The sequence below is a fragment of the Peromyscus eremicus genome, chromosome 8b (genome assembly GCF_949786415.1).
Source record: "Peromyscus eremicus chromosome 8b, PerEre_H2_v1, whole genome shotgun sequence".
Lineage (NCBI taxonomy): Eukaryota > Metazoa > Chordata > Mammalia > Rodentia > Cricetidae > Peromyscus > Peromyscus eremicus.
This window is the reverse complement of record NC_081424.1, coordinates 48,346,555-48,484,147: the sequence shown is the minus strand read 5'-3', so window position 1 is coordinate 48,484,147 and position 137,593 is coordinate 48,346,555. Positions and strand designations below refer to the sequence as shown.

General features: G+C 46.9%; 2 protein-coding genes and 1 non-coding gene across 5 annotated transcripts; 2 read left to right on the top strand and 1 right to left on the bottom strand.

The window, feature by feature from the left end:
• Positions 1–20,285: 20,285 nt before the first annotated feature.
• Positions 20,286–29,136, top strand: Zbtb2 (zinc finger and BTB domain containing 2). Its single transcript, XM_059272389.1, has 2 exons — positions 20,286–20,737; positions 26,268–29,136. Exons 1-2 carry the CDS (start codon positions 20,565–20,567, stop codon positions 27,637–27,639), a joined length of 1,545 nt encoding a protein of 514 aa, XP_059128372.1. The 5' UTR covers positions 20,286–20,564; the 3' UTR covers positions 27,640–29,136.
• A 6,658-nt stretch (positions 29,137–35,794) lies between these two features.
• Akap12 (A-kinase anchoring protein 12) lies at positions 35,795–130,266 on the bottom strand. 3 transcript variants are annotated; one of them, XM_059272783.1, is made up of 4 exons: positions 130,001–130,266; positions 80,449–80,563; positions 38,142–43,098; positions 35,795–36,790 (listed from the first exon to the last, which is right to left on the bottom strand). In XM_059272783.1, the coding sequence occupies exons 1-3, from the start codon at positions 130,154–130,156 to the stop codon at positions 38,150–38,152; spliced, it is 5,220 nt and encodes a 1,739-aa protein (XP_059128766.1). In that variant the 5' UTR covers positions 130,157–130,266; the 3' UTR covers positions 35,795–36,790; positions 38,142–38,149. The 3 variants fall into 3 exon arrangements, with proteins under 3 accessions (XP_059128766.1, XP_059128768.1, XP_059128767.1); XM_059272785.1 differs by lacking the exons at positions 80,449–80,563; positions 130,001–130,266 and adding an exon at positions 61,550–61,675; XM_059272784.1 differs by lacking the exons at positions 80,449–80,563; positions 130,001–130,266 and adding an exon at positions 50,567–50,724.
• Positions 102,481–102,587, top strand: LOC131918923 (U6 spliceosomal RNA). The gene has a single exon (XR_009381142.1). It is a non-coding gene; the product is annotated as a U6 spliceosomal RNA (small nuclear RNA).
• Positions 130,267–137,593: the final 7,327 nt, after the last annotated feature.

Below are 137,593 nucleotides of genomic sequence, written 5' to 3'. Positions count from 1 at the left end.
CAAACACAGGTAAGCCAAACACGACGTCACAGCAGCACCATCCGAGAGGAATTCTGCTGCGGTAGAAATGCTCTCTGCTATCTATGCTAGCACCTGTACCAGGTGTGACTTAGCTACTAGACTAGACCACGCAGATCTAGAGAAATAGACATTCTAGAAGAACGAGTAATTTATGATGGCAACTTACCACCAATCAAAGAAAACAATTCAAGGTAGATGTCACCCAACTAAAACTACTTTTTGAACATTTCCTCTCCAAAACTCCAGAGTCAGTTTCTATACCACCTTCATCTGTAGAGTGGAAGCAAATGTATATTACATTATCTCATTGTGTCCCTCCCCACTGTACCTTTAAGAGCAGGGCTAACCAATTCATTCATTCATTCATTCATTCATTCACACACACAACACACACACACACACACCCCTACCCCTGTACCTAGATGCTTTCTACAACAATCACTTTTCCATCCAGTGCTAGTGAGAAAAATCATCAAGCCCCTTAGCCTTAACCCTTCAACTACAAATCCACTGCACAAAGTGAGCAGATAAGCACCAGCAGCTCACAGTTACTCAAGCTTACAGTGGGGTAAAGGTTAAAAATATACAGGTAGGGGTGGAGACTTGTCTCCATTGGTAGGTGGTGTGTTTGTCTAGCACAGAGGAAGCCCTGGGTTAGCTCTCCAGCACACTATAAACTGGAGTGGTGGTGGAGGTGCACAACCTGTAACCCAGGCACCTGGGAGATGGAAGCAGGGTCAGCAGGGTCAGCAGTTTCAAAGTTCAAGGTTATCTCTGGCAACCAATGCCTGCTCAGGCCACCTGAACCGTATCACAATGGTCTAGTACGTGGGAACAGGAACCACAAAGGTTGCAAGGTAAGACAGTTCATAACAACAATCCCAATATTCCAGAACAAGAATAAGACCATACAGGAAGTCCCAGGCCAGCCTAGGCTACCAAGTGAAACCATCTCATTATAATGGGGGGAAAAAGGTTAAGCAAAATGTTTTAAGAAAAAAGCTTGTCATTCTCCACCTGTGATAGTACAAGTATAAAATAACCTATGTTGTCCTATCTGTTATTTACACTAGTCTAAGATTTCCAATGGGCATGGTGGTCCACTCCTTTAATCTCAGCACATGGGAGGCAGAGACAGCCAGAGTTACATGATGAGACATTGTCTCAAAAAAAGTTTCCATGAAAAAAAAAAAAAATTAAAAAAGCTGGGCCGTGGTGGCTCTTGCCTTTAATCCCAGCACTCGGGAGGCAGAGGCAGGCGGATCTCTGTGAGTTCGAGGCCAGCCTGGTCTACAGAGTGAGTTCCATCAAAGCCACAAAACTACACAGAGAAACCCTGTCTCAAAAAATAAATAAATAAAATAAATAAATAGTTTCCATGAAAATTTCACAGCACATAAAGCTGGGATGGTAACCTAAATCATGTAATGTAATCCCAGCTACCTCAGACTGGGGCGGTACATGCCAAGCTGAAGGCCAACCTGAGCAATTTAGCAAGACCCCATCTCAAAATGAAAAGTAAAAGGACAAGAGACTTAGTTCAGCAGCACGGCGCGCACACAGCACTACAGTCAATCCCCAGTACCAATAAATAATTTCACAGCATAAATAAAATACTGTAGCTTTCTTCACACTTCATCGCTCTCTTCTGGACTGAGGGCACCTGCACATGAGGGCACACCCAAACACATATACTGTGGTGGTGTTCCCCACAGCCTCATGTAATTCAATAGGTGGTCACACTGGTGGTGCTGTTGGGGAAAGTCTGGAATCCTTCAAGATAGATCATGCTAGACGGATTATGGGGGCAGACTTTGAGTTTGCAGCCTACCTCCCCTTCAGCTTGTTTCCCTGCTTCTATGTGAGGCTGAGATGTGACCTCAGCCTCCTGTGGCCACACCTCTCCTGACATCATGGACTCTACCTCTGGAACCATACACCAAAATAAACTTCCGAAGTGGGTTCTGGTCATGGTATCATAGCACAGCAACAGGAAAGTAACTAACACATACATAATTAAAAATAAAGCCTTCTTTAATATCTACAGGGACAGGAGGGATGGCTCAGTGGTACAAGTTCCCAGCACCCAATCCAATGCCTTCTTCTGGCCTACAGAAGCACGGGACATCCATGTAGTGCACACAAACTCAGGCAAACACACACATACACATAAATAACTAAAAAGGACTATGCAGAAGTCCTTTAAAAATACACACACACACACACACACACACACACAGAGCTAAACATATCATCAGAGGCCTGCAAACTGGAAGACCAGACAACAGATCTACACAGTAACTTCTTTAAAAAAAGAGTCAAAAGCAATTACCAATTTTCTCATCAGCAAACAAATTATTCATGATAAAGGTCAGGGAAAATATTAGTTTTCAAAGACTGAATCAGGCCTTAGGCCGGATAATTCCTTAACTTCTCTGAGCCTCCTTTCACAGTTAAGGCTGAGCAGAGAAAGTAGATGCCCTTAGAGGAAAAAAAAAAAACTGACTTAGTCAATTACTCACAGATGGACTTTAGGGAGGTTTCTGATTCCACCCTAACTCATATAGGAACTGGAAAACCGCTCAACTAAGCCAGCTGTCGACTGGCCACTGAGGAGCAGGAGGAGCTTACTTCCCTCCTGTCATCAGACTAGATGACCTGTGCTGGCACTGCCACCAGAAGGCAGTACCAGTGCCGGTGCATGGTTGCTCCTTCACTGTGGTGGATCACTTGCTCTGGGGAAGCCATCCATGTCAGCCAATAAAGAACTGGGGTCTGCGACCAACACTACTGGCCGGCAGTGAACCACCCTGGAAGCTACAGTAACTTGACTGAAATCCCTGAAAGACCCTGACACAGAGCCTCTCAGCTCCACCACTCCCTGACACCTGTGACCCACAAAAACTATGTGACATACATATATAAGCCTTACGGTCTTAATGGTGGGCTGGTTATAGCAGAACGACAAAACCAGTGTTTCCTCATATTGTGAGCCCAACTTTGGGATTATGAAATAAATGTAAAACAGTCCAATCAATTTTACAGGTACATACACCACTGGGAAAATAAAGGCAAGAGAATTCAAAATTCCAGGGAACATGGCATGGGCACATGAGAGCCTTCTTAAAAAGTAAGAGTACAGGCTGCTCTTGCCAAGGACAACTCAGTTCCCAGCACCCACAGCAAGTGGCTAAGTACTACCTAACTTCAGCTCCAGGGATTTGACCCCTCAGACTTCAGTGAGCACATACAAGCAACACACACTCAATTTAAAATGTGGCTCAGCAGGTCAGGGTCTGCTGTGCAAGCCTAAAGACCTGAGTTTGATCCCTAGAACCCACGTAAATGTGGAGGGACCCAAAGTATTCCTCTGACCTCCACTCACGGGCTACAACACACACCCACATGCCTATGCACCCGGTATTTTAAAAGGCATTCATTAGCATCAGTTAGTGAATTCTCACAAATTTGCATGTCCTTGACCACAGCAGCTCACTGAAGCACAGGGAATTCATCTCTAGGGACTGTGGCCTAAGTAACAACCAGTCATGAAAACTCTTATGATACAGCCAATGAAATAAATACAACAGTCTTCAAAATAAATTGGGTTTTCATCTGCTTTGTTTATGGGGTTTGTTGGGTTTTTGTTTTAAGATTGGGTCTCACTCTGTAACCCTGACTGGCCTCAAACTCACAGCAATCCTGCTGCCTCAACCTCCAGATAGCTGAGGATTACAGGGATGTGCCAGTTAGCTAAAATACATCTTTTCTTATTTATCCGTTAAGCTTATTATTTAAGAGGGTATGAGGCAGGCATGCTGGCAAATGCCTTACAATCTTAGCACTCAGGAGGCGGAGGCAGAGGCAGATGGATCTGTGAGTTCAAGCCCAGTCTGGTCTACATAATGAGTTCTCCGCCATTCAGGACTACGGTAAGACCCTGTCTCAGAATACCAGAGGACATGGTATCCCACATACACACTCTTAAGTCCAACATGTAAAAGCATGCCATTGTCCTAATTTAAGAAGTTACTCAACAGGACATCCTTCATAATACATAGTGAAAGACAGCATTGGATTCTGATCACATTTATTACCAAGCTCTTCCTGTTAACTTTCTCACCAATGTTTAAAGGAAATTCCCCCTTCAACCTGAGCACATACAGCTCACAACTTTCACTGAAACTATGGGAGTTAAAGGATAAGTTCAGAACTATTACTTTGTCCACTGTCAATGTCACATTGGAACTATCCTCTTCAAAACATACAAATAAATGCCTACTTTTATGGCTGTACCTCAGAACACAAACCAAATCTCTCATCAATACAAAACTTCACAGGATATTTACTCAGTTTTTTTTTTTTTTTTTGGATGAATCCACTCAGAATGTCAGCACTGTTTTCTTTGAATTCCCAATTTGCTAGATTTATTTTCAAAGTCCCAAAACAAATCAGTAATAAAATTGACTACTTATTCAACGTGGAGCAGCTGTGGCTCTTCTGTGAATCAGAGGTGTGACAGGTGCCCTTAGCACTGTCCTGAGCTACACTAGCCCTTCTCTGCAAGGGCTGCCGTTTCTCCCAGCCTCTCCATACAAAGGCGGCATCCACTAGACAAGGTGGGAGAGAACAGAGCCCACACAGCCTCTAAAGCTACCTACCAACCCGATGGGGACTGAAAACCAAAATAAGCCGCCCTCTCAGAACAAGTCAAGCAGACCTGCCTGTGCCTTGAGAACTAGCAGCGAAACAGTCAGGCTCCAGTTTGAGCAGCAACTTCTAAGGAGACAAGGATGCTCTAGAAAGCACACTGGCGGCAGCAGCTCCTGAAGGTTTGAGGACACATGCCCTCACCACATGCCTTAGGAATGATAGAGCGCTTACCACTGGTTTGTTCCTGCACAACTATACCAAGTCCTGGCAAACTATTCTTAAGACTCAAAGACAGGTGATATGTGGTGCACCCTTCTAATCCTAGCACCGCAGGGGAAGAGGGACGATTGTGGCAAGGTCCAGGCCAGCCAAAAGCTGCATAACTTTTGAGACTCTGTCTCAGAAAACACGAGGATGTTCTTTGATCAGTCCACCTTAACAGATGACTCCACAAGCACAATTTAAAAGAACGAAGAATCTAAGGATCTTAATCATGACTCTCTACACAACAAATCAGATGCATTTCAGTCACTTACTAAAAGGAAACAGACCCGTCAGCCCAATGAACCAGGCAAGCCAAGCCGTGGCCCCAATAGTGCCCTAGGTCAGGGTCAGAATTTGTTTGTGGAGGCAAACATGTAAGGACTCCACAAGTCGTTCATCTAGCTGATCAAAGTCTACGAAAGTTCAAGGCAGGTATCCACTGGATCTATTATTCACTCTGGGGCCACACCAGCTACACAGATGCTTAGTTTGTCTTCAAAGAAATTAGTCATCAGTAGCTGTACATAAAACTGGACTGCTAAATCAAAGTCAAGACTTCCAAGATAAACACTGCCAACGTGCCAGGCATTGTGCTAGGGGTCTGCCTCTGTAAAAACAAGTGGGTTTGGCATTGAGGTCCTTACAGGTACTACTGTGCTATAAACAAGTGTGATCTGGAAACTGCTGCCTCCATTTACTTAGGAGCCAAGCTTAAAATCTAAGATATGTAAAATAAACCATTAACTCTTCAAAAGGGATAAAATTGTACTTCCTTGACAGAACTAGCAAAATGGCAACATAAAAAGTACAACTTAAAAACCTTAAGAATGCTCATCAGGGAATTCCAACTCCACTATCATGTTACCATGTTTCAGGATCTCCCCGTTACAACTAACAGGATGGCAACTCTGAATCCACTCCACCAGATCCTCGATGCCAAAAGTCAACCAGAGTGGTGTACCGCACAAATACACACAACACCCTGCAGAGCGTCATAAACTAAATCTCAACCTAAGGAAATAAGCATCCCATCCCATTCAATCCTAAAAACATCCTAGGCCACAGATGCCTATGTGAGGCAGCACCTCCACCTCGCCACACAGGCCACACAGCGACATCTACTTCTGCACGACTTTCAGCCACCACCGGTGGCAACACCATCAGTGACTGACAGCAGCCCGCTCAAGTTCACATCTGAGGACGAAAAGCTAACACGGAGCAGTCCCGGTACCAAGGCAGAGCCAAGAGATGTCAGGCATCCCTTGACAGGAGGACGGGCATGCATCTCCCTCTGCACCCCGAAATGACCACCTGCATCTGCAGGACTGGTCCTACCTAAACACTCTGTAAACAAGGGGGTCGGGCCGCCAGCCTCCCGGGCCCGACCGCTGCGGAGAAGTTTCCTCGCCCCGGCTGCACATGGCTTGCAGAACTTTGGCTGGAGCCGCGAGCCCAGGCTGGGTGGGAGCCGCAGCGCCGAGCTGCAGGCGGCGGCGGCGGCGGCGGCGGCGGCGGCGGCGGCGGCGGCGGCGGCAGAGCAGCAGGAGGCGGAGGCGGGCAGGGGGGAGGGGAGCGGCTGGGGGGGGGGGGCGGAGGGGCTCTTGCCGCCACTGCTCTCTCGCCGCCTCTCCCCCCCGGCGGGAGCCGCTCTCAGCCTCTTTGCACTAGTCGCTCCGCTCTCTCGGTCATGTGACCTTAACGTAACCGGACAGGAAAAGCCCCGCCGCCGCCGCCCGCCGCCGCGCCGGAGACACCGACCGCGGCGGCAGCAGCAGCAGCAGCAGCAACAACGCGGGGCAGAGGCGGAGGCGGCGGCGGCGGCGGCGGCGGCGGCGGGGACAGTTAGGCTCGGCCGCCCGGCTCTGCCTTCCCCCTCACGCCCCGCCGCGGCCGCACCGGCGACAGGTAAGCGCGCACCGCCACCGCGTCCCGGGGCCCACGTGCCGCCCCCGGCCCGGGCTCCGGGAAGGCGCAGGGAGGGGCGGGAGCCGCCGGAGCTCGCAAACGGTTCCGGCAGCGGCCGTGGCAACAAAGGCGACGAATGACTCCCGGTCCCGAGGCTCCGGGGCGAAGGCAGGCGGCGTGCCCGAGCGCGCGGGGCGCCGGGGCGGGGAGGCCGGGGCGAGTGGGGGGGGGAGGGGAGGGGAGGGGAGGGGAGGGCGGGGGGCCGCCGGGCGGGGGAGGGGGAGAGTGGAGAGGGGGGGCGGCGACTGCGCCTGGCGCCGGGGCTCTGGCCGCCTGACAAAACCATCCCGGCAGCCAGGCGGCGGCGAGTCCCGGCCGCTCCATCCGGGGCTTCGCGAGAGGGGGAGGGGACGGAAGCCGAGAGGGCGGGCGCAAGGGGAGGGGGCGCTCCGCGTTCCGGTCCCAGTCGCCGGTCCCTGCTGCCCGCCGCGGCCAAGGGCGTCCGGAGCGGGGCGGCGGCCGGCCGGTGAGCGGTCCCGCGCCGGAGCCCCTCCAGGTGGGCCCGTCAGGTGCGTACTCCGCCGTCGCCTCCTGCTCGTGGTCGTCGTCGCCGCCGCCTCGGCGGCCAGGCCGCGAGCTGCGGAAGTGGGTTGGGGGGGGAGGGGAGGGAGCAGGGAGGGGGAGGGGAGGGATCCGGTCGGACCGGAGCAGGCCCGGCCTCTCTGGCGCGTCTCCCAGCTGCAGCGGCTCCTACAGCTGCTGCCGCTACTGCTACGGCTCCGCCTCCCGCTCCGCGGGCGGGGGCGCGCACGCGCGCTTCCGGCCTCGGGTCTCGCGCTGTCTGCGGCTCTCGCGCGCGCTGCGCCCCTCCCCCTCCCCTCTCCCTGTCCCCCGCCCCCCTCCACCTCCCTCCTCCCTCCCTCCTCCCTCCCCGCCCGCCCGCCCGGCCGCCCGGCCCTGGCGCCGGGGGCCGTGGCGCCGGCCGGGGCGGCCCGCGCGCGCGTGCGCGCGCGCCTGCGCGAGCGCGGCGTAGGCGTCGGCATTGTGTTGGGCGCCGCGGGACTCGGGGCGCGCGCGCGCGCGCGCGCGCGGGGCTCACGGGGCGGGGTGAGCGAGCGGCGCGACCTGAGTGCGTTGCTCCCCCCCCCTTTCGCCCCCCACCTCCCTTCGGACCCTGGGGGCGGGACCGGAGCGCCGGCCCCGCCCCCTCCCACACGGGGGGCGGGGCCAACGCCTCCTGGGCGGGGCCAGGCCGTCTTGGGCAGCTGCCCGGGCGGCCGCGCCCTCCTCTTTTTTTCTTGCACGGCCGCGCTGCGCTGCGAGCATCTCTTCTATCTATCTGAGCAGGGCCGCTGGGGGGTTAGGCATGGTATCCCACTGGAGCAAGCCCCCCAGACCATTGGTTCGCAGGACAGGATGCATGCACAAGTAGAAGCTGCGTAGGAGGCAAGCTTTTTGTTGCTTTTAGCTGGTAGTGGATTATAAAGGCTCTCCTGCAAGTAAGCTCGAGAAGCCCAGCAGGAAGAGTGTGGAAACCCCTGTGTCTGACAGGCCATTTACTGCGAGAACTTCCACCCCAACTCCTCCAACTAATTATACCTCCGGGAGGCGACTCAAGCTTTTGGCCTCCTCTCCCCACCAGTCCGCATTGTTCCTTCCCACCGCCATCCTACAATGCATTTGATCCACTTAGTGTGAGAGTGTAGATTCGACTCATTTTCACGGTGTCTTGTTTTAGTAAAATACGGCATAAAGGAAATGGACTTGGCCCCATAACTCCGGGCTGATCTGAACATGTCTAAACGGGCTGTTGTGGCCTTCCTGGTTGATGATACCTATACAGCGTCTATACTATAAACCCTGACCACCCAGACCAAGGCGTGCACAACCAACATTTTACTCTGAGAGGCGTGAAAGTATACCAAGTTAGAACGAAGACATTTTAATCCTCATGACTATGGTTTCTCACAAACTAAAAAATTAAATTTCGGAGGGGGAACATTCAGAGTAACATCTTTACTTTGCCAAGGATATTTGTTTGGGTTTTGTGTGTGTGTGTGTGTGTGTGTGTGTGTGTGTGTGTGTGTGTGTTTTGTTTTGTTTTGAAATAGGGTTTCTTTATGTAGCCCTGGCTGTCTTGGAACTCAGTTTGTAGACCAGACTGACCTGGACTCACAGAGATCCGCCTGCCTCTGCCTCCCAAGTGCTGGGATTAAAGGCATGCGCCACCACTGCCTGGTTGCCCAGGACATTTGTAATTTGATCATGTCTTTTTTTCTTTTCTTTTCTTTCTATTTATTTGTTTATTTATTTATAGGCAGAGTTTCTCTGTGTAGCCCTGGCTGTCTTGGAACTCTGCTCTATAGACCAGGCTGACCTCAAACTCAGATCCACCTGCCTCTGAGTGCTGGGATAAAAGGCATGTGCCACCCCCCCACCCCCAATAACTTGATAATTTTTAAGAAGAATGTAATTTTATCTCTAATTCTTTTAAAGGTGGTATTTAGTTTCTCATTTAGTAAGCTTGGGATTCCATGTGTGGTTTTTTGTTTTGTTTTTCATAGCTAAGGAATTGACTTATTCTTGTTTAAATATTGTTTAATATTTAAAATTAAAAATAAAGTGGATGGATCCCACTGAAAGATTGCACTAGTGGGTGATAGAAAACTTTATCATGTTTTTCCTACTTCCTTACACAGTTTTTTCATTTGTTTGTTTGATTTTTGTTTGTTTTGTTTTTTTTGAGGCAGGGTTTTCTGTGTAGTTTTGGTGCCTGTCCTGGATCTCATTCTGTAGACCAGACTAGCCTGGAACTCACAGAGATCCGCCTGTCTCTGTCTCCCGGGTGCTGGGATTAAAGGCCTGCGCCACCACTGGTTTTAAGCTTCAAAGAATGTATATGTAAATGGGTGCCAAACTCCCACCAAAATACTCCAGCAAAGTTGATGCTAGACGTGTCTTAATCTCAGAACAAAACCTGGTAAAGTTTTTTTTTTTATGTTAAAGATGACTATAAACTTTACAAGGACTTCTAAATTTTTCATTTTACAAGATCTTTGTGGTGGTTTGAATAGGAATGGTCCTGATAGGTTCGTGTGTTTGAATGTTTAGTCACCAGGGAGTGGCACTATTTGAAAGGATTAGAATGGTTAAGAGGTGTGGCCTTGTTGGAGTAGGTGTGTCAGTGGGGGGCAGGGAAGGGCTTTGAGATTTTAAAAGCCCTGGCCAGACCCAGGTTCTCTCTGCCTGTGGATCAGGATGTAGCTCTCTACTCTGGCACCACCTGCCCTCAGGCCACCAAGCTCCCCGCAATGCTGACAATGCTCTAACCCTCTGAAACTGTAAACAAGCCTATGACTGAATGCTTCACTTATAAGGGTTGCTGTGGTCATGGTGTCTCCTCCCTAAGACAGCTTTATAAAACACTTTACCCCAGCATCCCCTCAGGAGCTATTCCTTGTCACCTTGTGATTTCAGCTACCTACTGGCTTGCCCCGCCCCCCCCCGGGGGGGGGGGGGGGCGGCGTCCTGGCTGAGAATTCCTGTACCCGGTAGGCAGTGAAGGAAACAGCTTGGAATCAACTTTAGAGTGGGGGACTCTTGCCTTCTCTCAGTGTCCCTGGGTTCTTCATCCCTAGACCCGATCCCCTTTCCCTGTAGGAAAGAAAGACGTTAGACCAGAAATATGGCGCAGAATGTAGTGGAAACTACAGCTGAGGAACAGCTGGTCTATGGCCAAAGGGCACCCATCACTTCCTGCTTCCTTATCTGTCTTCCTTGGTTCTCTGAACAGGATGCTGAGAACCTAACAGGGAATTGAATATTTGAATTGCCAATTTCTAAGCATTAGATTGAGGACATCCTCTTAGCAAATTACAAACTAGCATTACAGATTGATACTAAATGAGATTCCATATTTTTACAATGCTAAGACTGACATTAAGATGTAGAATCGAATCGTGCCAAGCATGGTGGCACATACCTGTATTCCAGCACTCCCAAATTGGAGGCTTGAGGGTCAGGAATTCAAGGTCACCATTCCCAACAACAGAATTTGAGGTCAGCTTAGACTACATGAGACCTTGGAGAAAGGGGGAGGAGAGAGACAGGGGGCATGAGGAACAGCAGAGCAAGCATCAGTAGTCACAGAACTCTCCCCTTACCTAAAAGAAATGGCAGCTGGGCGGCGGTGGTGGACACCTTTAGTCCCAGCACTCGGGAGGCAAAGCCAGGCGGATCTCTGTGAGTTTGAGGCCAGCCTGGTCTACAGAGTAAGATCCAGGACAGGCACCAAAAGTACACGGAGAAACCCTGTCTCGAAAAACCAAAAAAAGAAGAAAAAGAAAGAAATGGTAGCTCGAGCCTTATAGGATTTTTCTTTCCTGGTTCAGAGACCAAGTTAGATGCTGGCATTTACATTCAAAAACAAATCCTGGACCATGTGTATGGTGTATGAGAGATATATCTGTGACTCTTCAAGAAAACTCAAGCCAGACATGGTGTCACACATCTGTAACCCTAGCGCTGGTGAGGCTGAGGCAGGAGGATTATTGTGCTGCCAGTTCAAGACCGGCCTGGGCTAACTAGCAAGACCCTCTCCCAAAAATAACAGGAAGAAAGGAAAAGTTCACGGTATAAAGTTAGGAATTCATGAAGGACTTTAATATATCTGGCTAAGTACTTAAACTTTTTAATTTTTCAAAAAAAAAAATTGCCAAGCTTAGCATTGCATACCTTTAATCACAGCTCTTGGGAGCCAGAGACAGATGGATGTCTTGTGAGTTCAAGGCCGGCCTAGTCTACCTAATAGTAATAAGTTCCAGGAAAGTCAGGGCTATGTAGAGTGACCCTGTCACAAAAAAGCAAAAACAAAACACGGTGTCACACATCTGTAACAAAAATTTCTATGTACTGTTCCTTTAAATTATGTGCACAGTGCTGAGACTGCACCAGGAAACATATAGAACCATCTCAAACTACTGTGTGAGAGTGCTGGGCCAGACTGGCTGGTGACCGTGATGCTCTCCATCCCTAGAATGGCTATACACAGCGGGCATCTGATGATCTACAGTCCTTGTGAAGCCCACAGGTCTGTCAGGCTTCCGTATAGTTGAAACAATTTTCAGAATAATACTGATCTTATTGTCTTTCCAGTATGCTAACATTGGGAAAATATCATAATCCATTGAGTCACTATTTCCCAAATGACCACTGGATAATGATTTTTTTTTTAAAGTATGCAGGAGTAAAACTGCACAGTAAAGGAACTGATAACCTAAGTCCCAGTCCTGGAACCCACATTTTGGGAGCAGAGAACCAAGTTCCTTTGAAAGTATCTCCAAACATTCACAAAGATGGACAGACAGACAGACACACACACATACACACACGCACACACACAGAATGTGTGACTTGAAAGCAGAAGGGGGACTGTTTGAGGGGAGAAAGACCCATCAAGGAAGGGAAGGGGAGAGAGGTGGGTGAAGGAGGTAAGGGAACAAATATAGCAGCTTCTGGTGGTGGCCTATGTGTGTGAAGATGTCCTGGAGCCCATTGTCTTTTAGACAGTCGGTACAGTTAAAGTAGAGAAGTCTGAGTCTGCCACGGCGCCCCTGAGTCAACCTGAACCAGACCTGCGGTGGTGTGAAGAGTCAGGCAGGCCGGCTCAGCTTTGGTGGGGAGATGAAGTCTCTACATTTGCTGCCGTGGCCCTTTGTGTCTTTAAAGTGGATTGTAGCCTAACTTTTAGAATTGTCTCTATCTTCTTGACTTCTCCGAATTACCACCTTCAGATTCCATACATTTAGACATTTAAAACTAACTTAAATGTAAATTATATGTAAGAAAAATATAATGGGGAAGACAAATCTTTTACAAATGACGCATTTTCCAGTAGGAAAGTGCTATTAGATGGTTTATGCCTTCCCTTCTGTAATTACTATGGAAAAGGATTCAGTAAACGGGGGAAAAAAAGATGCATTTCCTACCTCTGCACTGAAGTTCTAAAATACATTGAAATTCAAATGACCAGCATTATTGAGGTTTAGTTCATGCCCACCCACCCACATTAATTTTTAATAGTACTAATTGAGAAGGCAGTTTTTCTCCTGGTAAGTGGCCTGAACGACTCAGCAGAGCCCATCTGATTCTGAATGATACCCCTTCAGTTACTGATGTCCCCTTGCATCACAGCGTTCATTTTTCTTGGTGTAAATAAACGGAAGGCTTCAGAGGACCCTTTTAGGGCCCTTGAAACTCCAAGTCTAAGTGGTGTTTAGTGAGTTCTAAGAGCTATTATCTTTAGAAAGGGAATCATCTATTCCCAAAAGCTGTTGTTCCTCAGTTTTTATACTCAAATGAAGGAGGAACTTAGATTGACAAAGTCTATCGTGATTATGCAGTCTGGTCATGCATCCCTCCAAAGACCGCGCTGCCTGGGGAATCTGAGTGCACTTGACAACTAGATCTTCAGTGTGTCAAAGTGGGAGACGGGGTGAAGACAAAAACCAGATCATTGAATAGAGGAAAGTGATCGTTATAATTGGTTCTGGGAAATGTTTGTTTTCGTTTTTACTTTTGACATGAATCTATCTTACAATCTCTGGACTCACTTAGAGAATATTGTGTACATAGAAAGTACATAGATATTCTATAAAATCCTTTTACAGAAACGCTCTCTCCACCAGGTGTGATGTGCGTGCACATTTTAATCCCAGCACACAGGAGGTACAGGTGGGTGGATCTCTGGAAGTGTGAGACTAGTTTGGTCCACATAGTGAATTCCAGACCAGCAAGAGCCCCATAGTGAGACCCTGTCAAGGGAGGTGGGGGGATACTCTTTGTCTTCAGTTCCTCACCATTCATTATTCTAATTTAGGAAAAATGATGACTTTTTTTTTTAATGTGTATGTGCACCTCATAAGTTCATGTGCACTACATGTACGCTGGTGCCTGCAGAGCCCAGAAGACCCCAATAAGTGACTTTGCTTAAGTAGTTTTTCTTCTTAAAGTTCTATTTCACTGTGTCAGGTGATTGGGAGTTTGGTTTTTTTTTGCTTTTGAGAAAGTCTCCAGGATCCCAAACTTACCATGAACTGTAAATTGGAGACTGACCTTGAACTTCAGAGCATCCTTTACCTCCCTAGTGCTGGAATTAAAAGCATGTATTACCTACATTCGGTTTATGCTAGGGATCAAACCCAAAGCTTTGTGTATTCTAGGCAAGAACTCTGCCAACCAAGTGATATCCCGAGGCCGGCTAAGGATTCTCTAAAAGGTCTTTAGTGTGCGGTCTCATTGCTGACTTTGTGACTAGCATCAGTAAGAACTCCTAGGAATGTTCTATAGAGCAAGGCAGGCTCACACACAGAACATAAACCATATACCCAGAAGGCAACAGGCTTCAGTTGCCCGACTCTTGGCCCTTTGAACCCCTCCCATACAGCGCCATGACTACACACTGACATGATTTAAGGGCTCTGGCTCTTAAGTCAGGTAGTCCGGCTTCTTGGAAGACCTCAGACATCAATCACCAGTTCTAGGCCCAGACCACTATGTCCAGAGCTCTATAGCCCATCCATCTCATCCTAGAGGCCCCAGTGCAGTGGCCTCTCAGATGCATCATGTTCTCCCCATCAAACCATGCTGCAGTCTTGACTCCTAGATGTCGTTCTAATCTGTCCTCTCTCTATCAGTCCCCACCCTCAGCCCTTCTCTACTCTAGAGACTGGAAGGCCTCCCTTTACCTTATAGTCATCCCATTGTGTCCCCTGGGAGCCTCCCTATGGTTCCTAAGATAAGAACTGAAGTCCTTCATGGCACCTCCGGCGGCATCCTGAGCACTTGTATCGTTCCTCTGGGCTCCTAGTAAACTCCAAAGCATTAGCCACCACTTAGCCTATGGGGAAACCTCACCTGACATTTTTACGTTGAGAAAAATCTTCCAAACTGTAGCACACATTAAGTTGATGGGAATTTTTTAGATAAAAAGAAGCTACATTTTTCTCCCAAATCTTGAGGGTAGTCAAGACCAAAGCATGGCTGGAGCTGAGCACTCTTCCCTTTTCTGAACACCTAGTGAGTAGTTTAGCAAATGGAAGACACTCTGCAAGACAACCTCCTAGGCAGCTAGCTGAAGCTTTCAGGAAGCATCAGGTGGACTGCAGAACTGGAGCACACGTGTGTGAATACACACACGTATGACTGAGTACACGTGTCAGTGGACAGCTTCTCCGAAAGAAGCATTTGCAAAGGTCCAGAGCAAAGGTTCAAAGCTTGCGGTCCACCAGCCTCCTGACCTCGCTGACCAGAGATGAGGCTGCCCGGTGTGGAGCTTGTAGAATAGGGCCAGGGCAGGGAGCCCTGCATTCTCTCAGAAGCCCTAGCACCAAGGACCTGGGAAAGGCTACCTTTCCTCAGCAGCTCATCCACAAGTTTCCAAGTGAAACTTCTTGTCTCACTGACCCAACACCCTTGGTGAAACAGGATGGTTCTCTAACTGGTTTTAGAAATAGGATCTTGCAAGAAGCAGCAGAAGCAGCAGCGGTTTTCTTTTCTTTTCTTTTCTTTCTTTTTTTTTTTTTATTTGGTTTTTGGAGACAGGGTTTCTCTGTGTGGCTTTGGTGCCTGTCCTGGATCTTACTCTGTAGACCAGGTTGGCCTCGAACTCACAGAGATCTGCCTGCCTCTGCCTCCAGAGTGCTGGGATTAAAGACGTGCGCCACCACCTCCCAGGCAGCAGTCTTTTCTTTTTTGGGGGGAGAGCTGAGGACCGAACCCAGGGCCTTGCGCTTGCTAGGCAAGCGCTCTACCGCTGAGCTAAATCCCCAACCCTAGCAGTCTTCTTTATTCTGATCATATGTAGATTTTGGAATAAACATCTCTTTATTGGTTAAAAAGAAAAAAGAAAAGAAAAAGAAATAGGATCTTGCTATGCAATCCAAGCCAGCCTTGATTACAGAATGTTCCTGACTCAGCATCCCAAATGTGAGGATAATGGGTGTATGAAACAGGATTTTTGATAATGCTTGGATTTTAGAATAGGCTAGACACTTTGTAAAGATCACCAAACTGACAGTTTTATATCATGTGTGATTGTCACATGCCAGTAATGCCACACTTAGGTAAAAATCATAGCTTCAAGGGCTGTGTGGACTACATAAGAACCTGTCTGAGAAATAAATAAAATTTAAAAATTAAGTAGACATTTAATGTCATAAAATTATATTATTTGTTATGCCTTGTTTACATTAGAAAAATTATTTTTCATAGCTAGGCATGGTGGTGCACACCTATAGTCCAATCTCTTAAGAAGTAGAGACTATCGGGAAGTGCTGCACACCTTAACCCCAGCATTTGGGAGGTAGAGGCAGGTGGATCTCTGTGAGTTTGAAGCCAGCCTGGTCTACAGAGCAAGTTCCAGGATAACCAGGACTAGCTACATAGAGAAACCCTGTGTTTATTTAAAAAAAAAAAGTGGAGATCAGAGAATCCAGAGTTCAAGGCCAGTCTAGGCTACATGAGACCCTATCTCAAAAAAGAAAAAAAAACGAAAAGAAGGAAAGATCACTTTCCATCTAGTGCAGTGGTTCCCAACTTTCCTAACGCGGCATCCCTTTAATGCAGTTCCTCATGTTGCGGTGACCCCAACCATAAGATTATTTTCCTTGCTGCTTTATAACTGTAATTTTGCTAGTTATGAATGATAATGTAAATATCTGTTTCCCGGAGGGCTTAAGCGAACCCAAAGGGGTCTGGACTCACAGGTTGAGACCCACTGATGGAGTGACTGTGTGTCCCTCCTGTCCGTCCTCTGGCAGGGATCCTGGGGTTGTGTCCTTTCTACATATTTACATGTGGAAACCCCCATCTTTGTGGGGGCTGGGATTAGCTTATGCCTCTGGACCATCACGTGTCCAGGTTTATTTTTTAGTAAGTGCGCAGTCAGAAAGTCTGGATCAGCGTCAATGTACACGCGCAGCGTGAGTGGCCCAGGGACCGAGAACCGTCACACGCTTGCCCTCTGGAGTGATGATCACTCTGTCCTATGGTGAGTGGGAAGGGACATCAGAAATGACTGGGAAGAGAGAGCTAGAGTGAGGTGGGAAGGCCGAGGCTGAGGAGAGCGCGCGCTGGCCGAAGGGTGGACGGGGAGTGGTGCCGTGCTCCAAGTTCGTGCTCCAAGTCCGGGTTGTGGGTGGTGGGACATAGGTTGAGTTTAAGGGCAGAAGTGACTGGCTCCCCACAGGGACACCCACCACAGACAGGACGCTGACTTCAGAGCAGCGCCAGAGGGGGAAGACACAGGAGCGAGTGGGCAAAGCCAGCCATTTCCAGAGGAAGAAGGGTGGGCACTGAGAGGGCACCAGGCACCACACGGGCTCCGGAGTCCTCCCTGCCAAGGGTGGGTGCTCAGGACCTTGCTAAGCCGTTTTGACTAGCAGATGGCAGGGGCTGGCTGTGGTGGGAAGGAGGACAGACCTGTGTCAGTTCAGCTTCATGGAATAATGTGGGTGCCCTGGGGAGGAGGGGGGGTGCAGCAGAGAGAAGGCCCTTCTGTCCCTTGAGCAGGGCACCCAGAACTGCTCTTTTGAGACCCCAGAGCCCTCTGCCCCCCCTCGCAATCGTCTCCGGTGAACCCCATGGAATGCTCTAGGTATTTTGTCTTTTTTTTTCTGTCTGAGAAAAATGTTTTCGTCTCCAAAAATAAAAAGTTTTAATTGATCAGTACATCTACTCCAGTGTGACATTTTTGTTTTTTTCTCCTGGGACAGGGTTTCTCTGCAGCCCTGGCTCTTTTGGAACTTGCATTGTAGACCAGGCTGGCCTCAAACTCAAGAAGTCTGCCTGCCTCTGCCTCCTGAGTGCTGAGATTGAAGGTGTTCGCCACCTCCGCTTGGCAGGAAAACACTCTAAATCATGTTTTCCTTGATTAAACCACTGTGTTTCTGTGAAAGCAGAAATCATCGTGTGCATCTCTAAAAAAGCAGTTTATAACATGGAGTGGTTATGAAGCTACCCTTTAGTTGTTGAATGAACCACGCAGTCACTGGAAGAGATGAGCCACTGCTGGCCTTGGTGGCAAACACACTAATCCCAACCCTCCAAAGGCTCACACGGCTGTGCAGAGGCACTTCAGCATTGCATTCACGGCGCTTGTGCTATGAATCCAGACCAGGGCTGCGGTGAAGCCAGGCCACACAGCACCTCAGATCTCCCACATGTCTAACGTAACCAGCTTTGGCTGCTCTGTTGAGAAATGCTTTGTTTTGCCGTTCTTCATGCCCTTTACAATCAGTTAGGTGCCGCTGTATGGGCTGGGCTGTGTCCCCACTAAAACACTGACATTGACGAGTCCTCTGGGGGACATTTCCGTCACCACAGGTATCCGTCAGGTTCCCTTTGTGTAGCAATATCTGCTTACCACGGCAAGTCTGTTCTCCATTTCTCTAAATTTCCTGGATATATTAAGGACTCAAACAGCAAAACACTTTGGTGGGTTGCTGCTTTCACTGAGCATAATTCACTCTTGTCTCTTCCGTCTACAATAGTTCCTTTGTTCTGTTTTGTTTTCATCCTGGAAAAGTCTCACTGTAGCCCAGGCTGGCCTCACACTCTCAGTCCTCCCATCCCGCCTTTGAAGGGTTGGGATTAGTGCGTTTGCCACCAAGGTTGGCAGTGGCTCACTCATCTCTTCCAGTGACTACGTGGTACCTACCACAGCCTAACTTCAACAACCAAACCATAGCTGGGTCGTTTCTGGTCAAACCACTACAGACATTAATGTACAGTTTTGGGTAAAAGTGCATTTTTATTTATTGGAATAAATGTATCTAAGCAGCCATTGGGTTGTATGTAGTCTCCAGGCTATCTGTACCATCTCACGAGCTCACCAGCAGCATAAGCCAGTTCCTTTTCGTCCTCGGGCCCCACCCCCCATGAGTGTGGGCTGACACTGTTTCTGTTCCCCTGGGGGCTGGCAATACTGACCACTGTCTGTCCACTTACCATCTGTCTTTCCCCTTTGGTGACCTCTTCAAGTATGTCTCACTTTGCATCACTTTGCAGTTTATTTTGTACTGTTGACTTTCAGAGTCCTGTACGTTGCAAGTACAGACCCTCTGAGGAGTTGTGAAGTTTCCGATGTTTTCTCCTAGTCCTTAGCTGCCTGTCCATCCTCTTAGTGGACTGTTCCCGGAGCCAACACTTGGAATTTCACAAGTCGGACATACCTCTTTCTCCTTTTGCAGACCCCCGGGATTTTTGTTTGTTTTTTTCTAAAATTCTTATAGTTGTGTGCTTTATACTTAAGCCTGTGGTGCATTTTTAGTTTGTGCATGAAAGTGCTGGCCTCTGGAGGCCCGGCTGTCTGCTGCTGCGGCTCTGCTGCCCTTGGATCATCACCCTGCTTCTCTCAGTGTTTGAGCTCCAGTCCCAGGCTCTCTTCCGATAGCAGTCTTGAATTCTGTGCCGCTCACATCTGGGCTTGAGTGGAGGGACCCATTTCCCCACCTTTGCGTCCTTTTCCAAAACCTTAGTCTACTTTTTCTGTCTTCCACACATTTCTACTTCTGCCTTCCACACATTTCCAAACAATCTTGTCTGTCTACAGAAAGAATTCTTGCTGAGGCTTTGGGATTCAGCAATATGTATTTTTCCATATGTAAACCCTACACGTTTTGTGAGATTTACCTGTGTATTTCATTATTTGGATTGTAATGGTTCTGTGTTTCATTTCCATGTTCATTCCTCGTATATGGAATGATACAATAGTTAGAGTTTGGGATTTTGGTTTTTGATACATTTTACACCTTACTAAATTCCTTTATTAGTTATAGAAGCTGTTGAATAAATTCCTGGATACTCTCCGTTACAGGTTCGCTTCCTCTCGTCCTGGGTGTAGACTTTCATTTCCGTCTTGTTTTGGTTTGCTGCCTGGCACTCTGGGTGCTGCTGGAGGGAAAGGCGCACTTCTTGGCCTTGCTCCTAGTCTCAGAGAAAGCAATGCTGACCCCTGGGGTGGGCTTTCCTGGTGTGCTTATGGAAAGAGCCATCTAGGGCTTTCATGAACCTGGGAGGTTCCAGCAGCTTCTCCCAGTAAACAGATGGGGTCCCAAGGACGCCGGTTGGGCTGACTGAATAATAGAAAGCACAGGATTTGAAGTAGGTGCATTCACATTTAAATTTCGACTCCTCTGCCTTCTTACTTACAAATCTCAAAATCCATTTCCTCCTCCACAAAAGGGAGGCCCGGCTCCGTTGCTGATGGATATGCAAGCCTTTGTGGCTCTGGCTGTAGTGAGGAGGAGTCTTGCTGTGACTCCTCCCAGCACTAAAACGGTTCTGTCTCGGTGGAAGATTGGTCAATTCTCATGAATCATAGTGTTTGCATTGGGGATCTTTAAAGGACTTGGTGGTCCACATGTATCTTCCTAGGACTGATACTTGGAGGTACACTACTCGGATTCATTCCCCAGCCTCAGCAAGTCACTCTGAGTTACCCTAGATGACATCATCTGAAAACCTGAGTGCTGGCCGGTCCTATTCCCAGGATTGTTGTGGATGATAAATGAGTTGATGTATGTATCATGTCTAACAGTGTCTGACACGCTAGCCTTGATGAAGTGTGAGCTGTGAACATGACTATGACGTTAGGACACATTCTTATTTGTGGAACACCTTTCTTAAAAACAAAATTGTTTACTTTGCAGATTTTGTAAAAAATGGATTTGACCAACCATGGACTTATTCTACTGCAGCAGTTAAACGCTCAGCGAGAGTTTGGGTTCCTGTGTGACTGCACGGTTGCCATCGGCGATGTGTACTTCAAGGCACACAAATCAGTTCTTGCTTCATTCTCCAATTACTTTAAGATGTTGTTTGTCCATCAGACCAGGTAACTAAAGCGGTTGATAATAATCTAATGGCTGTAGACCTCCTGACTCTGGGTCCCTCTTCCCACTGAGCACACTCTTGGCCTTCATCCAGACCATGGGTCTCTACCTCTCCCTAGGGTCTAGGTACCCACCCTACCTCCTCGTTAGCCCCCTGTTCCCTGTCTTTCTTGGTTTTTAATTCTTCCCTTTGTACTTGAGAGTCACAGAGTCCCCCCCCTACCTACCTGGCTCCAGGCAGCCCCTCCCTTCCAAGCTGCCTTCTGTGTATCACCTTTGAATGGCAGTTACGGCCAGGAGACCTCCCTGGCCCCAGTCAGTAAGTAAGCCCTCCGGCTCCTCCAGGCCCAGGCCCCTGAATACCTGACTTTGAATACTTAGTTTCAAATGAGAAGCTGGAGGGCACAAATTCCATTTCCCTCTTTTCTAATGTAAAAATCTCTGTCTTGGCTCTCCTGGTTTTTTGTTTTGTTTTCCTCTGATTTCTCCTAAATGAGATTCTTAGAGAGAAAAATCTCTGGGTATGTAAAGAAAATAATCTCCCCCACCCTCCCTCCCTCCTCTCTTCCTCGCTCCCTCCCATCTCTCCATTTTATTCTGTACATTGCTCTTCTCTCCCCTACCCCTCCCCGCCTCGTCTGGGCAGGAGACCTTCCTTGACCTTGGCAGCCCCTGGAATACAGCCCTCTTCTCTGTTCCTTGAACCTTCTTAAAAGGGCCGCCTGTGCCTGCGGGTCTGCTCATCCCACACTCTTCCTGTCCATTTGCACTGTGGTTTTCTGTCTCCGCTGCAGTCACGTCCCAAAGGGCCCCTCTCCACCCGAACACTGCCACCCTCCTATTCTCCTGCGGTCCTCACCTGTGACTAAACGCCCTTGATTCTTCTCCTCTGCGCTGCTCCTGGGGCCTCCTGAGCCGCTGCTGGCCTTGCACACTGACTGTGGTGGGTGGCTCATCTTCTCAGACTTTGCCTTCTCCGGTGGAAACTTTCAGGTTTCAGCTCCAGCCTCCATCTCTGTGTCTGCAGATCCCTGTTCCTAAGTGCCCTGCCCCGGCTGCCCCCCCCCCCTCATTTTCTCATTGGACATGGATAGAGCTGAACTAAGGCTCTCCCCCAGAAGAGCCCTGGCTTGCCTGCTGTGTTCTATCTTCACGTAGCCCAAGCTTCAGGTCTACTTCAGGTCTAGTTCAGATCATGTCGTTTCGCTCTCCAGGTCATCTCTTCAATACATGACCCATGCGCTCTGTCTTTCCTATCTTGTAACTATTCATTTCCCACATCACTGTCAGATTAATTTTCCTACAGACTGCTTGGGTGAGGCATGCCTTTGACCAGAACTCAGGCAAGGGCAAACTGGGCAGATCCCTGTGCACAGCAAGATGGGTGTCTAAGCTCCTTAGTCTGGCTCCTGGAAGTGAGACTCTCACTTAAAGAGTGACTGACCCTTGTCACCTGAGCATCTCTGGGACACCATCTTCTCTTTGCCTAACCTGAACCAAACTGAGTGTCCTGTCCACTCCCTGATGTCCCTAATCCTTGCCTCCTTCTTAGTTAAGTAGACAGAAGCTTCAAGGATGGCTGTGTTGTGCTGCTTACAGCAGCGTTTCCTCTACACCACTGCTCACCCCTCCCCCACTTGTAAATTGCTGTCACTCACCCCCCACCCCACCCCCACACACTTGTAGTGAGTGGCTGAGCCGTGAATTTTGCAGATGTCCTGGGACAGGACAGGGTATGCCTGAGGTGTGTGCTTCTAATAGCCACTTGATAAACATCGGGAGGAGCAGAGGGGCCAGGAGGAGGTGACTTAGCTGTGAGGAAGAGCTACTTACTGTCTTCTAGCAGTGAGAACATTTCGTTTAAGCAAGACGAGCGATGCATTCCTGTAATCTTAGCACTTGGAGGCTGAGGCGAGGAAGTTGTCAGATCTAGACCAGCCAAGACCCTATCTGAAAACAAATTGGCTTATATACTGGGCATCCTTTATCCTTTATCATCATTATGTTAAAGATGTTATTTGCAGCCATTAATCTCAACACAGTAGCTGGGCGGTGGCACACGACTTTAATCCTAGCATGCAAGAGGCAGAAGCAGAGGCAGGTGGATCCGAGTTGGAGGCCAGCCTGGGCTACAGAGTGAGTTCCAGGAAAGGCACCAAAGCTACACAGAGAAACCCTGTCTCAAGGGGAAAAAAAAAATCTCAACACAGTGAATTGAATGACCTTGAAAAAGAAATGTCTAGCTAGGCAGTGGAGGTACACACCTTTAATCCCAGCACTCAGAGGCAGAGGCAGATGGATCTCTGTGAGTTTGAGACCAGCCTGGTCTACAGAGTGAGTTCCAGGGCTAAACAGAGAAACCCTGTCTCAAAAAATAAAAACAAAAAAAAAAAAGAAAAGAAAAGAAATGTCTTTAATTTTGAAGTGTAAAAGACAATGTAGTGGGTTTTAATTAGATGCAAGAAACATCCCTTATTTTATATGTAGGGCAGTGAACAAATGTCTAAGGAAGGGAAGTGATCTTTGTGTTGGCTTCTGCCGAGGCAGCAGCCTGCCTGTGCCACCGAGGCAGTTACGTCATCACCCGTCGCCAGGCCTTTCCGCAGTCAGCTGTGCACATGTGCACCCCTTAAAAGTGCCCGCCAGGCCCAGCTCACTCCTCTGCCTCCTGCTCCTCTCTCGCTCTCCTCGCCTCTCTTCTTCCTCTTGTCTCTGCCCTGTCCTGTCTCTCTGTGACCTCCTGCCTCTCTCACGTCCCCACTCCAACATGGCTTTCGCTCTTTCTCTGCCACCCTCCCCCTCCCCCGTAAACCTCCTGCACCTCCTCTGTTGCACATGGCATGTTTGCTTAGTGGCATACCTTGGCAGGACCCACCAAAAGGTGCCCACTTTGCCTTTCCTTTTTTTTTTTTTTTTAAACATTATACTTTGTATCTGAAAACACCCACCTGATGGCTGTCCTTGTACACCCCTAGATGCAGAATTCAAATTCGCTGTCACAAACAGAGCAGAGACCAGCCCACTTTTAACCAGCGCTTCCTGCCTCCTGGAGAGGCACTTTGTTCCAATAGCCAAAGACTGAGCCCATGACTGGATCTTTTCAGCTTTAGAACATTTCATGTCCTGTAGTTACCACTAGGTGTCTCTATCTTTTCTCTGTAGACCGAGCGCTCAAAAAACAAAACTTCATGCTAAGAATAACCTGCTGAGTATGGAGGCATGTGCCTTTAATCCAGCACTTCAGAGGCAGTGGCAGGTGGATCTCTGTGAGTTCAAGACCATCCTGGTCTATATAATGAGACCCTGTCTCAAAAACAGAAAAGTTAAGCATTATTTAAAACAGTTTTTCTAAAATCCTAGCGGGGAGACTGAACATGGAATTACTGGGAGCAGCTGTGCAGTGGTGTCTGTGGCTGTACTAACACTCCCTTGCCCTTCTCCTGCATAGAAGTGAGCTACCTGGCAGATGTCTGTCCATCAAAGCTTAGGTGGAGTTCCTTGGGTGTATTGTAGAAGATGGGGAAGCAACAGTCATGTCAAGTGGATGGTCCAACAAGTCCTGAATAAAAGGAGTACAGGATTTCAGTAGCGGAAATGTCACGGAAGGGACTCCCAGCTTCCTCTGGGAGGGGAGGGTTTCCCAGCACTCCCTCCAGGCCTGGCTGAAGTGAAGAGTGTTGACTCCCCAGTTCCGTCCTGTTCTTGCCATCAGGAACTTGTTTAGAACTGGAAAGGCTTCTTACTCTCAGTAACCACTTACAAGCAATCAACAGCGTGACCTGTCCAACCACAGTGAGAAACTACAAAGCCCTTGTGGAAAGGGGCTCAGCTGGGCAGACCTTTGTGAGTGCTGAAAGGAAGCCCCGCCTGTACTTCCCTCCTCTCTTGAGGACCCCGTTCATCTCCCTGAGAAATACGCATCTCAGAAGGCCTGCGTTTCCGAGTTCCCTGGGTCTCTCCTGATCATGCCAGTGGTGGGTGGCACACACTTTTAGTTCCAGCACCGGGAGGTAGGAGGTGGATCTCTGTGAGTTCCAGGCTAGCCTGATCTACATAGGATGCACAGGAAGATCTTGTCTCAGAGGGACAGACTAAAGATATGAACAATCTAGCAGTCTGTGTCTCTCTCTCTCTCTTTTTTTTTTTAAGAACACACTATCGGGCTGGAATTCCCGCTCCTTCTGTGCTGTAGGTGGATGCTAGGTTGTGTGTCTGCCTTGTGCTGTTTGACTTTGGTGTTTTGTAGTTAAATGTGACCAGTGCATGGAGTCTTAAGTCTTCATGAAATACACCTGGATACCTGTCCAGTAATTATTCATATATGTCCTGTCAGAAGTCCATCTTAAAATCACATTAGCTTTTCCTCTTTTCTTTCACTACTTCTTCTTTTTCCTTAGACAGTGTCTCACACTGTAGCTAGGCTAGCCTTGAAGTTCAGATAATCCTCCTGCCTCGTCCTCTTGTGTGCTGGGATTATACATCATGCCTAGCCCATCTGTTTTTATTTTAACAAAATAAAATGGTAAATTTGGAAGATTGAGTATACTGTAAAAATTTTAGAATGGTGAGATAATTGATTTAAACAATGAACATAATTGTAATTGCTAAATCTGCCAAAAAGATCTTTAATGTCAAGAGTTTATATAATCAAAATTACTGTAAATTTCAAAGCATTCAAGGAAACTGTTTCTGAAAATGCATAGAATATATTCACTCCATGGATGATACTGTATGCCTCCTGCACTACAGAGACATGTATCTCATTGGGCTCAGCATACATTAGAACTTCTTTCAGGAGCGATGGTCTGAGGAGAGTCCCCACTTCTTCACTATTGCTGTTTGTGGGGGAGGGTGCTGTTTGTGATGTCAGTCTGAAAGGTAGACAGCCGTCTGTGTGGATGGCTTGCCACCATTCAGATGGGACTAGTGAAACCTAGCATCTGCCCCACAGAGCTGTTTTATTGCTCGCAAGGATCTCCGTGGGGCTTTGGAATTAAGTAGGCCTAGGTTCAAGTCCCAGCCCTGCCACTCACCAACCCTGAGGTGAGCAGAGTGCTACCCATGGGCCTCCTTGGCACCTGTGAAGGACTGACTGTGGGCAGTTGGTAGAAGGGCTGTAAAGCACACCACAGGACCCCTGGGATGCCGACATCATTGGTGAAGACTGTTGTCCACACTGCGTTCCAGTGCCACCTAGTGACAGACACTGAGGAGGTGACCGCTCAGCCCCCTTGCTGGAGAGGTCGCATCCTCAGAGAGCTGTGGACCTCCAACAGTTTGAGTGCCCTGCTCTTATGTGTTGTTATGCTAGTAACCACGCATGTGTCAATTTACAGCTTTCAAGGCTTTCTAATCAGATTAAATTCTTTTGCTTACCTCCCACGGGCTGCTGAGCTCTGAACTGGGTCCATACTGAAGCTGGGTCAGCCTGATCCACGGAAGTGTTCTTCCAAGGGCCTTAGTTGTTCTCCAGGCTTTGTTTCCATTTAATCCGAGGCTGGTGTTTCTTCATGGCTTTCTACTGTTTTTCAGTGAATGTGTTCGTCTGAAACCCACTGACATACAGCCTGACATATTCAGCTACCTGCTCCACCTGATGTACACCGGGAAGATGGCCCCACAGCTGATCGACCCCGTGCGGTTGGAGCAAGGGATCAAATTCCTGCACGCATACCCCCTCATCCAGGAAGCCAGCCTCGCCAGCCAAGGCACCTTTTCCCATCCCGAGCAAGTCTTCCCGCTGGCCTCCTCTTTGTACGGCATTCAGATCGCAGACCACCAGCTGAGACAAGCCACCAAGATGAACATGGGGCCTGAGAAACTTGGGCGGGAGCCTCGGCCTCAGGCGTCCAGGATGAACCAGGAGCCGGTGCCCGAGACCTCACAGCTGTCGCAGCTGACTGCCAACCTGGCACAGGTGAACCGGACAAACATGACTCCCGCCGACCCCCTGCAGACCTCACTGTCACCCGAACTTGTCTCCACGCCTGTTCCTCCCCCTCCTCCTGGGGAGGAGACCAACCTGGAGGCCTCTTCCTCGGACGAGCAGCCGTCGTCCCTCACCATTGCCCACGTGAAGCCGAGCATCATGAAGAGGAACGGGAGCTTCCCCAAGTACTATGCCTGCCATCTGTGCGGCCGGCGCTTCACGCTGCGCAGCAGCCTGCGCGAGCACCTGCAGATCCACACGGGGGTGCCCTTCACGGCCGGCCCTCCCGGGGAGGGCCGCGGGCCCCTGTCGCTTTGCAGCAACGCGGCCGACCTGGGCAAGGAGGCTCTGGAAGTGCCCGAGGCGGGCATGATCAGCGACAGCGAGCTGCAGCACATCTCTGACTCCCCCATCATCGACGGGCAGCAACAGTCGGAGACACCGCCGCCCTCGGACATCGCGGACATTGACAACCTGGAGCAGGCGGACCAGGAGAGGGAGGTGAAGAGGCGCAAGTACGAGTGCACCATCTGCGGCCGCAAGTTCATCCAGAAGAGCCACTGGCGCGAGCACATGTACATCCACACGGGCAAGCCCTTCAAGTGCAGCACCTGCGACAAGAGCTTCTGCAGGGCCAACCAGGCGGCGCGCCACGTGTGCCTCAACCAGAGCATCGACACCTACACCATGGTGGACAAGCAGACGCTGGAGCTCTGCACCTTCGAGGAAGGCAGCCAGATGGACAACATGCTGGTGCAGGCCAATAAGCCCTACAAGTGCAACCTGTGCGACAAGACGTTCTCCACCCCCAACGAGGTGGTCAAACACTCCTGCCAGAACCAGAACTCAGACGTGTTTGCCCTGGACGAGGGCCGGTCAGTCCTCCTGGGCGGTGGGGACTCGGAAGTAACTGACTCTGACCATCCCGTGTTAGCCTCCATCAAAAAGGAACAGGAAACTGTGTTACTAGACTGAATGTTACTTGTCTTTTTAAAAACTGTCATTTTTACAAAGAATCTCCCCCCAACCCCCACCCCAATTCGGGACAGTTTCACCATGGCATGATACAAACGGGCCCCACTCCCTCCCTGGCCCCTTTTTCTCCCAGCCCCATCTCCGCAAGGCTTTGTGCATTAGAAACCTGGACTACATTTACTTTAATTCAGGGGATATTGGAAGGATAATGGTCAGTAGTACTTATAAAGAAATAGGTTTTGAGAAGTTTTAGATTATTTTAAAAACCTACTTGGAAATAATTAAGAGTATATAATAAAACAACTAGAATATAATTTGGTAAGCTAAAATTATGACTGTCCCTGGGTAATAAGTCTTCCTTCTCAAAGAAACAAAGTCAGAAAATACAGCACACGTCTTAGAGATACAGCTGGGCTCTGCTATGCAAATCTAGAAGGTGTGGGGGAACTTGAAACCCAAGCAAATGTTTTTAATATTAGCCCTCCAGGTGTCTGATTTCAGAATGTATCCTTTGAGATTATGTCCAGTTAAGGAAAATCACTAGTTAAGAAGTCGACTTTAACAAAATGCAAAAAGAGTAATAATGTGATGGCAATCTTCATTTTTGGATCAAACCTGACGGGCTGTGAGTTTGTATGTGAGCGAACACACGGATACTTGCTACACACAGGAGAATTGATGCACACGCTTTACCCGATGCTGGCCTCTTCCCAGGATGAACAAGAAGATGTCGGGTTTTGGTTTCCGACAAGCTTGTTTTAAAATCGGCTTTGAGAACATGGTTCTCTAGAGTCTTTCTGAACAGCAGTGACGTGCCGTTTCCTAGCAGTTGCCAGTGGTGAGCGTGTGTCAGTCAGCCGGCTGCCTGTAAAGTCAGTGTGCACGCTGCCAGGACGGGACTATAGAAGTACGCATCTTATAGGAAAGCTGTGAGCAGAAAGTGTGGCTTTAATGAGTGTAAAAGTTGATGCTGCCCGGTTTGGTGGTGCCCACCTATAACCCCAGTGCTAGGGGAGGAGGGCGGGGAGTAAAGGCAGGAGAATTGGGAGTATGAGGCCAGCCTGGGCTACGTAGAGAGACCTTGTTAAAATGCAATGCCCATAGTTCACCGGTGACATCTACTAAAGCATCAAAAATAACAAAGAGAAATCAGGATGACAAAAATATTAATAATAATCTAATTTCTTCTTGGAGGAGAAACAATTGATTTTGATGTGTATCCTCCAATTTTTTTTTAACACCTGAAATTTCCCCCACTGGCCTAACAACATTGAAAGTTGTTCATTAATCTTTCCTTGGGCCGATAAGAAAATGGTCTCACAGGATGCAACGGGAGCCAGAAGTGAGGACTACGGGGCAAGGGGCGGGGCTAGTGCATAGCGATACCGTACGTGTATGTTAGAAACTGAATATCCCATCATCCTCTTCTATGTATAGTTGAGTTCTCAGATTTGTAAGTTTTTATACATCCTTTCATTGAATAAACATTTAATTAAATGGGCATGTGATTTTTCTCTTGTGTATTTGCCTACCCAAAGAACACAGAAAGGGGGCATGTGGAAATCTTGCATCAAGAGTCATTTTAAGGCCAGGTGGTGGTGCACGCCTTTAATCCCAGCGCTCAGAAGGCAGAGGCAGGCAGATCTCTGAGTTCAATTCCAGCCTGGTCTACAGAGCAAGTTCCAGGGCAGCCAGGACTGTTAAATAGAGAAAGCTTGTCTCAGAAAAACAAAAACAAAGAGTCATTCTAGCTGGATGTATGCCTGTCAGATAGACCTCGGGAAGCTCCCCCAAACATGGTGCCATTGTTCACACCAATGAAGTAGAGAAGTTTATGATTACACTGGGTCATGAATGTGTGAGACTCCTATGAGCTCCAGAAGATGCCAGGAACAGGCTAAGGCTGACAGTGCAGGTAGATGTCGTCCAACCCACCGCCTTTACAAAGATGAAGAGATCAGGAGGTCCTGCCTAACAATAACAAAGCACAAGATGAACCTAGATTCCTCAGCACCGAGGAGGCTATCCATCCCATCCTTTTGTTATATTTGAATCTCTATGGAAATGAAACAGCCTTGGGAAGGGTTGTGCGTTAAAAAGCTGTGCTGTGCTGTGCTGTGCTGTGCTGTGCTGTGGGTTTTTCACACCTTTTTATTTATGGTCTTGTGTAGTACCTGGCTCCTCCATCCTCCTTGTCACAGATGTTCATAACAGTAGCAAAATTACAGTTATGAAATAGCAACTAAATAAATTTATGGTTGGGGGTGATTACGAGGCACTCTATTAAAGGGTCGTAGCATTAGGTTGAGAACCACTGCTCTAGAGAAATGCCTCTGAACAAAGGGAAGTATCTGTCAGATTTTCTATCCTTTCAGGGGTGGACAGTGGGAAGTTGGACAGCAACTTCTCCCTGGGTTTTATAGAGGATCCTTTCTAAGGGCCCATTCGTGATGTCTCTGATATGATGGGACTGTCACAGAGTTTTTCCTGTGTAGCTCTGGCTATCCAGGAATTCATTCTGTAGCCCAGGCTGGCCTTGAACTCAGAGATCGGCCTGCCTCTGCCTCCCAAGTGCTGGGATTAAAGGCGTGCAGCATGTTCAACCATGCCCTGCCTTTCAGAGTATTTTAAAGTTTTAAATTACCACAGAGGCCCCCAACTTTGTGTGTCAGAAATCTCCAGAAGGCTTGAGCAGAAAGATTGTTGGCCCTACTCTTAAAAGGATGTGGATGAAGCCAGGTAGAGGCAGGTGGATCTTTGTGAGTTCAAGGCCAGCCTGGTCTACAGAGCGAGCTCCAGGAAAGGCGCAAAGCTACACAGAGAAACCCTGTCTTGAAAAAAAACAAAAACAAACAAAAACAAAAAACAAAAAACAAAAAAAAAGGATGGACTCAGGAGTTTCTTTTGTTGTTTTGAAGGTGTCCTGTAAAGCCAGGCTGGCCTCACACTCCCTATGTAGCTGAGGTGACCTCAAACTCCCGATTCCTCCAGTCTACCCCTTCCGAGTGCTGGGATTGCAGGCAAATGCCACTACACCTGGTTTGTGCGGCGCTAACGATAGAATGCAGCACCGGGCGAGCATCCTACTAGCTGAATGACACCTCAGCCTGGGATAGTTTCTGAGAAGTCCCGGATGGTGCTGGTGCTGATCCCACTCAGAGCAGCACAGGTGTCCCGGTCATCTCTGCTGTCTGCTCTACTGTCCTTTCTCCCCTTCTGTTAGCTTCTCAGAACGGGAAGATTTGGAAGCCCCCAGGGTTGTTGTTCTGAACTTCCAGTCCTCACTTCAGATGTGCTTGGACCCCAAGAATGTCGTCAGAGAGCTGAGAGGAGTGGCGCATGCCTGGGATGCCGGTGCTTGGGGAGCAGAGACAGGAGGATTACCATGAGTTACAGCCCAGCCAGAAAGAGGAGTGGCGCATGCCTGGGATGCCGGTGCTTGGGGAGCAGAGACAGGAGGATTACCATGAGTTACAGCCCAGCCAGAACTATAGAGTCAAACTGTCAGGAAACAAAAACAAAGGCCAGGCACTTCAGGGGCTGAGGTAGGAGGATCATTATGTGTTCCAGCTGTGCCTGAGCTGCAGAGTAAGTTCCAGGTTAGTCTGGAGTAAACTGGGACCTTGCTTAAAGAGAAGGGAGAGAGGAGGAGGAGGAGGAGGAGGAGGAGGAGGAGGAGGAGGAGGAAGGTGAAGAGGAAAAAGAGAGAAGGCAAAGTCATAAATGCACTAAATTTTCCAAGAAGCAAGTTGCCCTACCCTTCACACGGGTCAGGGGAGAAAATAAAACAGCATCAGGGCCAGGTGTGATGGCACATGCCTGCACTCTGGAGACAGAAACAGGTGATTCTCTGTGAGTTTGAGGGCAGCCTGATCTACATAGCAAGTTCCAGGCCAGTCTCAAAATAAAGAAAGGCATAGATAGCATCAGAGACTACCCAGATTCAGATCACTGTAAGATCGCTGCTGGAAAAAGCTTCATAATCTTCCATCCTTTACAATTTTTCTATAAGTATTTAAAAGAGCTGGGTGGTGGTGGCGCACGCCTTTAGTCCTAGCACCTGGGAGGCAGAGGCAGGCGGATCTCCAAGTTTGAAGCCAGCCTGGTCTACATATCGAGTTCCAGGACAACCAGGACTACATAGAGAAACCCTGTCTCAAGAAACAAATTACACAAATATTTAATGGAATAATGAGTTAAAAACTTCCTCTAAGCCGGGCGGTGGTGGTGCACGCCTTTAATCCCAGCACTTGGGAGGCAGAGGCAGGTGGATGTCTGTGAGTTCGAGGCCAGCCTGGGCTACAGAGTGAGTTCCAGGAAAGGCGCAAAGCTACACAGGGAAAACCTATCTTGAAAAAAAAATTAAAAAAAAAAAAACTTCCTCTGGAAGTTCCAGATGGTTGTCACCCAATGTGGGTGATGAGAACTGAACTCTGGTCCTCTGCAAGAGCAGCAAAAAGTCTTAACTGCTGAGCCATCTCTCTTGCCCGATTCTGCAAGTGATTTTTTTAAAAAAGATTTTTATGTGTATGGATGTTTTCCTGTATGTATATCTGTGCACCATTTGCATGTGGTCTTAGTTGGGTTTTCTATTGCTGTGAAGAGACATCATGGGGCAACTCCTATAAAGGAAAACAATTAATTGGTGTGGCTCACTTACAGTTCAGAGGTGCAGTTATCATCACGGTGGGGAGCAGTGTCATGTGCAGGCAGATATGGTACTGGTGAAGTAGCTGAGAGTCCTGCATCTTGCAGGCAACAGGTAATGGTCTGAAAGTCACATTGAGGGGAGCTTGAGTAAAAGAGACCTCAAAGCCCGCCCCCATAGTAACACACATCCTCCAACAAGGCCACACCTCCTAATAGTGCCATTCTCTATGAACTTATGGGGGTGTCTTAGTTAGGGTTTCTATTGCTGTGACAAAACACCGTGACCAAAAGGCAAGTTGGGGAGGAAAGGGTTTATATGACTTACACTCCAGCATTAGTGTTCATCACTGAAGGAAGTCAGGACAGGAACTCACACAGGGCAGGAACCTGGAGGCAGGAGCTGATGCAGAGGCTATGGAGGGGTACTGCTTACTGGTTTGCTCCCCCTGGCTTGCTCAGTACACCTTCTTATAGAACCCAGGACCAACAATGGCACCACCCACCGTGGGCGGGGTCCTCCCCCCTTGATCACTAATTGAGAAAATGCCTTACAGCTGGACCTCATGGAGGCGTTTCCTCAACTGAAGCTCCCTCCTCTGAATTCTCTAGCTTGTGTCAAGTTGAGACACACAACCAGCCAGGACAGGGGCTATTTACATTCAAACTACCACACATGCCATGCCCATAGAGTCTAGAAAAGAGCACTGGATCCTTTGGAACTGGAGTTTCAGGCGTTTGTGAGTTGCCCTATGTGGGTGCTGGGAACCACACCTAAGTCTGCTGAGAGAACAGTAAGTGCTCTTAACTGCTGAGCCATGTCTCCAGCCTCGGAAGAGAGCTTTAAAGGGTCCTTTTTCTTTGCAAGTGTGGCCACTGGTATGTTGCTCAAGCTCTTATGGATAGCCCCACACCCATGCGCACACTGGCAGTACTGACTGGACTTAGTTCTAAGGAGAGCAGAGCAGAACAGAGGAGAGGGGAGGGGAGGAGAGGGGAGAGGAGAAGGTGGGATATGACATGAAGTTGGGAGAAGCATGTGTTGGTATACAGGGGAATGGTGGGTAGATGTAACTGAAATACATGCATGAAATTTTCAAAGAAAAAAAATATATACTTAAATCCCCCAAAGTCACCATTTAGCTGGGCGGTGGGGGCGCACGCCTTTAATCCCAGCACTCGGGAGGTAGAGGCAGGCGGATCTCTGTGAGTTGGAGGCCAGCCTGGGCTACAGAGTGAGTTCCAGGACAGCCAGGACTGTTACACAGAGAAACCCTGCCTCGAAAAACAAAACAAAACAAAACAAAAAAAAGGACCGTTAATCATCTTCCATCCCCTGTTCCCAAGTCTTTCATCCTGTGGTCACCTTAGCCTAAACCTGTGCTGTCCCTTCTCTCAAATTTCTCAGGCACAAAAGGTATAGATTATACTAACTCTGGTGACATAGGCAGGAGGTGACCGATTCCCATGAGTGTGCAGTGCTGAGGGACACTCATTTCCAGGATCCCAGGAGGTGAGGTTGGGCAGGAGAAACGCTCTCACTAGATGGATCTGGAACTTGCTGTGTAGTCCAGCCTGGCCCACATTTTTCTGCCCCTGCTCCTGAAATGCTAGGGTCAGAGGCATGTCCCATCAGAATTGGAGAAAGGGGATCTAATTTTTTTTTTTTTCAGATTTATTATGTATACAGTATTCTGCCTGCGTGTACACCTTCATGCCAAAAGGGGGCACCAGATCTCTTTATAGATGGTTCTGAGCCATCATCATGTGGTTGCTGGGAATTGAGCGCTGCACCTCTGGAAGATCAGCCAGTGTGCTCTTAACCTCTCAGCCATCTCTCCAACCCCTCTAATTCTTATCTGGGTATTAGTTGGTGTTTTAGTTACTTTCCTATTGCTGTGAAGAGACACCGTGACCAAGGCAACTTAATAGAAGAGTTCATTGGTGCTTACAGTTTCCAAGGGTGACTCCACGACCATGGAGCATGGCGGCAGGCATGGGGCAGTAGCTGAGAGCTTACATCTTGAGACACAACCAAAGGTCAGAGAGCTGACTGGGAATGACATGGGCTTTTGAAACCTCAAAGTCTACCCTCTCACTAACACAACTCCACCAAAGCCACATCTCCTTATCCTTCCCAAGTCCCACCAACTAGGGACCAAGCATAATTACGTCACCAGCCTGCGATGGCGTCCCAGCCTAAAAAGCGGGTGTGCCTCTGTGAGTTCTCTTCCTTTCCGCACTCTCTCCTTATGTTCTCTTCCCCCCACCCCCTCCCAATAAAGCTCTAGAAAGGTAATCATGGCTTGTGATTCTTCCGATCAGCACTCTCCCAGCCAGCCACCAGCGCTGCAGTGTAACCAACACCAAGCATTCAAATATGAGCCTACAGTGGGCCATTCTTATTCAAAATACCACAGTTGGTGTGTCAAGGGAAGTCCACACGGACTATCCAGAAACTACATTAAAACTGTGTTTACATGTGTTACTATCTGCGGATAGTAGAACTCAGTTCATCAGAATTACAAGGCAAGTACCTTTCCTATTTGTGATGCTTTGAATAGGTATGGCCTCCATAGACTGGTGTGTTTGAATGCTTGGCCCATAGGGAATGGCACTGTTAGGAGGTGTGGCCTTGTTGGAGGAAGTGTGTGACTGTGGAGGCGGGCTTTGAGGTCTCATATACCCTCAAGCTACGCCCGGTGTGGCACACAGTCTCCTGTTACCTGTGGATCAAGATGTGGAACTCTCAGCTCCTTCTCCAGCACCATGTCTGCCTGCAGGCCGCCATAACAATAATGGACGGAGCCTCTGAAACTGTAAACCAGCCTCCATTAAATGTTTTCCTTCGTAAGAGCTGCCATGGTCGTGCTGTCTCCTCACAGCAATAGAAACTGTAACTAAGACACTATCTGAGCCCTCACAGCAATAGAAACTGTAACTAAGACACTATCTGAGCCCTCACAGCAATAGAAACTGTAACTAAGACACTATCTGAGCCATCTTGTCAACCCTTAATTTTTTGAAAAAAAAAACAACAACAACAACAACAACAAAAAACAGCTATTTTTTTTTTTTTTAAAATAAAGTCTCAGTCATTCTTAGCTAATCTGAAACCAGCAATTCTCTTGCCTCTGCCTTCTGAGTGCTGGGTGACAGGCAGACGCCACAACACCTGGTTCTACCGGTTTCCTTCAACAAAACCCATCCCCATCATGCTTTCTCTAATTGTGTGTCAAACCGGTACAAAGTGACGTCTTCACACGGTGACTGGTAACAAAGTTCCCGCTTCTCTGCCACTGTCTTCTCCTTGGCAGTATTTTATTCTTACCCAGTGCAGAGAGCTAACTGGGAACATCACGGGTTTTTGAAGCCTCAAAGTCCACCCCTCAGTGACACACCTCCACCGAGGCATATCTCCTTATCCTTCCCAAATCCCACCAACTAGGGACCAAGCATTCAAGTAAGGGACCCAGGCCCCTTAGCACTTAATGAAAACCAGTGAATCTAAGTGAAGCAAATATTTTATTTAAATCAGTTGTCAAATCACAATTTATCCAAATGAACATAATGCAACATTGTTCTTAAAAGGGGCACAGATATAACACAGACACACTCCAGTATCTATCAAAATACCATTTATAAAGAACGGGACTCACTTCGTTCTGCGTATGAATTCGATCCAGCATATAAGAGTACAATCAAAAAAGTACAACAGATTTCCTTCTGCATAAGATGGAAAACACCTCACGGCCTTAGGCACACTCATCTGTCCATGTCATTAAGAGAAGGGGCTTAATCTGCCACTAAGGAGACTTCTTTCCAACCTGGACAGGATTAGAAAGAAACACGTCACAGTAATATTGGGACATTCTGGATGTTTCAAGATGACGTTTTATTTCTGAGCTTGCTGTGCCTAGGAAAATGGCCACTTTCAGAGGACAACTAACCCACGAACCTAAGCCTCAGTGAACTTTGAAAAGACTTGTACCTTCCTCCCAGGAACGTTATCTCTGTTTGCCACAGGCTATGGTTGAGGCTTGGAGCTTCTCAAAGCTTCAATATGGCTGCACACCCGTTATATACTGCATAATACAAAAGGCATGTGCTTAAACGGTAGGAAAAAATATACAATAGGTACCGGAGGAGGACTACATAAAACATACATATAAATACACAAAGGAGGTCGCTCCAGTTTGAGAAGTAGAACTAGGTATTGCCGACACTGGTTCCAGGCTGGGAATGGTAGGACCTTAAATCAGAAGCAGATGCTATCGAGGGAGAACTCAAAGGCAGTCTTGAAACAAGGGGATGTTAGCTGGCTCTAGCTCCCGGGGAAGCCTCAGGATTGTCGGGGGTGCGCGCCAAGGTTGAATGAAGTCAGTTGGACGGCCCACGCTCCGATCTCGAGGGCTCAGGCAATCTCGGTCTCCAGGTCCCGACAGCAGCATTTTGTTCCGTGGCTTGTCTTCACATTCCGGTCTTGCAACTAGACAACGCGTAACTGCAGGAGGGAGAAAGGAGAGAAATGAAAAATCCCTTTTCCTCCCGCAATTCACCGACGACGACAGAAGGGCTGCGGAAGAGCTCTGTGGGAACGGGGTGCATGGGACACCCGAACCGAACTCATTCTTGGCGTTAGTTCTCTCGCCCCAAACCCCATCCTCTCGGAAAAGCCACAGGGGGTCCAGTTCGGCACACTCTGTGGTGCACCCTCCCCTGAAGCTGCCAGCTCCCCAGCCCCCACCCAAAGCGTTACAATTGGGCACAAACCCAGTTTGTGGAAGAAGCGTCATCACCCTGTGCCTACAGGGTATTTAAGCCCCCTCATTTAGACGCACCATGTGATTTCTCTCCTGTCCTCTTCCCCTGCCTCATCTCTGGGGGCTAGAGAGTCACCCAGGAGTGCTTGGCTCAAATATACCTTTCACTTTTCATTTGGCTTGATCTGGTTTACTGCAGCAGAGAAGAAACCTATTATTGGGGTACAGAAAGCCCATTACCTGCCACGGGTGTTGGGAATCAAACTTTTTCCCTCTCAAGGGCAGTACACATTCTTACCCACCAAGGCACCTCTCCAAGGCCCTAAAACCAAAACGTTAAAAGTTTGGCTGAGGGGCTGGAGAGGTGGCTCAGAGGTTGGGAGCACCGACTGCTCTTCCAGGGGTCCTGAGTTCAGTTCCCAGCACCCACGTGATGGCTCACAACCATCTGTAATGAGATCTGGTGCCCTCTTCTGTATACATAATAAATAAATCAAGAAAAAAAAAAACCAAAATAACTGGAAGTTTAAAAAAAAAAAAGTTTGGCTTAGCTGGGTATGGGGGTCTTACTCCTGTAATCCCAGCATGGGAGGGAGAGGGACAGAGGCCAGCCTGGTCTACATGGTGAGTTCTAGGACAGCCAGGACTACATAGTGAGACCCTGTCTCAACAGAAAGAAAAAAAAAAGAGTAAAACAAAGCTATTGTTTTCATGACATCAGTAGGATTTAGTGGGGTTTTGATGAGAAACAAAAACAAAAACCATGGGGCGCTGGAGAGATGGCTCAGTGGTTAAGATCAATGGCTGCTCTTCCAGAGGACCCGGGTTCAATTGCCAGTAACATGGCAGCTCACACCTGTCTGTAACTCCAGTTCTAGAGGATCTGACACCCTCTCACAAGGAAAACATCAATGCACATAAAAATAAATTTAAAACAAAAACAAAAGAAAAAGAAAACAATAATTATCAACTAGATCTTACTCTAGTTACTAATTATTTCCAACTGAAGGTTCTGTATAAAATCAATTATCTGCTATGTAATTGTATAGGTGTGGGGCAGGGAACCAACCTTCCAGAAGGAAGTTTACTTACCCAACATCTTAGGATTCTTCCAAGTCTCCCTCTGGCTCCTGTAGGTCTTCTTCTGTCTGGGGCTTGATCTCCTTGACCAACTCGGTAGGCATTTTTCCTTCCTGAACCCCGACTTCCCAGGCATCTCCCTCCTCTGTGAGCTTTGGTCCATTGGTGTCTGGAGACTCTTTGGTTAGATTTCCTGAGGCATCGGCCTCTGCCTGGGCTGAGCTTTGGTGCTGGGGGCCATCAGCGGCATGCCCCTTTTGATCTTTGGATTCAGATGGCAGCTTCTCTACGCTTTCTCCTAATTTGGCACAATCATCCCCTGGCACAGGTTTGGCTCCGTTTCCATCTCCCTTGGCCTCAAGTGGGACAATTACCTCCTCACACTGCCGGTCTTTGACACTGGTATTTTCAACTGCAAGCACATTGATCTTTTCTGACGACGTCTCCCTCATGCCTTTGGAAGTATCAGAGAGGGCAAATCCCTCTTCGGCTGCAGCCCTCGGTGTTTCATCATCTTGGGCAGAGACTTGATGGCGGCTGTCTTCATTGTCCAGCATCTGTTGAGCTCCCTGGCTGTCAGCCTGCACCACCAGAACGTGTGACTGTAAACCGGAAGTGCAGGCTTGGGGGGCCGTTTCTGTACGCGCGAACTGGTCGACAGCTGTCTGGATGACGTTCTGGACGAGCTTACTGCTCTCACTCTCCAGTTCCAGGAGCTCAGATTCAGCCTGGAGGCCTTCCTCCCTTGCTGCATTCTCCTTACCATCAGGACCACCAACCTGCTCGTCACCTTCCTCTGACCTCTGCTCCCAGGATGCGCTTCTCTCTCCTTGCGGGTCAGAACGCAGGGTGTCTTCGGGAGCGGGTGATGGTGTTATTCCTGGGGCTGACTCGGCCTGAGCCGCGGGTCCCAAGGGCACAGTGTCCTCTCCAGGCTGCACAGTACAGTAGTCACCCTTTGCAGAGGACTTTTCTGCTGGTATGAAGGGTGCACCCGCACACTCCGGACTGTCGTCTGTTTCTGAGATCTTGATGGTGTCGGCAACCTCGCTCACAGGTCCGGCTGCTTGGGTTACGGGTGGCTCTGAGCTTTGAACTTGAGCCCCTGTGCAGCCTGCTTTGTCTTGGTCTGGGAGAGACGAGCTTCCTTCAAGGCTGCTCACTGCCTTTTCCCTCTCTGAGTCGGACATGTCAACTGTCTGGATGAGCTGCGGGTGGGCTTCCTCAGGCTCAGGAGAGGCCGTTGGCTGCTCATGTTCTTCCCTCACTTCCTCTGGCTTTGTTTCCATTTTCTCCTTCTCAGCATCAGCTCCCGTCTCTCTCTCCTCCGGGCTAAGACTCTGCACTTCTGGACTCTCGTTTTCTTGACGTTCAGGCACCCCCATCGCTTCACCATCACGTGCCACCTCGGCAATCTTTTCTCGACCGCCGGGTCCATCGGTGTGCACGGACGCCTCCAGTCCTTCAACACATAGTTCGTCTCTGACTTTTTCACCATCCGAGTGGCCAGCCTCGTGACCCACCTCGGTCTCTGCCAGCACGGGCACTGCTTCCACAGAAAGTTCTTGCTGCACAGGTTCTGGAGCATCTCTTCCTGGTTTTTCCCCATGTCCTTCCTGGGGTGGCAAATTAGGTGGTATTGAAGGTCCCTCCTTCTGAGCGGGAGCTGCCTCTACCTCTGTGGCCTGGGACTGCCTGTCCGCGGCAAAGTCTTTACTGTCCTGGCTTTCAATGGCCTCGTCTTGCTGTGTCACCTCTGGGGTGTCTGAATCCGCGAGGGGGGTGCTTCCGTTGGTCTCGCTGTCTGTCAAAGTTTCGGATGAGTCGGGGGCTCCAGCTTGTTCCATCAGTTGCTGGGGCTCTACAGCCTGGCATGGGGTGACCCGCTCTTTCAACTCCACACCTGCGGTGACTTTGGGAACTTCTCTGAGGCTCTCTGGAGTACTCTGTACAATCTCAGGGCCCTGTGCAGAATGCTCTGCTTCAGCTCCCTGCACGGGATCTTCCAGCATGACATCCCTCTCTTTCTCCACAGCTAGCGCTTCAGAATCCTCTTCTACCTCCTCGACCTTCTCCAGTGCTCCTGCTCTCTGTCCAGCCTGGGTGGCAGGCGCCTTGGACTCCCCTTTGACTTTTTCTGCAACTGCCTGGAGGACGGCTTGTGTCTGCCGCTCCTGCTCTTCTCTGTCTGGCACACCACCCTCTACCTCCTGGACCGGGGTGGCTTCCTCTGTGGTGTCGAGGGAGTCGGTTAGTTGGGAAACTGCCGACACCATGTCTGTGGTCTCCTCTGCCCCTGATGCTTCTGTGACTTCTTCAGCGTGGAGAGCCTCTGTGGTTTCTGCAGCTGTCACGGCTTCCGAGGTGAATTCCACCTCGCCGGTCACTGTGTCGTCCTGGGCATCTCTGCCCGCTGGTAGGGTCTGGGCGGCCGTGGGGGATTCTTTTGCAATGACCTCCACGGTGGACAGCGTGGCTTCGTCGCGGGCGAGTTCAGGAGGCTCTGTCACAGAAGCGGAGATCCAGGAAGGAGACCGCTCTTCGGCACTGGTGACAGCCCGGGTCCCGTCAATGACAGCCACGTTCACGGTGTGAACCAGCGTCTTACTAACCTCCTCTGACACATACACAGGCCCCTGTAGCTGGGGTCTCTCCTCCTTCCCCTGAGCTTGCTGCACTTCCAGCTTCTCCCTTTCGACAGCATCATACTCGGACAGAGGCACAACAGCTGGAACATCAGGGTCATCTTCATTGATTTCTGTCGGGCCCGCCTCTTCAGCAGCGGAGTGTTCTTGCTTCCCGTCTGCCCTCTTCTTCCGCCTTCCCGGAATAAATTTCTTGATGGAAACCCAAGATTCTTCTTTACTCGGTTCGACATCGGAAGCCGACGGCTCTATCCCTGGCTCTTCGGTTTTCTCTTCCATCTTTGACTTGGATTTTTTTCTTGGAGTGACCAATCTTTTAAACGACTCCCAGGTGGAGACACCTTCCCCTTCAGAAGGGCTTCCGGCTGGCTCGGGTGAGGAACTTCCCTGCGCCTGATCAGGCTCCTGGGTGCCGGCAGGGGCAGCATCTGTTCCAGCTTCTTTGATGGCGTCCTCCGCTCTGTGGCCATCCTCTCCCGCTGGTCTCGGCCCTCCTTCGTCATCCGAAGAGGATGCCTTCCTCGCTCTCTTCTTGGAGGATCCCACGCAAATCAACGCCTCCCAAGACACGGAAGTATCCACCTTGCGCTTCGGTTCTTCGGGCTTCTGCTCGTCTCCAACAGTTTTGGCTTCTTCTTGCATTTCTGACATGGTGCTCTCCGTGGACGACAGCGTGGCACTCTTGACCTTGTCCACGTCCTCTTCCTTGTCGCTCTCGGAAGGTCTTCGGACCCGTTTCTTGGGCGTCACCATCTTTTTGAATGATGCCCAGGGGGTGATCCCTTCCCTTTTTTTCTCGCCATCAGAAGTAGCGCCCTCCTCGGCTTCCCCTTCCTGGCGTGCTTCCGACAGCCCCCTCTCCAGGGACGTGATCTCCTCGGGCTCTTCTGGGGAGGATGCCGAGCTATCTCCCTTCTGCTCATCCGCGCTCTCTGGGGACTCGGTTTGAACCTGTGGCTCTCCCGGCTCTTCGTCTCCCCCGCCCCGTCGTTTCCCCTTCTGCTTCTTCCCAGAGAGCTTCTTCAAGCCCGAGCTACTGAAGAGCTTCTTCAGAGGGCTCCCCTGGACCTTCATCCTCTCCTGAGAGGACAGCATCTCCACCTCACTGACAATGCCTTCCGGGTGCTTGGGCATCATCTTCTCGTCGGGACTCAGATCCGTCAGCTGCGTATGGTCACCTCCGGAGACACACACTTCTTTGCTCTTCACCAGCTCCTCCGCAGCCTGGGCTTCCTGGGGGGCCTCCTTGGTCTCCTCTGGTTTTCCAGGGGACAGGGATTCTCCCGTTTCTTCCACGTTCCCTTTGGTCTCCTCCCCGACTTCCTGCTCCTCTGTCGTCTTCTCTACGGTGCTCACGGTGCTCACGGTGCTCACGTGGACTTCTGCAACCACCTCTTGGTGGGCTTCTATTTTGTCATCAAACACTTCCGTTGCCAACGGGGCACACTTCTCCTCTGATGATCCCTCCAGGCCACCGACCTGATCTTCCAAGGGCAGCTCCACCTTCTCATAGTCTGCGGACAACCTGGCCTCGTTTGTGCCTTCGGCGGGCTCCTGCGGCTCGGAGGCGGCTGGGGCTTGCTCAGAAGGACTTTCTTCTCTCTTTTCGTTTTCTTCTTCGTTGACTTTCTCTGCCTCTTGCTCCTTTTTCTTCTCGGATGTTTCCAGCTCATCCTCCTTCGGCTTCTTGAAGCTGGTCTTTTTGCGCCAGCCCGCCCAACCGTGAGTGAAGAACTTCTTGAAGGAAGAGGTTGTCTCGCCGCTGACCGGGCTGGTTGGAGACTCTGCGGACTTCACGGGTTCCTTCTCACGTTTTTCTTCTCCTTCATCCTTGGCTTCTTCCTCAGCCACTTGGCCAGATTCAGCCTGAAGGGGAATTTCTTCTGTGCTGCTCTGTGCTTGCTTCGGGGCGCCTTCCGGCTTCTCTATGGATTGCTTCAGCTCGCTCTCTTTGGACGCTGACTCTCCGGTCTCCATGGCGGGCTCCTGGTGGTCACCCGCTCCAACTGTGGCTTCTGGCCCTTCGCCTTCATCTTTTTTGACAGTGAGTAGCTGGACAGTATCAGACTTCTCATTTTTATCCTTTTTCACGGTGAATTTAAAGCCAACAAACTTAAATACCTTCTTAAAGCCGACATCGTTAGCCTGGGACTCAGCGGGCTGGGCCATCTCTTCCGCATTGCTTTCTGGAGCAGGGATCTGTTCGATGATTTCAGGTGCTTCCTCCTGCCCATCCTTTGTGATGTCTTCAACAACGGCAGAGTTGGCGGCCATTTCTTTAGCTCGGTCTTTTTCTCTCACATCTTCTGACTCTCTCTGTCCAACTATTTAACAAGAGAGAAAGGAGAGGGGAACTCTCATTAATACTAAGGCACTGTAGAGACTATGTGGGTATTGTAAATGTTTAACACATGGGCAATGGCTGCTCTTTTTCAAAGGGCCATCAAAACTTCAAGTTCAAAGGTTCTCCACACTCGCTCTTTACCCTTCCTTGGTTATCAAGAAATTAGTTACATGGGCTGGAGAGATGGCTCAGTGGTTAACAACACTAGCAGTTTTTGTAGAGGACCTGAACTCTACTCCAAGCAACCACAAGGTAGCTGGGTGTGACTCCCTCTTCTGGCCTCTGTGGGCACTGAACCCACGTCGTACACAGGTATAGAAGTAAACATAAACCTTAAAAAGCAAACAAATGGGCTGGAGAGATGGCTCAGAGGTTAAGAGCACTGGTTGGGACCTCTCCAGAGGTCCCGAGTTCAATTCCCAGCACCCACATGGTGGTTCACAACCATCTGTAATAAGATCTGGTGCCCTCTTCTGGCCTGCAGTCATACATGCTGTATACACAATAAATAAATCTTAAAAAAAAAAAAAAGGCAAACAAACACCCCAATACGTGAGTAGTAATACAAAAACAAACAAAATCCAATAAATGGGGACCAAGGAGTACTATTTAAAAAAGGGGGTGGAGGGTGGGGCTGGAGAAATGGCTCAGTGGTCAAGATGGCAGCTCACAAGTGTCTGTCACTCCAGTTTCAGTGGGTCAGACATCCTCACACAGACATACATGCAGGCAAATCACCAATGCACACAAAATAAAAATAAGTTAATCCAAAAGAAAGCCAGGCTCGGCATTGTGACATGTGACTTTAATCCCAGCACTTGGGAGGCAGAAGCAGCAGATACCTATGAGTTCAAGGCCAGTGTGGCCTGGAGAGCGAGTTCAAAGCCAGCTAGGGGCTGGCTACACAGTGAGACCCTGTCTCCAAACAAAACACAACCAAAAGACAATGTATGTGCCTGTGGTGTTACCTATGTACATGTCTGTGTGTCTGCACGCAGGATGTTACTGAGGTCTTTCTCAGTCTTTCATTTTATGTATTTTTCATGTGTTTACTTGGTGTTGGAGGGTCCTGCCTCAAAGCACATTTGGAGGTCAGAAGACAGTGTGGGGGAGATGGCCCTCTATTCCCACCATGTGAGTTCCAGTGGTTGAACTCAGTTCCTCACAAGACATAAGCACCTTTGCCTGCGGAACCATCTGACGGTCTCTCACTGAACCTGGAGCCCACAACTTGGCTAGACTAGATGGCTAGCCAATCCTGGGACTACTCCTGCTTCCTTGGCTTTTTCTGTGGGTTCTGGGAATGGAACTCAGGTCCCCATGCTTTTGTGGTGGGTGCTCTACACTCGCCTCAAGAAATATGTTTTATAGAGGAAAAAAAGTTGATAAACAGACAAAACTTCCAGTTTGATCCCTGAAGTCATTCTCTTTAGTTCATTAGTTACTTTGCAGATAGACCTCACTTAGCCCAGGCTGGCCTTGAATTTACTATGTAGCCAAGAAAGACCTTGAACTTCTGTTCTCCCGCCTCTACCGCCAGGTGCTGGGATAACAAGCATGTGCCACCATGCTTATGTCTCTCTTTAGAATTTTAGAATGAGTGGGGCTGGAAAGATGGCTCTGGGGTTAAGAGCACTGTTGCTCTTGCAGAGTAACAGGTTCAGGTCCCAGCACCTACATGATGGCTCACAACCATCTGTAACTCCAGCTCCAAGAGACCTGATCTCCTTAAGCCCCTGGCATGGTATAGTGTACACACATATATGCAGGCAAAACACTCACATAAAATAATAAACCTAAAAAAAATAATTTGGGGGTTATATCACTGTGCTGGCTAATTTTTTTTTCCTTCAAGACAAGGTTTCTCTGTGTAGCTTTGGTGCCTGTCCTGGAGCTCACTCTGTAGACCAGGCTGGCCTCGAACTCAGAGATGCGCCTGACTCTGCCTCCCAAGTGCTGGGATTAAAGGCATGTGCCACCACTGCCAGGGTTGTGCTGGCTAATTTTAGGTCAACTTGACATAACTTATATTCATCTCAGAGAAGAAAATGCTTCCATAAGATCCAGCTGTAGGTCATTTTCTTAATTAGTGGGCTGGTGGTCCTGGGTTCTATAAGAAAGCAAGCTGAGAAAGCCATGATGAGCAAGCCAGGAAGCAGTACCCCTCCATGGCCTCTGCATCAGCTTCTGCCTCCAGGATCCTGCCCTGTTTGAGTTCCTGCCCTGACATCCTTTGATGATGAACAGTGATATGGAAGTATAAGCCAAATAAGCCCTTTCCTCCCCAACTTGCTTTTTGGTCATGGTGTTTCATCTCAGCAATAGAAATCCTAACTAAGACAATCACAATATATAAATAATGCATTATTAAGTTAGGCGAGGGATGTAGCTCTGTGGTAGTACACTTGCCTAGCACACTCCAGGCTATGGAGTTTGAGTTCCAAACCAAATAAAAAGGTCTAGGGGACTAGGAGGTTTGTTATTTGGGAAACTAAGGCAGAAAGGATTGCAAGCTTGAAGGCTATGTGGTGAGACCTCATCTCAAAAATCAAAAGATAAAGCCGGACATGGTGGCAAATGTTTTAATCCTCTAGCACTTGGGGGAGGCAGAAGCAGGTAGATTTCTGTGAGTTCCAGGCCAGCCTAGTCTACATAATGAGTTCCAGGACAGCCAGAGCTATATGACAGATGGACTGTCTGAAATAAATAAATAAACCAAAATGATAAATTTAAAAACGGTGGTAGGAAACAGTGTAAGGAGCAAAAGTTGTTAAATTCATTGGGTGAAAAGTTGTCAGGAAGCATAAAGTTTCGGAGTATCAAGACACAGGTGATAATTTCAAAAAATTACCCTTACAATGAGAGAAACCTAACAGGTGCCACCATACTCAAGTGATCAGGCTGGACATCCTTGCAGGAGGCTCTGAGAAGGCCCAAGTCAGTCCCAGATTCCCAGTGAACGGAATCCAGTTGTGAGGAAATGATCAGCCACATGCACGGTGTCAAACCACCAGGTCTGGTGAGCACAATGTCACAGAAGGCCAAAATCAAGCATGAAGGACTACCTGCAAGAAACTTCCGATGGGGCCGGGTGGTGGTGGTGGTGCATGCCTTTAATCCCAGTACTCGGGAGGCAGAGGCAGGTGGATCTTTGTGAGTTCGAGGCTAGCCTGGTCTATAGAACGAGATCCAGAACAGCCAAGGCTACACAGTGAAGCCCTGTCTTAAAAAAAAAAGGGGGGGGGCTGGAAAGATGGCTCAGAGGTTAAGAGCACCAACTGCTCTTCCAGAGGTCCTGAGTTCAATTCCCAGCAACCACATGGTGGCTCACAACCATCTGTAATGAGATCTGGCGCCCTCTTTCGGATACATAATAAATAAATAAATCTTTGAAAAAAAAAAAAAAGGAAAGAAAGAAAAGGGAAAGGAAGGAAGGAAAGAAGAAAGAAGCTTCAAACGGCCGGAGAGGAGGGAGAAAGAGTGTGGGCAGGCTACAGACACTCATGTTTTCTTTGTTTTTTGGTTGTTTTGTTTTTTCTTAAGTTGGCATTTTTAAAAAAATCATTGGGTGTAAAAAGCAAGACAACACGATGTAATGAAGCTGGGGGGGGGTAACTGCAGTAAGTAACTGGGAGAATTAGGAACATAGCAACCAGAGATCCCTCTCCCCTGCTTCTAATCAGACAGACACTCATTGGGAAGAGCCACTGAAAGGATATTTTGGGGTCTTGGGGGGCGGGGGGACGGGCAGTGAGAATGACTTAAGATTAGTTGGGGTTTATTTCTGCTAAGAGGGAGTGCAGACTTCTCTTTGAGCAAACAAATAACTTCATTTTAGCCTAAATCCTCTGTCCTGTCTTTCACATATCATCAGCACGGGGAGGATTAGGTATGTCATATGTTTTAGTTTTTGTTTGCCTGAGTCTAATTTCCTCTACATGACACGTACTTCTTTATCTAACAGATTAAAAAGGTCAGTTAAAACTGGCACAAAATTTAGCTATTTGGAAGGCAGGGGCAGGTGGATTGGAAGTTCAGTGCCAGTGTGGGTTACATAGAAAGACTCAACATAATATCAAGGCTGGGGATGCAGCCCAGTGATAGTATGCAAAGGCCCTGTGTTCCACATTTAGGACTAACAATAAGGGAGGAGGGTGCTGGGGAACTGGAATAGTTTCAACTACCATCTATGACAAGCTCCAGCAGCCCGTGGTAGTACAAGGGGATCATAGTTAATACATGCATATTTCAAAATTGCTAAAAAAGATTTTTAGTGCTGTCACAATAACACAGTAACATAATAGTTACGTTAATTAGCTTGACTGAATACATAATTTGTACATGGAGCCAAGATCTTGGAGTTCTTAGCCTCCAGAACCATGTGCCAAATAAATTTCTATTTACCACTTAAAACATGAAAAAGAGGGGCTGGAGAGATGGCTCAGAGGTTAAGAGCACTCGCTGCTCTCCCAGAGGTCCTGAGTTCAATTCCCAGCAACCACATGGTGGCTCACAACCATCTGTAATGAGATTTGGTGCCCTCTTCTGGCCTGCAGGCAGAACACTGTATACATAATAAATAATAAATCTTTAAAATTTAAAAAAAAAAAACCATGAAAAAAAGGGAGGGGGACAAAAATTAAACCTTGATGAAACAGTACCACACTCCAGAAATACATACAATTATTATTTCCTTATTGAAAATATAAAGTTAGCTAGGTGGTGGCGGCACAAACCTTTGATTTTTAAAAACATTTGGAATCAGGAAATTGGGTTAAGTTCCCACTGGGTGCTTGGAGCATTTCCACCAGCTGTTTCTTTTCTTTCCTTTGACTTATTTGAGACAAGGTTTCACATAACCCAGGCTGGCATCCAGCTGGAGATCTTTTTTTTTTTTCATTTTTTAAGATTTTATTATTTATTTATGTATATGAGTGCTTTATCTGCATGTACAACTTTATGCCAGAAGAGGGCATCAGATCCCCCTAGAGATGGTTGTGAGCCACCATGTGGTTGCAGGGAGTTGAACTCAGGACCTCTGGAAGAGCAGGCAGTGCTCTTAACCTCTGAGCCATCTCTCCAGCTCTCCAGCGCCCCCTCCCCCCCCCCCCCCCCCGCATACCCCCCAAGTTGGAGATCTTAGGATAACCTTGAACTTCTGACTGAGGTTACAGAAATACACCACAAGCCCGTTAATGCGGTGCCGAGGATTGAACCCTGGACTAAGCAAGCCCTCTAGCCCAATGTTCAAAAATACTCTAATACAAGAAGACATGTGACCTTTTATTTTTTGAAGGGGGGTTATTGTGGACTGTATTACGTGCACGTGTGGGTGGTGGTGGTGGGGGATCCAATCAGCGACAAACTAACAAATTTTACCAGTAATCAGTAAAAGTATAAACTGAGTATCTTTTTTTTTTTTAAAGATTTATGTATTTATTATGTATACAGTGCTCTGTCTGCATATATTTCTGCACACCAGAAGAGGGCACCAGATCTCATTACAGATGGTTGTGAGCCACCATGTGGTTACTGGGACTTGAACTCAGGACCTCTAGAAGAGCTGCTGATACTCTTGACCTCTGAGCCATCTCTCCAGCCCTAAATTGAGTATCCTGCCACAAGCCCAAGACTAACTCATCCACTGCCTCCTCTGGGTTTTTTATTTTTACGTGTATGAATATTTTGCCTGCATGTTATGGACACATGTCCACCACTCTCCGAAGGTCAGGAGAGAGGGGGATGGTCGTGAGCCACCACGTGGGTGCTGGAAACGGAACACAGGTCTTTCTCGAGAACAAGTGTTTTTAAACACAGAGGCATCTCTCCTGGCCCCATCCCTTTTCCCTTTTAATTCTCCATTGGAATGTTTTAGATTGAGCTAAGGGATACCAAAACAGATACCACCAGACAACTAGCAGGACCAAACAGCTTCTTTGTGTGTGTGTGTGTGTGTGTGTGTGTGTGTGTGTGTGTGTGTGTTTTGTTTTTTGTTGTTGTTGTTTTGTTTTGTTTTGTTTTTTGAGACAGGGTTTCTGTGTAGCTTTGGAGCTTTTCCTGGAACTCACTCTGGAATCAGACAGGACTTTGCGTTGGTGGTACAGTGGTGAGCATGGCTGCCTTCCAAACAGCTTCCTGACAGATAAAGAACGGCTAAGCAACAGGTAAGTGCAAGTCATAACTGGCCTACTAGTCTACAATACCCTTGTAGGTAAAATCTTTTTTTTTTTTTTTTTTTTTAAAGAGCTGAGGACCGAACCCAGGGCCTTGCGCTTGCTAGGCAAGCGCCCTACCACTGAGCTAAATCCCCAACCCTGTAGGTAAAATCTTAGACACTATTGTCAGAACAATCTTCCAAATGCGACCACCGTAGCTCATCAGCATGGCATCCATTTCTCACACACACACACACACACCCCACACACACACCATTTGCCTGTAATGTTGGACACTCACAGTTTTGTGGGTCTCGGCCTCCACTTGCCTCCTGCCTCAACCCGGACCCCAATCTGTACAGAACTTACAGGGAGGTTCTACTTCCAAAAAATTCGGCCTCTACTGCATAGCCAAGATATCAAACATCTGGTGGCCCGGGGCCTTGGGCTTATTCTTCGCAACTACCGGGCCCAAGGCCGTTTAAATCAGGTTCCAACAGGATCCAGAACTGTCCTCGTGCACCCCTGTGGCGCACACGCGCATTTGCACAGCCTACATCCTGCCCCCCACGTCATGCGCTTGAATCCTCGGCGATGCCTGGACTCTTGTTTCTTGGCCGCGAGCGGGCACAGCGATACAGCAGCCCATGCAAACAGACGCCATCCGCCTCCCTCCACGCTCTATGCTTGCCCTCTCCAGACTGGGAAGGAAGGGGTGCAGTGACTTCTCCAGTCTTGGATCATTTTCTATCTCCCCTCCGCCAGCCACCTCTGTGCCTTTTCCACGCTAGGGCATTGAATGAAGACTGTGCCCTCTGTCTGGCAAGTGATATCTGCTCTCAAGTACTGCCCCTGTGTTAAAAATCTACGATGCTGCCGGGCGGTGGTGGCGCACGCCTTTAATCCCAGCACTCGGGAGGCAGAGGCAGGCAGATCTCTGTGAGTTCGAGGCCAGCCTGGGCTACAGAGTGAGTTCCAGGAAAGGGGCAAAGCTACAACAGAGACACCCTGTCTCGAACCCCCCCCCCAAAAAAAAATCTGTGATGCTCTCATTAGACTGAGGAGGGTTTAGCACGTGCAGAAAATGACCTTCGTGGAGGCTTGGCTCGCCCCTGCTCTCCAAGGCTAAGTCCATTTCAAAGGCAGGGAGCTCAGGGTTGGAAAGCAATGCGCCCAGCTCTCGTCCTGGACTGCTGTGACCCTCACCTACCATCTAGAGGGATCACCTTTCCCAGCCGCTGCTGTGGCAGCGCTACTTACTTCCCGGGGGTGGGGATGGGGGTCGCTACTTACAGCAGAAGTTACTCCACCAGGGCATGGTGGCGGGTGGCCGGGGACAGGGGCCCTCGTGGCCCGGCTGGCTTCTCCCGGCTGCCCCATCGCGGGACACCAACCGGCCGCGGGGCGGTCTCCGGCCACCCCGGTGGAGAGGGGCACCCCCTGGGGACGGCTACCCACGTCACAGAGGCGGGGCACTGTCTGCCAGGTGACCAAGGCCAGCCCCTCCCCCCACGCCAGAAGATTCTAGGATCACGTGTGGGGGCTTCGCCCCTCTGCCCTAGTCCAGTCCCTGCTCTGTGTTATCACCTACATTTAATCCTCAGAGTAATGGCCACAGGCCCTCAGGACACATCTCTGTGTGGGTGTGGCTTGGGTGTAAGCACTTTCTTTATAAAAACCAACTGTAAACCGGGCGGTGGTGGCGCACGCTTTTAATCCCAGCACTTGGGAGGATCTCTGTGATCACACCGGGGGATCTCTGTGAGTTCGAGACCAGGTTGGGCTACAGAGCGAGTTCCAAGACAGGCTCCAAAACTACACAGAGGAACTCTGTCTCGAAAAAACAAAAAACAAAAACAAAAACAAAACAAAACAAAAACCCAACCAACTGCAGCATTGGTATGTTCCAGGGCCAAGTTCTTCCCTATAGCCACATTAGACATGTAGTCTTAGAGGTTGAAGGCAGAGCCTCTAACTGCCCTAGAAGACACAAGGACTTCAAAAATGGCGACATAGGGAGAGCCCCTACAGTGACTTGGGGGGACAATTTGGCACTTATTACAATGCTAAACATACTGTTATCCTGTGAGAATGCAGTCAGGATCCTTGGCATTCACAAAGATGAGTAGGAAGCTGCAGTACACACACACACACACACACAACGATACTCGGGCACTGATTTCAGCTTCACTCATAACTATCACTTATAACTGTTTATGACAGGGGATTAGCTAAGGACGAATGAATAGGTAATAAGGGGAATGTTAGGGATATTATACTTTCTGATCCTAATTATATTGGCCGTATACACAACCCTGACATTTGTCAAAATCCGTAGACTGTACACCACCAGGACTAAACCCATACACTGCACTCTCTTGAGTGTTGATGCTCCATCATACATCCAAAATGAAGGGGCCACTTGGGAAAGGATTTTGACAGTGAAGACTACAAGGAGTAACTTGTACATGGAAACTCGGAATCCTGGTTAACTTTTCTATGAACCCAAACTGCTCTTTAAAAGGGGGAAGGGGGCTAGAGAGATGGCTCAGCAGTTAAGAGCACTGGCTGCTCTTCTAGAGGTCCTGAGTTCAATTTCCAGCATCCACGGAGTGGCTCGCAACCATCTATAATGGAATCTGGTGCCCTCGTCTGGTGTGCAGGCATACATGCAGGGAGAACACTCAAACATTAAAAAAAAAAATCCAGTATGCATCATGCTGGAAGTTTCGTTAGCTCCAAATGAGTAAATGGCCAGTGTCTTACAGTGGGTATGTGTCACTTTGGGATAACTGAAGGCTGACTTGGTGGACCCTTGAGTCAGGTGTGAAAAGGGACAGGCAGAGTTTGTCTTTTTGATTCTATCCACTTTCAAAGCATGAACATCCTCTCCCCCCCCCCCCCCCCCCCCCCGCACCTCCCTCCTGTAAGTCATTATAATGTTTTAAACTTGTAAGAACAAGTGCTGGTACATGTCACCTCTCACATTTGGATGGAAAAGCGCTGTATGTGTAAAACAGATAATAATTAAGATAGTTTCAGCGTGAAAAGTGGGGTTTACTCATGCTTAACAGTTGTGCTTTTTAAAATAAACCAAACAAACAAAGAATACATCTACCCCATCTACCAAGACTACCTGGCCATCATTTTGAAACAAAGAGGCGAAAACAAGACAAAAACAAACAAACAAACAAAACAACTGGTGAAGACAGGAAGTATTGACGATGCTAAATCAGAATCTGTCAGTTCAGAGACCCGGAGGACCAACCAATTCTACAGTGAGGAAGTTCGGGGGAGGGGAGGGGAGGGACACTCCATCACTTTTAGGGGACAAGTGTCATTGTGCACAGTATCCTGAAGAAGTCACATATCATCATCTCAATGCATTCTGGCGAAGCGTACAAAACCTAAATTGAACCAAAGGGGAAAGACACAGCATAAAATAAAGGCACCAAATAATAAACACACACACACACACACACACACACACACACACACACACAATATATATATATATATATATATATATATATATATATATATATATATATATATATATATATAATTTTAAATTGCCACGTGTTGGTGGTGCACACCTTTAATCCCAGAACCTGAGAGGCAGAGGCAAGGTGGATCTCTTGTGAGTTCTAGGCCAGCCTGGTCTACAGAGTGCATTCCTGTCTCATACACATACAGCTACCCTTGAATTTGAGATTCTAATGCCTGAGGCTCCTGAGCGCTGGGATACAGATGATATAAGATGGATAAGATGAAAAATATAGCTTCCCCTTCCCCTAAAGAGGCAGAGTACTTTATATAGACGCAGTCACCCTATTCCCCTGCCCAGTGAGCCAGATGCCCAGGCCTCAGACTGGCTTTTTTTTCCCCCACAGCTGAGGACCCAACCCAGGGCCTTTAACCACTGAGTTAAATCCCCAACCCCAAGACTGGCTTTTTTATATTTGGGCTGAAACACTATTATACCCAACCAGCTAGCTAATTAGTAAGCTGGTTGGTTATGCTCATCAAAAATTCAGATGGCTTTTAAAGTGTTTCTATTTTTCCAAAACAAACGTGCTTATTGTTTTGTGGGGCTTTTTATTTGTTTATGAGTGGGCCTCATCTATCCCGAGGTGGATATGAACTATATATATACCTGAAGCTGGCCTTGAACCTGTAACACTCCTGCCTCTATTTCCTAAGTGCTGGAATTACAGGCATGCACTACCATATCCAAGTTCTTAGCTGACTTTTGTGAATTCCAAAAGTCTCCAGATAGGTAATTACTAATAGATAATCTATAGAAACAAGGATTCCTATAAAGACAATGTGGAGAGATGATCACTGTTTACGTTTTCTTTTACAAGTTGTTCCATGATCTGCCAAACTGTGGCATAATGGTTGCACGACTCATTTTTATGTGCCTGTCCCAGTAGTTTATTGGTCCTATCTTTTGTGGTCACACTGCTGGGTTCATAGGCAATACCATTATCCGAATCCCTGATGGAGTTTGAACAGAAGAGGGCAGTGTTGCCCAGTTAGAGTTGGTGAACTATCTGGTACAAGACCTTCAGAGCAGAACCCACACAGGCAGTCTGGGTGCATTTTCAAACTCAGCAAAATTGCAAGCTCTGCTGGAGGAGCTCTTTAAGAAAGAAAAAGCCCCAGCACTTGGGAGGCAGAGGCAGGTGGATTTCTGTGAGTTCCAGGCCAGCTTGATCTATAAAGCAAGTTCCAGGAGAGCCAGAGCTATTACACAGGAAAAAAACAAACAAACAAACAAAAAAAAAAAAAAACCCTGTCTTGAAAACACAGAGAGAGAAAGAGAGAGAGAAACCTTGACTTCCAACAAAACCCCTCCAGGGTGTTAAGGAAAGCCTACATCTCAAGTTGGTTCACTTACTCTTAGTATCATGTAAACTCTGCAGGTCCCTTACCCCATTTGGACCCATGTGAGAGCCTGGTGTGGCCTCTTGTCGTCTGTTTCCCCCATCCTTTACCTCCAGTTCCTCACTCTTTTAGCTTTCATCCGCCCACCTGTACTTGGAACATCCAAATCACCCATATTTCCCCAGTCCTGGCTGAAGGTAAGAGATCCCCAGACCAGACATCATTCCCATCTACCTGTGAATAATCCTGTATTCACAGACAATACTTAGGAAACAAACAGAAACTTATATTTGGCAAGATCTCATATACCCAACTCCTTATGTAGCTGAGGCTAGCCTTGAACTGCTGATCCTCCTGCCTCTACCTCCCCAAGTGCTGTGATTACAGGTTATGTACCACAGGTTCAGCTTGAGAAGCTGTTAAATGCTTTAAAGCAAAATAAAAAGAACAGGGAAGAAAAGCCCAAAGATGTAGGGATGGATGGTAGAGAAAAGATCTAATCCAGCAATCTTCTAATGCAGTGGTTTTCAACCTGTGGGATGAGACCCCTTCAAGGGTCACATATCAGATATCCTGCGTATCAGATATTTACCTTACAATTCATAACACTAGCAAAATTATAGTTAGAAAGTAGCAATGAAATAATTTTACGGTTGGTGGTCAGCACAACATGAAGAACTGTATTAAAGGGTCACAGTGTTAGGAAGGTTGAGAACTACTATTCTAAAGGAAGGGAAGGGAGAAGATAGCTGATAAAAAAAATTGTAAATTTAATAGAGTGGGACAGGCATGGTGCCACATGTCTTTAATTCCAGCACTCTGGAGGCAGAGGCAGATGGATCTCTGAGAGTTTAAGGCCAGCCTGAACTACACAGTCAGTTCCAGGGCAGCCAGGGCTACATAGTGAGATCCTGTCTCCCTGTCTCTCTCTGTGTCTGTCTATCTGTCTGTCTCTATCTCCCTCTCCCTCTCTCTCTCTCTCTCTCTCTCTCTCACACACACACACACACACACACACACACACACACACACACAACACACACACAAGATAGCTCAGTGGGGGGCTGGAGAGATGGCTCAGCAGTTAAGAGCACTGGCTGCTCTTCTAGTGGACCCAGGTTCAATTTCCCAGCACCCACATGGCCGCTCAAGCCTGTCTGTAACTCCAGTTCCAGGGGATTCCATAACCTCACAGAGACATACATGCAGGCAAAACACCAATGCACATTAAAAAAAAATACATAAATAAATAAATTAAAAAAAAAAAGATAGCTCAGTGGTAGAGCCTTATGGACAGGAACTTGCGCTGCTACCATGATGGACTGTATGCCGTTAACTGTGAGCTTACCACCACCACAACCACCACCAATAAACAACACCACCTCTCCTCCCTTCACATAAGGGATAATATTCATGGGGAAACCTTCCACAGAAGAAGGGCCACTGCTTATCTACCTTCCAGACACAACATCACGCCCCTCTATTAATGTTTACTCTTCATTCATGGCTTCAAAATCTAATCATTAAAATTTTTTATTAGTCTTGTGTGTGTGTGCTATGTACAGATGGATACATGAGAGCTGCCATGCATGTGTAGGGGTCAGGGGGCAGTTCTGTGGAGTGGGCTCCTTCCTTCCACCTTTACATGGGTTCTGGGGATTAAGCGCAGATCACAGCTGAACTGTGGAGCTAGCCCTCGGCTGTCCCTTTTGACACATTAAATTCCTGTGCTGCTTATGGAGAATCAGTGCAGGGAGCTGAGTCCACGGCTTCCTGCCTAAAGCATGTGCTATATATACAACGGAGTGACGCCCTAACACCTGCAGAATTATCTGCCTTAGATCTGTCCAACTAGACAGGAAGAGGAAAAGCTTAAAAGGCCAATTGCTAGAAGCAACAGTGACTAGGGGGGGTACATTTTCTTGCTCCCTAAAAGTCCATGCAGCAATATAAGCAGTTGTAGAAGAGGCCTTTCCCTCACTGCATACAGTAACTACTCAGGACAGCTCTCAGCCATCCCACCACAGTGAAGACAAAGGCTGTTCACACGGCAAGCTCAGGGGTCCAAACAATGCTCGCTCAGACTGGGGCTCTGCTGGGAATGACAGCGGAGTCTCCCCAGGATCCAGATTAGGGTGTTCACTAGAAGAGCCAAGTTAATAGCAACAGGCACCTTCATACTATCCCAGCTAGCAACCCACCGTCTCCCATCTTACGATACTGCAAAGGCCAGGGAGGAGGAGACTATAATCCCCCCAAGGGTCCAGATGGCCATCTGTAATACCATCTCATAAGCTATGTGTAGGGGCCACAGCTTTTTCACATCTACCAATAGTATAAGCAACATCATACTCTCTAACGGACATGTTCACTTAAGCTTACTGATTGATGCTCCCTGCAATTGGCCTCTGAACCCGTTCAATGTGCACGTGGATATAGGATGCATGGATATTCAGCCAGACTTAGAGCAAAAAAATATTTCGGGGGGGGGGGGGCGGGGGGACTCCATGTGAACTGAGCTTGTACCAACCTCTTTTTTTCATTGTCACTCCTGAATGACAGTATGACATGTAACAACTATATACTATACTATACTATATAACTATATACAACTATATACTATATATAGTATATTAGGTGGTGAAAGCACTCTGTGGGTGTTTAAAATGCAGTGGCATAGGTTGTTTAAATAAAAAAAAAGCCGGGCGGTGGTGGCGCACGCCTTTAATCCCAGCACTTGGAAGGCAGAGGCAGGCGAATCATTGTGAGTTCAAGGCCAGCCTGGTCTACAGAGCGAGATCCAGGAAAGGCGCAAATCTACACAGAGAAACCCTGTCTCGAAAAACCAAAAAAAAATAAAAAAATAAAAAAATAAAAAATAAATAAATAAATTTTTTTTTTTCTGATGGACACATTTTGTAGGAAGATCTTGGAACCAATTCCCCACAGATGCCAAGAGACGTCCGTACTTAGAAGACTGAAATAAAAGTATTTTACATACACATACACACACACACACACACACACATACACACACACACCTTAAAAGTAAAAGCAACCTCCTATACCTCATGAAATGTTAATATTTTTATCTTAATGTAGCTGTTCAGTTTTGGTGACACCATTTTTTAAAACAACAACTAAAAAAAAAGTGCACCACCACAAAAACTACAACATTCAATTTTCAGGTTTAGAATACCCAGTGCTCTCTGTCCCCAGGCACAGCTTACTGTGTGTGACATCTGGAACTGTTTAACTTTCCCCCACGATCTCCTGGAATTTTTCCAGGAATTCTCTGCATTCTGAACCCACCCCTTCTATCAAAACACGCCCAACTCAACTCCGCTTGTTCCAAAGCTCATCAGCTAGGAAACCTCCAGGCAGAAGAACCTGTTTTACTGGGATTAACTCAAGAGATGTAAAACCCAGTACCGGACCATCCAGGTGACATCATTACGGTGCGGCCTTTGGCCACCACGGTGCAAGGGCATGCCCTGAGATAGCATCATCTAAGCCTCGAGAAGGAGATCCTTATGAGATACTCTGCAGCCAGGCTTGGGAAACTTCCTTTTATGATGAGAGGAAGCTCAGGAACCAGGGTTTTCACTACAATTGTTAGGAATAAACAATAGAATTCACAAAGCACCAAGAGTACAGAGTCAACATCAGCAGAGGCCGACCCAGCACCTGAACTTTTTAAACCAGATCAGAACCAACACATCACACCAGCCACGTGCAGGGTACTGTGTCGTGCCCCCCCATGATTTACACAAAAATGTGTTATAAACTGTTTACAATATGCACGAATGCTTCCCTGGTTTAATTTTTTTTTTAATCAAAAATTTTAAATCTCACTGGCTCTTTCCCACTTTTTTATTTAAGGACGGGACTCACTTTGTAGCCCAGGCTAGCCTCGAACTAGAGGTAATTCTTCTGCCTCTGCCTCCCAAGTGCTAGATTACAGGAGTGAGCAACCGTACCTGGATTCCGCAGTGTACTTTGGAGATAAAAAGGACGTTTTTGCTCAATTTAACAAGTAGAAATATTATTAGTTAATCTAAAAATGTGTGAATTAAGGAAACCAGGAAAGACTTATTTTTAATTACGTGCATACGTGGGTGTTAGTGTGTGGGTGTGCGCATCAGTGTAGGTGCCCACAGAGACCAGAAAAGACTGTCAGATCCCCTGGGGCTGAGGTTAAAGTCAGCTGTGAACTGTCTGATGAGGGTGCTGGGACCAGATCTCAGGTCCTTGGCTCTTTCTTAACAGCTGAGAGACACGTTCTCTTAATTCAGAAAGTAGCCCTGGCCAGGTGTGGTGGCATATTCTTTAATCCCAGCACTAGGAGATCTCTGTGAGTTTAAGGCCAGCCTGCCTGGTCTACATATCAAGTTCTAGGCCAGCCAGGGATACATAGAAAGATCGTTAAGGGAAAAAAAATTGAGAAAGATGGTTCAGTAGGCAAAGGAACTCCCTAAACAAGCCTAAGCACCCAAGTGGCTGCATCCTGGGGAAAAAAAAGAGGAAGCAGGAAATTGACAAGGAAAATTGTCTTCCTACAACACACAGCAGTACAGGGATGCACGTGCACACATGCACACACACTAGTAATAAATAAGATGCAAACAAAAAAATGGAAAAGTAGTTCCGGGCTAGCAGAGTGAGTAGAGTGCCCCACCTAGCATGCACAAAGCCCTGATGGCCATTCCCAGCACTGCACAAATGAGGTGTGGTAGCACTGGCCTCTAAGTCCAGCACTGGGAAAGTGACACAGGAGGACCAGAGACATAAGGTATGTAAGGTGATCCTCGGCTACATAGGGAGTTGGAAGCCAGCTTAGCCTAGGTGAGACCCTGTCTTTAATTAAAAAAAAAAGGAGGGGAGGGCGCTGAGGGCTGATTTAGTGGTTAAGAGCACTGGCTGGTCCTAAGTTCAATTCCCAGCAACCACATGGTGGCTCACAACCTTCTATAATTGGATCTGATGCCCTCTTCTGGCGCACAGGTGTACATGCAACTAGAGCACTCAGGTACATAAATAAATAAATCTTTAAATAAAAACGCTGCAGGCAGTCTCGCTGGTGTGCCACCGCTCTGGGCATTAGGGAAGGGACCCTTCATTCCCCACTGTGTCACGTAGAATTATTTTCTAGTTTCTATGCCTAGTTAACGCTGATGAGAGCCAGGAACGGTGATGCCATGTACTGTGAGCAACCCCTCAGATCTAATTCAGGTTGTACTGGCTACACCTCAGGTGTCTGTATGAACTAGAAGAGAGACAATGAACAGGTCTTTAAAATTTCTCCTGCTTTCAGAAATGAAAAAGCATTTCTAAGTAGTTCCTATACACACCCATAAACCCTGTCAGTGATTGAGAAGCGTAAGCGCCGGGCCCCTCCTCAAATGCTACAGAAATCTTCTCTTCCCTCTTATTTAAACAAGCAGCTCCAAGCCTTCACTGCTTTTCAAGATTCTGACCAACTAAAGACGACTGAGAACACACCTTCCTTAATCAGTTACTTCACAGAAAAACAGCAACACAAAGACAGTGAAATTCCCTTTGAAGAAGTCTCCTTGCTCTTAACTTTTCTGCCCCCCCCTTCTCTCTCTCTCTGACAAGGTCTCATGTATCCCAGCCTGGCTTTGAACCCCTGATCTTCCTGTCTTTACTTCCCCAGTGGTAGGCTCGCAGGTCTATGATGCCATGCCTAGCTTTTGCAGTATTTGGGCTCAAACTAATAAAATATTGAATGTGGGGCTGGAGAGATGGCTCAGCAGCTGAGAGCACTGGCTGTTCTTCCAGAGGACCCGGGTTCAATTACCAGCACCCACATGGCAGCTCACAGCTGTCTGTAACTCCAGTTCCAGGGGATCTGACACCCTCACACCAATGCACATAAAATAAAGTTTAAAAAAGTAAAAAAAAAAAAAAAAAATGAATATACAAAACAACACCTTATACATGAAAAATATCAGAAGAATGTGAGATCTGGTAGGTCCCCTTCAAAACATGGTTTCATTCATGTAAAAACTAATGACTTGGGGGCTGGAGAGAAGGCTCAGCAGTTGAGAGAATACACAGCTCTAGCAGAGGCCAGAAGTTCAGATCCCAGCACCCAAGCCAGGCATCTAAAAAAGCACCTGTAACTATAGGTTTTAGGGGATCCAGTATCTCTGGCTTCAGAGTGCAGCTACACTCACATGCATATATCTACACACAGACTGACACAGACACACACACATTATTAAAAAATAAATCTTAAAGAAAATAACTAATGACTTGGGAAAAGAGAATATTATTTATTTTTTTTTAAGTTTCATTTATCTATTAATTTCTAGGTTTCACAAATTTCCACACTGGCCAGTGGTAGAAAGACAAAGTTAGATAGGAGACAGACTACAAAGGCGCTCTTGGTGTAAACAGGCTGAACTATAGGAAGTGAGAGATATTTTTAGCTTTGCTAAACTTTCAAATTCATTTCAAATTCCACAGGGAGACGCAGTTGTGTAGGGAGTAGTTACACGGAGAAACTACTGAAGCCCTAGGAAGTTTATGCCCCACTTTAAGACAACGGATTTGGCAGTGTCCGTTTCAAAGGTTTAAGTCAGAGCCGCTTTTATAAATGTAAGTTAGCAAGTGGAGTTTAGTTTTCCGAGGGGGCGAAAGAGAAAGAAAACATAAACACACAGTCCCCTAAGAAAAGCCCAGCCACAGCACAACTGCCTAAGACTACATACAAACGCATTCTGAAAGCCTGGCGTAGGCAGTCCACTCTTTAGAAGTAGGCATCACATTATGACTTATACAACTAGATTCCTAGAAAACAAACAGAAAAACTAAATTTTATTTATTTATTACTATTACTAACACCTAAATGGTGTTTCTTGCTATAGATTTAGGACCTATGGCTTTATTAATACCAACCACTCAAGCCAAAACTAAAACATTAGTCTGATATACACTTCACCCACCGTTCTTATTAGTAAGCACCAGGAAACCCCAAACACTTGCAATTTCTCAGGCACGGGAACTTTTGAAAATTAGACTAACTAGAATAGGTTATCCACAGCGTATCTGACACTTTTTCAATTCGGCTAGCTGCTGTGGCTCCTCTGACAGCCCCCTTCCCGCTTCCCAGAGGGTAAAGGGTAAAAGGGTCCCTAACCAAATGCATCTTCCCATTAGCGCTTTCCAGGAAGATTTTGTTTTAAATAAAAGTAAGACGTGAGGTTCATCGGTTGCTGTGGGACTATGGACCGCTCTCCTGATGAAAGTGCAGGGAGAGAGAAATGGAAAGCCAATAAAGTTCCAGCCACGGCTCACCGCTGGAGACTCTCCAGTAACTTTTCTCCCCGCCGCCGCCGCCGAGGGAGAACCGAGTCTTACCTGTGATGGTAATGGTTCCCAACATATTTGGTAACAGTCTTTGCCCTCCTACGGCAGCTGGCAAAACCTCCGTCTCCTCCCTGCTAACCCAGGAAGCTGTCGGTGTGTTCAGGAGAAACGAAGTCCCAACCACCCTCAGAGCATCAGGGAGAGCCTCTGGAGCCTTAGGGATGCAGCAGTGAGCTGGGTAGACGCTTCTCCGGGCTAATTATAGGAGGACCCCGCCCTTGCCCTAGACCCCGCCCACGCCCCAGGGCCACGCCCACAGCCCGCCCGCCCACACCTCTGCCCTGACTTGGCGGCACCAACCGGGGAAATCACGTGCCCCATTTTACAGGTCTCTGTGCGTGGTCCACAGCGACCCAGGGAGGGCGTTTTTAAGTCTCCGGGGTGAAGGAGACCCCAAGGATCAGTATTTGATCCAAGCGGTGACTTCATCCCTGGCACCAACTCCTGCATCTCAAACTTTTAAAATTATGGAAAGGCAATAACTGCAGAGATATTGAATTCTCCGATTTTTAACGCCGTGTTCTGGATCCTTCAGCTGGTTTAAAGGCGGATGGGGTGCTGAACGGCATTACCTTTTTAAAGTCTATGGTATTTTAGAGGTTGTCCTCTGTTTCCTACACACCGGCCGGTGTGAAGATCCACACACAGCTCTCCGCAATCGTGTTTCCCAGGCTTTTCGTGAAGGGTTGTTTGTTACAAAGCAAACTGTTTTCAGAACTTACTCAAGACAACTTTTTCAAAAGCAGACATATCTGAGCCTTGGGTCTTTCCCTTTTTGGTGGTAGAAACGAGCTAAACATTTGGCTCAAACCGCACTAATATTTCCCTGCCTCTAACATACAAGCCTGTAGCAAATAAATAAAACAGAAGCCGTATTAAAAATTCAGGCAACCCGTATTTCTTTTTTCCGCTAATCTTGACACTGTTTCTCTACAAAGACACAAGTAATAAATGAGATGGATCTTCTGTTAGGAAAGGTCCTTTAGGTACGCGGAGTTTTTTTTTTTTTTTTTCTTTTCTTCATCTTTTTCCTATTTATCACAGCATGCCTTGCCTGTCTGAGCAAACACCCCCAAATAAAAGGTTTTATTATTGCTCTTTCCTTTAGACCTGAAGGCCTTATTTATGACTGTTTAGGGGCCTGGAGCGAGGATATCAGTGTGAAAAAGAATAGGCAAAGATATGTAACCCGGGGGGCGGGAGCGGGGGGGGGGAAGGAATCGGAGGTGGGGGGGGGAGCTTAAAAAAAAAATCGAATGTTGGAGCCCATCTGTCAGACATGGCAAATGTTGCTCCTTCTTGCCACCAGGGGGCGCGACGCACCATGTTCAGGCTCAGATAGAAGAAAGCCAATTCCTCTTAGGCAATTCCCTACACAGATCAGCTTCCCAGACAACACCCAACCTGGCTGTGAGTCTAGGTAAGCAGGGTCTTATCTTGATTGGTTAAGACCTGGAAGCAGACCTCTGCCCTACGCATGTGGATTAGAAGCGCGTAGAGGCAGCAGCGTCAGTGGTCTGCATTAAATGAGACACTCCCCTAGAGTGTTCCAGGAGCCCTGAAGCACCCAGGGACCCGAGGAGATACTGAATCAAATCACTTCTCAGCACTCGCCACTGAGGACAGCACATGGCTGTCACTGGGCTCTCTGTGGACTCGGGTTTATAGAACTGTATCACCGACACCTTCCCTTCTGAGTCCAAATTCTAATAACAGCCATGCCACTGTGATAGCTAAGGGGAAAACTTCCTAGATACAAAATTCGGACACAAAACGACACCTTTTTAGAAAGGTGAATGTAAGCTCTTGGCTTTCGTGACACAGCGGACAGCATCTCCACATCTGAAATGTGATTCTCAGAGAGGCAGCTAACGCCAGAAGGCAGAGCCATGGATGGTTTGTACACAAGGGGTTGACTCTCCTGGCACCCCCTTCTCTGGGATCTCTACCTCCCTGAGCAATGCAGGCCAGAGTGTATGGTATGGCTGCCCGGCAAGGCCTCTGGATCCGGCCTTAAAAAGAAAAGCCATCAGTCAGGAGAGATGCAGAAGAAAGAATCAGACAGGCGGTCACAGGAAATGCAGGCGACTTTCCTTTGGTATCTCTTCCATTCCACTCATGTTAAATAAGTTTTAGATTCAGATATCACCATTCAAAGCAAAAAAAAAAAAAAGGATAATATACGTCCATCATTTGGTGGATGGTTTGGGGGGTGTGTGTCTTAAATCTGTATGGTTCCACCAACAAATATTTTCCAAGTTCTTGTTCATTTTTTTTATTTTTAAAGGTTTATTTATTTATTACATATGCAGTGTTCTGCCTGCATGTATGCTTGGATGCTAGAGGAGGGCACCAGAGCTCACCGCAGACCATGTGTCAAAGGAGCAAACACAGAAAGATACAAACAAGAGACACAAATGTGGGGCTAGAGAGATGGCTGAGCCATTAAAAGTGTATACTACTCTTGCAGAGGTCCCAAGTTGGGAGTCAGGTTTCCAGCACCCATTTTGGGTGACTTACAACCACCTGTAACTCCAGCTCTAGGGGATCTGATGCCCTCTTCTGGACTCAGAGGGTACCTGCACTCACATGTGCACATACCCACACATGTATACATAATCTGAAAAATAGGGGGCTGTTGACGTGGCTTATGGGTTAAAAGCACTGGCTATTCTTCTAGAGGATCAGGGTTCAATTCCTGAATCTATATGGTGGCTCACGCACATCTGTAACTCCACACCCAGACCCAGACCCAGGGGATCAGACACTATCTTCTGGCCTCCTTGGGCACTTCAGACATATGGTGCACAGACATACACCCCCCCCCTTTTTAAATCAAATTATTTATTTATTTATTTATTTATTTATTTATTTTTAGATTTATTTAATTATTTATTATGTATGCAGAAGAGGGCGCCAGATCTCATTACAGATGGTTGTGAGCCACCATGTAGTTGCTGGGAATTGAACTCAGGACCTCTGGAAGAGCAGCCAGTGTTCTTAACCTCTGAGCCATCTCTCCAGTCCTTTTTTTGTTTTTTTGGAAGGGGGAGTTTCTCTGTGTAGCCTCAGCTGTCTTAGAACTCACTCTGTAGACCTGGCTGGCCTCAAACTCACAGAGATCCACCTGCATCTACCTCCCCAGTGCTAAGATTAAAGGCGGGTGCCGCCGCCGCCACTCAGCACATGCACAGACATACATCAAGGCAAATGCATACACATAAAATGAGAAAATCTCAAAAGAAAAAAAAAATGTAATTTAAAAAAAAAGAAAAATCTTTGAGAGAAATGTTAACAGACTCATGAAAAGATGTTCAACATCATTATCCCTTAGAAATATGCAAATTAAAACCACTTCCCGCCCACCAGGATGCTAATCACCAAACGACAACAATAACAGGGAATGAGGAAACAGGGAGGCTGACTGGAAAATGCCTGGGACTTCCCCAAAGTCTAACACAGTTGCCAGATGACCTGGCAACAGGTGTACACTCAGGAGAAATGAGAACACACATCCACAGGAAAACCTGGACATGACAGTTCATAGGGACCTCGGGGACAAAGTGACAACTTTAGTGTCCATCTTCCAACACAGGACAAACGAGTTCAGTACATCTACGTAAGGAAATAGCAGTGATTAAAAAGAATGAAGTATGTGGCGGCTGGAGGAGCGGCCCCGAGCTTGAGAGCACTGGCTGCTCTTGCAGAGGACCCAGGTTCAATTCTCAGCCCCCATGGGGCAGCTCACAACTGTCTATAACTCCACTTCCAGAGGTCCTGATGACTGGCCCCTGAAGACACTGTTTTGAGACAGGGTCTTACTGTATATATAGCCCAGGTTAGCCTCATGACATATACAAACAGAGCGCACAGATATATGTGCAGGCCGACCACCCATACACGTGTCGTAAAAATTAAAAAGTGGCTAAGGTAGTCAGAACTAGTGGCTTACAGCTATAATCCCAGGATCTAGAAGGCTGAGGCAGGAGGACTGCCATCTTTGAGGCCAGCCTAAGCTACATATCAAATACTAGCCTAGCCAGGGCCACCTAGCAAGACTGTATCTCAACCCCAACCCACCTTCACACACAAAAAGCTAAGATGATAAAACTTATGTATACTTTGTCACAATGGGGAAAACATGACACAGACATAAGACACAGCTAAAGAAAACCACAGTGAGAAGGAGGGAGAAAAAAAAATCACCAATGGAAAAGGGAAATGCTTCCCATAAGCCTATGACTTCCTGAGAAGTCTTGTTCTGGGGACAGGCAGTCCCTGCTAGCACATCAGTTGTGGACCTTGTTGTCCAGGGCACACCCTTCCTTGGGCTGCTGTTTGGGAGCATAGAAAGGTTCCCACTATTCTTTGGGGCATAGGGATAGTCTGGTTGTTGGTTAAGCGGCGGCGCTCGTGGTGGAGGAGAGTGCTGATCGGAAGAATCTCAAGCCATGGTTACCTTTTTAGAGCTTTATTGGGAAAGAGGGGGAGAGACAGAGAGAGAGACAGACAGAGAGACAGAGAGACAGAGAGACAGAGAGAGACAGAGACAGAGAGAGACAGAGAGAGAACAGACGGAAGGAGAGCAGAAAGAGAAGGGGCCGCGGAGAGGACCCGCCCGCTTTTTAGGCTGGTGACATAATTAAGGACAGAATCCTTACATTGGTAAACTAGCATCTTTGGCCTCATTTATACATCACTGTCTGAAAGATCACCCGGGACAATGCACGCAAGGGACCACTGCCAACTGCACAGTACAGGCTGACTTGTCCACTTTTGGAGGGTGGGTGTGTCTTGTTTGTGTGTTCTGAGATAGTGTCTAATGTAGCACAGGCTGGCCTTGAACTCCTTATCTTCCTATCTCTCTCTCCTGAGTGCTGGAATAAGAAGCATGGGCTACTCTACCTGGCTTTTTGTATGTTTTGTTTTGAGACAGGGTCTTACTGTGTATAAATAGCCCAGGTTAGCCTCAAGTCTCAACTTTCCTGCCTTGGCTTCCCCAATGCTGGGATTTCAGGTGTGTGTCCCGATGCCTGGATCTCAACAGTAAACTTTCAATCACTTCTAGATTTCTCATAACACCTAACAGAATGCAAATCCTGGGTAACAGTGGCCGGGCTGTATTGCTTAGTGATCACAGCAGGGGAAAATGTCTGTGCATGGTCAGAGAGCGCACCCAGCACGCACAGCCGCATAAGTACTCAGATTATTTGATCTGAGCTAGTTGATTCCACGGTTGGTTGATTAGATGTGGAATTTGCAGCCCTGGAGGATACACTATATACTGAATATTAGACAGTTTCACTGTGTAGCCCTGGCTGTCCTGGAACTCACTCTGTAGACCAGGCTGGCCTCAAACTCAGGGATCTGCCTGTCCCTGTCTCTCAAGTACTGGGATTAAAAGCTAATAAAGGTTATACTGAGTATTTGTAAGGACACTGACAAGTTTAGCAACAGGCTAGCTGATTCTACAGGGCTCTGCGCATTCAGGTCTCTGCCCCATGCAGCAACAGCACTAGCTAATTGAATTTTATGGTCCAGATGCATTGGACACGTTAATGTAGATATGGCTATTTAAATTTGAAAAATCCAAATAAATAATCTGGAGAGCATGGAAATTGAAAACACTTAAAAAGCATGGGGGAAAATAAGCATTAAAAACTCAATTTGGGGGGCTGGAGAGATGGCTCAGAGGTTAAGAACATCGACTGCTCTTCCAGAGGTCCTGAGTTCAATCCCCAGCAACCACATGGTGGCTCACAACCATCTGTAATGAGATCTGGCACCCTCTCCTGTATACATAATAAATAAATAAATCTTTAAAAAAAAAAAAAAAAAACTCAATTTGAAGGAGGGCTGGAGAGATGGACCAGCAGTTAAGAGTGTATGCTGGCTGGAAGGTGGTGGCGCACACCTTTAATCCCAGCACTCGGGAGGCAGAGGCAGGCGGATCTCTGTGAGTTCGAGGCCAGCCTGGTCTCCAAAGCGAGTTCCAGGAAAGGCGCAAAGTTACACAGAGAAATCCTGTCTTGAAAAACCAGGAAAAAAAAAAAAGAAGAAGAAAGAAAGAAAGAAAGAAAGAAAAAAAAAAAGAGAGAAAACATTGAGAGAACTTTGGGGTTGGGATTTTAGCTCAGTGGTAGAGCACTTGCCTAGCAAGCGCAAGGCCCTGGGTTCGGTCCTCAGCTCAAAAATAAATAAATAAATAAAGAGGGTATGCTGCTCCGACAGAGGACTTGACTCTGGTTGCCACCTTCCACATCAGGCAGTTCACAAACACCTTCGACTCACAGAAATCTACTTGCCTCTGCCTCTTGAGTGCTGGGAATTAAAGGTGTAGTAAGTAAACCAAACTCACCCTTACTTATTCAGAGTAAAACCGGAGAGTAAATGGTATATTTGATGGATTCCCAAATGCTCTATGTGTGGCGTGCGTGTCTTTAAAAATTATTTGCGCCGGGCGGTGGTGGCGCACGCCTTTAATCCCAGCACTCGGGAGGCAGAGCCAGGCGGATCTCTGTGAGTTCGAGGCCAGCCTGGACTACCAAGTGAGTTCCAGGAAAGGCGCAAAGCTACACAGAGAAACCCTGTCTCGAAAAACAAAAAAAAAAACAAAAAAAAAAAAAAAAAAAAAAAATTATTTGCTGTGTGTGATAGTGTGTGTTGTATGCATTCATGGGTGTGTGCACCCACCTGCGTGTGAACACACCCGTGTATGTGCATGTGGAGGTCAGAGGTCAATGTCTGATGTTTTCTGCCATTCTCCTCCACCTTATTTTTGAGACAAGGTCTCTAAATGACCTAGGAGCTTGTCATTTCAGTAGACTATCTGGCTAGCAAGCCTTCAGAATCCGTCTGTCTCTACCCTCCCAGTGCTGGGATCATAGACATGAGCCAGAGCACCCAGCTCTCTAGGAGGGTGTTGGGGATCCAAATTCTCCTCATGCTTACATACAGAGCAAGCACTTCACTCACTGATCGCCTTCCCGTTTCTCCTTAAGTCTGAATCAAAAGGAGTGGGAAGGAGGTACAATCTGAAGCTACAGACTCAGAAGAAATAACGGGGATTGTATACACGACACTCTCCATTACATACACATATACTCTCCATTACAGCAATATCTGCCCTCAACAATAATGTCAGCCCCAAACCACCCATGTAGGCAGTCTCAAACTTTCTAGTAGCCAGATTGGAAAGAACAAAAGAAAGTGTGTGTGTATATATATGTGTGTGTGTGTGTGTGTGTGTGTGTGTGTGTGTGTGTGTGTGTATGTATATGTATATATATGTTTGTATATTTATACATATATGTGTGTGTATGTATGTATATATAAGTATACATGTGTGCTTAGTCATCAGAGAGTGGCATTATTTGAGAAGGATTAGGAGGTGTGGGCTTGTTGGAGGAAGTGTGTCACTAGGTGTGGGTTTGGAGATTTCCAACACACCTACACACCTGGCCCAGTATTCTCTCTCTCTCTCTCTCTCCCTCTCTGACTTCAGATCTAAGTTACGAATTCAGCATCCTGTGTGCCACTCTGCTCTCTCCACGCCCCTGCCATGATGGTCATGGACTAACCCTTTGACACTGTAAGCAAGTCCCCAATTGAGTGCTTTCTCTTATAAGAGTTGCCTTGGTCATGGTGGCACTTCACAGCAACAGAACAGTGACTAAGACACATGGGAAATGAACTTCCCCCGAGTGAGTTGGCTGGATTTCTAGCTGACAGCATACTGAATGGAAATGCATGGTGGAGATTCTTTTCCGTGAGCTTCAAGAAGCTGACGTCTCCAGGAAGCACATAAGGGATTAGGTCTGGATGGCGGCAAGTTGGACAGCAGCGCATCCATCATGCTGACCCTGATGGAATCCTAATGTGTCTGAACACACTGAGCGGAAATTAGCTTGGCCAGGGAGACACTTGGAGCCAAGCTTTGACAATCATGACGAAATCAACACACTTCATTCAAGTTCACTTGCTGATTCTCTCGGTAGGCCTGGGCAGCAACAGGAAGTACTATAAACCTGGTACACTGCTCCCAGCCAACCAGTAGTCACTGCTCACTGTTTCGAAGTCTGGAAGTCATCATGGGAAGGGCCTGGTGGGGGCCTTCCCTGGGACTGGAGACTCTCGGTTGACGTTCTGGGCATTTCATTTGTTTGTATTTGTTGTACTAGGAACTGAATTTAGGGCCTCAAGCATGCTGTGGAGGGTTCTGAAAAGTCACTTTTAGGGCTTGCTGAGATGGCTCAGAAGGTAAAGGCGGTCACTGCCATGCTTGATGGCTTTAGTTAGATCCCTGTGAAGCACCTGCTGTAAACTGCCCTCTGACCAACACATGCAACACTGTGGCGCGCGCGCACACACACACACACACACACACACACACACACACACTCACACACACTGTAATAACAATCACACAAACTAAATGTAATAACAATAAGTTTTTTTTTTTTTTTTTTTTTTGCCATATTTGGGCTGGAAAGATGGCTCAGTAGTTAAGAGCTGCTCTTGGGGCGGACCTGGGATTGGATCCCAGCACCCACGTCGTACACAGACATACATGCAGGCAAAATATCCTTACACACAAAACAATACAAATACCTTTTTTTTTTTTTGAAAAGGTAAAAAGGCAGGGTGTGTCACTGGCCTAGAACACACCAAGGAGACTAGACTGGCTGACCAGGAAGTCCCAGAGACCTAAACCTCCTCAGCACTGGGATTACAAGCATGTTCCATACTAAACCTGGCTTTTTAAATGTAGGTTGGGGAGGGGGGTGCTGTACTGAAGTCCATAAGCATGTTTACCAACTGAACCATCTCCCCAGTCCTCTTTTTTTTTTTTTTTTTTGAAAAAGGTCTTCCGTACCCCAGGTTAGCCTTGAACTCAATATACAGCTGAAGGGGACCTTGAACAGTTGCTCCAGCTTTTACCTCCCAAGTGTGGAGATCCCAGGCATGCAGCACCAGGCCTGGCTTTATTCTTCTGTTTTAAAGAGATTGAGAAATGAACTTAGAACCAAGAAGTAGTACTAGTGAAATCTAGTTGGTTTTGGCAGGCCTCCATCTAGCACATTCCTGTTGGAAATATACATAAGTCCTGGCGTTTTTTTTTTCTTTTAATTCAAGGCAGCTTCTTTTCTCTGGAGATATTAGGAAAGATGAAAGAAGAGACATGATTGATGTTTGCAAAATACTTAGCGGGCTGCCTGTGAAAAGGGGGATGGGTGTGCTCTGCACAGCCCTCGAAGTCAACCCTGGAACTGGGAGGGCAGTTGGAGGGAGGCAGATTTTCAGGCCTCCTTTTATGGAGAAAACTCCCCAGAAGAGGAGGCTACAGTGGGCAGGGACCTGACATCCCATCCTCACAGCTGTCTTCCACTAAGGCCTCTTGGTCCCAGATTTGACTTTCTGATCTAACAACCACAGGGGTGGTGTGCTAGGCTAACTGCCCCCTCCCACTACCTGGTACCTCCTCATTTGGATAGAGCTCCCCCGCCCCCCCCCCCTTTTTTTCATTTTTAGAGACAAGTTCTCATGCAGCCTAAATTGGCCTGGAATGGGCTAATGTGGCTGAGGATGACCTTGAACTTCTGACCCCTTTTCATTATCTCCTGTGAGCTTCTTTTTTTGTTTGTTTTTGTTTTTTCCAGACAGGGTTTTTCCATGTAGTTTTTGGTGCCTGTCCTGGATCTCGCTCTGTAGAACAGGCTGGCCTTGAACTCACAGAGATCCGCCTGGCTCTACCTCTAGGATTAAAGGCGTGCACCACCATTGCCCAGCTTCCTGTGAGCTTCTTTACAGGCAGATGCCACCATATCCCAATTTAATGTGGCTCTAGCGCTCAAACCCAGGACTTTGTGGATGCTAGATATACACTCCGACTGAGCCACATCCCCAGTTCCTGAAGAGAGAGGCCCTTAAAATGGCAATTAAGCCAAGAATGGTGCCTCTAACCTAGAGAATCCAAGACTAGTCTGGGCTAATAAGTTCAGGGCAACCATGGGGAGAGCCTTTTTCACCCCAAGGCAGGGTTTCTCTGTGCATCTGGCTGTCCTGGAACTCACTTGTACAACAGATTGTCCTCAAACTCACAGAGATCTGTCTGCCTCTGCCTCCCGAGAGCTAGGATTAAAGGTGTGCACCACCACCGCTCAGCTGAGTCTTGTTTTTTCTTTAATTTTTCTTTACTTTTATTTTATGTGTGTTGGTGTTTTGCCTGCATGTATGTTTGTGTGAGAGTGTCAAATCCCCTGGAACCGAGTTATAGACAGCATCGAGTTGCCATGTGGGTGCTGGAAATTGAACCCAGGTCCTCTGGAAGAGCAGTCAGTGCTCTTAACCGCTGAGCCATCTCTCCAGCCCCTGGTTGAGAGTCTTTAACATAAAAATAAAAAAAGCTGGATAAACAGTTTAAAAATGAGGTCACTTAGGGTGGGTTCTCACCCAAACTACCTGGTGTCCTCCTCATGAGAAGAAATTTGGACCCTTAGAGCATCCAGGAGTGTAGGAAGGAAGGACATGTGGGTTGGCCAAAAAGCAGTCACCTGCAAGCCAAGGCGAGGTCTCAGGAGTCATGGAACCTGTTCACCAGACTCTGAGAATGATAAATGTCTGTCTCTATGTCATCTGGTCTACAGCTCTGCCTGAGCAGCCCCAGCAGACTCATACAGTGAGGTAACGGCCACATGTTTGGCACCCGTCTAGTCACGACACACCCATGTGAAGATGCTGGTGGCTCCGTCAAAAACAAAACAAAACAAAGCTAAACAAAAAAAACACTTGCTGTCAAGCCTGGTGACCCGAGTTTGATCTCTGGGACTCTTATGGCAGAAAGAGAATACCAATTCTGGTGACTTCTGTATGAGCACACACACACACACACACACACACACACACACACACACACACACAAGTTTAAACATCTAAAGATACATTAAAGCAGCCATGCATTGTAGTGCATTGTAGTCTTTAATCTCATCACTTGGGTGGCCGAGGGAGGGAGATTTCTTGAACTCTAGGCCAGCCAGAGTTACAGAGATCCCCATCTTAAAAAACAAGAGCAAAAAGATACACTTATTAGACTTATCATATATTAATTTTTCACCTGAATAACTAATGCTTGTATCATTAACACTAGAGGTCCAAGGACTACTTGACAGTTCTCTACACAGACTTTTTTTTTTTTTTTTTTTTGGTTTTTTGAGACAGGGTTTCTCTGTAGCTTTCGAGCCTGTCCTGGAACTCACTTGGTAGCCCAGGCTGGCCTCGAACTCACAGAGATCCGTCTGGCTCTGTCACCCGAGTGCTGGGATTAAAGGCGTGTGCCACCATTGCCTGGCCTCTACACAGACTTTTGAGCAATTATAGCAATATGAAAAAGACTCAAAAAAGTACAAGCACAAACTAGGATAACCAAAAAAAAAAAAAAAAAAAAAAAAAAAAAAAAAAAAAAAAAAATTTTTTTTTTTTTGAGAAGATCTGGTTGTCCTGGGACTATGTAAACCAAACTGGCCTCAAATGAAGACAATCTTTACGTTGTCATCTATTGATTATCTGTGTGTCTGCTGTGTTTATGTGTAGGTATGCACGTAGAGGACAACTTTGTAGCGTCCGTTCTCTCCTTCAACCTTCACGTGAGTTCCAGGGATTTGAACTCAGGATACCAGGCTTGTGTGGCAATTGCCTTTACCTGCTGAGCCATCTTGCTGGCCCAGAGGCTGAATTTTAAACCAAGAAAATATGTTTTCTTTGCCTAACTGCTGTGGTTGGGATGCTGAACACCCCCCAGGGTAGTGTAATTGGAGGGTACCACATGCTTTTAGGAGTAAGGCTGTAGTGGGAGGGCCTAAAGTTATTGGGGCATATCCCTGAAATGGATTATGGACAACCCCCTTCCTGTTCATTTTGCTTCCGAGCATGAGATGAGCAGCTCATTTCTTCATGTGCTCTGGTCCTGACTATCTGGCACACCTACCTGAAACCCAGAGCAATGGATGCCCAAGTCTTAGACTAAAGCCTATAAAGCAGTAAGCCAAATTGAATTTTTTCTCTTTGTCAGTTAGCTTCCTTGGGGATCTCGTCATAGTGGCAGAAAGCCAGATAACACACTCACTGTGCACCCCCATCACCCCCACAAAGAGCACAGCTCTAAACAGAGCAGCGGGCAGAACTGCAACCTATCGGTAACACTCCTGGGGTCAGCTGACAGGGAAGCCATGGCTTCTGTCCACATCTTTTCCATCCGTTCTTCTTTTTAGTCCCAATCTTTCAGGAGCTCAACAGAACACACATACTAGAGAGCCACGTGACACCTTGTGGCTACCCTCATTTATAAAGCCGTTAACCTGGTTCTTCATGCCTAGATGACTCCGAAGTAAGTTATTATTCAACAATATGTCCCCTTCAGGAGCCTTTTATCCAATTAAAATTAAAGCTGCAGATCCAGAAACTAACTTTTCATGTCAGGTTAAGAAAAAAACCACCGAAATCATTTTCTAAATAGGCATAATGACATTTTAAGCACCTGCCCAGGGATGCTCAGGTGTCTGCATTAGCTAATCCTCTGTGGTTTACAGCCCAAAGGAGTAATACTGACATGAGTCAGGCATCAGAGATAGATGAGCATACTCATTTTACAGATAGGAATGTGCAGCTATAAAGGGCTGCAGTCAAATGAAGGTCACATATGCCCGCGAGTGTGTGCGTGCGCGTGTGCAATTAAACACCCTCACCTGAGTTTTACTCCTCTAATATCAAGTAATCTAGAAAGAGGATGAAGAAACAGAACACAGTGGCATGCACCTATAGCCGCAGCACTTGGGGCGCTGAGACAGGAGGATTGCCTGGGCTATTCCAACACCAGCAGGGTGCAGGAAATGACTCTAAGTGAGTTTCCAGGATTGCACACCCAAGGACTTTCACTTGAACTCACTCAAGGTTTACTTTGTGTTAGCACTCTACAGTTCTCAAAACGCCAACACAGTTGGACAGCGCTTGAGAAAAATGCCATGCAACGTTAATGGATAGGAAACCCAGAGCACATACTGCGAGGAGGAGGCATTCCCTTTGTCTGCAGAGCATTTCTAGGAATCCTTGTTCACTCATGGACAAGTCTGGATGGTGTTGCAAGTTTCCAGGCAATATCAGATGCCAGCCAACTGTAAGTGTAGTGGGTGGCTGTTTGTGCCATGCCCTGAAGCCACGCCCCTAGCAAAGGAGCAGGTAGCTATTAGATATCTGCCCCTGCGGCATGGCCGCTGGGGGAATCCTAAAGACTAGAGATACACGTAGGCACCGGTGCTGCAGGTAGGCACAGGTCCTTCTTCTTCGTGGATGTTCGGACCAGGGCAGAGCTCTCAGGAGAACAGCATTGGACTGTGCCTCACTTCCCACGATCCTGCTACAATTAATTCCTATTCCCTGTATTGTGAGCTTCCTGTATCGTGAGTTACCCCCCCCCAATAAATTCCTTTAACCGTGGATTGGTCGCGATTTAATCGCATTAGGTAAGCACCTGAAAACCCAGCTGGGCGCTCTGAAAGGGCTCTAGCTTTGTTACTGCACCAAAAGGGAGCATGGCCGAGACCCACAAAGCCAAGGCACTGGCAGTCATGGTGTGTGCACCTACAATGCCAAGCCTGGCAGGCAGAGGCAGGAAGACTACCGTGAGGTTGAGGCCATCCTAGGCTAGATAAGGAGACACTAACAAAAATAAAGCAAAACAGGTTGCCACATTTACCCACAGGAAAGAAGCTGACATAAAGTCTCCTTCACCACCTCCCCATCCCCGAGGAGGTGAGAGGCAGCAGGTGCCAGATGTTAACAACTGGCACCAAGCAAACACAGAGGTGGAATGGAGGATAATGGGGTGGTGGCAGGCAGGTCTTCCTAAAAATAGAAACAAGATTATGTCATAAGCTGAAATAGAAAAGGAATAAAAAAATCATGAAATAGTTCTTCTGAGAAGGGAAAGCAGTCTTTAGCCGAAAAGCAAGTGCAGGGTCATTGTTATAGGGACCAAGGGCAGGTGTTAGTGTGCATACACTCCAGATAAAGTTATTATTACACACCCCAAAGAAGGGAGAATTGCTTTCAATTCTAGAGTGGCTTATCCGTAAGGCAACAGGCTCAAAGGGATGATAATTAGGCAGTGGCCACCTTTGGTCTGTCCATATCCCACAGACATTCAGCACCAGGAATAGGAAAGCTCAAATTCAATACAGCCAGTGACAACATAAATAAGCACCATTACAAAAACGAACTCTCCACAATGCTACAAATTCAGCCATTAAATGATTGAGTACGAGTCTTCCACTTATGCCCGTCCTTGAGGGATAACGTCAAGACGCAGAGAAGTGGGTTACTGTGAAACGAGGACTAGACTCTCCAGAGACCTCTGCCTTCACCATGCCCTGGGGGATGGGGGGTGGGTGAGCTCCCGGCTCAGCAAGTGTAACAGGAATACTACCCTGTTTGCCAGCCTCTTTACCACTCTCTGGTGAATAGGCCATGCACTGGCTCATCTGGCTAATACATTCAAAGTGACAGATGCCAACTACAAAGCACTGGAGGACAAATGCCACTGTCACTGCTGCTGTGTAAATGCCCTCAGCTCTGGGTGTGCAAACAGTGTAAGACCTATGTGCAGAACAGTGGCTGAAATCATGGGTAGAGCACCCCTGTTCTTTTACTCACACACATGTGACCAGGAAGATGGAGACATGGCATTTTTGCTACATAGACTCTGCAAAAAGGCAAATCTCAAGAGAAGAAATAGAGACAGCTCAGGGTGTACTCCAAGGTAGGGTCCCTACCAGGGCTCCATGCCAGCACCACAGAAACACCCAGAAATTCCTGCCTTATGAAGGTTACATCCAAATATACTCAGATCTGAGATACCACTGGACTACCTGTATGGGGTATGGGGTTCTTTAGACATTTTGTTTAGCAACTAGTTAGAGCAGCATCAATAGAAATAGGAAGTTAATAATCCTTCTGTACACCATAAAGATATATTGCTCTCATTGTTAATAAAGAACTGACTGGCCAATAGCTAGGCAGGATTTTCAGGGCAGAGAGAAAACTGGGAAGAAGGGTGGAGTCAAGGGGGACTGAGGAGATGCAGAAGAAGCAGGAGGTGAACATGCCATGTTGGAAAAAGGTACTGCCATGTGGCAGAGCGTAGATAAGAACTATGGGTTAATTTAAGTTGTAAGAGTTAGTTAGTAACAAGCCTGAGCTATCAGCCAAGCATTTAAAATTAATATCAAGTCTCTGTGTGGTTACTGGGGAGCTGGCTGTCTGGATGAAAAACTCTGCCTGCAGTTCTCACTGTGGCCTCCCCAGCCCTCTCCGGGGAAGGTTAGCCTTTCCCAGAAATTGAGCTTTTTTCAGGGTCTTCTGAAGGACAGAGTCTATTTCTTCCCATATCTGACACTCAACATTTGGTGTGTGCCCAAACTTCCCAGGTCAGCCACGGTCCACAGCCTGGGTCTGCTCAGGGAAGCCATGGAATACAGACATGGGTGGGGACAGAATGGGTTTCTATGAAAGCTGGTGTTTCGCCATGTGGCTGGAATGTCCTGAGAGATCACATCTGGAGGAAAGGAAGACAGCAAGCAGTAAGCCTCCAGGAAATGTGTCACAGACTATTAGAGACACCGAGCTCTCAAGATCTTGTGGGGCATGTGCCTGACCCCGTCCCACATGCCTACCCCACAGAACAGCTAGGCCACATAGGAAGCCCCCTTAGGAGCTTACAATATTGACCAATGAGGAAAGGTGCTGGAGGCCAAGCCCGACAACTTGAATATGATGACTGGATTTCACACGATAGAAGGTGAGAACTGACTCCTGTGGGCAGTCCTCTGATTTCCACACACGCACTGTGTCACACACGTGTATACACACACACACACACACACACACACACACACACACACACACTTCCATACATGCACCCTGGCATGTACACACACACATTTCCACATATGCACTGTGGTGTATACACACACACACACACACACACACACACACACACACACACACACGATAGATAGACAGACAGACAGATAGACAGACAGACAGACAGATAGATAGATAGATAGATAGATAGATAGAACCCCACAAAACCACTCAAACCTCCACACACTCACAAATAAGTGAGTGTATGGGCAAACATTCACATACACACACAGTAAAAAAATGGAAACAATTGAATTTTTTGAAAAAAGAAGCTCCCTTAGAAAAAGAAGCTCTCTCTGTCTTATTTCAGAGATCTCAAACTGTCCACAAAATATTCCCAAGCCACACTGATTTTACCTCTCTCCTATCTAGTCCCAGTTCTTCTGTCTTGGCTTTCATTCAGGCCTGTCTGGTTTTGACACCACAACCCAATCTTGTCATCTACAAAGTTCACACTCAAGAAACATGCAATCAAATCATATTACTAAAAATATATATATATATTAAAAAAAAGAATCTCATGATGTTTTCAGGAAGCTTGTGATCTTGTTCTGGGTCACATTCACAGCTATCCTAGGCTACATGCAGCCAGTGGCCAGCAGATCAGGCTAAGGGGAAACTCTCTCTAGGCAGCTTCTACATGTGCCCTGCATGGGGACAGTGCAGTGGGTAATTGCCAGTTCAGGACTAATCACCTTGGTTCAAGTCTCAGGAGTATTGCCTAGCCCACGACATTGTCATGACTACTGCTGCTGCTGATGCAGCTAGATAGGCAGGCAGGAACACTTGCTTAGAATCCACGAGACCATGACTTCTAACCCTAACGTGACGTCACAAGGGTTGGTGCTCACTGCTCTCAGTTCTGCTAATAAGCATCTCACTTCTTGTACTGCTGTGCATAAACCTGGGCCTTGCACACTACAGACAAGTGCTCCGAACACTGGGCTTCGTTCAGCCCTAGTCCTGATGCTGATATATCTGGAGTCCAAATTCCCTTCTGTCCTCAGGTGTTATGCTGCCCTTGATCTCAGAGAGCTGCCCCACCTGAACTGTGAGCCGCTCTCTCCTCTCATAGCCTCTTCTTACCCTTATGTTCTGTTGTGTTTAATCCTCCACTGACTGCCTTCCTGTGTCCCCGGTTGGGAAGTATCAGAAGTAGAAAACCTAGTCTTCGTGATGAACTTCCCTGAAGCACCCGAGCCACATGACTTCAGTGGAGTTTTTAAAAAGTCACCGGACAGCTGTGGGGGTGGCACAGTCCATAAAATTCCCGAGTTGGATTCCCAGAACCCACTAAGACAGCCAGGCCACAGTGGCACAAACTTGTAATCTCTGCTCGAGAGGCAGATCCCTGGGGACTGCTGGTCAACCAGCCAAGCCTATTTGAAAAGCTTCAGGCCAGTGAGAGATCCTGTCTGAGAAAACAAAGAGGCTGGCTCCTGAGCGTGTCCTCTGGCCTCCACTCGTACAAACATGCACCTGTACACACACAACCTTACCCACAGAGGCACACCAGCCACTATTTGGTTTAATTGAAAATGAACGTGGAAAGGACAAAGGCCTGGCCTTGGGAATTTGATTTGGGTCCTCTCCAGCTGTCTGGTGGGTATTATTATTTGAAACTTTCACACTAGGTCAGGTGAAATACTCCGTCTCTGAGACTGTGTGTGCATTTCTAACTTTATATGGTGTCTGTGGTAATATATAAAGATCAGTGTTCCCACCAACTTCAAAGCAGCTCCCGGCTTGACGCAGCACTGTGGGGGCACAGGAGAGGAGAAACGGGTTCCATGTGTTCCAAGAATCTCATCCGGCAAGGCGATGCCCGACCCTTTCATCTGTCTCTTATTTATATTGCTCATAGGAGCCAAGTTACTACATGTCAAACCCTCCCTGAATATATCTTTTAAAAATTACGTTTATTTATTTGTATACCTTGCTTGTGCGTGCGTGCGTGCGTGCGTGCGTGCGTGTGTGCGTGCGTGCATGCGTAGCCCGGAGGACCATTTTCACGTGTCAGTTTAGTCTTTCTATCACATAGGTCCTGGGCACTGAATTCAGATTGGCAGGCTTGGTAGCAATCACCTTTACCTGCTTAGTAGCTCAATGACTCCACTCTATCTTGAATTGAATGGACCATGACCCCAATGCTCCTCCCCCATGAACCAACATGGAAGCAACACTTTGGCGAAAGATCCTCCTGCCCAGTGACACTTCCCCACCGCCACACTCCAGAGCTGGAAGCCATGAAGCACATCACAGTTTAGGCAAAGAGCGGCATGCACCTGCCAGGAAATCTGTGTGGGGGACATAAGCTTATTCTCTAGAGTGATGCTGAACTGTTACTTTAATTTTTAATTCAGGGAGGTGTTGGGCCCTCACTCTTCTAAAGCAAACATGACTTTAGTATTTCCAATGAGAACTCCCATCTGACATCATGCATGGATAAGGGACAATGATTTAAACAAACACAAACAAACAAAAAAACCATTAAGATTTCCATTAAGAAAGAGAACGTGATGTCAACCCTCGAGTACAGGGGCTACTCAAGTCGTCCTCTGATCTGACTGGGGGCAAATCCACCTTGCAAGCAGGAGCAGGCAGGAGCAGGGAGAAGAGTCATGTGACCCTTCTCCAACTCCTCATAAGAGGTCACATACAACTGCAGAAAGCACCGCCTCCTTTGCCTCCCCCCCCCCCCACATAGCCCAAGGTCATGGGTGGAGCAAAACCACTACCCAAAGAGTCAGTTAAATATCTCCTTTTGAGACCAGCTGACTGGATTGTTGGCATCATCCACCATGAGACAGTACGGTAGTGTTTTCTGTTGACAGTCTGTGACAACCTAGTTCATGGTTCACTGCAAGCATGCTCATAGTGTCCTGCCAAAGCCAGCCTGGCCTGCAAGGACCGCTTACCGTCTTCAACAATGACTTCTTCCTCCTGCCCATCCTGATTTCCCTCTTGGACGTGGTCATCTCCTTGTTCAGCTACGCCATTGACAGCAGACAGCTGACCATTCTTCTGTAGGAGCTGTGGGGAAGACAAAGTCATAGAAAGGTGAGCTCCCAGGAATCCAATTGATGAGAGAGAGGAGGGATTCTGCAGGTGAGGGACATCAAGATCATGATGGGAGGACGTGCAGAGATGACCGGCCACACTAGTGGAAGCCCATGAACTGTGGACTGGTGGCTGTGGAGCCCCCATGGGACTGGACTAGGCCCTCTGGACACGGAAGATGGTTGTTTGGCTCGAACTGTTTGGGGGGCACCCAGGCAAGAGGATCGGGATCTGTCCCTGTGCATGGGTAGGCTTCTGGGAATCCGGTGCCTATGGTGTGACACCTTGCACAGCCTTGGTGCAGTGGGAAGGGGCTTGGACCTGCCTAGGCTCAGTGTGCTGGGCTCTCCTGACTCCCCATGGGAGACCTTGATTTGGGGGATGTGGGGATGCGGGGTGGCTTGGGAGAGAGGGCTGGAGGTGGGAGCAGGGAGGAGGGGGGAATTTGTGGGTGGTATGTGGAGTGAGTAGAACATTTCTTAATAAAGAAAAATGAAAAAAAAAAAAACAAAAGGTGAGCTCAGTTCACCTGTCCAAGTTAAAAACAATGCTTCACTTTCAGAGTATAAACTATGAACTGGAGGAATACAGAGAAATGGAGGCTCCATGATGAAGAAGATGTAAGTTCTATATTCATCTTCAGCAACCGTGTAGAGTACACGATGTTCTAACACCAAAAGGTGGACCCTGGTATGTGAAGTGTGTGCACACATCTGTCCACTCCTTCTTTTGTGCATTCACTAGTCAAGATCCCGTTGCAGAAACTACAGTGAAGAGCTCAGGTGAGTCTTACTACACTGAGCTTACAGACCAGCATGGAAGCCAGACTTTTCTCGTCCCTTTCTTTTCACGCTTCCTTGTAGTGGTGGGGATCCAGGGCCTTGGTATGTATGCTAGGGAAGAAATCTATCGTCTCTGACCCCTAAAAATATGTTTTTCCTATAAAATAATATCTCAGTGTCTTTGGTTTTAAAAATCCACACCCACACTATATCCTATTCTTCCCCTGAGCATCTCTCTTTCTACTAATGCCTATTCCTAAATCTGTTCAAATGCCTTTTAATACAGCCCAACTTTTGAGCTGGAAAGATGGATCCGTGGATAATGGCACTTCCCGCCAAGTCTGTTCACCAAGTTTGATGTCTGGTAGATGGAGAAAACCAAGCCCCACAAGCTGTCCTTTGACCTCCCATGCCACACCTCACACACATACAACACATAGGTATGTTCACCAGCACACGCAAATAAATGTTAAAATTTTAAAAAAGGGAGCCGGGCGGTGGTGGCGCACGCCTTTAATCCCAGCACCTTTAATCCCAGCACTCGGGAGGCAGAGCCAGGCGGATCTCTGTGAGTTCGAGGCCAGCCTGGGCTACCAAGTGAGTTCCAGGAGAGGCACAAAGCTACACAGAGAAACCCTGTCTCGAAAAACCAAAAAAAAAAAAAAAAAAAATTTTAAAAAAGGGCTGGGCACTCGAGAGACAGCTTAGGTTAAGAATACCGACTGCTTTTACAGAGGGCCATGTTTGCTCCAGGTACCCACGTGGGGACGCACAACCATCTAGAACTCCAGTTGCAGAGGATCTGATGCCTTCTTCTGGCCTCCAAGGGGACAAGGCACACATGGTACACATAAATACATGCAGGCAAAACACCCGCATACATAAAATAAAGTAAATCTATTTTAAAAATGATAAGATCCAACTCTGCTTTTTAAAACTAAACAAATAAAACCATGTTTCTTTGTGACTAGATACAGGTTAAGAAAAATAACTGAGCTTGATAAACAGTAAGGCATCCTTTGGTTAGAACTGATGTTTACATTTTAATTAGTTATGTGTCTGGGTGTTTTGCCTGCATGTATGTCTGTGCAACATACACATGCAGTGCCCAAGAAGGGCAGAAGAGGACATCAGATCCTCTGGAACTGGAGATACAGATGATTGTGAACCTCCACGTGGGTTCTGCGAATCAAACCTGGGTCCTCTAGAACAGCCAGTGCTCTTAACCACAGAGGCATCTCCCCATTCTTCAACATTGATGATTAAATACATAATTACTAAGTGCCACGAAGCAGTCACATGCTGAGCAAATGACAGTGACAGGGGAATCCTAGGCCAGGCAGGGAGTGTCTAGGGCTTTAGCTGAGAACTAGGTTCTCCTGGCAAGGACTGTGTGAGAAGGACCTGGGGACCCAGAAAAGGGAGGTGAGGGGGCTGTGAGGCGTCACAGCTGTTGTTCCCACAGCCCAGAAAACAACTGTTCTTTTTCTTTAAAAAGATTGCTATGGGCTGGAGAGATGGCTCAGTGGTTAAGAGCACTGGCTGCTCTTCCAGAGGACCCAGGTTCAATTCCTAGCACCCACATGACAGCTCACAACTGTCTGTAACTCCAGTTCGAGGGGATCCAGCATCCTCACACAGACGTACATGCAGGCAAAACACCAAAGCATTTAAAATAAAAATAAATTAGTTTTTAAAAAATATATTACTAAATGTGGGCCAGGGTGTGTAAAGGGTTTGCCATGCAAGCTTGATAACCCAAATTTGAACCTATAACTCATGGGGAAAAAAAAGTACCAGCCATCAGCAGGAGTGGTGGTTCAGTTCCAGTCTAAGACCTGAGTTAGTTTGGATCCCCAGACCCTATTCAAAAGACAGGTGTGGTGACATAGGTCTGTAATCCCAGAGATGGTAAAATGGGAAATAGAGACGGGCAGATCCTTGGAGCTCATGGGCCAGCCTGGACTACTTGGTGAACGCCGAGGGACCCAGTCTCAAGCAAAAGGTGAAAGGTGACTGGGAACTGGAATAGGAAGCTGTCCTCTGACCTTCACATATGTGCCGTGCACATGCGCACACACTAAAAGACAGAGGGAAGGACCAGCCACAAAACCCAGCTCTCCCCTGCCGTCACTGCCCACAGGCCAAAGGCTGGCTCTGGACAAACAGGTACTGATCATTCTTGAAGGTTCCGTGACCTCCAGATCCAGAAAACTGGAGGTGTGCTGACCTGATTTCACCATGCTATTCCAGATTCCCAGCAAAGCCCTTCACCCTCTTTGCTCTTCCCCTGAAATAACACCCCATACTGACACTGGAGACGGAACAGTCAGCTTCAAAATGCCCATGCTGAGTCCAGTTATTACACGCGATACTCAGATTACAGCTCCACTTCAAGGCTTCGATTACCAAAATATGAAAGATGGGAATTTTAAATGAAAGCTAAAGATAAGGCGGGGGTGGGGGGTGGGGTGCTGTCACCATAAGGCCCATCAGCAAAAAAAAAAAAAAAAAAAAAAAAGCCAGCACATTTTAACTGGCTAGCACTAGAATGAGGCACAGGTTGGATTGCACTGAATTAGCAATATGAAAGGCAGGGTGGGGGCGTGGGGGCAGAATCGCACGTTTAGGTGGGTTCCGTGGTAACTCGATGACTCTTAGACTCTATCTTGATGTGTTAGGTGTGGTGGTCCAAACCTGCAATATCAGGCACTTGGGAGGGGGAAAGAGGCAGGAGGATTAGGGGTTCAAAACCACCCTGGGCGACTTGAGACACTACAAAAACTAAGAGTTGACGTTGGAAATTAAACAGAGATCACCTTAATAACTCCACCTTTAACACTGTAATAAACATTAGGTTAATTGTAAACTGTAAACAAAGCTAATTGTTTTCTTCCTCCTCCTCCTTTAATTGGCTGGTATTTGAAAGACAGTCTCACTAGGCAGGCCACACTGGCCTCAAACGAAAGAGATCCATCTGCCTCTGCCTCCCAAGTAAGTGCTGGGATTAAAGGCATAGAGCACGATGCCTGACTCATCACATTTATTTATTAGCATGTGCCTTAACCTTCTTTAAAATCATGTTTATGCATGTATGGGTATATACACATCAGTGGGGTGCCCTCAGGTCCCACAGGCCTCTGATCCTCTGAATCTGGAGTTACAGGTGGTTGTGAGCAGTCCTCCCTCCATGGGTGCTGGGAGCCGAACCTGGGTCCTCTGCCAGAGCAGTACATTCTCATAACCACTGAACCACCTCTCCAAATCCAGCACTTGCCTTTTTCAACCACAAAACTGGAGCGTACACACTGGTTCCACACACTGGAGAAGCGTTTCTTCTCTAAACCTTTCTATCAGTCTCCTTTAATCCGTATCTGTGACTCACAGGGCCACAGACGACAGGATTTACACTCAGCTCATGCCAAGACAGGAAGAGGTGGGCCCAGATGAGGTTCAGCGGTATCCAGAGTTCAGGGAGGAAGGTAATTTTGAAATTCAAGGTTTTCAATGAAGAAAGAAGGAAATCTGTAGCCCATTTTTCTCTCTGAAGCTTCCTTACTCAACTTTATCCACACATCTTGGGTTTAGTATTAGAGATACATTTATTTCTTTTGAGACAAAAATTGGAATAGAAAGACACAGCCCTCACCCCATAAGCACAATGAGTACCAGAAACTCAATCTTCCCACTGGATTTGCGCTTCAAAAAGCAAAGACGCCTCCTCTGACCGAATCAAAACCCTAAGTGTTTTCAAGCTCATATCCTCTGGGGGGGTCAGCCAGAGTTTATCCCAGTAAAGTATTACCACATTACAACAGAGCAGCACTGAAAATAATTGAAACTCTCAAATGCTTCCAGCAACAGCCTCGCCTTCCTCTAGGAACATCCGAGAGCATCCAAGACGGACCGTAAGATGTCTGAGAGTAACTACCAGGCATCTCTCTCTCCTCCCTTCACCACAGAACTTGCCCTAAGTTCTCTGTGCGGAGTATCAAGCCCTTTAATGAATTTCTTAAACAATGGACAAAATCCATGAGGTCTTGGCAGCTGTCAGGATAACGTAGGCAGAGGCAAGGCTGCTGAGGGGAATTACCTCCACTACACGAGCCACGTTCCCACCTTCCATTCTCCCTGCATGGCCCACACAGGCGGGAGTGGTCCAGCATCAGTCACAGCAGAGGAGGCGGCTCCAACCCCTGTAACTCACCCAACCTCCAATGGCAGAAATTACGTGCACAACTGATCAGAATTAAAACAACAATAACAACAAACAAACAAACAAAAACCAGAAAACAGGATGATGATCTGTGTGTGGTGCAGGGAGAGAAGCCAAGGCCTTGAGCATAGTAGACAATTGTTTACTGAATGAAAAAAAAAAGAAAGAAAGAAATGGGAAGGACATGATTGCTCCTAGGTATTGTGAAGAAAGTTTATTGTAGATAAAAGGGAAAGCATAGCCAGAGGCAGAGACATGGGAGAGTTCAGAGTGAACCTGACCCTGAGCCATGTGACGAGATGGAGGAAGAGAGGAAAAGGGAGAGGGGAACCGGTGCAGCAGCCAAGGGGGCAAAAGCTTAGGGGAGAAAAAGGGGGGCTTATCAAAATGGCTGGGTTATATGGGGAAGGGCCCTTAGGGGAAGGGAGGCCAGGCCCTGGGCTGGAGAAGTTTACGGTAGGGAGCTGGGTATGCCAGCCAGAAGGACCCTGTAACACGTCAGGACTGAGGGATGCTGGGAGAACCCAGTGACCAGGTCTGCTTTGAAGTGTTAAACAGGGACCCCAGACTTTTGTCCTGGCTTTGGGACAGGACACTTACCACTCACTGAGCCCCAGCTCTCCTCCTGGTTCATAACTCTGTGAAGATTATATAAGCCGTTAGAGCTGAGTGTGAAGTTCCGTTCCCCTTACTGTCTCAAGTGTTATTAGCATATTAATGCCCTCAGTCCAGCCAGTCACCAAAATACTGACCAAGGCTGAGATACAGCTTGGAGCATCTACCTAGCACAGGACACTCCCGTGTTTGATCACCAGCAACACACACACACACACCCCTAGAATATCGGCTGACACACATCAAGTCAACTGTAACATCTTCGCCATGTCATCTGTTCTCAACAACTGGGGTCTAGTGACAATGACTTGTCCCAAGTGCAAGTTCACGGTCTTCCTTCCTTCTGAAGGAAGGCAGCAAGGGAGATGGAGGAGAGCTGCCTGAAGTTTTACTTCCGTTGTTTTTGTTGTTGGGGCGGGGGAGGGGGGGCATGTTAGTTATTTCTCTGTGGCTGTGATGAAATACCATGACAACTTGAGGAAGAGAGGGTTGATTTTGCCGTATGGTTCCAGAAAGGATAAAAGTCCATCACTGGGTATCAAGTGGCAGCCATGGTGACAGAAGCCTGAAGCGAAGGGATAAGATCTTTTATCTTAAGCATTAAACAGAGAAAGATCACTGAAGTAGGGTGAGGCTAGCTACTCTGTTAGCATTGCACTTCTTCCAGCAAGGCCACGCCCCCTAAACCTACCCAACCAGAGCTAAGAACTGAGGAACAGGCATCCAGACACCTGAGCCTATGGGAGACATTTCTCATTCAACCCACCACAGGGGATTGATTTTCAGTCACAGACAGTATGGGGCAGAGCAGCTAGAAGTAAGTTCTGAGTCAGGTTCACATTTCCCCAGGCTCCGAAACCTCACCTCAGTTCATTTTCCCAATTATAAATCGAGACCTAGTACAGCCTTCTGTTTCTAGACTGTCTGGGATTCAGATGAATCATATCTGGGACAGTCTCTAAGTCAGAAAAGCACACTGGAGACACTTTACAAGTCCCGGTCCATTTGTTCAAATGAAGACGTATGCTCTTATATCACACTGAGATCATCTTTTCTAAATTGTCCTCTTGTATCCAGGACAACAAAATAGTATTAGCAGGGCTGGAGAGATGGCTCAGAGGTTAAGAGCACTGGCTGTTCCTCTAGAGGTCCTGAGTTCAATTCCCAGCAACCACATGGTGGCTCACAACCATCTACAATGAGATCTAGTGCTCTCTTCTGGCCTGCAGGCCGAACACTCACTGTATACATAATAAATAAATAAATATTAAAAAAAAAAAACAACAACAAAAAAATAGTATTAGCAAAATGAAGCCTGCCTCTCTTCTAATAATGTTATTGTCAAATTTCTGCCACAGCAGTGAGAAAACTAGTGTCTTTGGATTTTCCGGAATTAGAAGAAAAGTTTTCTTGAGCGAAACTTGTCCCAACATTTGGTTACAGACAAGGAAATCTGCACAGCTGCCTGGCCGTGGTTAGCACAGGCCTCTAGTCCTAGTATTGGGAAGGCAGAGGCAGGAGAATTACATGTTTGAGGCCAATCTGGGCTATTACAGCAAGAATCTCTTTTAAAAATAACTTGGGCCGGGCGGTGGTGGCGCGCGCCTTTAATCCCAGCACTCGGGAGGCAGAGCCAGGCGGATCTCTGTGAGTTCGAGGCCAGCCTGGGCTACCAAGTGAGTTCCAAGAAAGGCACAAAGCTACACAGAGAAACCCTGTCTCGAAAAACCAAAAAAAAAAAAAAAAAAAAATAACTTGGGCCTGAAAGGATGGCTCAATGGTTAAGTTGGTCCTGCAGAAGACTGGGTTCGATTCCCAACACCCACACGGCAGCTCACAACCATCCATACAGAGCTCCAGTTCTAGGGGATTCGACACCACCCTATCTCTGTAGGCATCAGGCATACACATGATTTACATACATATGTGCAAGCAAAACACTCATACAAATAAAACAAATGAATCGAAAAACCTTTATAGTTCATAACACTTCAATACAGGGGACTGGAAAGATGGCTCAGAGGTTAAGAGCTCTTCCAGAGGACCCAAGTTCGGTTCCCAGCACCCGCATCAGGCACTTCCTATAACTCTGCTCCAGGGGATCTGACTTCAGGCTTCTATGGGCCCACACATGTGTGTCACACACATGTGCACCTGCACACACACACACACACACACACACACACACACACACACACAGTGAAATAGAGCCAGTGATGTGGCTCAATGGGCAATGGTACTTGATAGTAAGTGAGTGAGAAATAAGTTTTTTTTAAAGACAGTGAAATGGTGATGTACCCTTGGTGATGGGTACAATTTCTAGTATGAGGAACATGTATTTCTATTCTGTGAATTTAAGGAAAAATAACCTTCAGGCAATCAGAAAAAGAAGACTATGATGAGCCCTCTTAACGAGCAAGACCTTTCAAAGACAATAAACAAACTGCTTATTGGGTTTCAGGAGGATTGTCGGGACTGCGGAGCCAAAGCTCTCTCCAACCGCATGTAAGTGAGAAGAGTGCATCCAGCAGGCCATGCTGGTGACCTCTAGAGGGACCTGGGAAGTCCTTTTCTCTGGCAGCTGAGATAAAACAGACCTTTGTGAGCATAGTGACACCCCAACTCCCACAAATGCTGATGAGGCTACAAATGCTCCCCAATTCTGAGCTTTCTATGTAATCAGGTTGTTTCCTTTCACTCGGATATAGTGAATGAAACCAGGAAACAATGAGAGCCCTCCTTACTGACTGGTTTTAACCTGAAAGATTCAGAAGACAGGATACTTACAACTCCATCACCGCACGCAAACACTCTGGCCCCACTGTCCACACCTCAGCCGTACTTCTCCGTTTCAGAGCTCCCACTTCTGAGATCTCACTTAGAACCAGTGGTGTTGTCCATCATCACCCAAGTGACCACCGGAATACAAGTGTATGCAAATCACCACTTAGCCATTTGAATACTTGATTGCCTTAGGAAAAACATACGTGCAGACGTCAAGTGAATCTCAGTACGAAAATTCTGATTTTCCGGGTGTTGCAGAGATGACGCAGCATTTTAGACTGCACGATCCATTCTAGTCTCAGCCCCTGGGATGGGTGGCTCACAACCACCTAGAACTCCAGCTTCGGGGGATCTGCTCTCCTCTGTCACCCACACACATGCTTGTAGACACACACACACACACAAAATTTAAAATAAAATAAATCCTTTTTGTTTTGTTTTTTAGAGACAGGGTTTCTCTATGTAACAGCTCTGGCTGTCCTGGAACTTGCTTTGTAGACCAGGCTAGCCTCAAACTCACAGAGATCTGCCTATCTCTGTCTCTTGAGTGCTGGGATTAAAGGCGTGCACCGCCACTGCCCAAGTGAAATAAATCTTTTTTAAAATGTGAAAATTCTCATTTTCATAGCAGACTACTTCTCTGTTGCTATGGACAATGTCACGTTTTCTATCCGAGAAAAGATCTGGGATGGTACCTGCACAGAACATAAGCTAAGGCTCTGTCAGTGCCTCTCGCTGGTGCCTTTGGCCACGGTCTGTAAATTCTCAGTCTTCCTTTTCTTATAATTGTCGTTAAAATGTCTTAACATGATTTCAGGAGGAAGACCTCAACTGTGTCTTCATCATGAAAGTAAGTATGACAAGGTGGCCACGGAAGTGACCAGTTTGCTCTTTGCATGCACAATTCGTTTTCCAGTCAACCAAACATTTCAAATATTCAGACTGTTGAACATCCTAGAAAGTAATTAACATAATATCGCTTATGTAAACAAACCCCACGGTGAACTCACTTAATTAGGAGCATTGTCTACAAATTAGACCTCTTAAAAACCAGCCTTTTTCAAACTGGGATCTGGAAACGTCGCACAGCGGGTGCATCAGCACCAGTCTGGAAGGCGCTGTGTTCCGCTCAGCTGGAAAACCGAGCTTGTCAGTGAATTGGGCTTGTTTACTTAAATTTAAAAGGGCCCTTAATGCGCATTCTGAGCCTCTATGGAGAAAAATCACTGTAGCATTTTCTAAAATGATTTGCCCAAAGAACCCCTGGGAGTCACAGCTAGTAACATCATCCATAACTAAGACACCACGGACACATGCAGGTATGTATTAGCTCACAGTTCAGTCAACTATCTTCCCCCCCCTTTAAATAATGTAAGTGTTTTTAAAAAATATTAAAACTTCTGGGTTCTCTGGGAAAGTATGTAAAAGAAAACACAGAGTTCTAAATCTGGTTAGGTAGGAGATCAACCATACTGATTTCAGACAAAGGGAATTTATAAGATCTCTGCTTGAGACAAGGGAAATAAAACCATCTACCAGCAAGAGCAACCCCACTGTGCAGACAGTTACTGAATTCCTTATGTAGAGTGTCTCCCTTGTAATGTTTGGGAACACCCACGACTTCAGGTCAGTACTGTAGAAACGCTCAGTGAACACAACTGTAGGTGTGTGAACCTAAAAGTCACATCCCTGGTGTAATTAGCATCCTCCTCTGTGTGCACACTATACAGGAGCCCCAGCACATCACACCAGGGGTAATCCTTGGTTCCCTGACACCACCCCCAGGCAGTGTGTGACCTCTCAAGGAATGGTGTCATCACACTCCTCATTTAGAACCACTACCAAGACGGACAATGGTGGCGCATGCCTTTACTATCACCCAGTGCTTGGGAGGCAGAGGCAGGAGGATCTCTGTGAGTTCAAGGCCAGCCTGGTCTATAGAGCGAGTTCCAGGACAGGCAGGGCTACACAGAGAAACCCTGTCTAAAAACAAAACAAAACAAACAACAACATGAACCACTCACTACCTACAACCACAAAAAGCCAAAAGAAGCTAGCAGGGTTGCACACACCTATTTTTTGTTTGTTTGTTTGTTTGTTTGTTTTTTGGTTTTTTTTGGAGACAGGGTTTCTCTGTGTAGCTTTGGAACCTGTCCTGGAACTCGCTTTGTAGACCAGGCTGGCCTCGAACTCAGAGATCCGCCTACCTCTGCCTCCCAAGTGCTGGGATTAGAGGCATGTGCCACCACCACCCGGCGCACACACCTATTAAATTGGCACCCAGGAGGCTAAAGACAGGAGTTCAAGATCAGCTGGGGCAACATAAAAAGAACCTTTAAAATGTTCCAGAGGACCCATGGCAGCTTGCAACTGTTTGTAACTCTAGTTCCAAGGGATCCAACACCCTCACACGGACAGGGGAGGCACCAATGTACATAAAATAAAAATACATCTTAGAAAATAAATAAATTAAGGGTTGGAGAGATGGATCAGTGATTAAGAGCACTGGCTGCTCTCCCAGAGGTCCTGAGTTCAATTTTTAGCACCCACATGGCAGCTCACAACTGTCTGTAACTCCAAGATCTGACACCCTCACACAGACATACATGCAGGCAAACCACCAATGTATATAAAAGAATAATAAATATATTTTTAAAAACGAAAATAAATTAATTAAAAACAACAACAACAACAAAATGGGTCAGCAAGAGATTGCTCATCGGGTGAGTGTACTTGCTATGTAACCCTGGTGACCTTAGTTGGATGTCTGGAACTCATGTTGAAGCTTGCACACACATACGTACACACACACACACACACACACACACACACACACACACACACACAGAAGCCTAAGGAACCGAGTGAATAGGTATACTTTTTTTCTCTCAATTTACCAAAAGCCAAGAAAACACAATCCCTACCTATTGCCGATCCATGGGTGTTTAACCCTGTTGCTGGGACAAAATACCTGAGGCCAATTAACCAGAAAGGAGAAAGGGCTCTTTTGTGTGTGTGTGTGTGTGTGCGCGTGTGTATGTGTGTGGTGGGGGTAGGTTATGATTTTCACACTTTCCAGAGCCTTGTAGCTCAGCCTCGTCACTTTGGGCCCGTGGTGGTGCAGTACATTTTGGTGAAAACTCAGGCAGAGAAGGCCACTTTACCACACTGGGCACAGTGGGGGTGGGGGAGGGTTGTAAGCAAAGAGGGGAGTGTCCAGGAGTCTGTGTCCCTTTTAACAAACCACAAGAACCTAGCTTCCTCCCTCCCTGCCCCCACATCCCAAGGGTTCTATTTCTACCACCTCCCAGTGGTGTCTCAGCCTGGTGAGCAAGCTGTCAGGGGTTTGTGGAACCCGTCCACCACGCTGATACCATACTGCGGCTGGCTAGGTTCAGCTTCCCTGCCCCTTAAAGAAGCAGAAGACGGGAAAAATCCTGAGTGTGACCCGGAATAGCAGGGGCGGTCTCAGACACAGCAGACAGAATAACCCGTGAAGAAAGGCTTTTATTGGGTGTGAGGAAACTTGTGAGAACATGCATTCAGGATACACACACACACACACACACACACACACACACACACACACACACACACGGAGGAAGGGAGGGAGGGAGGGACACTCAAAGCAGAGTGGATACAGCCACAGCAAGCCGAGTCATGTCTGTCCTTGAGGCTGTGGGCCTTTGAGGGGATCTTCCTAGTTTAGGCTTGGTCAGGCCGAGCAGGCAGAGGAGCTGATGGGCCCACAACTTTGCTTTAAACATGCCCTAATCTGGCCTTGGACTTGTCAGACATGTCCACTAGAGAGAGAATAGGGCTGCCAGGTCTTTGTTACAGGCTGCCAGGCTTCTGTCTCAGGTTAGGAGACTGAGGAAGAAAGAGGCCCAAAGTTGGCCATCTGCATTACCTGGTTGCAGCCCTCTTCCCGTCCGTCTGACCATCAGGGGTCTAACTCCTTGCCTCTGGGTGCAGGCTGATGCTCTGACAGCTTGCTATCGGAGTGAACCATGGTTGAAACAGGTGTTCACTTGGGGTGGGCGAGACTAAGCAGCCCAACCAACAGTTTAAGAAATTCTTGTGTGAAGGGCAACAAACAAGCCCACCGGTCTCATTATTTGCTCTCATAAGTTTCAAAGCCATGTTGAGGCTCCACAAGGAACAGAGAAGACAAGAGAGAGGAGTGTCAGGAGTCTCCTATCCCTGACACCTCTTGGTTTGGAGCTGACTTTGAGTTCTGGGTCTCATCCAATCAGAGAGGACACACTACAGATCTTGGGGTAGTTTGAATTAACAATGGCCTCCAAAGGCTCATACATTTGAATGCTTGGTCCCTGGTTGGTTGAACTGTTTAGGAAGGATTAGGAGGTGTGGCCTTGTTGGAGGAGGTGGGTTTCTGGAGGTGGGTTTTTGAAGGTTTCAAAAGCTCACACTAGGCCCAGCTCTCTCTCTGCCTACTGCCTGTGGATTAGTGTGTAAATTCTTGGCCACTGCTCTAGAGTCAGACCTGACTGCTGCCACGCTCCCCACCATCATGGTCACGGACTCACCCTCTGAAACTGTAAGCAATGCCCCAGTTAAATGCTTTCTGTTATAAGTTGCCATGGCCACAGCGTCTCTTCACAGCAGTAGAACAGAGCTTTGTGGACTACTGTTATGTCCTCTACTGTGAATGCCATGGTTAAAGTTCTCAGAGGCTGAACATACATACAGGCTGTCCAGGACAAATCAAGGGCCATCTTCCACCCTAAACCCAAAGGTAGGGAAGTATGACCGTGAAGTGAGGAATGGAAACCATGGCCTTCACCTAGTATGGGGGTGTCCACCTGTAATCCTAGCACCCAGGACGCTGAGGCAGGAGGACTGTTGAGTTCAAAGTGAGCAAACTAGATAGGGAATGAGGCCAGTATGGGTATGTGGTAGGACTCTAATCATTAAAAATAAAATAAGGGGGCTGGAGAGATGGCTCAGAGGTTAAGAGCACTGACTGCTCTTCCAGAGGTCCTGAGTTCAATTCCCAGCAAACACATGGTGGCTCACAACCATCTGTAATGAGATCTGGTGCCCTCTTCTGGTCATACATGCTGTATACAAAGTAAATAAATAAATCTTTAAAAAAATAAAATAAAATAAAATAAAAAATAAAATAAAATAAGGACTGGCAAGGGGGCTTAGCAACTTGCGTTTGATTGACAAGAAGGACGATGTGGAAGCAGGGCACCAGCTCCTCTGACTTCCACAAGCATGCTGCAGCATGGGTGCCCACCCCCAAGCCCACACCGAGTAAATAAAATGCAATCATGAAATTGTCTCAGCACACAAACTAGAATGCAGAGACATTTCACACAATTCTGGTGGCATGCATTCTGGGTTTTTTGTTTTTGTTTTTTTTTTTTTTTTTGAGCCTGGTACCCAGGAATTCCTAACAGGTTTTATTTGGAGCGGAAGTTAGAGCAAAGACCTAATTCTCAATTAACTGCTACATACATGCACTTCCCATCCAAAAACATGAGTGGTGGCTTTTCCCAAAGGAATCCGCTACTTCATAGTAAAGTCATTACATTATGCCATTGCCTAGTAAATCTGATTATAAAATATGTTTTGAAATCCACTATGTGCCATGGAAAACCTACTTTCATAGCTTGACATACAGTTAGTTTCAACAAGAAAAGTAAAATACAAAATACCCACACACATCCAAAAGCCAGTGGCATCTCCAGTGAAGTTTAAATTTTAAAGTTTGAAAAAAAAAAACAAAAATTTTTTGAGACAGGGTCTCGCTATGTAATCCAGGCCGGCTTTGAACTCAAAAAGATCCAACTGTCTCTGCCTCTCAAATGCTGGCATTAAAGGTATGCCTCATCAGCTGGCAGTTACCACTTTAATCCCAGGAGAGGCAGGCAGATCTTTATGAGTTCAAGGGCAACCTAGTTTATAGAGCTGTTCTGCAGAGTTCCGGAACAGCTAGGGCTACACAGAGAAACCCTGTCTCAAAAAATAAAAACAACAACAACAAAAAAGTACGCCCCACCATGACCAACCAAAGTATAAAAAACTTTAAATGCAGCTTCTCATCAAAGATATATCTCCAAATACCTGTCAGCCCAGCACTTAGAAGTGGATTCAAGGCCACTGCAGTGGTTCTCAACCTTCCTACTACTGCAACTTTTTAATCCAGTTCTTCATGTTGTGATGACCCCCAACCATAAAATTATTTCATTACTACTTCATAACTGTAATTTTGCTACTGTTGTGAATTATAATGTAAATATGTATGTTTTTCAATGGTCTTAGGCAACCCCTGTGAAAAGGTCATTCAACCCCCAAAGGGGTCAAGACCTACAGGTTGAGAACCAATGCTCTATGGCATGACTAAGTTTATGGCCAGCCTGGGCAGCACAAGATCCTGTGGTGGGGCGTCCTTACCACAGGCACCAGAAACTTCACCATGTGAATACAATCAAAATGCACCGTATGCATTATGGAATTTTCAAAGAGTTTCTAAAAATCTCCATTTTTTTTAAAAGATTAAAAACATCACCGTGTAAAGATGGAGAATGTGGAAAATACATAGTGTTCCAATTTTGCATAAACCCCATCTACATCTAGCACAGAAGGCAGAGATGGTCGGGAGGAACGCACCAGGGTCTCCCATACAAAGCTCTTCACCCACCCGGCCAAGGGTGCTTTAGTTGACAGCAGCCCAGGGCAGCAGGTTCTGTCCGTTGGAGGTTCTTCAACACGTTGGTGGTTGCAATTCATAGAGGGGAACAGAAGTTTACTCCCAAATTAGCCCAATACAGGCAACATGTAAGAAAATTAACATGAAAGCCACCCCACCCCAAGGAAAGTTGGTGGCTTTGAGACTTATTGGTAGATGGCTGGCTTTTTCTTCTACCCCTTTGTGCTTCGATTCTCATCTTTGGTAGAAAAAGAAATCACAAGCGCAATTGCTTGTCTTGTTTTCTATAGCCTGCATCTAAAGCAAAAGCATGGCCTGTCTAGGATAATGTGATTTAACCCAGGAGCCCACACGTGCTATCCTGTCCTCCGATGCACCGAACATTTCCAGCTCAGCCACTTACAGAATAAGAAAACAGCACATTGCTAATTCACAAAGAGCCCTGCAAGGATTGCTAAAAGCAGCTACTGCGTCTGCGCTGGATCCGGGACTGCTTCTCAACTGATTAGCCATCCTGCCTTCTCTTCCTTCAGAAGTTTACTAAGAAGGAGTCCCCAGGGCCAGACCACTCTCCTTGCAGGTAAATTAGAAGGCACTCAGCAGGGGATGACAGGGAGAAAGGTCAGGTGGCCTCCAGAGCTATGTTAAAACATTCCCAGGGACTTCCAGAGAAGGTTCCTTTTGTGTGAAAAGCGCAGCAGAGGGTCCTCCACATGATGGCATGGATTATTTAATAAAGTCATGAAATATTTAGCTCTGATAATGGACCCGAAAGATACCATTTTGGCGAATCCACCTCAATGGTTATTAGCAAAAATTAAAATGATAAATGGAAATGGGTTTCGCGGACACATGTGCTTACAGTTGTACTCCATGGGACCAAGCGCCTGCTGCCTATCAAAATAAAAGTGGTCTGTGTCCAGTCCTGCAGCTGCCTCAGCAGAGCCAAGGTTCACTAGACTGGAGGTGGGGGAGAGGGCTTTTACCCCACCCCACCCATTGGCTCTTAGAGATGCGGACAGTGGCTTCCTCTACAGCTCACTTAACACTGTCCGGATTTTCTGTTAGCACGGTCTGCAGCTTCTCCTGATCAGGCGAACCAGAATGCAGGTGCCCCCAAAGTTTAGAGAAGGGGCCTAAAAGGAGTAACTCAGGAAAGGAGAAGTGGGGAGGTCACCTACTGGGTATGGGGAGCAGGGGTGGGGGAGGTCACTTGCTGGGTAGGAAGAGCAGGGATCTGGGAGGTTACCTACTGGGTATGGGGAGCAGGGGTGGGGGAGGTTACCTGCTGGGTAGAGGAGGCAGGGGTGGGGGAGGTTACCTGCTGGGTAGAGGAGGCAGGCAGGGGTCAGGGAGGTTACCTGCCGGGTAGGGGGACAGGCTACAAAACAGACCCACACAAATCTAGGTTAGGAACCAGCACTGCACAGGAGGCCCCAGTGACATCTGATTTGGGGTTTCAGTTAATTGTTTACATTGTGTGTGTGTGAATGGGGTGTGGGGCGCACCATGGGACACAGGTGGAAGTCGGTATCAGGAGTCGGTTCACTACCTTGGGGGCCGCCAAGCCATCTTGCCTACGGTTGTCTGGTTTTGCTATGCAGGCCAAGGTGCTGAGTTTACTATACAGGCCAGGGTGCTGAGTTTCAGGCCTCCTGCACATGCCTGGCTGAAGGCACCATTGAAGAAGCAAACAGGGGCTGGAAAGATGGCTCAGCTGCTCTTCCAAAGGACCAAGTTTGGTTCCCAGCATTCACCTTGTGGGGCTCACAACCCCCTGTAACTCTAGCTCCCCGGGATCCAGTGCCCTCTTCTGGCTTCAATAGGTACTGGTGGCACACATATGGCATACAATCACACAAACACAAACATGTAGGTTTTTTTATTTTTATTTTTATATGCATTGGTGTTTGACCTGCATGTCTTTGTGAGGGAGTCAGATCCACTGGAACTTGAATTACAGACAGTTGTGAGCTGCCATGTAGGTGCTGGGAATTGAACCCAGGTCGTCTGGAAGAGCAGCCAGTGCTCTTAACCACTGAGCCATCTCTCCAGCCCCACATGTAGATTTTTTTAAAAAGCGTTCTTGCTTTACTTTAAAAGAAAACATATGACCACCAGAAGATGGTCATATTGTAGATAGGAGTCATGAGTCTTTTGCTCTGTCTGGACAAATATTGAATTATAGAAAATAACTTGCTTTAAATCCACAGCACATAACAATTATCTTTAGAAACTGGGAAACATTTGGTTTTCCTCATCACACAGTTCATGCAATTTCCCTTTCTCACAACAGCTCATCCAAATGACAGATGAGAATACTTGGGAAATATTCTTGTTTTCCTTACATAATCCCCCATCCTTTCATTGTTTGAAAACATTTAACTTTTGTTTTGTTTTGTTTTGAGACAGGGCCTCACTATGTAGACCAGGCTGGTCTGGAACTTAGATCTGCCTGATGTGCCTCCTAAGTGCTGGGATTAAAGGTGTGTGCCACCACACCTGGTGAAAACAATTTTCCCTGAGACAACTGGAGAAGTTATCACCATAAAACAAATTGAAGCCGGGCGGTGGTGGCACACGCCTTTAATCCCAGCACTCGGGAGGCAGAGCCAGGCGGATCTCTGTGAGTTTGAGGCCAGCCTGGACTACCAAGTGAGTTCCAGGAAAGGCGCAAAGCTACACAGAGAAACCCTGTCTCGAAAAATCAAAAAACAAAAAAAACAAAAACAAAAAAAAAACAAAAACAAATTGAAGATGCATTTTTCTCAAGTCTTGAACTTGCCTGATGTTCTCCTAGGAAAAAGTCCTCTTTCCGTTATCCCCTATTAAGAACTCTAAGTTTGATAAGTAGCATTTTGAGAAAGACACATGAGATCAAACACAATTCTCCATGTGTATCCTCAGGCAAGGCCAAAACGACAAACTCATTAATGGGAATCACTGCTGAGACAGATGCCTGTCCAAGTTACATTTTTTTTGTTGTTGTTGTTGCTTTGGTAAAAGACCCAGGCAAACTGGGCGTGTTGGCACATACCTTTAATCCCAGCAGTTGGAAGACAGAGGTAGGCAGATCTCTGTGAGTTTGAGTTCAGCCTGGTCTACAGAGAGAGTTTCAGGACAGCCAGGGCTGTTACACAGAGAAACCCTGTCTCGAAAAAAAACCAAAAAGACCCTGGCAAAAAGCAACCTAGGAGGAAGGGGTTTATTTCAGCTTTAAAGCCGGGTCACTGTCCACCAATGTGGGGAAGTCAGGCAGAAACTACAAACAGTGAGTCACCACATCCAGTTAAGAGCAAGAGCTGGCAGGCTAGTGTTTTAAACCCAACACCCCGGAGGCAGAGGCAGGTGGATCTCAGCCAGGGCTACACAGTGAGACCCCATGTCAGAGAGAGAGAGAGAGAGAGAGAGAGAGAGAGAGAGAGAGAGAGAGAGAGAGAGAGAGAGAGAAAGAGAGAGAGATAGAGAGAGATAGAGAGAGAGAGAAGGAGGAGGAATGAACGTATGCATGCTCAATTGCTTGTGTCCAGTTTTGCTCTTTTACAGCTCAGGAACCCTGCCTAGGGAATGTTACCACTCCCAGTGGGCTGGGTCTTCTCACAAGACAATCCCCCACAGACATGCACACAGCCCAACCCAATGTAGACAGTCTCTCTTTAAGATTCCCGAGGTGAGTCTAGGTGGTGTCAACTAAAATTAACCATCCACAGATCCATTTGCATAATAACGAGAAAGTAGTTTTGTGGTTAGGAAGCAGTAAGTTTGCTTGAACTGGCAAGGTTTTATGATGGACCATTCACCATTCCTCTGACTTGGTTCCAACACACCCCCCCACTCTGTTGATTCCTGAACTGCGGTCTCTTTTGCTATGGTACAGATACGGTCTGAGTGTTCTAGAGGCTTGCTACCCAGTGTAGCCGTGTTAAGCGGCTGGAACGGTGGAGAAGTAGGGTCTAGTGTGAGGTAGTTAGGTCACAGGGGTCATGCCTCAGGAAGTGATTCAGACGCGTTTCCTTGAGTGATTTGGTTCTCATGGAAAACAGGCTCTTTTAGAGCAAGACCATCCTATGTACTTGACCCCCTTCTGGATGTAGCCTTTGCTTCTCGACCACACTGCAAGGTAGGTGGGGGTTCTTTGCAAAGAAGTCAGCTCCGTGATGCTCTAGCCACCGGAATTATGAATCCAGTAATCACCTTTATCACTACCCCCGGTACTTTTTAGAAAGAGAGCAGGTTTATTGAGTACACTCAAGGGGCACGAGGCTAGGCATAACTAGGGTACTGCTGGGAGTTTTGTTATAGTCACAGCAAACAGACTAATACAGTATGGAAGTCTCAGGACTCTGCAACCCCAACTCTTTTCAAAAGCCCCCAATTCTTCATGTCCCTGGCTATTATTAGACACACAATGTATTGCTCCAAAGGGTCCCCCACAGTCACACACAGCTGACCTACAGAGCTAAGCCATTCAGGTGAGAGTCAGGGCAGTGGGAAGCTCTTGGGAGGAACAAGAAGCAGCCCTCAAGGGAGACATTTGGGGTCCACAACCTGCTGGAGGATACAGCGGTGTGGGAAACTATTACAGCTTTACTAGGTAACATTCAACAATAAACTCTAAAAGCCTCCAGACCAGCCTGGCTGCAGTGAGATGCGATTGCAGGAAGCCAAGAGGGCAGGCCGGAAGCTCCTGGGTAAAGAGGAACCAGGCAGGGGAGAGCCTGGGCTAGACGGATGGCATTGAGAGGCTCCATGTTCTCCACTAAGCCCAGAGGGGGAAAGGCAGCAGACAGACTTCTAATCCTTCAGTATCATCCAGACAAAATGTGCCGGGATGGGGAGTACAGCTCCTGGGTACAGCACGTGTTTCCATGCCCCAGGCCCAACATTCCTCCCCCGGCACCACAGAGGATACAAGGTGACAGAGGGCTGAGTTAGGATTCGAGAGCTCAGCTTAGGAAGCTAATCCTCCCATACAGAGAATGTTTTCAGCTCCTCAAGACACTGACAACAAATTTTGGGAGGGGAAAACAAACAAACAAAACTGTTAGCCAAGGGTATGCTGCTTTAAATGAGAAATGTCCACCACAGGCTCATGGATTTGGACATTTGGTGCCCAGTTGGTGGTGATGTTTGGGGAGGTTACGGGAAAGTACAACCTTGCTAGAGGATGTGTGTCACTCAGGGTGGCCTTTGAGAGCTTGTCGCCTTGCCCAACGCCCAGTTTGTTCTCTCTCTGCTGTTTGTGGTAGGAGATGTGATCTCTCAGCTGCCTGCTGCCATGCCTACTCTGACATTATGGACTCTCCCTCCGGAACTGTAAGCCCAAATAAACTCTTCCTTAAATTGCCTTCGGTGGTGGGATTTTTATCAAAGCAACAAATGGCCTGCTTACAAATGGGAACATATGCCCAGCAAGATGGCTTAGCGGGTAAAGGTGCTTGCTGCCAAGCCTGGCAACTAGTGTTTAAACTTCAGGACCTGAATGGTAGGAGAGAACTGAATCCTACAAGTTACCCTCTGACCTCCATGTGTACACCATGACACAAGGGTGCTGTGTGCACATGCACAGGCACTTTCCCTAACAGCACCCATTTAAATACATGTAATTAAAAATATTAGTAACATAGGAGAATGGAGAGATAACTCAATTATTACATAAATCAATGCTAGTGCATATTGCTCTTTCAGAGGATCCAAGTTCAGTTCCCAGCACCCAAGACAGGCAGCTCACAATCTCCTGTAACTCTGCTCCAAGGAGAACTGACATCTTTGGCCTCCATGGGCATCTGAATTCTTGTGCACACACCTACACACAGTCACACACATGTACATAACTTAAAACATTTTTTTATTTTGGTTTTTCGAGACAGGGTTTCTTTGGATAGCCTCGGCTGTCCTAGAACTAGCTCTGTAGACCAGGCTGGCCTCGAACTCACAGAGCTCCATCTACCCCTGCTTCTCACATGCTGGGATTAAAAGCATGTGTCACCAATGCCCAGCTAAAAATAATGTTTAAATAGGAACATATAAAGCATGAGAGTTTTCTTATTTCTTTTGGACAGGGTCTCATATCCCTCAGGCTGGCCTTGAACTTGTTACATAGGTGAAGATAACCTTGAACGCCTGTCTTTATTTTCCAAGCACAACACCATGCCCAGTTTAAACCAGTTTACCAAGAACAAAATGGGCAATAAATGTGACTCGCAGCATGAAATTACTGACTTACATATGGAATTCTATTTATACATTCTATGACCTAAAGAAATGCTGAAACCAAACCAATGCTACGGCATCATCCTTCACCTGTCAAAGCAAACAGAACTCATATGATGTCGAAGTAAATGCTGAATGCTCACTCACGCATCAAAACAAAAAACAGCCCAGCTTGTTAAGACACGCACTTGTAGTAACCTTCACCCAGCCTGTGGAGAGGCACACACAAGTTCGGCCACACACCCTAGGAAGTGGCCCAGTTGAGGACTCAGCCTACATCTTTCACTTCTACAGCATAGGCCCTTTCCACTATGTGGTGAAGCCAGTAGCTTAGGCTAAGGAAACACCAGGAGGAAGGAGCCAAGACAAAGCCCCTTCCTGCAGAATGGCAAGCCGCTGCCAGTGTGCCCATTAGCAAATAACTTAACTCTCATGTGTTTGTCGAATTACACAGAAATATAAGAAATGAGTATTCTAGAAAGGAAAAGCAAATTGAGACTCTTCCAAGCTAATTACAACTCAGAGAAATTTCATATGCTTACCAACTGATTGCCAGAATGGGCGGGAGCTGGTGATTATCTTATAAAGAAAGCATGGCTGTTACCATATTTTTGGCAGCGTTCTGCTAAAGATGGGATTGTGCAGAGATTAGCATGGCCCCTATGCAGGGATGATACCCAAATCTGCAAAGTGTTCCACATTTTTAGATATAGTCTGGGCTGAGAGAGCCTGGAAGCTGAAGGCATTCAGCTTATTCTGCGGCCTAAACTCTTCCTTGTTTAAGGAGTCAGTTTGGAAGAAATTTACCATATGAAGACTATGCAATGACAGAGTGATCCTTCCAGGTAGGAACTAGGCCCACAGAAGCACACACCTGCAGAAGTGTAATGAGAATATTGTATGTAACTTGCATTTTGTATATAAAAGCTGTATTCATATTGCATAGGGGGGTGTTCATTTTGGCATTTGTAATAACAAAACAATGGCATCACCCTAAATGTGTGTGTGTGTGTGTGTGTGTGTGTGTGTGTAGAGAGAGAGAGAATATTTATGTCACTAAACAGATGGCCGTTACACTTTGAGCTAGATGTTTGTGTGTAAGTGTATACGAATACTTTCTTTCTCTCTCTCTCTCTCTCTCTCTCTCTCTCTCTCTCTCTCTCTCTCTCTCTCTCTCTCTCATTCTGAGCCACAGGGAGTCCAAGATACACCAATAAGTGAAAAACGAAGGCTAAAAAATATAATAAGTAAAGATCTGGTATGTAAAATGTTGAAAATTCAAGAGCTAATACGTGTATATATTGAAAACCTCAGCCTGGCATTGAGGTACATGCCTGTAATTCTAGCACTTGGGAAATACAGACAGACAGACACTCAAGGCCAGCCTTAGCTACACAGCCAGTTCAGGGCTACGGTGGGCCGCATAAGATCCTGTCTCAGAGAGAGCTGAGCTGGGTATGGTGGCACACACCTTTAACTCCGGCACTCAGGAGGCAGATCTCTGTGAATTTGAGGAGCCTGGGCTGTAGAGAGAGATGCTGTCTCACAGAAAGGAAAAGAAAGGGATGATAGAAGCAGGGAAGAGAAGGGGAAGGGAGGGACAGAGGAAAGGAGGGAGGGAAGGAGGGAGAGGGCAAGGGGGGAGGGAGTGGCCATGGAGACCTATATGCTGACAATGCATTCTTTTGTAATTTTTTTTTAAAGGGGTCGAACACTTGCCTAACATACCTAAGGCTCCATATATAAAAAATAAAATTCATTTTCAGTTTACAATGTACTTTCACTTGTTTTACTGTCTCTTCTCTGTTTCACTACCCAGAATGCACTTTCCCCTTAGGTTAGAGAGTTGTGGGCAAATCAATTGACCCCAAGTTAGTCACCAAAAGGAATACCAGGGCCTATCACAGACAGAGAACTGAGCCTTGGGTCAGTGACACTTGTCCAGATTCTTCAGGATCAGAAAACACACGAGACACATTCCTTCTCTGCCCCTTAAAAAGATGACTTATTTGCTAAGACAATAGTTGAGAATATACACTGAAACACGTCAACACTGAATGCCCGTGACAGGAGGGGCGGGGTGGGACTTGGGAAGCCACTGAGGCAGCCTGGGTGGGATGCTGTTCGTGTGCAAGTCTACAGCTAATTACTGAAATTTTTATTCAAGAAATGTTAGAAAGGGATAAGATACATGTTTTGTTGTTTATTTTTGAGACAGGATCTCATATAGCCCAGGCTGGCCCACAATTCATCATGTAGCTGAGGATGACCTTGAACTTCTGATTCTGCCCCTCTGCCTCCCGTACAGATGTGCATCACCACACTAAGTCTGTGGGATACTGAGGATCAGAGTCAAGCTTTCATGCGTGCTAGGTAAGCGCTCTATCCATTCAGCTCCAAGATGAGGTACATTTTGACAAAGAATACTTTTGCTTTGATTTTTTTTTTTTTTGAAGCAGGGTCCCACCCTGCACTCAGGCTAGCCTAGAACTCACTAGGTAACACAGACTGGCCTGAAACCAAGATCCTGCTGCCTTTGCCTCTCTGAATGCTGGGATTCCAGGCCACGTGCTGACATGCCTCGCTTGAAGGACAGTTTGAGCTGGTCACTCTCACCTGTCACTATAGTCACTTCCTCCTGGTAACTGCAGTGCCATTACCGCAGGGAGCCGTCCAGAAGCCACTCCACTCCCATTTAATGATGCGGTGACACTCTGGTAACACTAAGCTTCTCCTTCACAGTAAGTCTACACACAGTTGCAACAGACGCAAGCAAGGAGCTCCAACAGAGTGTGAAATAAAGCCATGAAATTCTCAAGTACTCTTTCGCGATGTATTTTCCTCTCTGAAGACCTTAAAACACCAAAGAGAGGCAGGGTAAATTCTACTATCTCCCTTCTACAGGAAAGAAAGATCTTCTTCCTTCTAGGATGAAAGCATGCACTCACACACGCATGCATGCATGCATGCGCCCAAATGGTAAGTATGAATATAACATAATACTAAAATTAATTTTTGTTATTTGAGATCCCCTGTAATTCCAGCCTTCAGAGGCTGAGGCAGGAAGATCACAGGTTCCAGTTGAGAACGGCTACATCGTAAGACTTTAGCTCACTAAACAAGAAGCTAGGCCCATGTTAATTTCAACATTTGAAAGGTGGAAGGTGAAAGGTCAAGTTCGGTTGAGTATGAGGTAGCCCTAGAGAAGGGTTCATGCAGTCCAGGGCTCTTCACTCTCCTGAGCCTCCTTCTTTCTTCTGCTAAGTGCTGGGCTTCTAATCAATGCTGTGCCTTGCACAGGCTTTCTAGTAAATGAAAAGCATACATGTTGCTTACTAAAGCAGTCCAGCTTAAGCTGCATTTGTAAGTGGCAGCCTCATCCATCAACTTCTCCACTTCTCTCTTTGTTGTGTCTGGAGGCCAGTAGTAAAGGACCTATCTTAATTATGTTATTCAGTGTGTGTGTGTGCGCACACACACACACACACACACACACACACACACACGCACACACACATGCGCACGCACACACACGCGCATGCCTGCATGTGCCATGGCAAGGTCAGAGAACAACAATTTGCAGGAACTAGCTCTCTCCTTCCACACTGAACTCGGGTCAGTGTCAGGCTTGGCAACTCGCATCTTGTCTAATTGAGCTACCTCCAGGCCCAAGAGCCATCTACCTTTAGACCGATGGGGAAGAAATTACCCCTAGAGCAGTGGTTCCTAATGCTGTAACCCTTTAATACAGTTTCTCCTAGTGTGGTGACCCCGAACCATTAAAGCATTTATTGCTACTTGATAACTGTAATTTTGCTACTGTTATGAATTGTAATGTCAATATCTGTGTTTTCTGATGGTCTTAGGTGACTCCTGTGAAGGTTGAGAACCACTGCACTAGAAACAGAAGGAGCCACTATTCTGTTGCTCCCCCCACTGCCAAGACAGGGTTTCATTGTGTAGCCCTGGGAGTTCTGCAACTAGCTCTGTAGACCAGGCTAGCCTTGCCTGGCTTTGAACTCAGAGATCCACCTACCTCTGCCTCCTAAGGGCTGGGAATAAAGGCGTGTGCCACCACTGCCCGGCCTGTGACTTCTTCCTAGGCTTGTTTGTTTCCTTTCAATGACTGCGAGCAAATAAGATTTAAGTTGCTTCAAGAATCCCACCCTCCAGACAGCCAAGCAACGCTCCGGTCTTCCCGTATCACTGCACAAAGGGGAATCTTAAAAGACAGCCCTCTGGCTTTCTCATTAAATAGATAAATCAATAAAAGGAGAAAAGACATCAATGAGCTACCTTCACCTTTCATAAAAGTATGTGATTGTACTGTGACAATCAGCGGCTTCCTAGGGGAACGACAGGAAATAAATACACAGTCAGTTTCCTTGAGTCTGGCTTTCCCAGTGTACACTTGAGCGACCCTGAGTTCCGGTGGCTTCTCTTTTGTGCTGAGCTGGGCAGGCTCTGCCCACCAGGAGATCTCACCATGCTCCAGTCACTGAGAGATGCATCTAGAATGAAGGGAATTGCATCCCTCGGGGGCTAGAACCACCACCTCCCTTTCACTGGGGGCGGCTGGTTTAGCAGAGGGTTTAATAAGCCATGCTTCCTTGGGTCTACGAAAGTCCTAAGCAAAACTGTGAGCAGTCACTCAAACGCTAGTGACAATGTCTTAATCACTCTCAAGTGTAAGGCAAACTCTTGGAGAATGAATTGTAAAATTTTAGCACATTCCTGGCTCCAACAAAACATCTGCCACAAGGCTGGGTGGTGGTGGCACACACGCCTTTAACCCCAGCACTGGGGAGGCAGAAGCAGGTGGATCTCTGAGTTCAAAGCCAGGCAAGGCCAGCCTGGTCTAGAGAGCTACTCTATTCTGTGAGTTCGAGGCCAGCCTGGTCTACAAATTGAGTTCCAGAATAGGTTCCAAAGCTACACAGAGAAACCCTGTCTCAAAACAACAACAACAACAGAAAAAAAAACAAAAACAAACTGCAACAAGGATTATAAGCACCAGCACTGTGAGTTATAAAATTCCCACAGGGGCTGCAGAGATGACTCCATGGGTAATGTCCTTGCTGTGTAATCATGAAGACCCGAGTTCGAATCCCCAGCACTCACAGCAAAGCTGAGCACAGTGGTACGTGTCTGTAACCTCACCACTGGAAGAGATAAATGGAAACAGGAGGATCCCTAGGCATTGCTGCTCAGCCAATGCAGCTTATCTGTGAGCTCCGGATTCAGCAAGAAAATTTATCTAAAACAAAATAAGGTGAAGGGACCAGCAACATGGCTTAGCGGGCAAAGGTACTTGCTGTCAAGACTGCCAGCCAGAGTTTGACCCTAAATCCACAGGGTAGAGAGACCCAGCTCCCACAAGTTTTCTCCTGTCTCCACATGCACACTGTGTAACATAAATACACACACACACACTCACACACGAATGGGCAAGCACACCCACTACATGTGCACATACACAAATATCACCTGTCACACACAAAAGCTAATTCCTGTGGTTTTAGCATCAGGTCCCTACAGAGGCTAAAAGACGACATCAGATCCCGGGAAGCTGGGATTACAGGTGGTTGTGAGCCACCAGAGAGGTTGGTTGTTGAGAAGGTACCTCAGGCCATCTAGAAGAGCAGCAAAAAGATATCCAAGAACACGGAAAGATTTGTAAAAGTAACATTTACTGTTCTGCACTAAAAATTATATTTCAAGTTCTCTTTGCTCAACACTAATCAAAATCATGTTTACATGTAAAATTTCACTTTGGCTAATTTATTAATCAAGAACTATTAGACCTAGGCAAACAAATGCTTAGTAGTACCACCCACTAATAATAATTATGCTCACTCTGATGTTTACTTCCCAGCTTTCTTTCTTCAGACACAAATGCTAACCAATTAAAACCAGTCAAAATGAGCAGATAATAACAAACAATTTTCCAGGATAACAAGGTACTCTATTGATTTGATCTATACAAAGCCATTAAAACTAGCCTTTCTGCATCCCACACTAGGGAGGAGTATACACAACCTGGAGTCATCCATCTTCAGAAAGAAATGATGCACGTGCAGGTGGTCCCAGCCCAGAACAGATGGCGGGAAAATAAACCCAGAAAGCCTTCTGCCTCGCTGCCAGCATGCCACGGAATAAGATTTCTTGGGTTTAATGTTCAAGTTCCTAACTCAATACAATATGTATAAAATATTCTGAATCTTAAAAACTCTTAAAATTTTAATTTGTGGGTGGGGTAGGTGCATGTGGAAGCCTGAAGACAACTTGAAGAATTGGAATTGGTACTCTTCTTCCACTGTGCAGGTTCCAGGGAAAGGATGAGGTTGTAAGGCTTGGTGGCAAAGCACCTAAACCTCTCACCAGCCCCCATATGATTTTGTTGTGGTCGCTGCTTTTGTTTGTTTGTTTGTTTGTTGACAGGGTTTCTCTGTGCAGCCCTGGCTGTCCTGGAACCCACCACTCTGTAGACCAGGCTGGCTTCGAACTCACAGAGATCCACCTGTCCACCGAGTGCTGGGATTACATGTGTGTGCTACCATCGCCCAAGGTGGTATGAAACACATTTAAAGAATCAGAAGGTCTCTGTAGTAGATGATATTCAATCAAGGTTAAATTGTCTGGTACTCGGAACCATACTGTGGCTAAGCGGACATGGACAATGCTGAATTGTCCGAGCAGGAGGTGCCCTGATATCTAAGCTCAAGTTGCCGGAGCTCACCACCACCAAAGGTAAAAAAGCCCCAGGTGGGTGTGGTGGTCCTCTGGAATCCAGGGTGCACTCAGAAGGCAGAGATGGGGTCTCTGGGTCAAACTGTTTAGGTAGAGGAACAAAATTGGAGAGCCGGGTTTTAGTGAGACCTGCCTCATAAATAAAGTGAAGAATGACTAAAGAAGACATTAGATAACCTCTGACTTCCTCCATATGTATGCATACATGTGCACCCGCATACATGAAAACACACATGCCATACAGACACACACAGACAGACAGACAGACACACACACACACACACACACACACACACACACACACGCACGTGCAAAAAGAAAAGGAAGGAGGAAAAAGAGAGAAAGAGAGAAAGAGGGAAGGAGGGAGGAAAAGAGAGGGAAGGAGGGAGGAAGGAGAGCTGGGGAGATCCAGAGCATACAGCAACATGTCCAGCGCTGGGGAATTGGAGACCAGAGGATCCTGGGGTTTGTGGATCGGCCAATCAGGCCAATCAGTGAGCTCTAAGTTTAGTGGGATTCTGTGTACAAAATCAAGGTGACAAGCTGGTGACATGGCTCAGAAGTTAACAGCTTGTGCGACTCTTGCAGATGACTCAACTTCAGTTCCAAGCCCCACATCAGGCAACTTACTATGACCTGTCACGTCACATCATCTCCTGGGGAATCCATCCCTGTGGCTTCCAAGAGCACCAGTACTCACATGCACACACCCACACACAAGTACATATAATCCAAACATTTTTAAAAAGGTGGTGATTGTCTGAGTCACATATCCCATGTTGACCTCTGGCCTCTAGATGAATGTGCATCCCCCCACCACAGACACCACACACATGTGCACACACATGAACACACATACCAAGAGTAATACAAGAAGAAAGAGCAGAAATGGAGCTAGTATGATGGGACATGCCTGTAATCCCAGCACCAAAGAGGATGAAACAGAATTGTGGCAAATTCAAGGCCAGCCGGGGCTATATGTGTGTGTGTGTGTGTGTGTGTGTGTGTGTGTGTGTATGTGTGTATACATATGCTGTGGATTATGTTCATTGTTAATAACAAAGCTGATTGGCCAATGGTTGGGCAGGAAGAGATTGAGCATGAAAGCCAGACTAGGAGAATTCTGGGAAGAGGGAGGGCGGAGTCAGGAGAGATGCCAGCCAACCACTGAGAAAGCAAGATGTGTAAAATATGAGGTAACAAGCCACAAACCACATGGTTAAACATAGATAAGGAATATGGATTGATTCAAATGTAAGTGCTAGCTAGCAATAAGCCTGAGCCATCAGCCAAGCATTTATAATTAATATGAGCCTCTGAGTGGTTATTGGGGAACTGGCAGGTGAGAAAGAACCATCTGGTTACATAACATAGGTATGTATATGTATATCTATCTATCTATCTATCTATCTATCTATCTATCTATCTATAATGTAAAATGCTGACAACTAACTGTACTTGATAAGAAGTATCTTTAACTCAGAAAACCTCACCTCCACCTCATTGACCCTCCCTCCTCAACCATGAATACAATTCTCTGCAGAGCAACATTCCAATCTAGAAATGGTTCTCATCGAAATACCAAGTGAAGGATAAGATTGTGGCTCAGTGGTAGAGACTTATGAGGAAATAAAAAATAAAGTCAGGACCATAAGACCAGGAAAGCACATGTCTTATTGCCAATGGTGTGTAATGATCATATAGATTCAGCCCGGCATTGGTTGGTCACACACTGATTTCAGACATCATCTTTAGCTAGACCTAGTAGGGTACACTCATGATCCCAGTAGTTGGGAAGAGGAGGCAGGAGGACTGATTGCAAGCTGGAGGTCATGCTGAAATGACATAGCCCAACACTGTCTCAAAGAGACAAAAAGTAAACACACACAGCTGGTCAGATGATGGTAAGGTGTTTGCTACCAAGTCGGCCAGCCTGAGTTCAATTCCGGGAACCCCTGGAGTGCAAAGAAGAGACTGACCAAAGTCGTCCTCTGACCGTGCACACACACACACACACACACACACACACACACACACACACACTCGTAAACGGTTAGGAGGAACAGGGCTGCAAACACTGCCCAGTTGGGGGTGCTTGCCTAACATGCAGCACTGCATACAAGTGTGATCCCAGAACTTGGGAGATGAAAACAGGAGGACCGGAAGTTCAAGTTCATCTTCTGTCCTCCACAAAGCAAGTGTAAGGCCAACCTGGGCTAAAAATGAGACCCCAAAGGAATAACTTTCTTCAAAGTTGGGGTTGTTGGGGTTGGGGATTTAGCTCAGTAGTAGAGCGCTTTCCTAGCAAGCTAAAGGCCCTGGGTTTGGTCCTCAGATCTGAAAAAAAAAAGTTGAGGTTGTTATAATTCCCCCCAGTACAATTATTTTCTTCTCTAGTAATCAAACTATAAAGCTTTCGGTGATCAGACTCGAGGCCAAAATAAATCAGGGTCCTTCTCAAGCTCTGAAATAAACCAGCTGGTCCGCTCACAGCTAAGGAACCGAAGGCTTTGGATATCTTCCTCCGTCATGACCATAAAAAGCAACAAGCGGTTGACATTTCCCCCCTACTTGGGTTTGCCAGCGGAGGAATTTGCAACTCCATTCAAGCGGACTCACTGACCTTCCCTTGCTCTCCCTTCAAGTTCACACACGGGCACCAAACCTCTAGCTTTCACTGCAGGAGCTAGCGGGGAGGGGTTGGAGGAACATAGTAATTTACAGCTTTTTAACTCCACAGTAGTCCAATTGTCTCAGGATCCCGCAAACACGGTCAGGGGAGAGCGCGCGAAGGCTTAATGCAGCTTGAGCCAGGTCCATCGGCTCCGCTTGAAATTAAGTCTATAAACAGTTATTATTGCAGTCTGCAAGTCAAGGGAAATCTGAAGCAAGTTATCCGGATTCTTTGAACAATAAGGTCAACCTAAAGGGTACTAGACCCCGAATTTTCTAAATCATTCCTTTTGTTGCCTCAGTGTTCTGCTTAATCTCCGGCGGCCCCTCCTTGTCCGTTATCTCCACATCTGGATGCAGTTAAATAAGGAGATAAGAAAAAAAGAGCTGGGCAGGGTGCTGCGGCCCGGTAAACTCCGCACTGGGGAGGCTGAAGCGGGAGGATCAAGAACTCCTCCTCCTACCCAGCAGGGAAAGCCTGTCTCAAAACAGGCATAGGGTCTAGGTTTGATCCCCCAGCACCACAAAAACCAAACTTAATTAATGATAAAATAAAATCATGGTGGAGGGGTAAGATGGCTAAGTGGCTACAGGCGCTTGCCACGCACGCTTGGCAGCATGAGTTCAATCCTCAGAACCCACAAAAAGGCAAAAGGAGAGAAGAGACTGTTACAAGGAAACCTGGGAGGAAAGGCTAACCCAGGGGTCTATTAACGTATCAAAGCAAATGCTGGCTAGCTCTCCCAGCATGCCTTGGTACCCAGCTCTTCTTACCCCACCCCTGCCCTAAGCCTCTTCCCCCCAGGGGCTGGGTTTCCACTTCCGTTCCTCAGCTTCTCCTTCATGCATAAGGTAAGACATTATGGATCCATGCCCTCTCCTTTCTCTCTTCTCTTTCTCCCTCATCTCCCCACACCCCCCCACACACACACACACTCATGGCCCAGTTCACTCTGAAACATTCCATATACTTCTGTCTTCTCCCAATACCCACACTAAACCTCTTCAACCATACCTTAGAGCAGTCATGTCCTCATTTTTTCATTCAGACCCCACAAAGCTGCCCTCTGACTCCCATACCGACCGTGGCACCACGCATCCCCCACTTACACACATCACGTAGATGCACTACAAAAAAAAAAAAAAAAAAAAAAATTTTTTTTTTGGAGACAGGGTCTCACTGTGTAGCCCGGGCTGGCGTTGTAGGCCAACTCAAACATCCTCTGACCTCTGCATCTGAGTTTAAAGGTGTATCCCACAATGCCTGGCAATAAATAAAAATTTTTAAAGTAGTAATATACGGGACGGGGGGAGAAGTCCCACAAGGCAGCCCATGTTGGCATTGAACTTTCAATTCAGTCCTCCTGCCTCGGCTTCCTCGGTGTTGGAATACACCACCCCACAAGACCTAAAGAAAACTTTTTTTTACAGGAAGTGAAATCCATCCTCCCCTCCTCCACACAACAAAGAGGAAATTTTCCTAACTTTTCAAAATTCTTTCAGTTCCAGATTCAGAACCCACAGCCGAGAACCGAGCATGGTGGGAGAACCTGTAATCCCAGCAACTGGAAAGATGAGGCAGTAGGGCTGTGGATACTGAGCCCAGTGCGAGCTACCCAGGGAGACCTTATCTCCCAAATTAAACAATTTTATTATGTTTGTGTGTGTGCATGCACATGCCTGGGAATTCCTTTAGAGGTCAGAAGATAAATTGTAGGAGGGAGTCAGTTCTCTCCTTCCACCATGTGGGTCCTTCAGAATGAACCCAGGTCATGAGGCATGGTGGCCAGTGCTTTTGAATATTAAGTTCTATAATTGAAAGAAAGAAAGAAAACTGAGTGTTAACCCAGTTTTTTTTTTTTTTTTAAAGACACGGTCTCATGTAGCCCAGGCTGACCTAGAAACTGGAGATGTAACTGAGGACGACCTTGAACTTGTAATTCTGCTGTAGCTCTTAGCACTGTTATTACAGGTGTGTGCTACCACACTTGGCGTTAAGGATTGAACCCAGGGAGGGCCTCATGCATAATTTGGCAAGTACTCTACCCACTCTTGTCCCTAATCCAAATGTTCCTGGACTACTGCTCACTCAAGGTTCCTACAGGCTGGCTCCTTCTGACGTTTTGACCAAGCTATGTCTCTCTAAAGGGTCACCGTTCCTCCAAGATGCACCATTGAGTACACTCCTGCAGGCCACTGCGTCTGGTCCCCTTGTATGACCCCTCTCACTTGCTGTGTCCTGTCATGTTGGACCTTCAGTGTGTAGCACGAATGTACAATTTTGGGCGAAGTGCAAGTTCCCTGAGCTCCAGTCCTCCACAGACTGTGGGGACCACAGACATCTGGAATTCTGCTGGGACTCAAGTTGAGTCCCCAGCAGTACCCAACATTTCCGGAAAGCACCCCCAGTTCAGTTTGTTTTCAGACAGGGTCTCCTGTAGCCCAGGACAGTGTTTTAACTCTAGACAGAAGATGGCCTTGAATTTCTGTTCTTTCTGCCTTCACCCCCAAGTGCTGAGACAACAGGCCCATGCTACAGATCGAACCCAGGGCCATGTGTGATGCATAAATACTGTACCAACTGAGCTATATCCCCAACACCCCAAATTCCCTATTCTTTAAAGCACTGACTCCCCTTTTCCTGTAAGTGTACTGAACCCCTCTTCATCCCCCCTCCTCTCCTCTTGCCTATTACTTCTATTACTTCATTTTAATGTGTGTGTACTTTATTTTAATATGTATGCACTCATCTATGAGAGTGCATGCCACATGTGCCTGGGTCCCCAAAGATGCCAGAAGATTCCCTGGAGCTGGAGTTATAGGCAATTCCGAGCGATGTGGGTACTGGGAACCAAACCCAGGTCCTCTGAAAGAGCAGGAAGTGCTCTTAAGCACAGCGCAATCTCTCCAACCCCTGCCTATTAGTCTTGAAATAAAATCTATTTCAGGATCATGCAGTGACCCAAAAAAAAAAGTACCAATCCCACATATGATTTTTCCTGGAGACGCAAGCTGGAACAATGAATCTGGAACTTTGAATCCAGCTCTCCAGAGGCCGGGAAGTCCATTCTGTTGCCTAATTTGCTTAAGACTAAAGCATTCTGGGAAAGGAATCAGCTGGGTTCCAGGGCTCAGAGAAAGTGCCTGAGAAAACTTTCTCTGGCCAATTAATACTTTAAACTGTGACCTACTTCCCTTACTGAAGCATTCTTTACATTCCTCCATGTCTTGAGGGACTTGAAATCTGTCACTGTTACAGTCTAGATACTACTGTTGGGTCTCAGTCACCACAAAATCTCTACCTAGAACAACAACTAAAAAAAATACATATATAAGTGTTCAAAAGACCCCAGTTAGTACTAAAAGAATTACTAGCTTTCATGTGGATCAAAGCAAACAAGTTTAGCTTATTGTAAACAAAACAAAAGACTTTAGATTACCAAATTTCTTACAAGTAAATTTTAGCCCTTGAGGTTTTTCAATAAAGAGTGTGTTATATGTGTGTGTGTGTGTGTGTGTGTGTGTGTGTGTGTGTGTGTATGTATGTATGTATGTGTAAATTGATCAACCTGGGTTTTATTCCCATTACAGTCCAGTATTTTTTGCCTTAATTTTCTACACCAGCTTGTGCCAAGCCTGGGAGAAATTGTGATAATAAGAAAGAATTTAACAAAAATTTCTAACATTCCCTGCTGCTTGATTGACTTACTTTCTACAAAACACAGCAGAGAGATTACAAATCTCCATGTGAATAGCCCCAGTTACAACAGAAGTTGGAGTTCAGCTCTAAATACTTACTGACTTGCTTGTACGTGTTATTTCTGAAGCAATTAAAAAATTCATCATAAGAGATGGCTCAGTAGTTAAGAACACGACTTCTCTTCCATAGTACTTGGGGGTTCAAGTCCCAGCGCCCACATGGTGGCTCACAACTGTCTGTAACTACAGCTCCAGGGGACCCAACACCCTTACACAGGCATACACACAGGCAAAACATGAAAGCACATACAAATAAAAAAATAAATAATAAATATTTTTTAAAAATTCATCATAGAAAGTGGATGATTATAATCCGACACGATGGAGCTCACCGGCATTTCCCATCTCTTGGGAGACTGAGGCAGGAGTTCAAGGCCTGCCTGGGCTATAAAGTAAGACTTTGCTTCAAAAATGGAAACAAACAAGTGGCCAGTTCTTGGTGATCTAGAGACCACCTTCTCCCATCTCCCCTATCATTACAGGGCAGTGTCTAACCAGTTATAAATTCAAAGCAGGGATAGCACTCGCTGAACTTTCTGTGGAACTTATTGCTCACTCCCTACTCCACCCCCCACGCCCTGTGGAGAGTCATTCTAAACAACTAAAGTTTCTAAACAGGCATTCTTCTAACAAGTCTGTTAGAACTGAGTATAAATGATCACTAAGAACCAAACGTATAAAACCTAGCAAACATTACAGTGAAGGATAATGGTACAAACCTGTAAGCCCTGCAATCAGAAAGCTGAGGCAGGAGGATTGAGAGTCTATCTAAAAAATTAATTAAGGCAGAATAGTGGCACAGGCCTTTAATCTCAGCACTTGGGAGGCAGATTTCTGTGAGTTCAAGGTCAGCCTGGTCTACATAGTGAGTTTCGGGACAGCCAGAGCTATATAGTTAAGACCCTGTCTCGAAAATAATAACAATAATAATAAAAATGAATAAATTGTAAAAATAAAAAGTTAAGAACTACAAAACAAACAACACTCCTGCTTATTTATTGCATGACAACATGTACTTATGAAGAAAACTACCAAGACACAATGAAGCACCTGAACTTGTTTGTGTACGTGCGTGCATGTATGTTTGAGACAGGTTTGCTGTGTAACAGCCCTGGCTGTCCTGGAACTCACCCTGTAGACCAGGCTGTCCTCGAACTCACAGAGATCCGCCTGCCTCTGCCTCCCCAGTGCTGGGATTAAAGGTGTGCACCACCACCACCCGGCTAAAAAAAAGAGAGAAATAGAAGTGGGCGGTGGTGGTGTACACCTTTAATCCCAGCATTTAGGAGGCAGAAGTAGATCTCTGTGAGTTCGAAGCCAGCCTGGTCTACAGAGCGAGTTTCAAGACAGGCTCCAAAGCTACACAGAGAAACCCTGTCTTGAAAAAAATAAATTTTATTACATGCATTATCGTGTGTGTGTTTGTGTGTTTGTGTGTGTGTGTGTGTGTGTGTGTGTGTGTGTGTGTGTGTGTACATCCATGGCATGGTGCACATGTGGAGGTCAAAGGACAATGGAAGGAGTCAGTTCTCTCCTTCTGCCGTGAGGGTTTGGGAGATCAAACTCAGGCCAGGCTTGGCAGCAAGTGCCTTAAAACATCAAGCAATCTTTCTGCCCCCAACTTTTATTTATTAATGTTATTATTTGTTTGTTGAGACGGGGTCTCTCTGTGGAGCCCCAGCTAGTCTGGAACTGGCTATGTAGACCAGGCTGGCTTCAAACTCACAGAGACCTCTGTTTCTGCTGGGATTAAAGGCATGTGCCACTATTCCCAAACTTAATTTTTCAAGTCAGAGTCTTTCATGAAACCTGGAACTCACCAGCTAGGCTGGACAAGGTAGGCAGCAAGCCCCAGGGGTCTTCCTGTATCTGTCACCGCGGTGATGGGATTATAGATACATGCCATCACATGGATGCTGGGGCTATGGCTCAGACCATCATGCTTGTATGGTAAGCACGTGACTGACTGAGCCATCTCCCCAACCTCTCTTTTTTGGTCATCCCTCCCCTGAGGAGGCAGGCTTACTATGTAGCTCAGGCTAACCTCGAACTTGTACTCCTCCAGCTTCAGCCCTGCTGAGATTACAGGTGTATGCCATCATGTGTGGCTTGAAACACACTTTAAATAAGGATTACCAATATCAAGGAGTGTCCAGCCAGTGTGAAGGCACACACCTCTAATCTTAATTCTTGAGAGGCTTAATCAGGAGGACTGTCATATGTTAAGGCCAACCTGGGCTACATAGTAAGTTTCAGGACAGCTTGGATGGACTACAGAATGAAACTATGCTTAAAATAAGAATGACAAGCTGCGCCAGGTGGCGGTGGTGCATGCATGCCTTTAATCTCAGCACTCGGGAGGCAGAGCCAGGCAGATCTCTGTGAGTTCGAGGCCAGCTTGGTCTACAGAGTGAGATCCAGTACAGGCATCAAAACTACACAGAGAAACCCTGTCTGGAAAAAAAAAAAAAAAAAAAAAAAAAAAAACACCAAAAAAATTAACAAGCTGCAAGATAGCTTCGAGGGAAAAGCACTTTCCAATCAAGCAAGCCTGAGTTAGGTCCTGTAACCCCCCAACACTCCCTGTGAGATGGGGGGCGGAGAAGGAGAGGAGCATTGCCTGGAGGCTCCAGGGCCAGCTGGAGTGCACAGCATAACAAACAAAACACTTTCTCAAACAAGGTGGAAAGAGAGAACCAACTCCTGAAAGTTGTCCTCTGGTCATACACAAGCCATAGCACGCACAAACTGCCCCCCTCCCCCCCTCCGCCCCAACAACCATAATAATAATAAACAGGACATTTTAAAAAGAGCGATGAATTGGTAGCGGTCGCAACAAGAACCCAGAGCCTGCACCGGTCCACTCAATGAGAAACCACACCCTTAAACACACAAACTAAGAGAGCAAACCAACCGCCTTGTCCTCAGCTCAAACCCAAAAGCCGACACTGAATATGGGCGTTACCCAGAAGAGACACTCTCTTTGAAAGCAAAGATGAGCTGTCCCGAAGACACCTCCTCTTCTACCTGCAAACAGAAAGGGTGCGGTCGACCCTCCGGGACGACCTCCGTTTCCTGATGGAGAAGATTCGATAAGGTAAGTGGTGTTCTGGCGGCCGGCCAACTTGCTGCCTTCAGTTTTTTTTTTTTTTTATCATTTCTTTCTGTACATATTTCCTCCCCTCTATATTGCGGGCCACCACTCAGGTTCCACACCATTATCCCCCTTCCTATTGATGACCTTCGTGCCCCACCACGCCCAGTCTGTGCTCTCATGAAAACCACTATTGGAGATGTGTAGCTGAGTGCAGCTGCATCTTGTGATGCGTCGGCCATTACCTAGTTTGCTGAAGCCTCCACCCATTCATTTGTATATTCGTGAGAGGCACTGGCTACATAGCCCCAGCTGGCCTCAAACTCAAATCCTCCTGCCTCAGCCTCTTGAGGGTACACCCTCCTGTAAACCCTTCTTTGGAGCCCCAAATTATGACCGTCAAGTGATGCCCTAGCTTCCTTTCTGTTGGTGTGATAAAATGCCATGACGTAAAGGGATTGAGCAGAGAATGGATCGTTTGATCTCAGTCCTTGGTTACAGCCCATCACTGATCTAGATAATCTCCCCTTGACACTCTTTCCAGGTGATTTTAGGTTGTATCAAGTTAACAAGTCGGGCTGGAAGAGATGGCTCAGAGGTCAAGAGCACTGGGGGCTCTCCCAGAGGTCCTGAGTTCAATTCCCAGCGACCACATGGAGGCTAACAACCATCTATAATGAGATCTGGTGCCCCCTTCTGGCCTGCAGGCAGACATGCAGGCAGAACACTGTGTACATAATAAATTACGTAAATCTACATGTGGACCAAGATGCTTGGGAGGGTTAGCCAGAAGCATCACCTGAACACGGACGGGAGAGTTCAAGAGCCAGGCTGGAAAACACAGGGAACATTCTGTTTTGTTTTGAGACAAAGGTTCACCTAACTCAGTTTGTAACCTAAGTTACTTGTTACTCTCCTTTGCCAGCCTTGTCCAGTGCTGGGATTACAGGCAAGTGCCCGAAGAGTGATTGTGATTTTTTGGGGTGGTGCTTTTTGTTGTTTTAGCTTTTAGGTACTAATGGCGAAGGGTATATATGATGTGTTTGTGTTAAGTCTGGGCACACACGTACCATGGCGTATGTATGGAGGTCAGAGAACAACTTTCAGCTCTCCATTCTCTCCTTCCGTCGTGGGTTCTGTGGATCAAACTTCAAGTCATTCAGCTTGTGTGGCAAGTGCCTTTACCTGCTGGACCACTTGCTGGTCCCCTCAGTTGTTCCTGCCTGCCCTGTGCCAACCGCGTATCCTGCTCAAATTTCAATGACCTCTGAGCTAACAGCATCCTTAGAAAATGTTCGCTGGTAGTCTCCACGGCAGCCTCACTTCCCACCTGTCTCCAGTTCACGCTGTCTCCTAGATGGTTCTTCCCTGTTTTGTCACTCACCTGGGGATCTTCTGCGTCTCCGCTTTGCTCAGCATCAGAAGCTTTCTGTTCAATTTAAAGCTCTCCACTGTCAGGGCAGTTCTTACGTCACTGGGTGACACGTGACTTATCCCTTTTCTGTTAGCTCCTTAAAAACATCCATCTTCTTAACATGCCTTCTGGTCTCCTCATTAATGGCCTTTGATGTGTCTAGAATACTTTTCTGCGTGGACATGGACCAATGGATGGCAGTTCTATCCTCTTTTACATTTAACCTAAACCTGTCCCGAATACTACATCTCAGGAGGTCTTTTGGTCCCACCCTGACGAGCTGCTTTAAAGGCAATGCTGTGTGCTTTCCCTTCGCTCACTCACAGCATCTAAACCGGTGCCTTTGGAACACTACATGCTTCAGAACTATCTGCTAGGCTGGGCAGTGGTGGCGCCTTTGATCCCAGCACTCAGGAGGAAGAGGCAGGCAGATCTCTGTTTTCAATACTGGAGTGGACATCCAACCCAGGGCCTGGTGCACGGCTAGGAAGACACTGTTGCTAGGCTTTATCCCCAAGCTCAGAAAATATGGACATGATTTCCTTTTCCCTTAGAAACAGGGTCTCTCTGTGTAGCCCAGAGTAGCCTCAATCTCTTGCAGCATCAGCCTCCCAAGTACTAAGCCTACAGGTGTGTGCAATCATGTCTGGATCATATTTGGCTATCTTTGATGTATAATGTTATCACATGCTAAGAAGACAAAAGAAGTTTAGAAAATGATGCCCACTTTCTGATTTTTTTTATAATCAAGTAGGCATGAACTCACCACTCACCTCAGCCTTGAGATGGCAAGGAAAATACGTGAGCTAAAAAAAATTTTTTTTCAGTTTTTTTGACACAGGGTTTCTCTGTGTACCAGCCCAGGCTTTCCTAGAACTTTCTCTGTAGACCAGGCTAGCCTCAAACTCACAGAGATCTGCCTGCCTCTGCCTCTCGAGTGCTGGGATTAAAGGTGTGCTCCACCCTAGAAAAAATGTTTTAAACCATACTATTGGTGTTATAACTGACCAGATGTTTTTAATTTAGTGTACAAATACAGGGAAGTTGTCTGAAATTTTTTTTAATTGAAACAGACATATCTACATGTAGAAAAAGACTCAACAAGAGAGACTGTATGTCCCATGGCACCAGAGTAATAGCAAATATATATATGAACAATAAAATCAGTTCCTCCTCTTAGGCTAGAATTCAGCCTCTCTGGTGGATTAAGATCTAAATGGGATGGGAGCATAACTCAAGGGAAGAGTCCACAAAAGGCCCTGGGCTCAATGGACTCAATCTGCAGCATATACCTATAATCCCAGGTCTTGGGAGGCTGAGGCACATTCAAGGCCAGCCAGGGCTACACAGCAAAGCCCTGTCTCAAAATAAACTAAAATAAATAAGTAAATAATCCCCTGGGACCTTGCGCATGGTAGGCAAGTTTCCTCTACTCCCGACCTCCCGCCAGACACAGTTTGTATACACCAGCACCTGACAAGGCTTGTGTGCACCAGCCTCCACCCGACATGGCTCAGGCAGAGGAGCCTCCGCCCACAGCACACTCGGTAGGAGGATAATTTCCTTTATTTTCTTCTCTAGATATGTGAGAAGGAATAAATCTGACACCTTTCTCTCCACCCACGCAAGCTCCAATCTTAATGAATCGGAGTTGTCACCTAAGCCTTGAACACCAGGGAGAGGAGAGCCTTCTGGGCCAGCTCCTCTTGGCTGTATATGTCCATGGCCTCCTGCATACCATAAGGTCACCATTCCCACACTGAGCAATCAGAGTGCAAGATAGCCTTTCATGAATCCAGGCCCTGGTACTGGGATGGGAGGCTATGGTGAGACTCAGTCTCAAATACACACACACATACACACACACACACACACACACACACACACACTCTCTCTCTCTCTCTCTCTCTCTGTCCCTCACACACACACACATACACACACTCAGGAGCACACACACACACTCTTACATACACCCCCTCACATATATACTCACACTCAAGTGCACACAACCACACTCACACATACACACACACATTCTCTCACACACATACATCCCCACACATACACTCAAGTGCACACAACCATGCACTCACATGTGCATGCATACATATACATACACACACACACACACACACACACACACACACACACACACACACCCCAGGATGACAACGCACACCTACCAACCCCGCACTGGGAGGTAGAGAAAGGAGACTCAGGAGTCTACAGGCAGACCAGGATGCACAGTGATTTCAAGGGTGACAATCTGGCCTTTGAGATAAGTTTCTATCTCTAAAACAGAGAAAAATAAAAGCACTAATGAATACAAAGCAAGAGCAATCAGGAGTCCAGATCCTTACCTCCTCTAGCAGGGTCTCAGCAGCAGGAAAAAGGCAGGATCCAAACAGTGAGTCAAATAATTGCAATCCCAGGTTTTTCAAATAAGGCCAAGGACAGGAAGGGCAGCTAAGCACTTAAGAGCTGCTCTTTCACAGGACCCAGGTTCAGTTCCCAACACCCCCATGGTGGCTCACAACCATCTGTAACTCCAGCTCTACAGGATCTGATGCCCTCTTCTGGCCTCCATGGGCACCAGGTACTCATGTGGTCCTCATACCATACTTTCGGCAAACACACTTATGAAATAAAAATGAATCCCTTTTTCTAATTTTTTTTTCTTTTTTAAGAAAAATAATTTTTTTCCCCAGTTTTTTGACACAAGGTTTCTGTGTACCATCCCAGGCGGTTCTGGAACTCCCTCTGTAGACCAGGCTGGCCTTGAACTCACAGAGATCTGCCTGCCTCTGCCTCCCGAGTGCTGGGATTAAGGAGTGTACCACCACCGCCCAGCAGGTTTTTTTTTTTAAACTGATATTATAGTGTTTCTGCCAGCAAGATTAGTCATTGGATAAAGAAAGACACCTGTTACTAACCCAGATGAGCCGGGCGGTGGTGCCACATGCCTTTAATCCCAGCACTCGGGAGGCAGAGGCAGGCGGATCTCTGTGAGTTCGAGGCCAGCCTGGGCTACCAAGTGAGTTCCAGGAAAAGGCGCAAAGCTACACAGAGAAACCCTGTCTCGAAAAACAAACAAAAAAACAAAAAACAAAAAACAAAACAAACAAACTAACCCAGATGACCTGAGTTCACGCTCTGTGACATGGGAGAAATGGAGAACCGACCCAGGCTTCCACACCCTCCTCATTGTCCTGTATGCACACGGGCAAACACAGACACTCAATACATTATCCTTCTCCTAGCTCTGTCTACCTTTCTACTGTCGTATTTTTTAATGTTTAGGTTAAGAGAACTAAGAATTAAGTTCAAGGATTTCAAGAGATGGAGGCATTAAACTATTTTCTCAAAACGCTGAATGCCATACACTCCAGTCCCACACTTCACAAAGGACGGCCCACATAGAACCACACAGGTCAATGAGGAGCATAATCTCCTGTGATCCTTTTCTTACACAGGTGTTCTGTTCCTTAAACCCTGGATATATTTTAAAACTTACAGAAGACAATGAAAAGAGGCGGCTTCACAGTGTTGAAAACAAAACACCTTTGTGTATGTGTGGTGTGGGGGTGGAGATGAAACCCAGGGCTTCCCACCTGCTAAGAACAGGCAATAGTCCTCAGCCAGCATCCCAGGCCTCAACACAACCATACTGTTTCTTTTGTGTCGATTGTCCTGTAATTCACACAAGTCAGGGGTTTTGACAGAGCTTCCTCCCCTGGGCCCAAATGATCCGGGCAAAGTGGAGTGAATCTTCTTAAGATGTTCCAGGCCACCAAATGGTTTATCTGACCTTCAAGATCTCAAAAGATAAAGAGATAGATAATGGCCAAACCCAGGTAGGTGTGATGGTACATGTCTGTCTTCATCTCAACACTCAAGAGGCTGAGGTAGGAGGATTGCCTGTTTTGAGCCTGGGTTACATTGAGAGACCCTGTCTTAAAAAAAAAAAAATCCAAACCCAACAGGACGGTTTGGCCTGTATAATTGAGTTCCCTCTGCATCCATCTTGACAAGACAAGTGACTTTTGGTTTCTCTGCCCTCAACCCCGCTCATCTGGACAACTGTTCCGTTTTATAAGAGGCTTCTGATTCTGGAAGCACAGACAGAGGCCCACTAAAGCCGAACTCGATCCTTCAAGCCTATAACTCCAGCTACTAGGAGCTCAGGCAAGAGGCACTTCAGCCCCGGGACAGGAAAGCAGCCTAGGCAGGAGTGAGAACCTTGTTCACACATGCACAGAAAGGCTGATCAAGATCTTAAATATATTACACATTCGTATATTTAAAAAGTGTGTGTGCTCGTGCCCAGTCGAGGCCTTGGACCGGCCAGAAAAGGACAGCAGCAGGTGGCCAGCCCCGTGACTTTCTGCCTCACTCCCTTGAGACAGGGTCCCTAAGCCTGGAGCTCTCAGTTGTCAGCCAGACTAACGGGGCAGCAGTGACCTGGCATGGGCATTACAGGCACAGGCTGCAACACCCAGCTTTTAATGTGGGTATGGAGGACCCAAACACAGGTCCTGGGCAACAAGTACACTTATAGCCCAGGCTGACCTCGAACTGTGTAGCCGTAGAATTTCATCTTCTGCCAATCCTAAGTGACTTGAAGCCTCATACCTCTGTCTCCAATGTTCAGTCTGTTTTTGTTTGTTTTTTTTAAAATTTGAGGCAGTTTTACTCTGTATCCCAGGTTAACCTGGAACTCACTATACAGCCCAGGCTGGCCTTGAACTTGCTATCCTCCTGCCTCAGCCTCTCAAGGGCTGTGATGACAAAGGGGCACTAGCTTGCTGGGTTTGATCTATGATATAGTGAGAGAACAGCACCTCTTGGAATGGGGAAAATCAGCTGGAATATACATTAACACACACACGCAAATACTCCACTTTCCTCAGGAGTAGAGGAAGGGCGAATCAGAGGGTCAAGGTCAGCATCCTCTATATAGTGGGTTTGGGACCGGGCTGGATTATATGAGACACACACACACACACACACACACACACACACACACACACACACACCACACCACACCACACCACACCACAAAAATTCCATGTCATCAATAAACATAGTTCTTTCAATTACTTTAAATTTTGGACCATTCAGGATAGAACAGATGACCTGGGCATTAAAAGTCAATTTTATTTTTCCTTCTTCCACTTCCATTTCTCAGGAAGCCACAGTAGCTCAGGTCAGTCAATTATGGGATGGACTGGCGCCTCCAGTATCTGTTTTAATACAGGCACATCCTTTAAAAGGCCAATCAAGGGGCTGGAGCGATGGCTCAGCAACTAAGAGCACTTGTTGCTCTTGCAGAGGACCTGGGTTCAGTTCCCAACACCCATATGGTGGCTCACGGCCATTTGTCATTCCAGTACCCAGGAACCTGATGCCTCCTCCTGACCTCTGGGGACACCAGGCATGAATGTGGCACATGTAGACATATATATGCAAATTATATATGCATATATATATATGCAAAACACTTGCCCATATGTACATTAGAATTAAGTTAATAAAAAAAAAATAAAATAATGAGCTCCTCAACTCTGCACATTATTTATGTTTTGGTGACTCATAACTCCTGCAGTCAAATAGAATCATAGCCTGGAAGACTTGACAGGGGTCTCCACCTCCACCTTCTGGGGACAATAGCCTCACACAGCTTGCAATGGCCCTGTTCCATTTCCAGCTTTGAAATCACTGATCAGTAGAAAAGACAGAAAGGTTAATTCAGGGCTGCCAAAAAGGCCCCACATGTAAGGTGCTTGCTGCCGAGCCTGATGACCTGAACTCAATTCTTGGAACCCACACCGTGAGAGAAGACTATCAACTCCCGCTGATTGTCCTCTGACCTCCATATGCCTGCACACTACATACATAAACACACACACACACACACACACACACACACACACACACACACACACAAAATCATTTATTTAGAAACAAAGATTAATTCAGAGGCATTCTGATTGCCCAACCTGGCCTTCAGTTTGCCTCCAGAAATCAAGCTCTCCCAGAGCAATGAAGTCCATCAGTCATTGCTCAGCCATGGACATCAGCAACTGAATGAATATAAACTTGCAGAGACAACTGAGGAAATAAGGAGCCAATCTTACTGTGCCCGGGAGTGGCCAAAAGTCAAGCCAGGCACACAACTGACCAAGCCATTTCCTCTTAGAATTTGCATATGAAGACTGACTACAGAACTCTCTGCATTTTACTGAAGTGCATCATAGATAAAAATCAAGATAAATATGGGGCATTTAAATGTTAAACTTGAGTAATCAAAAGTTTAACTCTCTTGGGCTGAGGCTATGTGCTTGCCTGGCATGGGCAAGGCCCAGAGTTCAACCCCAAAACAAGAGGAGGAGGAAGAAGAGGAAGAAGAGGAGGAGGAAGATGATGGTGTTTACCTCCCAGACAGTAGAGATGGTTCAGTGGATAAGAGTACTTACTGGCAGGGGACCAGAGGGATCCCAGCACCCACAGCAGGGAGCACACTGCTGTAGCTCCAATGGATCTGAAGTCCACTTCTGGCCTGCATGGGTACCTAAGCATGCACGCACACACACACACACACAAACTAAATATATAATTATTTCTTTAAAAACAAAGGTGCAGGGTGGTGGCGGCACACACCTTTAATTCCAGCACTCAGGAGGCTGAGGCAGGCAGATCTGAGTTCAAGGCCAGTCTAGTCTACAGAGCCAGTTCCAGGACAGCTAGGGCTACACAGAGAAACCCTGTCTTAAAAAAAAACAAAACAAAACAAAGTTTAACTCTCTATTTGACCTCATGGCAGAGTTCAACTAGGGAGTTGCCTTTGGGGACTCTTAGGGAGTAACTGCAAAAAAAGGTCACCAGAAAAATGGATGGGGACTGTAGCTCAGTGTTAGTGTACATGCCGAGCATCCTGCCCAAAGCTCTGGGTTCACTTTCTAGCATCCAATAAATAAGTAAATAAAATTTGAACTGTACACAGATGCCATAATGAAACCCATTTCTTTATATGTTGACCTAAAATTTTAAAAAATATATTAACAGAAGAAAAGTAAACGGGATAGAATGGTGACTCCTACCTGTAATTTTTCAGTTGCAGGAGGCGGAGGCAGGAAGATCAAGTTCAAGGCCAGCCTGGCCTGTATAGTAAGTTCTAGGACAGCCTGGGCTACAGAATGACTCCTTGTCTAAAAAACAAAACAAAAACCACAAACCAACTGATTTACTAAATACGTAGCACATATAATATAAATATTTGACATTACCTACAGAAAAAAAATCTGATAATCATCTTTAATGATTATATTATGTAAAAAGGAAAAAAAGGATCATTCTGTCCCAAGAGGGGAAAACTGTATACTATATAGCAAACCTCCCCCAAATGTCTATACATCCATCAAGATGTATTCATGATGTAACCCATAAGTAACTCGGTGTATGTTTCATCTGAGCCAAAAAAAAAAAAAATAACAACAAAAACAACAAGATTTCATGTAGCCCAGACTGGCTTCAAAGTCACAGCAGTCCTCCTGCCTCGATCTTCTGAGTGCTGGGATTGCAAATGTGAGCCTCCCCCATCCAGCCAAGCCACTCTATTTCTGAAGTTTCTCCCTCAATCATTTGCTCCATCTATTAATTACCAAATAGACCGGTCTCGGTCACTTTCTGATGTATAAAGCTAATCTTAATGAGGTCAGAGGTGAAGCCGGAGAAGCAGGCAGCTGACATTCACCAATGAAAACCCAAGGGCCAATATCATCACTTCCTTCTCTCCATCAACTCTTGCCAAGTCCCTACACTCCATGCCAGGCACCATCCCTCACACAGAGGACAGTGTCGGCAAAAGCAGATAAGCCCCTTGTCCTACGGAGCATGTAGAGCAGTCAAACCTAATAGTTAAAAAGCCCCTAAACCCACAAATGTAAACTCTGCTGGGAAGGGACCAAGGAGTAGAGGGGCCAAGAGTGGCAGATGGAACCTCTTCGCCTTGGAGGTCAGGGACTGGAGCTTAAGATAGAGAGCAAGGGTAGAATTTGGGGGTGCTGAATCCTTCTTAATTCTGAGATCCTATTGAAAAATCTTAGGTCTTCAAAATCAGAGTAATCTGTGGGTTGAAATGAAAGAACACATATATTTCAAGAAGCACATGCAAGTGTATTGATCCATCTCCAAATTGATAACTGGGAAACCGGCCAACAATTTAATGATGCTGTGGATGTCACTTTAGTCATCTTTTAAAAGAGACTGCTTGGTTGCTTCAAGATGGCGGTTGACTGGGATGGAGAAGTGGGATACAGGTTACGGGAGGGTATGGAAGGTGGAAAAGAAAGGAATATTTTTAAGTAAGCAAATGCAGTTTATTGGGAAGGTCCACATTTCAGTGTAAACAGATAATAAGACTTGAAGTCCTAAAAACCGAGGTAAAGAATGTCTCCTGATTGCGAATTTTCAGCAGTGATGCCTTAAAATGACTATAATGACATATTAACTGTGTTGACAGCAGTTGTCAACCAAACATGGTGTGGGGAAGTGAGACGGTTCAGCAGGTAGAGGTTCAGCTGGCTGGGCAAAGCCGGTAACGTGAGTTCAAGCCCCGTAACCCACATAAAGGTGAAAGGAGAGAACCAACTCTACAGAACTGTTGTCTGACCTGCACATAGGCACACCACGGCACGTTTACCCCTCCGCTACCCGCACGCACAGATCAAACACACGTGCATTCTTTCTCTGCTAAGTAATTCTTTCTTTAAAAAGACCGTTCCACAAGTATTAAAATGTAACTGAGGCATCCAAAGGATGGAGACTGTATGGCAGAAGGCAAGGTACTTCTTAGAAAACCTATGCATCGGAGGTAGGGAGGACGTTGGATTTCACGAGTAGGGAGGAGATAAAAACTGGAGGTAGCCGGGCGGTGGTGGCGCACGCCTTTAATCCCAGCACTCGGGAGGCAGAGCCAGGCGGATCTCTATGAGTTCGAGGCCAGCCTGGGCTACCAAGTGAGTCCCAGGAAAGGAGCAAAGCTACACAGAGAAACCCTGTCTCGAAAAACCAAAAAAAAAAAAACAAAAAAAAACTGGAGGTAGAAACTGTTAAGAGCGGCCACTCAGCCTACACTATACTAGGACAACTAAAGAGGTCAAGGCGATCAGGTCTGACTTGTATAAGATTTACCTGGATCTCAATGTTTTGTTCTGCACGGAAGGATGCTTACACACTTCCTGGGACCTTCTGAAAGGTCCTCACTACTCTATCCCCAAATTCAGCAATTGGTTGATTTTTCTTTAAGTTGTTTGGTAGCTCACACGTTTCTGTAAGAAGATCATAAATCCACCTGAGTGAAGCCCTGCTCAAAAACACATGCTGGAAAACAGCTAAAATGCAATGTCTTCGGCCGGGCGTGGCTGCGAAGTCCTTTGAGAGGCTGAGGCAGGAGGATTGCCACTAGTTGGGCAAGGGTGTGAGTTCCAAGCCAGCCTAGGTTAGAGTGAGACCCTGTCTCAAAACAAATAAGCCAATTAATGAAGGGCCGCGAACAACAACAAAAGAAAAAGAACTGAATCAAACACACAATAATGAGAACAAGACACAAAGGTAGCGGCTGTGGTGTACCAGATGAAATATTCCGGCCTTGGACCAAGCGAGCCTGTAAAACGCAGTATTTCTAGAGCCTTTCAGTAGACTTGACAGAAAAGAGTGCAAGGAACGGTCGCTTAAGCCTTTGCCTACATCGGTGGAGAACTTCTAACTCCAATGTTTGTTTATCCAACTGAGTCCACGGGCAGCAAACTGTGAGAAAGGGAGACAGGATGCCAGGAGTTTTGCCTATCCCTCTCCATTGGTGCTTCTGCTCGGGTTCTCTCTGGAAGAGAGGTAGCTGCACGCCAGGCTCTCTGCACCAGCTAGGCGGTGTCCCAGGCGCTGCCGCAGGACTCTGGGTACCAAACCCGGTGGCCCGGGTGGAAGCCGGTGTCAAGGCCAATACTGGGTGGGGAACTAGGAACCAGGTTTGCCCTACTCCAAAGCACGTTCCGATTCTCTCTCTCACTGGGACCTGGGATCTGGGGGTGTGTGTGAGGCGGCATCAAATACCTGGCCGTGGTCAATTCTTATGGATGCCCCACCGCCGGCCATCCCCTAGGCTGCCAGCCCACCGGAAGAGAGGAGGAAAGGCTGGAGAGCGGCGGGCAGGGCCAGATTTGATGGCTGCGGAAGGGCTAGGTCGCCGCCCTTAGGGACCCACGACAAAGATGCCAGCCCCGCCCCGGTGCGAAAGACCCCGAGAGCCTGCAAAGGGCTGCGCTCGAGTTTGCAGACGGGCTGCACGGGCGGGAAGTTGTGGCAGGCGGAACCCGCCAGGACGCCCCATCTCTCCATCCCGCCCCACCCGGGCAGGTGGCCGCAGCATACCTTGGTGGCGGGGTCCGCGTCGGCAGGTTCCCCAGCTGCTCCCGGCGCTTCCGCTGCGGGCCCGTGGCCACTGAGCTCCGGCTCGCTCGGCGTGTCGCCGCTCCCCGCCGGCTGCTGCTCGGGGCTCCGCTGCTCGGTGGAACTGCCTGCACCCATGGCTCGGTGGCTGTCCTACTCCCGCCGGCTAGCCGCCTTCCTGGGACCGCGGGGACGCCGAGGGGCTAGGGGACGTGCTCCCAAGACCACGGGGACGAGGGGCCAGGAGCGCCGGCTCTCTGCGATCCTGCTGAGAACGCGCCCGGACTGAGAATGAAGGGGACGCGCTCGTGGCAAACTCCTTAAAAGAAAAAAAAAAAAAAAAAAAAAAAAAAAAAAGCCACCTCGTAGCCTCCTCCCCCCTCCTTGTTTTTCCCTCCCTTCATCACATGAGCACAGCCCAGACACGCCTTGCAGCATCTCCCCCTAGGCTGCTAGGACCGGCTCCGCCACCAGGTCCCCAGCAACCCACCCCACCCCCAGGACTCCTCAGGTCGTTAAAGGGGACCAGAGCTTTGGGGTCTGTCCCAGGGCTGCAGAAGGTTCAGAGATAGCAAAGAAAGAAGAGGGGTGGGGCGGGGGGGGGGGGGAGCAAAGGCTTTGTTTTTTAATTCAATGATTGATACCCCAAGGTTGGAGCTTCTGCAGCCCTGGGATTTGCATCTGGCCAGGCGCGAACCCGAAGCCCCCACTTGCTTTTCTTGAGATTGCGTTTGACTTTAAGCATTTGTTCCAGCCCTCTCTCCTTTAGCAGGAGAAAAGGAAGCACTCCTGGGCTGCTCCTGGGCTGCTCCTGAGCCTGGCCATATTAGGACGGCTCACGTGGCAGGAGCTGGGAAACCCAGAGGTTGATGCAGTCAGGCCACCGCTGAGGTGGGCCCCAGCGTCCCCATGATCCCAGCCAGTGATGTCAGCTGATGCCATCACCAGAACTCACCGGCCTCTTTCCCCAGGGAACGCGGGGAAATGAAGCTGTTACTGGAAATGTGCCTGTCCTTTGAGCGTCTGATGCTGAAGGTTACACATCCAGGCCGCTCGTCTCTGCTGCCGCTGAAACACCACGTTGGCTTAGGTCTCTTCAGTCGCCATCAGTATGCTAGCAAAGAAGGGGCTTGTCTGTTTTCTTCCTCCACTTGATTAGATAATCATTATATTAACATGGAAGCCGATAAAGTCTTTCCTTTGAATTAAAATTTTGTTGGTTTACTCCGCAGTAAGCATGAAAGGGCTAGGGAGGAAAATATAAAATAATCTCAGGTGAGCAGGAGTTGTGTTCTTGCTAGTAATCCTGATACCCGAGAAGCAGAGGCAAGAGGGTCAGCTTGAGCCTGAGGCTAGCCTGGGTGGGATACTGAGTTCCAGTCCAGCCTGAGTCAGAGAGTGAGACTGTTGATGAATGAAATAAGGAACTAAGGACTTAAAAAACACTAAGAGCATTGAGCCTAGATGCAGGATAAATATCTATCTCATCCCTAGGTTTAATACAGGCCTAGCTGAGTGTCAATGGAAACATTGTCATGTAAGAACATACTGGGGGAAAAAAAAGCCAGGCAGTGGTGGCACACGCCTTTGATCCCAGCACTCTGGAGGCAGAGACAGGTGGATTTCTGTGAGTTCAAGGGCAGCCTTATCTACAGAGTGAGTTCCAGGACAGGCTCCAAAGCTACAGAGAAACCCTGTTCGAAAAACAAAAACAAGAACATATTCGGAACCACTCATTAGTTTAGTTTTTTGGAATAAAATTTGTTTTCTTGGGACTGGAGAAATAGTTCAATGGTCAAGAGCACGGGCTGCTCTTCCAAAGGATCCAGTTTCAATTCCCAGCACCCACATAACAGCTCACAACTGTCTGTAACTCCAGTTCCAAGGGATCCAACATCCTCACACAGACATACATGCAGGCAAACACCAATGCACATAAAATAAAAATAAGTAAATCTTTAAAAAAGTTGTTTTCTCAATTATTTTATTTTTGTGGGTATACACAAAGGCCAGTTTCTCTGGCGTTTATTCACTTAGAAACAGATTTTCAAGCTGTTTGTTTTTAGTTATTTGGAAGCATATCACCTATCTCAATTTGTTTTATGTTATGGTGTTTTGTTTGTTGAGACAGAACTCTCTAGCCCCAATCTCTGGAGAGAAGACAGTACAAACTTCAGTGACCACACCCTGCCTCAACTTAAATTTTGACTGTTTGGAGAACATTAGCATTTCCCCTCCCCCACCCCTAGACTGGTGCTAGGGAGTGGAATCAGAGGCCTTGGGCACGTGAGACAAGCACCCAGCACTGAGCTGTGTCTCTGGCCCAAACATGACCATTCTCACTTTGTATCAGGTACTGTTCAAAAAACACTGCATATATCATCACATACGATCCTTATAACAACCCCAACAACCCGATGGCACACATCCCGTTGTCCTCATTTTACCAATAGACAAAGGGGAGGGGATTAACCAAAGAAGTCAAATGTTGTGGACCCAAGGTCTCACAGTTGGTGGTGGTGAGGGAGTAAGGCATCTGATGGGCATGTGACTTCAAGCCCACGCTCCAGCACTGCACTATCCTCCATCCCTTCCGCCAGAAGCTCCCATTATCAACCCCTTTCTCTTAAGGATGGTAGCGAAAAGAAACATTTTGATCGCGGATGATGGGAACTTGAAAAGGCTGCTGAAGCAGTTTGAGGACTTGGGTGTGGCTCCAGTGCAGAGCCCTGGATCATGTGCCTCGGGTTCTATCCCAGCCCCAAAGTGGGGGAGGGGCTCATCTGAGAACAATAAAGTCAGCACATTTGAAAACATAGCAGGAGGCAGGTACTATTTGTACTGCCTGCTTTGATACGAATAGTATCAACGTTCCCCCCCCCATTCTGTGAGATTACATTATTCAAGTTCTTGGGAAATTCTCGACAAAGCTTTTCACATCCACTAGCCTTGAAGTGTTCAGAAAAGATTACAAGGCCCAAGATTTCCAGCCAGGGGTACATAGCCCAGGGCTGAGGAATACATTGTTTGTGCCTGCTTACAGCACGAGGCTGACTTTATGTTTATCATCCAGGCTATAAAACTGCATTTTCTTATTTTTGAAAAGTGAAGCTGAGTGGGTGGGGAGACGGCTCAGTCAGATGGTACAAACATGAGCAGCACCAGCACATAAAGTCTGATGAGGTGGGCTGGTGACTGCAGTCCAGGCAAGTGTAAACAAGAGGGTCCCTAGAGAACCTTGGCCAGCCTAGACAAGTCTGTGAGAGACCCCGTTATAAAAAGACAACCCCCAAACCCTGAGTTTTTTTGTGGTGCATGTCTTGAATCCCAGTCCCTGGGAGGCAGAGGCAGGCAGAGTTCCACACCAGTCAGGGTCACACAGTGAGACCTTGTCTCAAAAACAAAACCAACCAAACACCTGGAGAGCAACTGAGGAAGACACCTGCATAGACATCTGCCCCACGAGGCCCCAAATGCACGTGCACACACACCCTGGAACACACACACACACACACACACACACACACACACACACACACACTCATTAAAATAAGCAAAACACAAAACAGCTAGGTGAGGTGGCACACTCCTGTAATCCAAACACTTGTGAGGTTGAGACAGGAAGATTGTGAGTTTGAGGCCAGTATAACTACATAGTAAGTCCCTGTCTTAAACACACACACACACACACACACACACACACACACACACACACACACAGAGAGAGAGAGAGAGAGAGAGAGAGAGAGAGAGAGAGAAAATAAAACATAAAAAGTAAAATTGTATTTAAGGACCTAGAGATAAAATGGTCAATGGTAGAGCACTTTCTTAGCTCTATTATTGTGTGAAGTCTTGAGTTTAATCCTCAATATGGAAAAAAAAAAGTTAAGAAATATATGCATAATATTCTCTATTCTGCATAAAATATATCCAGGATACTGGTATAGTAGTTATAAGTCTCAGCCAGGCCTGGGGCACAAACCTACAATCTTTTTTTTTTTTTTTGGTTTTTCGAGACAGGGTTTCTCTGTGTAGCTTTGCACCTTTCCTGGGACTCACTTGGTAGCCCAAGCTGGCCTCGAACTCACAGAGATCCGCCTGGCTCTGCCTCCCGAGTGCTGGGATTAAAGGCGTGCGCCACCACCGCCCAGCTACAAGCCTACAATCTTAGCACTGGGTAGGTTGATACAGATTTCCCATGAATCTGAGGTAGCCTGGGCCACATATAAGTTTGAAGGTAGCTTGGGCTACAAAACAAAATCTTAGAGTTAGTCTTTTTGTTTGTTTTTTCAAACTAGGGCTTCTCCATGTAGCCCTGGCTGTCCTGGTGTAGACCAGGCTGGCCTGGAACTCAAGATCCCCTTGCCTCTGCCTGAGTGCTGAGATTAGAGGCCTGTACCACCAGGACCTAGTTAGAGGGTTTGTCTTTACTATGGGTTTTTTTTTTGGTTGTTTTTTCCCCTCTTAATCCTGTTGTTTGAACTCACCCAGGCTTGCCTGGGACTGCTTATGGAGGATGACTTTGAATTTCTGGTCCTCTTGCCTGTTTAGTACTGGGGTTACAGGACTGAAATATACCTGAATTATAGGTATAGGTACCGATAATATACTCAGTTATATCAGTGCTAGTAGAATATTCTTTTCGTTGTTTTTTGTTCTGTTTTTCTGTTTCTCAAGACAGGGTTTTTTTGGTTTTTTTTTTTTTTTTTTGTGTGTGTGTGTGTGTGTGTGTGTGTGTGAATGTAGGCCTAGCTATCCTGGAACTCACTCTGTAGACCAGGCTGGCCTTTAACACACAGAGATCTGCCTGCCTCTACCTCCCAGTGCTGGCATTAAAGGTGTGAGCGACCACTGCCCAGCAAATAGAATACTCTTGCATCTTAGGGCTTCATGTATGCTAGGCAGGCACTTTAATAACTGAGCAATGTCCTCAATCCTTCAACACACATTCATTCATCAAGCACCTATCCTGTACCAAACACAGAGTTCCTGCCATCCTTTCCACCCAATGCTCAGAGGCAAGTCTCCAAGGTTTTCTTGTGTTGGCTTTTGGTGGTATCTGAAGGACTGCTCGCCTGGCCTCTGTGAAGCTGAAGGCAGCTGGCCCTATTTCCACCCCTCCCCTGGAGGCGGCGGTTACACAGATTCTGTCTAGCAGCCCCCTCCACCTTCTGAGACACCACAGGGCGCAGGTGTCCTCTCCCACACTCTCCCGTGGGACAGCCAGTGACTGAGATGTCCCCCCCCCCCCCCCCCCCCCCCCCCCCCCCCGAGAGGGTTAATCTTCTCATCAAAAACAGTTTGAGATTCTCAAAAACAAATACGCATTGCCTGTAGGGCAGGCTGAGCTTGTACTTCTGAAGTTCGTTCGCTTCTCTAGAAAAACTGGTCACGTGAGATTTAAAAGAAAATTCAAGAATGCTGCTTGAACATCTTGTGTGCACCCTCACTGTTTCTAAAGGAATTACGGGCAGAAACAGCTTGATCAACTCAAGTACCATGGCATTATTTAACAGGACACAGGCTGAATATAGTGAACGAGAATACATTATACAGCTCAAAATAGTTAGAAGAGAATTTGAATGCACTTGCCATAAAGAAATGATAGGAGTTATTGTATTTTAATTTTTAGACATAGTCTCAGGACTGGGACTGCAGCTTAGGAGAACAGCTCTGGCATTGTATGCATGAGACCTTGTGTTCAGTTCCCCAGAACTGCCCTCCTCAGACAGAGAGAGAGAGAGAAAAAAAAAAAGAGAGAGAGAGAGAGAAAGAGAGAGAGGAGGCCTCATGTAGCCTAGGCTGGCTTTGTACCTAAACCTACCTTGCTATGAACCTAAGGCTGGCCCTGAACTCATCTTCCTGCTTCGACCCCCTCCCCCCAAATGCTGGTATCACAGGTGTGCACCATCACACCTGTTTCTTGATCTGGGGATCAAGCCCATAGTTTCCTGCCCAGTAGGTGAGTGTTCCCCAGCCCTGGTAAAAGTTTAAGGTGAGGGGTATGCAAATTATCCTGAGTTTGTTCCTTGGACAGGTAGTCATAAATCAAAGTATCACATTCTGTTTCACACATATGTAAAAAATAGTGTGTAAATATTAAAAACTGTATACATGAAAACAGGAATATTTTTCACACTCGTGTTTTTTCCACTCACAGCAGTGAGTGGAATGCTAAGGCAGGAAGCTAACCATAGTTATAGTTCCAGGCTAGCCTGAGTGACAACGTGAGAGACTGTCTCAGACACAGACCAAGGGACTGGAGAGATGACTCAGTGGGTTAAGGGTGCTTACTGCTTTTGCAGAGCCCCTGGGTTGAGTTCCCTGAACCCAAACAGTGACTCAACTGTCTATAATGCCCATGTAGGCATGCGCACAAGTGGGTTCACATAAACTAAAAAAAAAAAATAAATAAAAAATAAAACACAAAATAAAGTATAATAAAAATTAAAAACAAAACATTCAGGTTGAGATTCATGATACTGAAGAACTATTATGATTGGATAGAAGATCACATGACTGTTTTGCCCTACCCAATCTGTGCCCTGATAAAGATGTGCGTTCCTGGGGACTGATCTCATTTTTACCAGCTGAGTTTTGTTTCTGGGTTTTTCTTCTGTTTTTTTTTTTTTTTTTTTTAATGACTTCTTGTCACTCTCACAAGAGTAAAAGATGTCAGGATATGATGGTACAGCCAGAAACCCCAGCACCAAAAAGGATGAAGCAGGAGGATCATGGCTTCCAGGCCAGCAAAGACCACAAAGCAAGATATTTGTCTCCAAACATTGAACTAGGGCTGGAGAAAGGGCTTGGCAGCCAGGTGGTTCAGAGCACTTCCTGACCTTCCGGAAGACCTGAGTTCAGTTCCCAGCTCCACCTGGGCCAGCTCACAGCCACCCAGAACTCCTGCTTCAGGGGACCCAATGCCTCTGGTCCCTGCACTCGCGTGTACAAACCCACACACACAGACATGGACATATAATTAATTTTTTTCCGGACAGGTCTCATTATGTAACTCTGGCTGGCCTAGAACTCACTATCTAGACTAGGCTGGCCTTGAACTTACAGAAACTCACTTGCTACGGAGTGCTGGGACTAAAGGCAGGCATCATTATACTCAGCCTACATAATAAAAAAAAAATGTTTTAACTATAACTACACTAAACTAAATAATAATAATAATAATAATAATAATAATAATAATAATAATAATAAGTGCGTGTGGAAAGTCCTGTTTGCTTAGCATATTCAAAGACTTGGTTTCATCCTGAATGCAGAGTTAACCCCAAGTGTGGTGGTCTCACCTCTAATCCTAGCACTTGAGAAGTAGAAATGGGATGATCAGAATTGCAAAGCCATCGGCTACAAATTAAGTTCAAGGTCATCTTGAGTGACAAGAGACCCAGTCTTTTAAATAAATAAATAAATAAATAAATAAATAAATAAATAAATAAATAAATAAATAGATAATTTTTTTTAAAAAATATCATTTTTTTGTGGTGGCACACACCTTTAATCCCAGGGAGAGAGACAGGCAGGTCTCTATGAGTTCAAGATCAGCCTGGTCTACATAGT

What these genes read in the sequence shown, in the direction of transcription:
- Akap12 (XM_059272783.1), bottom strand. Translation starts at nt 130,156, where the DNA reads ATGGGTGCAGGCAGTTCCACCGAGCAGCGGAGCCCCGAGCAGCAGCCG. An exon ending in ACGCGGACCCCGCCACCAAG is followed by an intron (nt 80,564 to 130,000) that starts GTATGCTGCGGC and finishes TCTTCCCCACAG; the next exon opens with CTCCTACAGAAGAATGGTCA. An exon ending in AGAAGTCATTGTTGAAGACG is followed by an intron (nt 43,099 to 80,448) that starts GTAAGCGGTCCT and finishes CTTGTTAAATAG; the next exon opens with TTGGACAGAGAGAGTCAGAA.
- Zbtb2 (XM_059272389.1), top strand. Translation starts at nt 20,565, where the DNA reads ATGGATTTGACCAACCATGGACTTATTCTACTGCAGCAGTTAAACGCT. An exon ending in TTGTTTGTCCATCAGACCAG is followed by an intron (nt 20,738 to 26,267) that starts GTAACTAAAGCG and finishes ACTGTTTTTCAG; the next exon opens with TGAATGTGTTCGTCTGAAAC.